Raw genomic sequence first — 139,006 nt, 5'->3', positions numbered from 1 at the left:
CTTTTTGGCTGTTTCCACCAGGCAATTGCTGCTGAGGAGTTGGCACGAGCGGCGGGAAATGAAGGGATGGATGAGGATGAGACTAACATAAAGTACGAAATCACCCGGAAGCATTTCGAAGAAGGCCTTGCGGGTGAGGACTGGTCCTGAGGGTTTTTTTTCAGTTACGAATCGTATGCGTTTCTGAACCTACATGGACCTTCACTAGACACTAGGCAGTTGAAAACATTTGAAAACTGCGGGGGAATACTTTCAGTAGGCTGTCCAACTAGTTCGAATTGTGCACGGGAAAAAGCGGGAAATGACTGGCATGTTGCTCAGATGCGGGTTGTATTGGGTGTATTCTCACGTGTGTGTTGTTATTCTCTAATGAGGCATGTCGGGGAGGGCTTCCTCACATGTCGCGGTGGTGTTGCTGTGGCGCAGGTCTATCTGCTGTGTTGTGTCAATTTAGATGTTGCCGTGCCTCTTAAATGTATATGTGTGGCAGTGCTGTTAAGGACATTTTTGTGAGGGAATTTGCCTGTAGCAGGCATTTCAGACGTGGTGGGATATGTGACTTTGTGAACAGGGGCCCGTAGAAGTGTTTCTCAGACGGATTTGTCTAAGTACGACTCCTTTAGAATGAAATTCGATCCAATTTACAAGAGCCAGGCCGCTGGAGGCGACGGGTCAATTATTGTCGATTGGCCAAACACCGATGGCGCAGCCACCGACTTGGTAGGTTGTATAATGTGCAGCTGGGCGCGTTTGTTTTTTGTCTTGTGGGCATGCATCTACATTTGGATCGCGCGCGTATAAATACCTCTGTTAATGTGTTTGAACAATCATTTAGTGTTTATGTGCGGTGCTTTGAAGCGGGACCAGCCAGAGTGAAATTGCGCCAATGGATAGATCGTGTGCAAGGCGACATTGTTGCCCACGAAAAGTAGCACCGTTAGCTTAAAGCTCCAACAACTGCCTGTGCGTGAGCATTTATGACAGGTTCGGGTCGAAGAAGGCGACGACGATGATTTGTATTCGTAAAGGGGTACCAGGGGCGAGCTTTCGTACAGCTCAACAGGTCTCCCGTAATGAAAAAACTACAAATTATAGTGACTGCTCTCGAAGTTGCGGCTCGCGGGGCAGGTGCAGTTCTAGGACCTAGACGAGGATCCTTAAGGCGGTCGGACGGCAGCAGAAAGAAGCAAATATTTGGCAGCGGCGTTGAACTGTTAAAAAATTTAGTGTATTTGTTGCCTGTATCATCTAAAGAAGTATTGCACTACACACTCGTATTGGGGAGGGGCGAGCACATCTCAGCAGTAGCTATCGCTGCCTCCTCTTCCAGTCCGACGAGGAAACGCTGTGTGTGCTGCTGAAAGGCAGTATGAACACGGAAGTGCGGTGTGCGGACGTCTGCCTTCAGCTTCCACTAGGTCTGGTATTGTTAAAGCAGCACCTTAACCGGACGGTTCCATCTTTGTCGCACGAAAAATTCCGGGGTTTCAGCCCCATATACAGATTCGACTACTAAGCAGTTCAGTTCAGCAGGAGATCCGACACAGAGTTGAACAAGGCCGTAGATATCGGCTAAGTAGCGACAGTGGGACGACTGGGTGCGGCCTCGGCAGACCGCAATGCGCAGACACGAAGTGCATAGGTTCGTGGTGGAAGCTCAGAGGTGAATGCCTGTTGATTTAGTTCCTCCATTCTGCAGTCATTCGGATCGGCTTAAGGCCACATTAAGCTGCAACATTTGTTAGATGCCAGTCCTCAGTGAACGACTTTCGCTTTGGTGCCCATGGAGGTTTCCAGTAGGGGCCTAACCAGAACCAGCGCCCTGACCTTCCGCGCATCTGTAACGCAGAAAGTCACAAGGCAAAATAACACGCGGCTCACGGAACAAGTGCTGCAGAAGTGAGCCCTGCAATTTCTCACCATCCTGGGCTTCCCGCCGCGTCGAGCTCTTGTGTGCGAGAACTTCGCGGGATAAAATTCGTGCGCCGTCACCTGCACACGGGGAACCACAGGGATCAAAACAGCGAAGGCCAGCAGTCATACGGACATGCAGAAGTACCAGCAGGCACATACACGGAGCGATACGCGTTTCTATATGAAAGGCATGGTAGCGGAACAATACATGAGCCCGGATATATGCGCCAATATGTCCGGGCTCTGTATCTAATATTCGTAGGCACTATTCGTCGGTGCCTGCTTAAGTCGCTGCGGCCTCACCGCCACGTCGAACTGCGCCATTATATCCTGAACTCTTCGGTCATCCGGCCCTACAGAAATGACGACCCAAAACCAGCGGAAGCTTCAATTTTTCCAGTTGAGACTACCAAGTAGGAAACACTTTGCCCGTGCTGCTCGTAGAACTCATGGGCTACTTGGTACCTAGTCTGGCTGAATCCGACGAAATAAATGCCTCTACTGCCAACTCTTGGCATCCACCACTTACCCAACGCTGCGTACATGCAGCTAAGAAGGGTCCGACCCGGACTGGGAGCTCGCGGCTCCAACCAAACGTTGAATGGGTGCACGCCAGTTCTCTTGGCTTCTGTGCAAGCCTTCCACGTCACATGTTGCAAGGAGCTCTGCGCAGCGACCGCTCGCTCAACGTCTCTATCCCCGTTGACATCTATTCGCATATAATTACACTTCGCTGCGACTGTGAGCCAGTCCACGTGGCTCTTCATCGCCAGTTTCAACCCCGCCGATTCAGTCTTGTCCAGGAAAAGACGAGCAGCTAAGCAGCGACGAGTCCTAGCTAGCCATTCTGCCAATTTCCAAAGAGGAACGCTCATACAGTCATCAGCAAAACACGTTGTTTTCCCCGCGTCGTCTGAAGATGCTGCCGTTGAGACTGCCGGCGGTGGAAGGGGCTGCGCGCCGCGCGCCTTGGTGAACAAGCTCTTGTTTAGGACTGAAAATAAAACTAACACCGGGGTGAAGCACAGTGAGAAATAAAGGTGGTAATATTATAGGTGTCTCCATCCGTACAGACCGGCTATGGTGTCTACATACGCCGGAAAACCTGTCACGATAACTCGCCAACTACTCCTCTCCAAATGATGCGGTCGTTTGAGTGAAAACTATGCAAATGCTGTTTAATTCAAGCTTTTCAATTATACACAACTTAGTCCCCTGAAAAGTTTACAAAAGATCGACACTGCCATGACTTCAGATACAAGCGAAAAGCTGTACTCCTTGGTAGGGCTGCAGCTGCAGCTTACGTAGCTGATTGTACAACGGCAAACACCGGATAATGGGACAGTCGTCCGAAGCCCATAGCGGTTCTTCAGTTCCAGTAAGCTCCTGCAGGGCTCCACGCATATCCATGGAGGCGGGCAGTGCATCTTTTCGTAACTTTGTTCCTGATGACCCTTGCCGGATATCCATAGCCCAAGAAATGACCTCATGCACTGCCTCCAGATCCTGCAGAGATGTAACTCGGAACCAAGACATACTTCCCTTTCTTTCCAGTGTTAAAAAGTGCAAGTCGTTGCTGTTAAGATTAAATCCTAGTGAATATTCGCTGGCTACCCATAGCTAGGCACCAGCAGGGCTGCGCGGCTTGCCGTTGTCTTGAGTTGAGGAACATCAAACAAAGCAACGGTGCCGCGGGCTGCCAAGCGCGCTGCGCGTTCGTCTGCATCCAGCAAATATCCAGCCGGTGACGAGCGTTCATTTTGCTTGTCTTCGCTGCCCAGTTTCACGGGTGACTGAAACGCCGAAAGACCTGCGCCATTGTTAATGATGGAGGAACCTCTGCGCACAGGTGGATGGCTTCCGAGATCCCTGCCCTTCAGTGGCGAGAAGAGACCCTCCTTCAGCTGATGCAGAAGAGACTGCAATATACCAAGGCCACAAAACCAGGTAAACAAAATATAGGCCTGGTGCTGGTGCTCAGAACTTGCCAGGTAAATAAGGCATCCATCTTCGCTGCTTTGCACTGTCAGCTGCACAGCGGAAGTACCTGAATTTTCTTTGGGTCAGCTCGCTGCCGTATGGATCCCTCTACTGCTCACTCAATCACATAGACACACGTCTGAACCAATACAGCAGCTCAGGTTGCTGTGGTGCAGCAATAGCAGTTTTCAAGCGGTGCAACATGAGAGGCACGAAGTGGAGAAGCGCACAAAGAGAAACACGGTTTCTCAACAAACAAGAGCACACAAGGCATATGGCTACAGCAAGATTTGTCTGTGGCTAAATAACTCGTTTTACACCTAGCGCTTGTTAAGCTGGGGCTGGCAAAGCATCGTGCACGTACGCTGATCCAGCAGCCGATCTCGAGGAGATATCTGGGCAAAAAAACAAAGAAACTATAGTATGACTAGGGGGACGCTCGGCAAGACAAAAAAATACAGATAGCACAACGCAGCAAAAAATATCCTAAGTCGAAAGGATGGCAAAAAACCGTCAGACACTCGTTCAATTCTAGTTCAAAAGCTCCCACAGATACTTTTTAAAAGCGCATACAGCTTCCGTTCCAGAGGAACCTGTCGACATGGCCAGAGAAACCGCAGCCATCAAGGCCTCCCTACGCGCGTCTGAGGCACCAGCAGGCAACTCTGCAGAGACAACAAAGAGAGAAACGAGCCCAAAATGAGGCATACGCACCAAGGCACACGCAATCTTAAGTGCTTCACGGCTGCTCCTTAACAGCTACAAGAGACAAGGACGAAGGCAGACACCGAAAAATGGCTCACCATCAACGACGCGGCCGTCAAGCATCAGCAGGCAATGAGGCAACGAAGAGACCCCAAAAGTCTGTAGCAACATGGGAGCCTTTTCACTTGTGGCCACTATTAGCTCCAAAGCAGCAGTTTTCCCTTCTTCTCTGCTGCGGCGAAGGGACTGCTGTAAAGAGGAGACACGAAGAGAGAGCCACTCCCGCAGCGCTCGACAGGCGCCACTCCATCTGACGGGGGGAACAGAAACACCAAGAAGAATAAACCAGAGGATTCAAGATTCGTCTCAAAGTAACTCTAGGTGCAACAGAGATGACACCTTCGCCCGTTTTATGTTTCCGCTCCTTTGTCTGGGCGCATTTGGACTCAATAGAGTGATTTATATCAAGACCAGCAAGATACCTAGGCAATATGGCAAACAGCAGCAGGCAGATTTGATGAAGGCAATATGTGGGGCAGTTTGATACGAACGAGCAGCAGAAAATAGCACTCGACCGGCCAATAATATCACGAAGAGGATACAGCTTTACCTACACCTGAAGCGTCACTAGCAGATTTGGAACTGTGAAGAAGCAATTGATCCTCTTACTCAGCAGTAAATAGCACGATGGCAGCCTTTGGGACACACAAGCCCGCCTTTTTAACAACAGACATAGCTCTCCTGTCAACAGTCTCCACATCTGCTGACTTGCTGTCTCCTTTGGCGGCAGCAGATATTCTTCCGAAGGAGACACCTTGTCGTATTTTGGCTTTTGCCAAGCAAGGCAACCAGTGGCTGCTAGCGTCAGTCACTACTGTAAACCCAGGCAGATCATCCGCATCAGCAGAGGACCTCTGGGTGTGTTTCGCGTGGCCGTTGCTGCTATCACTGTTGCTGTTTCTGCTGACGCTTGTGGTGCTCCTTTTGCCTCTGCTGCTGAGGTTATGAGAGGCAAATGTGCTAAGGCAGCGGCAGGAGCAAATAAAGGGCCATGAAATGAAGCTCGACATCATCTTCATAGGCGGCTCCAGCGAACGCATCCCGTTTGTCCCGCTTGTACATTCGTACTCGCGGTTTCGGAGCAGAAGATGGCCCTGAGATATATAAATGTGGGGCACCGCTGTGTAACCTAATGGCTCACAACGGGCGCAAGGAAGTCGCTTTCGTATTGCAGCAGCAGTCGCTGCACGCAGGAACTCATTTGCCATTGTGAGGATAACCCCAACGGAGGCTCGTTAAGGGGCAAACTGCCGAGTTGGAGAGCTCAAAAAATCCCTCCACATATCTGTTAGCAAAAAATGAGTGCCCGCAGGACGTTTCAAAGCTGTTGTCGGTCCTACTGTGAAATCTTCGCAAGAGTCGCCTCACCACACATCTCCAACTAACGGGCAGGAGAAAGGGCCACAACACGCGGCAGATTAACTGCTGCGCATACTCTTGTGAGTAAGCGGGCGGTGAAATGAAAGAGTCGTATTATGAGCCTTTGAATAAGCGATGAGTGACAGCCCCAAGGCATGCATGAGTATAACTTAAATTATTTGCCACGATGACCCGCCCACTTAGATTGAAATCAATTATAAATCTTTTTTGATGCCTAAGCACAAAATATGCTTGTAATTTTTTTCACACTCAGATTGTTGTTACCATTCCGATCGAAATGGCGCGATCTCCCCGTGCTACCGAAGACCTGGGGACTTCGGGCGATACTAAAAAGCAAGCAGTTATTTTCGAGTTATGCCTTTTTATAATTCGTTACCTGCCAAATTTCCCAAATAACTCAGGGTTCCGCACCAGGATGCGTTGCAACACAAAATACACATACACTCACATGGCAGGGACAAAGTAGAACTAGTCCCAATTTTTTGAAGAGGCTCGCTTAGTGCTCTCTTTGAGCACACGTTTTCCGACTTGTTCACACTCATAGGTCATGTTACACCTAAGCCATACTATGGATAAAATGTAAGTCCGCCATTGGGGTAGAGGCGCTATCCTGTGGTTGAGGCTGCACTGTTCCTCGGTGCAAAATTTTGAGCAAAAGTTCGCTCCCAGCTTTACAGATTCACAGTGTGGTCCTTGCTAGTTCTGGTTTCTTCATCTTGCAGATTCCAAAACCACGTTGGAGTCGGTAGCAAGCCACAGGCATGCTTTGTGCTTTATGACTCGCACCAAAAAATATCGAGGCATGCACGTGCTTATTTGCTCTTTATGCGTAGGTCTGAAGTAGAAAACTTCAATTAACAGCCTATGAGGCACTGGACACCACAAGCAAAGCGCAGCTGCACATTGCTTGTGGTGTCCAGAGCCGGAGAAACAAGGGCGAGTTTGTTGAGCAAGGGAGTTTGTTCCGAAAAGTTACCGACTATTGATGGCCTGTGCGAAGGAAGCCAAACTAGGAGAAGTGGATTCGTTGCTAGGAGGCAGTACGGGGGAGCGATGAGGGCCCCACAGAGGCAGCGTCGCCAAAAGAGTCAGGGGCCCAGCTGCACGGTCGAAAACCAACTTAAGCAAATTATGCGCTCTCAAGCACTTTATGCGCCTTAATAATGATGATCTTTAGCACTGCTTGTGCACAAACGGATACGGACGCGGTGTTGATTGCTGTGAGCTCCTCTTAACTGTAAGTTAGGCGTAACTGCTGAAGAATCTTCAGGGTAATTCAGTATCAGACAACTCCCCTTTTTCGAGATATAGAGCTGCGAAGGGTGGCGTCTCCCGGTCGTCGGCCCGTGCGAGGCTCTGTTTACCTGACTGTACGCAGTTTGCATATCTATCTTTACACTTTTGGGGGCTAAAGACACTACATGAATATCCAGTTCGTCCTTGCTTAGACCAAAACCTCACTCTCAAGGTTTTGCTCCACGGCACTTTTCATGACGCCTTTCTATCAACTCGCAACGGGCTGTGTGACTGACTACCTTACAATGGTGTCCAAGGTAAATGTTGGGCTACTAAGAGTACCAAAATATGTCGCCTGCCTTCCCCTAGTATTCACTGGCTTGCAGGCTGCACGTTCTCTCTGTAATGAGAGAGATTGTCTGCCCTTTGGTGATGCAAAACGCTCCGCAAGTTGACGTCAATCTGGAAAACTAGTACGAGCACTGTTGCCACGCCAGCAGCAATAAATGCCAGTACTGGTCCTAGCCGTGAGTCTATACGCTGCACAACGTTCGCTACTCCCGCCTTCGCAACTCTCCTGAAAACATACACACAGTCGATATACATCATCACGTAGTCTTTCACATGCACGCGTTTTACAAGTAACAGAAAAATCAAGAGACCATAGTGCTGGTGCAGCAAATTCAATCCCTACTGTGAGATTCGTTGGCACCGCTTCGCGTATATCGTGTAGGCTCCGCAACATAGGAGAGCGCAGGCGCACGCCAGTATAAGGACAACAGCTAGTCCCCAGCTTCCGCTTAGCGTTTGCAAACAGCTGCACAGCATGTGACACCAACAATGCCTCTCACTGTTAAGTACAAGTTCAACTATTACACTAAAGAATAGTTGGTGTTAGTGCACGCTTGGGGAATGATGTGTGCATCTGTGCGAGTTTTAGTGAGCTTACGCAAGGCTCGCTCCAGCCAGATAGAGACCTTTTTGAATGTAGTGGAGGAAGGTGCGTTCTCCAGCGAAAGACGTTTTTGGGTCAACTTTCCTCACAGTGCGAATGTGGCGGCGCATCAGTCGTTGTTGCATGGAGTCTGCACTACTTAGAATAACTCCACAAGTCCTCTCTTCCTCAAATTCCCCCTCAGCAGACGAGTCCTGGCAAATGGGACGAGGAGCCTGCTGAAGCTGCAACTGCTGCTCTGTCTGTAACCAGCAGAAAGTACGATGCGCTGCTGTCGCCGTTACATCCTCCTGTGTACAAATACAATTGCTGCAAGAAACGTTCATAGCGGAAGTATTACCGATGTATGCATATTCTATCGGCCAAGCTACTTCCACATGCTGCGCTCATTAGTAGAATACGGGCCCCCCAAAAGCATGTCATGCATTGCAGCTCTAGTTACCACCTTGGGAAACTGCAGCTATGTGTGAGAACCGCGTACCCAGTCTGGTTCCGTTGCAACCACTGGCTTGCCCTCGCCTGCACCGCATTACTGGCCGCGTCAACCCAGCTAGGTTAACGGGTGCACTCACCACACGTATGTGGCAGATGCTACCCGGTTGTGGGAGCTTTCCTACAAGCTGGCTAGACTTATGCAGTTAAAAATTGCGAATCTATACCTACCAACGGGAAACAAGCTTCGTCTCTTTACACCCAGGGCGTCAGACGGTGAAAGCCTTGGCGCATGCTGGTCTGCTAAGCTGCGAGCTAAAGGGGTCAGGAGACTATCAGGACTATTCCGCAGAGACTCGAACAGTGAGCCACCTAGCGCTGGCACTCCAAGGCCGCTGCGTTTCTTGTTGGCTGAGCTTTGCTCATCTTGATTCTGCTGCTGAGCAGACAGCGGCGTTTGCAACCAGTGAGGCAGCAGCCCGCTGCTGATCTTGTCGCGATGCAGGAAGGCCATTCCGTGCTGAAACTTCGAAAATTTGTACACCAGCGCTGTAGCTCAGACGCATCACAGACTTCCATGAACGTAACTTCCTCCAATGTCAACGAAACACAAGAGGGAAGTTCGTTAATTCAGCGGCGTGTGCAGCACAGTTTGCATACTACAGAGAGCTGTGAATTAAAGAAGGAACAGCGTCGAGCCAATCGAGCTTTGGAGCTCCATCGCATCCAACGTAATGAGACACCGTCTCCAGACGTGGAGTCGCTCCCGAAAAGTATCGCAAGAGCAGCTCACAGAAAACTTTACAACGATGTCCACGTGCATAAGCGTACTTGCATCCGCTAATAAAAGCATCGATTGTACCCAAGCAGGCGGGGGCTGCTGCTGAACCTTAACTTCAAGTATTGCATAAGGAAAGCGCACAACTTCATCCTGCAGAAAGCTCACACCACTACAGGGGCTACTGCGAACTATCAAACACTGAACTCTGGAATGTCAATTGCCTAGGTCACAGGAGTGTACTTTTCAAAATATTGGGTGCGTCATAACACCTATTTGATAGCAAAGAGAATAGATGCCTACATAACCTCTGAACAGCCGAACAAATCCATACCTTTCCGAGCAGCTCGTCAGCAAGTCGACACCAGTTGAAACCTCCATATTCCTGTCTTTGAGGTCTGTACTCGTTGACCATGCACAAATTCGTGTCCAAGGAAATGCGCACCTGTGGAAGCAAATGCGGCGGCCACATCTCATACATCTGGAGGCGAAATAGACGCTTCACCAACGGTGACGGCTGCAGGTCCTCACTCCAACTCTTGTCAATGTGCTGTTTACCAGTTCGGGACTTCACGCATCCCAAAATTCTACACGTGGGCACTATGGAGGCGTGCTAAAAGAAGTGGCACGTTGTCACCACAAGCGTGTACGGGACGCACTAATATGCAAGTGTGCTCATATGGCGACGTACAGAGCGGCAGTCAGTTAACTATGTGCTTACAGCATTCGATGTCGCCAACTGAAAGGCAGCCCGAAGATAGCTCGTCCGAAGCTGCATCGGAAAAACACAAATGCTTTATGCGCACTTGAAGGCACCCTCAAATGGATGCTGAGAGGCTTCTGTTGTACCCCAAATTTTTTCGCTGACGAAAGGTCACAACTAATATATACTGCAATGCCTGTAGTGATATACGGGGGGCAAGAAACGCAGCATACAAAAGCAACCCTCTTTATCACGGCGCTCAAGAGGCATGCGAAAACGGTTATGGAGTGATTAGAGCAAGAAAGTGCAGTAATGTTTTTGGCATGCACACGCTCTGCGTTGCTCGTTGATTACCATTGGTTGAAGCTGATGCTCTGCAATTTCTTCTTGTATTTCCTCTCCTAGCTCGATTGCCTTTTTCAGTTTGCCATTTTTCGCGATATACTCCGACGCGGCAATCCCCGCAGTGTCAATAGTCACACTGTCGACTGAATCAGGCTTTGATGACTTTGCTGCACTTGAGACAGTAGGATCTCCAGGGCTCTGGCCGCCATCAGTTTCTGGTGGCTCAAATCCAGAGGCCTCCAGCAATAAGTCTCGCGCTTTTCTTTGCAGGAGCATATAAGGCGCGACCAGTCTCTGCGGCACGACGAAGCGTTCTTTCGTGCTGCTCAGGCCACTCCAAGATTCATGATGTGTTTTCCTGAAGTTTGCAGCAGACAGCAAGTGGAGAAGTGCGTAGCAAGTTCATGTGCTCACCTTTTCAGCCCTCCCGGAATTTGCAACAAAAAACCGAATGCCTTCAAGAAGGTGATATCCCTCACCGCTCAATGAATATGTCTTCATCTGGGCCGTTGTTGTTGGTGCCGTACCAACGAAACCGCAGCAGCTGCGCGCCTTCGAAGCGTCTTATGCGGCGCTCGTAGCTGTACGCATCTGTTATGCAAACACACCCACGCCACCGCAAATGTGTTTAAAATGAAAATATTCAGTCAGGCATCTGTGTGCAAACGAGTCAGAATAAGAGAGCCTATGGTGAAAACTTTCAGTTTACATTATACGCTGCCTGCTGCTACATGCGCATGACGCCCTGCGCGACCATGTGCTGCCCTTATGAATTACAATTGCAGCAAGCTGCAGTGGCTCTGCAAAGGCGGCCGCACTATAGATAGAATACAGTGGAAGACGGCGACGGTCAATAAACGGCACCCACTTGCACTGTCAAAATATACTGATGCTACCATCTGTGTTGGTGCAAGATTAGAAGCACGCTGCTGGAGCTTTTCCAAGGCACTCCTTGGACCTAAAAGTGAAGCCTCCTGAACATAGAAGTCACATAGGCGGGCCTCTATACCAAAAGCAATGAAAAACGAACACATGCAAGTGTGCGTATTCTAAAAGCAAGCATAAAAAGAAGGAACGGATATCTCGTTTCAGAAGTGTACCGTCCCCTTCATATAAAGAATTCTGTATCCACATACTTTGTTTGAGTAAACCGTCTTCATCACAACGTCACAACAAAAGTACTGAGGTGTATCCGTGCAAAAGTGACTGCGGTGGTTGACTTGTGTCCAGTTGCTAGAGTAGTAGCTGCCGCAAATTATGCGGGTTTTACGCAGAACACTTATGAACCTCTGCAAACATGGACAGTGCCGCTAATTCGAGCTCACCAGTTCCTTATCCGATGTCCCAAATACCAGAAATGGCAAATGACGTACAATCAGGCACTGAGCCCGCACCTGTAGACAAGTATGAACTTGATGCAAAGCCGCACTCCACACGCTGTTTTCCCTGTCTTTACCAAATACACGGGCCACCCTACTAAACAAGTAGATAGCTGCTATTCACGGTCCGTATGCGCCCTTCGATGATCTTTTTCCCTTAGAAAAAATATTTGCCAATATTGCGAGCCCGTTTGTCCCCGTTGTGTACAGCCAACTGAGGTTGCAGCTTCCCTGGTTCGCATAATGCATGGGTATGTTTGTGCTTGCATGAACCTCCACAAGGATGCTGCGGCCCCCTTGCGTGCAAATGAAAGAGCATTAGCAGCACTTACAATGTTTTCCGGTCTGATCCAATACTTTGTTGTGGCCCGGACAAATGAGTCAGGCGGCTTCCACGCCGCGGACTCTAGCTGTTTCCCCTCCTGCACATTCCCCAGCGTACACAGCTCGCCTCCAGTTTGCTTCACGCCCACGATGCACCTCATCAGCCAATTCTGTTTTTTCAAAAGCACGCCGCGAGCACAAGTAAATATTGTCAATCCTAGGTCTGGTGTTTGCTCATCAGCGTACAAGTCTAGAACGAAACTTCCCCCAAAGAAGAGACAACATCAGAACGAGTCGTTCAAGGTCGACATTGCAGTATGCCTCCTTCAAAAGAGATGTAGAAAACCATCGTGCAGTCTTCGCCTGCATCACAGGAAGGTAGTTTCGTACTATCGTGCTATCAGCTCCGCACACAAGTACTTTCTCAAAAGCTGGGCACACCTATCATCGTTTCTCCCGCCTGTAGTGGAGGCCACTTCCGTGCAGACGGCTCGCAGACCCAGATGCAGACAGGACTTGTAATGCTATACAGGCCAGTGCCCTCCCACAGCTTCTAAAGAATCAACGTACTACAGCTGCTTACGCCTGTGAGAAGACGGTCGAAATGGGAACAGAGGGCAAGCAATGCTTTGTGGTTCGTCCTGATGTACAAGTCAAGATGAATTATTTCTGCGGCAGAAAATGGATTATTTAGCAAAGGATGGAAACGTGAGCATACGCATCAGGACTGCGGCACGAAGCGTATACGGCGAGATGCAAGAGCAACGGCAATGCAGGGTTCAACAGCCTCCGACAATGCAGAATCCACACACCCGCTGACTGTTCTTCAATAAGTAATTCTTCGTCTCCTTGCAGTTTTTCGTGCTGAGCTCCCACACAACAGCAAAGGTGCACTGATTCCCTCGTAAGACCATCAGCGGCCGCTCTCCAGGAAACACATGGGTTTTAAAGAAGAGAGTTGTCAAGTGCAACGCTAGCTACGCATGTAGCGAAGCGACAATCGAGCTTGGAATGAAGACGCGCCTGTTCCATGCGCGCAGCGATGAGCCTTATGTCCGACTGAATTTGTCGTTCCTTCTCTGTCGCAAATTTATTTAACTCGTTCACTTGTTGTTGAAGGAGACCCCAGAATTGAGCCTCTGTACGGACAAGAGGTCAATCAAACATCACAGAAGCAGCATGCGTGCGAAAACTCGAAAGTCCCCGAACCTGAGAATCAAGAGGTCAAGGGTTAGCGCGTGATTCATGATGTCAACTACTTAAACGGGCACGGTACACAAAACTCACCAGAAAAACAAACTTAGCTTGTTTGAGTTTAACGATTCACATGTGTGCATGCCTCGACACGCGCCCATACGCACGACAAAATGTGTAGTTGCACGCACCCAAAGTCTGCATACTTAGATGGTCTAACCTTCGCTGCTGGCGGAGCTCCACTGCGCATGAGCGGGTCAGTCCTACCTGGTAGTAGAGACAGTGTTTCTGCTTCAGCCCTCAGACTGGATCCCGCCATTCCATCATCAGCCCGGGCAGCTGCCGCAGCTGCAGAGGGCAAAAAGTGGGTGTGCGAAGGGTCTGTTGATGCAGACAAGGAAGCTGGTGAGTCCACGTCTTGCTGCTCTCCTGCAGCAGCTGGTGACGTTGGTTTTTGAGCTCTGCCATAGGGGAGCATTCGGGGCCTCTGTAGGATGTCAAGGCGACGCTTCAGACAGAAAACGAAAAAATCGGAACGCGGAACGCGGAAAGAAATCGAAAACAAATGGTTCAGGTCATGGGACTGCGTACCCGGGCTTGGTGATGAGCTCAAGATGGCCACGCCCAATCATAAGGGAGGAGTACACAGGGTGCTTACTCGCACAGTCGCTCGCTGGCGTTGCGCTCGCTGCACAAGACTTTCCAGCTTCTTCTTCAGGCGCCGGATGTCCACATAGGCGGAGAGATAGTGCGCAGGGACGCGTATTTGAAATGGAGGGGCGGCCATCGTCGATCAAGCGTGCGCAAAACTTTAGCGTAGGAAAATTAGCCTCATTGTGATGCAGATGAAACAGTGGAGCTCCGAGCAACAGGGCGCTTGGCCTGCAGGAGGAACCGGTACTAGGCCAAGCTCAAACTGAAGAAAGAAACATCAACAGCTTCTTTAAGGTGTGAGGTAAGTGGAGACCTTAGGTCGCGCTCATTTAGCGGGAAGCCCTCGTTACGCGAAAAGTCGCACAGGCGAAACTAGTGGTCCCTCATTGCGCAGGTGTTACGCGGACGCGGCGATTGCACGAAGGGCGAACATTGAGAAAAATGCAATAATAATCAACGTCTATGGACGAAGGCTCGCATAAACAGAAGCCTTAGCGCTCATTGACTTAAGCTTACGAAATGCTATAGTATAAGGAGAGATGACAAGTAAATCTTAGGCTAGGAGACCCCGCACACCGTCCCTGCAATTTTCGTACATTGATGCCCAATAATGTGTATGTTACTTCCAAACCAGATTGTAATTGCCCAGTTTACTTTTTCAATTACTGCAACGAAAGATGCGCATGCGCGCTGCTGGCACGGGGCTTTCTTGGGTCCTGCACGATGCTCAGTCTTCTCGATGACGCACCGGTTAACGAGTGAATGTTTATTTGAAACAGAAAATATTTAGCAAATGTCCACATGTACCTTTTGTTTCTGTGCTTGAGTGACGCTCTTCGCCTTCTCAGCCGTCGGAACTCTTCGCTGGGCCCTTGCAAAGTACCCTCCGGTGCGGAGGAAACGACTGCGAGGGGCGACATAGACTGCCCAGCGGTGTTTATTTGCTAAAATATGGATACCTGTGCTCAAGTAGTGTAACGAGCACTTCAATCATGTGCCATAAGCGGTTACGACACCTGCCGCTCGCCGGCGTAGTTCACGTCTAAAGGACTTTGCTGAGGGCAGACACAGCTCAGTGTAGTGATGGAGCCACTACTCAGTAGGTTTACTTGAGACTCCACTCTCGTTAGCCAAAGTACTCAGGGGGTATGGAAGCTCTAACGGTAGTCCGGTGCTGTAGTGCGCAATGCGAAACGGAGACAGAGACTTGAGAGGGACGGGTAGAGCAAATGATCAGGTTCTCTGGTGCATCTTTTCAAGGAAGACGTATAAAGACGACTTTTCATCTCAAGTCTTTTTCTCAGTTACGCCTACTTTGAAATAGGCCACTGCACATCCGTTACACTATGGCGGCTGAGGCAGTGGATGGTTCGGCACTAGCAACGCGGGAAGCTACAAAGGACAGAACATCTAAAAGAAGCGTCACAGATGCGTATCCCGTAAGGTTCAATATTCCCGAGGCTGACAAGGAGGCTGGCTCTCCCCTAAAGGAGAAAAGTGTACCACGGGGCCAGGCCACCGCCAGCTTGCTTCTAGAAGCGCCAGCAGGCCACAGCCAAGATGCTGCGAATGCTCCTGGAAGAAAGCCCACTGTGCATCTCGGTGCTGATGGGCGTCCCCTCCCCATACTGAAGGGAAACAGGGGTTTTGGCTATGCCCAGGCGCGACGGCTCGTAGAACAACTGCGAGTTAAATTCGCCTTCGACAGGAATGAGACGCGGTTCTATTGTCCAGATACAAGCGAACACGCTGAGCCACCCCCCGCTCCTGCCGAATTAAGAGGAGCTGTCCTAGGATTTCTGAAATCATCCAAGAAGGTAATTCTGGAAGCACAGGAAATTGCTGAAAGCGCCGACCACCAAGCCGAAGAAACCAAGAAAATTGAGGAAGAACTGACAACAATGACACAAGAATATGTGGAAAAGCTTGAGAAAAGAAAGGCCATCCAGAGAGCAAAGGCTAACCAAGCAATCGTTGTATCATCCACGAGGCCCCAGCGGCGTTTCCTATGCTGTGGTGGCTCACCAGTAGTGCCATGAAACCACAAGCGCACGAACCGCTGCATCACCTTTGTGTCTCACGCACATTGAACAGGGACAAATCTGTAGCTCAAATGCAGCGCACTGAAAGGAGCTAAACCCTTTTCGCTTGCTCCTGCCACGAACGTGCCATTAGGAAGATTGCTTTTGATGGGAGTCCCAACACACTCCTTTCCGGAGAGGATACAATAGTTGGTGTTGTGGTTGAACAGCAGAAGGCATAAACTCTACATATGTATAACACTGTTGAGCTTGGAAGTAACGTACTAATACGCCAGAGCAACGCTTCTGTCTGCCAACACTCCACCAGCACGACGCAACTTCGCGAAAGAAATGAAAGGTGAACACCGTGGCTGTGCTAGAGTACTATTCACTAAGCATATATCCAAGCTGCCACCCACTTGGTCAGGCCAAACGGACTATTATTGATGTCCTGCAGTACTATTCGTGCGAAAAGTATAGGCCTGCCCGCTGGCTATTCTTGTAGGGTCTTTCATCCTAAGGCAATGCTGCGTACAAGAACTACAGGCTGATGTGAAACGAAACGAAGGCGGCCTGTTCAGCTGAAGTCCTTAGAAAACACTACAGAAGTCCCTGCAGCGCCTTCTCTGCCTCTTGGCGAGTGCAGCTGGCACGGGCAATTGCTTATGTATCCCCGAAAGTTCACAAGCAGCAGGAATCATTAACTCAATCAGTCTTCTCCAGCGTTCCTTTCTCAGAGACGTAAATTCCATCCAAAAACTTCCGGATATCCTTACGGCGCACCAGCGTGGCCTGGTGGATGAGTGCGGCTGCAAAAAAGCACAGCGGACCAGAGACTTGACATATGCAGTCCCGCTAAAACCAAACCGCATGGACGCCACTTTCCCAATATGACCCTTCACAATAATCTACTACGGCTGCAAAGCAGTTCGGCTGCAACTGTTCAGCAGAAGAGCCTGCAGGATCACCTGAACGGGACACCAACTCCAGGTCTGTGCCCTTTAGGGCTATCTCGTCCTTGACATTCGTGCTCTTTTCACAGACAACGCCTGGAAGAAGCTTGACGATGCGAACACGTTTCTCTCCCAAGAAGTTCCGGATCTCCACAACTTTGCCGCCTTCAATGATATTCAGGTTGATGGGAAAGTGTGAGTATACGAAGCGCATCTTGTACTCAAACTGCTTCGTCACCCCCGTAAACATGTTGTTCAAGTGAGAGCAAACAGTGCGCAGGCACGCAATGTCTGACTTCTTCCCCTGCCACGTTGCTACCTTTACGCGTTTGGCATCCTTAGTGGTGTGCAGCACAAGAGGCAGGTGACGAAAGGTCCGCTTCAGCTCCCCGTGGGGCCCCTTCACCGTAACCTCCCTACTCCGGACTGAGACGGTAACTGCGAAAGGTAAAGAACTCACACTACTTGCAAAACGCTGCGAAGCGGTAACCAGTCTTCCATCGCATGCGTTCACACTTTCAGTGACACCAGTAGCAAAACGCTCAAACAAATCACAGAAAAGCGCACGACTGCTGCACAGATATCAAAGTCGAGAGCAAAATATATCACTGGGGACAAATATATTATTCCAAGTCCGCTTCATCACGGGACTTTCATGAAGGGGATTCACAGGGCAAACTGCGGCCGCATGACTTCCAAACTGCAGCGCGTGCATGTTATGTAATTATGATGTGACAAGGGGAAGAGCTACGGAAATGCACATAGCAAAGACCGCCGGGCAAGATGCCTTTCTGTTGGTACCCCCCCACCGCCGCGAGCGGCAACTTAACGGATCGCAGACTTTCGGCTTGAGAAATTAAATAATGCATAACAGGAATTATGTGATTTTAGAAAATGCTGAGCAATTCAGTCGTCAGCATCGCCAAGCTTTGAGTGACTTCGACAATCCGTGGCCTCCATCGCCACTCCGGAACACCAGGAGCAATCGCAGACGAACATTCCACTGGGAAACAAGCCATTAGATACTTGATACATCATCAACACGAAACAGATACTGCTTCAGTCAAGAAGGTAGTAATAGCGCATGACAGCCTCTGCAGTGCCGAGTGGGGTGCACCGCCTACCCCCGTCGGGCACTCGGACGCTCTGCTCAGAGTACACCGTCTTCATTTTCAAAAGCAGCGTCAATAAAGAAAACACCGTCGAGGACCGCTTTACTCAGTGATTCCTCCTTCGTTGTCGTTCGCCCGCAGCTTCTTTTGCTCCCCGCAAGAGCAAGGCAAGCGCATGCGTGGGGCTTTGGGGCGGGACCTTGTCGTAGAGGAGCTTGTTGATGAGCTGAGTATTGGGACAAGTTGTGTGATGTGTGATACCGAAAACTGGAAGGAGCCAAGATTTCATTCATAGGTAGACTATTGGAAGTGCGGTAACACATGGTATTTGCCACACGCGTTTGCCTCACCGTCAAGTAGCACTACGCAGACGAGTTTGCAGCGCCACAGTCCCTGAACGTGATTCAGTCCTAATTCTTTACCATACGTTACATTAGACCATGAATAGAGTATTAAGGCTCTTTTCTGCTAATATCAGGGCTCCACAGCTGCAGCGAAACGTAAGGGGCCTGTAAAGGAAAGGAGCAGGTTGTAGGGGCTCGCGCGAGACTAAATCCCAGCAATGACCGATATAATTCAAACTAAATGAATTTCATAGCACGAATTATATGGACTCTGATGATGGTTTGATGCCGCGAACTCCACTAGGCTTGGCTGTGGAGCTCCCTACAGCAAAGCCTAAGCCCAAGGCATGGGGCTGGCAGTCGTCCTGTAGCTAACAGGAACTCTCTACACGCCTAGAAGTCAGGCGTTTCGAGAACAACTATGTTTTTTATAGAGCCCCCTGCTCTAAGCATTTAGTCTATACGTTAATAGTGGCTGTGCTTGCACCACATCGTAAACGATGTTTGTAAAGCGTAGGAACTTTGGCTTTGATTTGTCAGTCCCACAAGGTGAAATTCACACTGGAAGAAAGGAAAATTTAAAAAACTAACCCTAGCTGACTACAAACAGCCGCAGTGCAGCGTCGCATACCTCACGATTAGTAATATTTCCTTGGAGCAAGAAATGACTTTTCCTGTCTCATGTGGGCGGTGATGAAATATTCGTGGTGTGTGAAGAGCATAATCGTGGAAAGCCTACGAATATGTGGCGTAGAAGCTCTCCAAGTGTTGTGGATACAGATCCGTAGATAGGGGAACTCCAAAGTACAAGAAGGCATTTACGAGATTTTGGTCGGGAATCGCTGAAGCTGCTGCTCCCTCGTTGCTTTTCCGGACTATTGGACACCTCAGATAGGCTGAAAATCGGCCCTGCGCGGAAAGGAGGTCTCCTTCATCAGGTGTTAGGGGTGAAGCTGCCGTGGTTGTGAGGTGGGTGCAAGGCAATGATTCGCCAGGCTCCTCGCGTCCCATGATGAAAGCTCTACCGTTTCGCCCTCCGTGGTTTACATGCCTAAACCGGGAGGAGCTTTGGGATAATAGAGATATTACGCCTCATGCCTTCCCACGGCTTTCTCTCACTTGGATAAATTTGTAAACTGCGCAGTGTGCTCCTCGATTTCATCCCTCTACTTTACACTAGCCAGCTATTCTAGCATCTTAGTTCGTGAATGCATACATAAACCACCACAGAGCCGCAGTTTCACCACTTCCCAGTCACTCACATGTATGATGTCCATGAGATATATTCATTGCAGCGCGCAGAGTCCACAAGGTATGCCAGGAGCTCCTTGCTCTAAACATGAGATTGCATCGTATATGGGTAAAACGCATTTCTACTAACTTAAAGAAGGCCCTCATGAACCTCCCGTCCTCGTGCTTCAGAAGTTCCTGATGTATATCCTAAGTATTCATGAGCCAACATCCTTTGTACGAATCTAACTTCGGCGTCTGAGGTCAGAAGGTAGATAGCTTGCATCTCGTTAGGCGCAGTGCCACCAGGCTCAAACACCAAAGGCGCCGGAAGCCATCTCCCTACGCATCTTAGGAGGTTCTTTGACCTCAACCTTCTGTTGCTTTGCTTAGTGGCCTCCAGGACGAGGCTTACGGTGTGTGAGTGTGCTCGTTATGGGCTTGTTTGTTGCCTCAGTGACTCGCCCATTATGGCGCATATCGCGCTACTAGGGAGGCAATCCCAAGAGGCCTCTGGATGATCGATCTTATTGTGGAGTGCGCGGCAGCATACATCCTCCAGAACAGCCCCACTTGTGGTGCACTAAGCTGGCTTAGTCCTTAAGTAGTTCCCCAGTGACGGGTATCCTAGGTGCTCTTCAGTACCACGCATGACTTATACAAGCACCTAACGAGGCCACGCAATCATATTAGGAGAAAGAGACCATCTCAAAACTAAGGTAAACATGATTTACGGCCGCAAAGCCTGCCTGACTCCTTGGTCCGCACAGGGCCCCTGCTTGCTACTGAGTTATCGCCATCCGCAAGCCTACGATGTCGCTAGACGTCGCATGATCTAGCCAGATTCTTTGTTCTCTCTTCTTTACCACTTTTATGCCTAGTTTATGTTGCATACATGTCCAATTTAGTATGGATGGCCTTCAAAGACCATTCCTGGGGCCAAATGTAGTGCCCCTCACCAGCGCAACAGGCTTGTGAGACCTCCTGACCTCCAGGCAGTAATAGGCAGTAATACGTTTCAGGATGATGACATTTCCATGATTTGGTCAAACAGCGCCTAATATTTACTAAAAACTTGGATTCGCTTCGACTTTAACGTGCACCTACGCTTTGGCGCCTAGGCAAAGCTCTAAGGTAAAGAATCACTCACACAAATCTCATTCACAGATGTCTTAATAGCATTCACAGAGGTCTTAATAGCCATAGCAGCATAGGTCACTGCCTGTTTACCCCGTGTGTTAATTTTTGTACCGAATTGTACAGACTCATCTGAAGCCAGGCATATCCAAACATTCTGCACTGGGTGCTCTGCAACTCCGTACGAGTCCGTACTTGCCGTTGTGGAGCATGTATGCTGAAATACTGCTTTTTGTAATGTAACAAACAGGTGTGTCACTGTGTTACGCTTTTTTCTTGCGTGGTCTCCTTCATATCCTTCACTCAGCCCTGCAACACCACCCCCAGGACAGGGCCCCCAGGGCCCCGAATGCAGTTTACGCTTTTTGTGCGATTTCTTTCGATATGATGCAAATCATTTCAAGTAATAAATATTCCCCCTTTCAAACGTATCATGGTCTTTTTAGGTGGACTTCCTCTCTGTGGGGGCTGATGTGTCTGATGCAGCGTATGCCTGCTTCGTTTCGTTCGTGTCGTGACAGGCTCAGTCGTGTCCTGTAAAGAATTAGGTGGATTAATGCCACATGGACTCTTCTTACTGTCATTATTGCTTAAAATCTGTTTGGTTCTCCCGTAGGGCTGGCCTCTTGATTTTTGGACAGAATGTGTTGAGGGAGTTCCGCGGTCCTCGAATCTCAACTGAACTTCTAATTTCATGAAGTGCCGTGCCACTGAAACAAGAAGTGACCGTTGTAATCTGAGCCAGCAGATGCCTTGTACCTTCCGTGGTTCCAAGCATTGACACCCACTTTGTGGCGGGAGAACGCTGCCAATGTACGCTCCCACAAAAGTTGCGCACCTAACAAGCATGCGGGATACAGTGGATTAGTTTGCCGCTTTCTGTGTACGGGCAGCTGAAGGAGTTGGAGTATTTTCTGTGCCCCAGAGCTCCAAGGGCGCTGCTTTAGCGCTGACTTCTGCAATACCAAAGGTGGCGCAGACCATGCGGGAGGTCTTGCAGCATGGACAGAGCGAGGAGGAGTCCGACACTACTTATGCATCCGCCGATGTTGCCAGGCTACATGCAGTGGCAAGACGCATTCAGCTGAGGGAGCATGCGAGTAGACAGCAGCAACTCCAGCTTCACAAGCAGCTGCAGCAGCAGCAGCAGCTGTTGCAGCAGCAGCAACAGCAGTTGCACCAGCAAGATGCGTTGCTACGCCACCAAGAACAGCTCCTTCGGCAGCAAGAACAGCAGCTCTCTAGCCGTGAGACTGAAGCGAGGCTGCTGTTGCGTCAGGTGAGTTTGCTGCAGCAGCAGCTGGAAGAAAGGGCGGACCGCCTCGCAGCGGCAGAAGGCAACTACCTCGATGTCACAGCATCCTTACAACAGCTAAAGCAGCGCGTAGCCTTGGGAGATGAGGCGAAGCTATTCGTTGAGGAGGTGCGGCAGCAACGACAGCAAGATACGCAGCATCTCTATGCAGAGGTTCGTCGCCTTAGGCGTCAACTCGCCCAGTGCATACGTTCGTCAGTTTCGTCCAACGATAAGGACAGAAGAGAACAAAATTTACGGGAGGAAGATGCAGACCTAGAGAAGGAAAGTGTTCAGAGGTGCCACTTGAATGAGTCATCTTTGGGGCAACAGGCGACTGGCGAAGGACAACCGCAGCAGCCAGGTGCAGAGCTTTCGCTGCCTTTGAAAGGGAATGAAGGGGCGATTTTTAGCCCTTCTACATCCGTCGGCATTTGGTGCTGTGCGGAGGCAGCAGAGGCTGCTTCATGCACGGCTTGGGGTTGCAGTGCTGGTTGCAGCTGCCACAGTGACTCGCAGCACGAGGCGGTGGTGGATGAGTTGCGTGAGGCACTGCATACCTGCCGCTGCGCCGTCGATCAGAGGATCACTGACGAGGCAACAGCCACGTCAACGGCAGCCGTGGGGGCTGCATCATTGGCTATGAGGGAAGTGCTCCAGCGCTGTCCGGCATCAGGGGCTGATCCAGAAATCGTGGATATTCTGCTTGAAAGGTTGAGGGCAGAGAGTATGCGGATAAGGGTGTATTCACAACAAAGGCACGCAGCTTCGTCTTCAGCGGCAGGGTGCAGCACCGAAGGTCAACTGCAGCTGCAGGGAAGCCTGGCAGCAATAGATGAGCCAATGGAAAGAGAGGCTTATGATGTTCTTGGGACTGCTCTTCCGGACGTGGTGTTACTGCCTCTTCTCGGAGTGCAGAACATCGCGACTCTACTCCGTCTGAAGCAACAGGCTGTCTTGCTTGCCAACTCGCGCTGGCTGCAGCTGCTCAGGGACACAGTAGGCAGCAAATTTCTTGAGGGCAGTAGCTGCGTTGCTAGCAGCTGCAGCAGCAACGGCATTCTGAAGGAGAAGGGTCAAATGGAGACGTCTCCACAAGCAGGAGCAAATAAGGAGAGTGGCACGACTACGCTTGTGCCTGCTGGGGAGACGAGAAGGGAATCTCGGCAGCATATGTTGTTGCAGCTGCTGCTGCGAGGATCTGGCGGAGTAGCTGCTGCAGCAGGACTCCTGAGAGAGGGCGCTTCCCCACTGGCATTTCATGCGTCAACTTTGACTGATAGAGAGTCAGGGAATAACGTCTTCCATCTCGTCTGCATGAGGCAAGCTAGCTGCAACCACTATGGGGCACTGTCAATCAAAAGTTGACCCCGGCGGGCGCAGCCATACAGTAGGCCCACTGCACGCCTTAGTGTTGACAGCAGTTGCTGAGACGCATTTGTTTGTGAGCTGGTAGCTCTGGATTTCTTTGGGGTAGTTTTGGCTGCCTCCGCGCCTACCATTTTGTGGGGCTAGTCGAGGGCTTTGCAATTTTGACTGTCTACCTCAACCGACAAAGAGTGTCAGACTGTGAGGACGTGGTTTGTTCTTCTCCTTCAGTAGCGCTAGCGGTGTGGATGCTGGTTGGCCTTGTTGTATTTCTCTTCAGGAACCTGCCACAGCTGTTTGGCACGCTCAGTCTCACGTCGCTCCCGTCCGAATTTTTCTACGCTCACAACAGAGAAGGCAAAACGCCTGCTGATCTGCTGCCGCTTCTGCTGCCTCCTTACGTGGAAGAACTACGCGAGCTGCAGAAAACTGCAGCAGCAGAACTACAGCGCCGAGCCGAATTCCAGGACCAGGTCGCATTGGTTTCTTGTAACTTAAGGGCCTGGAGAAGCGTAGTGTTTGAATATGCGGCAAAGGCGAGTTCATTATTCTAGGACTGCAGTTTCTGTCGTGTCCCTTTGCAAAGGATACTGATCTAAAGAGCAGCCCGGAGGCTGTGTCACCACGCAGCATGTAGAGTCGCTGCTTGTCTTTCGACAGATACCCAGAGAAACATTGGCGCGTGACATTAGTTGCGCGGCGATTCCGTGCGGATATGCAGGCAAGCTCGCTGTACAGACAGCATCGGAACGAGGCGGCACTTGCTCTTTATACGGAGGCATTGAAACTACAACAGCGGCTATTAGAGAAGCAGCAGCAGCTCGATGAGATTACCGGTGGTGTCAGTGCTTCTAATGTTTCGCTGTTAGAGAACACAGCGAAGCTTGCTTTCAACAAGGTGCGGAAGAGAGCGTCGTTGAGGCAAAGACCGCTTTGCTCTGTCATTTGAACTGGCAGTATGCAAATTCCTGTACTTAAGTCTATGATTGGGGATGGGTGAGCTGCGGAGCAACACCACTGCTGCCCTCGGGCAATGCTTAGCATCCAGAGAATTTTGTGTTAGCTGCGCTTTGCCTTTTGCTGCTCTTTAGGGGCGAAGCGCCCTTCGTCTTGGTCGCTGGACTTGCAGCCTCCAGAGCTGCATGCTCTGCATCAGCATGACCCCGAACTACAGGGCCGCATATGAAACTGCTGCAGAGGTTGGCTATACAAAGAGAGCCACAGCTCAAGCAGACCTGGCTTTGCGAAATATACAGATAGCAAAGGACACGTGAACTTCGACGGAGAGAACCTTCTTCAGTGCATAAAAGAGAACAGTGGCGTATTTGTACTTTAAGCAGCAATGTTCAAGTGTGGACTAAATTATGTGCTTCCCCGTTAATTTGTTTTGCTGTGCTACTTGTTCTACAGGCTTGCGAATGGCTACTGGATTTTGAGGGAGCACTAAATTACATGCAGCTGATGCGACAGAACTGCCCAGACTCTTTCTCCGCCGAACATTACCAAAAGTACTTTGTTAGCATTTCCGGCAGGCTTGAGCCACAGGGCACCTCAACTTGTAGTTGCTCAATGTTGCCCTGCAGCTTATCTGAGTTAACACCTCGACCAACTTCGGCGGTATATGCTGCTGTAACAAAGTGAACCATTGCTAGTGTCAACGAAACGGAATTATGCCCACGCGTGCCTGGTGCGATGCTTTGCTGAGGCAGGCGACGGCTTTACGAAGCCCAGCTGCACGCGTCGAGCTTCCAAGTGTTGGGCATTGAGAAGGGTGCCCCCAAAGCAATAGTGAATCGAGTATGGTCCAACCTGCTCTGCCAGCACACCTTTTTTTTCTCCTTTTGATGTTTTTCTCGCGGCGTTCACACCTTGCTCCCGTAACGTCCTGTCGGCTCTTCAGCCTAGAACATGCTCCCATTTGAGTGCCGTTCCTGAGCAAGACTATGCAGTCTTTCCTTCGTCTCATATTCGCTTGCTAGACTCCGCCTGCGGTTTTCTTGACGTGGCGTACAGGCGTTCCGCCGCATGAGCATTTTGTGGCATCCGGACAAAGCCTCTGCACTGTCAGAAGACCTCCGGCTCAGACATGAAAACCACTTCAAAAGGTGGGTGTGCACAAGCCAGAGTCTTCATGAGGTTGGGCTTCGCGGTGGTTGCTGAAAAGAAGAAACGCATTTTTACCTTGAAAGAAAAAGTTGAGGCGTTATACAGTAGAGGCCAGGGAGGGACATGAAACGATGAGCGCGCTGGAAGGCGCCCTTGTTTTCTGGCTCCTACTGTGTGGTCTCAGGCTTAACGAAGCACGTATTGCGTTGCTGGATGAAAAATCCTATGCAAGACAGCTGCTCTTACCTACCCAGCCACTGTATAGGCATCCTGAGCTGCTTGTCATTGCTAAGCCAGCGCAGCAGTCGACACCCTCTCCTCTCCTGGCTCAGCCAGCACAGCTCACAGCAGAGCAGCAGCAAGACAGTCAGCACCACAGTGAACAGGATCAAACGCTGCGGGATCCGCAGCAGGAGGCAGATGAGGTGGAGCCCCGTCTTGAGAAGCTGCAGCAGCAGAGGCAGCAATTGCTGCGGTCCATCGGGAGCCTCCAACGACAGCAGCATGAGCTGCAACGCGAGCTAGAGGAACACCAAGGTGCAGCTACAAGGGAGCAGGGTTGGGCCAGTACTAGCAATTCTTTGCGGTGGCATGAACTGCAGAAGCTGCAGCAGCAACAGCATAACAAGCAGAAGAGGCTCATACAGTGCGAAACGGAAATCGACCGGTGCCTGCACAAGAAGGAGGTGCAACACCAAGCCCATGCGCATGAGCAGCACGAAAAGGACCAGTCAGACACCCAACAGCAACAAAAATACGAGGAACAGGACCAGCGAGACCCAGAAGCGGTAGACGTGGAGCAGGTAGAGGGGAATGTGGAAGAACGGCAAACAGACAACTGCAGTCCCTGTAGTGATGACTGGCACAACCCGCTGCAGCAGCAGTCTCAGCAGCGGAACCTAGAGACATGCGACGTGGAAGCTCCCAGCCGTACGCCTCCAGGTGAGCCTGTAGGAGACAGTGAAGAGCAGCCTGCCACTCAGACTGCGCACTTTGCTTCTTCCTCAGGAACAACAGCAGCAGCGGCGGTCAATGAAACGGCAGCAACTGCGTTGTCGGAGGGAACCCAAACAAATCCTGAGGGTGACACTCCGTCTTGGGCCTCCGTCACTTCCAGTGACAGTGATGCAGACGATTCTAATGCAGGCTTTGCCTATTCGGGCTATGCACAAAGTGCAGACAACTCGCAGTGTAGTTCGGGATTTCCTACCACATCGACTACAGTACCAACACCGCCTCCACCTCCGAAAGAGGCCTGCGCTTCTACCCAGCAGTCCCGGAGCTCCTCTGAAACATCGCTTGCACCTGACTCGCCGACAAAACCGACCACTATGCTAAACGCGAAACGCAACAGGGAGTCCTCCTGCGCGAGCTTTTGCCGAACAGTCGGTCGCGGCTGCTCGCGAGCGTTCTCTGCAGGGCCTCAGAAGAGAACAGGAGAAGCAGCCACAAAGACAACAGTTGGGACTCCAGCGGCCACTGCCCGCAGGAGCCTCACCACTTGTATTTATTCTACGGCGCCGCGGTGTGCTGCAGCTGCTACTGGCACGAGAGAAGCCAATCAGCCAAGAAAAAGCACAGCATATTGGGAAGAAACAAACAGTAGCAGCAAGAACAGCACCAGCAACAGCAGTAGCAACAGCAGCAGCTGCAGCAGCAGCAGTAGCGACCCAAGCGATAGTGAAGACGCCGTTTCCGACAGAGGCCCAGATAGGGCTTGGATCGAAGGCAACGTCTTCGGGAGGAACAATTTTGCTGCTGCGGCTACTGCTGCTGCAGTTGCCAAAATAACAGCAAGTGCTATCCCAGCAGCGAGTGGCGGTTCGGCAAAAGCTGCCATACAGAAGCGGCAGCAGCAATTGCTGTCGCCTCCTCCACGACGGGTAACAGCAACACAAGGTGCGCGGAAGGACGGCAGCAGGTGTAGCAGTGGTGGAAGCAGCGAGTGCAAGGCAAGAGGGACCTCAGGGCGCCGTCGTTTTGTCCGCACACGGGGTTATCTGCAGCAACAACAAGTTAGTCCTCACCAGCAGCGACAGGACCAGCAGCAGCAGTGTCAGGACCAGCAACAGCGGCGGCAGCAGCTCTGGAGAGAAACAGCTGGCGGGAGCGAAACCACTGGGAACACCCCTTCAACAACTCCAACCAGTCAAGCGGCAGCAGCGGGCCCGTTATCTGATGCAACCTCACAAGCAGCAACAGGAGCAGCGTGGCCTTTGCCCCCTGACTTTCCTGAGCCATTCAGCGTAGAAGGCCTGCCGTCGCAGCGGCAGCTGGCGGGCCAAAACACAGTATCATGGCATCAAGAGCGAGACCAGCGAGACGCGCCACGGCAGTTTGAGTGCTCCGACTCGGAGATTCTTGGGCACTCATTAGGAAACAAGCAAAGTGACTACGGGCGAGGGCGTAATGTCGCAGAATCTCCGGTGGTGTTTACCCAATCCTTCGATTGCCATTGCATACGACACCAGGACTTGCAGAAGGACTCTTCTCAGGAGCAGATGTTGCATCGGAACCTGCAGCCGCAGAACGAGTTGCAAGGGATAGCGGAGACAGATGGCCGCCAATTGCTGTTCCCAGAGGAAGAGCTGCGCTCGTGCTCCGCGCGACCAGAAGAACCGAAAGTAGAAAGGCTCGCAACGCCAGTCCCTGCTACCCCTCTCGCAGGTCGACCTTTTCCTGTAGGACACGAAGATGTTGCTGTGCCCCCTGAGGCAAGATGGGCTGGTTTCGAGGACGGGCATGCGAGCGATAAGGATCCCCCGCAGAGAAACTTTCGATGGCCAGTTCCCCCTCATTGCAGAAACACGTCCGATACTGGCGTGGGCTTAATCAATTGTTCTAACCAATCTAGTTCAGCAACGGAGTCTGTGAATTCCATGGAACCTACAGTAGCACGGGTCTCTCGAAATGGCGGAGGTATAAGCACTTCTGGGGCGCATCACTCGAATAGTGCCAGTGGGGTTTCTAGTGCTGGAGAAAACTGCGGCAGCAGCACTGGTAACCAGAGTGATGGACGGATCGACAAAAGAGAAAGCTTTAGCGGTCGCAGCGGCTGCAGTGATAGTGACCCGGAAGAGCGTCCGGGTACGCTACGGGAATCCGGACGGTGGCGCCAGTCCCTTTATTCTCAGCAGCAGCAGCATTTCCGCCGACAGCAAAAGCATCTGTACAACTCCGCTACGCATGAAGCTTCCAGCCAAGGGAGCCCTTCTGGAGCAGAAGCAGTCATTCTTCCGCAGGTGGGGATGACTGCACCGCAGCGAAGCTCGATGCCGGTGCTGGGTTGCAGCACCACGAGTGTGAGCAGCAGCGCCACACTCAGCGAAGGCGCAGCACCAGCAATGGCTACGCCCACGAGACTGTTTCCTCACTGCAGCCCGAATGAAGTGGAAGTGCAGCATAGAGCACACAACGCGTACTTGGGCTGCTCTCAAGAAACTTCTTGTAGCGCTTCAAGGGGTGCCGCTGCTGCTGCATCTGGAGATCACATAACAACCGTCAGCGACGCGTTACGCGGGCTTCAGCCCAGTGAAGACGGATTTAGTACATTAGCGGGCAATGGTCTCCCACTTCGTGCCGATGGCCGTTCAGTAGGGGATATGCCAGCACCTTTGAGCATGTGGCAGCACGTCCGCATTAGAGGGTCTTTACCGCATACCGGAGAAAACGTTTTGCAACGCCCGCCGAACAGGACCAGCGAAATGTGACTTAGCGGAGGAAACGAGGGTCAGCAGGCCGAATACCCCAAATTGAATAATGTGTTCTGTGTCATCGTTGGACACATTGATATGGGGTACGTGAGCTCACCGCGAGCTGGTGAAACTCGTGAAGACTTTACACTTTCTGCACCTCTACAAAAGGATTAACCCAGATCTGACGGAAATGGCTTGACAGAATAGATGCAGCCATATAAATGGAGCCTACCGTAACTGCGGTTGTGCTGCATCGTTTAGCGATGATAATAGTAGCACACTGCTTTATATTAAGGACCAGCGCTGAGTATGGTGTGCGCGTCGCATTGTCTTCTAATTGAGTGCGGCGCTTTCGCACCAAGGTCATATGTTGCCGTCAGTGAGCTGCATGCATTTCTTCTCTTCTTGGTTCGTGAAGCTTGCAGCAATAACTGTTTTGCTGATTAAATCATTTTTCATCCGCCTACACGCTCGACTTTTGAACTTAAGATATTCTACGAGGACCGTGTTGTATACGATAGGCTTTAATTGCTGGCTCTTCATATTTACGAAGAATTTTTAGACACGTTGGTAATTCTTGATCTTCCTTTTCTCAAAGCCAAACGGCTCATAAGGGCTTTTGCTTTCAGCCTATTTTGTGAGCTGATGCGACTACACTCTGGTATTCAGAACGACAAAATCCACAGCAGAACTCTGCGCTTAGAGCCCATACATGACCTGACTTGCTTAGTCTGCACATTCTTCTCCATCGGCTTTCTCAATCAGTAGGCAGCCTGCATTTTGCAAATGGTGGAGCACAATGCTGCGAAGCCAATCAAAGAAGCCGCCAGACTTCGGTGCAGCTCCCACAGTGTCGCACTCAAAGGCCGGTATTAACGCAGTTGCCTGCCTATACAGCTGGGAATTCTGGTTGCGAAGAGTATGTTCCGTTCTCGCTAAGCGCTCGACTGCATCAACAGATACTCTCTCGGCAGATGCATCTGGGGAGTTGGACGGCTGTGCGACATCGCATTTCTTTGGCTGTTGCGAAGTTGCACGGGCATAGGCAGAAGAAATATTACACCTAGATTGTCGCACACATTTGCTCTGAGATTGAGACTCTATCAGAAGCCTCTGTATTTCGGGCGTTGCTTTCCCCTCTAAGAGAGTAGCCCTCAGTCTTGTCATCGCTGCCTCGTTGGGCACTACATCCTCATTGCTTGCACTTTCGTCGTCGCTGGTGTTTTTGCTGCTACCTTCACTTCTGGTGTTTTCACCGGCAGGGTCCGGTGTCTTTACTGGACGCAGCTAAGAATGTCAACGGCAGCAAACGCATCTTGCGGAAATAGTGGTGCATCTGTAGCTGCCTTCTTAACGCCACTAGGCAAACATGGAACTTAAAGCTTTCACCTGTCGTAAACTTGCAGCGGCCATACAACTGCTCATTCAGATGGCACTTTCACCTACGGCGTTGCCAGTGGTGGAGTCAGCATCAGATCTTCCGCTTTCAATAGCAGCCATACGGCGCCTGGCTCTTTTTGCTGCTCCTCTCGCAGCAAATTCCCTTGCAGACTCATCAGGCGAGAATGGGCCGACTCCAGGTTCCTGAAGGATATGAGGGTTTTTCTCGGGACCCCATGACGCATATACAGGATTGGTAGTATGGTAATGAGCAAAGAAGACATGCTGAAGCTTGTAGTAGTGCATTGTTTGCCAAGTCGTCGGCTCTGTGCCAGACTGTTCAGAGCAAAGTAGAGGAGGCAGCGCACCAAAAACTTATGAGGACAGACCAGCAAGAAATAGAAAAAGTAGCGCCTGGTTTGGAAAGTTTGGGCAGGCGCTTTTTAAATACTTGATTTTTGTAGACACGCACCACGCATAGGTATGTGATTTTGAGCTGTAAACGTCGAGGCAGTAGAATTGACAGCAGCGCCGTTGCACCCGCCACGATGATGTATATTTGCAAAGACGCACGAGCACCGCCCTTTGTTGTAGGTCCCAGCAAAATGAATCCCGCCGTGAGGAGCAACACGGATGCCCGGAGAACCAAAACAGCCTGCCATAAAGCGGTACATGTATTTCTCTAAATCTGGTCATGGTTGCATACTAGTAGAGGTGCACCAGCTCCCTCCGAGGTGACTAGGATAAGAACTCAAGTGATATACTGCCTTCTTATAACATACGTATGGGACCTACTTGATTCACCACGGCTGTCATCTCGGGATTAGGTCTTTTAGCGAGGCGTAATAGTGTAGCCTTGTATATCCAGTACAGGAGAGCCCAGGTGCACAAGGCTTGTATACTAAGAAATGGTGCAATGCCTACATACAGTGACAATGAGCAGAACCCTTGAAGCATTGCCGCATACCTGCACAAAAATTAGCAGACGTGGATGCGAGCCGAACGCTCATGCCAGAGCGACTGCACAAGATGATACGCGCAGTTTAGGCCAAACACTTCCAACTGCGAACTTACTTTGTCGGCGTACAAAAGTCAGGACCCTCATGAAGCCGATTAAACTCTGATTGAGATATGGGCTTCTTCGATAGTGGTAACAAGCAATCTCGCTTCATTATGCGCATCTGTCACCCGAGTAATTCAGACAGGGGCACGGAAGTGTCAGCACAAATTTCATGGGAGCAAATCAAGACTTGAATGAGTTCTAAAATGTCATGCCACAGTAGCGGCGTGAGTGTCAGTGGCTAACTGGATCAACGATAGTTTACCAGCCAGGGCACTTGAAGAAGCGACAATGAGATTTCACTCAAAAGGAAAGAAAAGAGTTGCATCGCGACACACTCAATGAGTCCTCCTCTTACGTACCTACACCAGAGCGCATCAACAAATAGTTCAAGGCAATTTTCTTGAAGTGACAGCTTCATAGGCCTGAACTGCGCTGCAAGCAATTGTATCCAGCCTTCTCTGAAGCGGCTCAGCAGCATTGATACTTTCCTTGAAAGCGTGGCGTCCGGGGAAACGGGACGGCTACTGGGACGTTTGCTTCTGATGCACTGAACAGGCAGTACTGCAAATCTCTAAATTAAAACTCAGAAAGTGCTCACCACCATCTGGGATCTTTGAGGACAATGATATAGGTCAGCCCAGTATTGATAGTGTAAGTAATAGTCAACCGCACCATAAACGCCACCTGAAGAAACGAAATCCGATAGAAGACAGCACATCTTAACGAGTAGTTATCTTTGTGCTTTGGTGAACAGGCCACACAAATAGCCAGAACTACCTGACATACTCATCCTTTTTGATCGACAGTTCTACCTTGTGCTACTCATTTTTGTAGTACATTATTAAGTGAATATTTGTGCTTTTTAAGGCCTTTACCGAAGTTTCAATTTGTGAGAGCTTTTAAAGCAAGGGAAAGGACTGAAAGTTTTCCGTACTCTACAGTCAAGTGTTCAAGGCCCTACCTGCTCCCCTGTCCTGCTTATGTGGCGCTCTTTAAGTGACTTCAGCAGACAACACATGGACCCTCAGTAGCAATGCTGTGCGAACACGTGCTCCTGATAACTCAGCGGTAAGGGCAGAGGAAAGATGAGGCGTGCATTGATCTGGGATCAGACTCACTACGAAAGAAAAAGCAACCCTTAGGAGTGCGTTAATGCAATTGATAGCCACTGACGGTAGGAATGAAAGTAGTAGAGATGCCCACGACTCCTTGTTCAGCTGCGCTAACACCACATTAATGCCTTGTATTTGATGAAGCGCAAATTGCTTCTCGAGAGCGGAACTTTTCATCAGTATTGCTTAACAGCCCCTGCAGGAAGAGTTGATGTATCTTCTTGAATTTTCGTGAATCCGGCTAAGATTTTCGCCACCTTGTATGGGCAAATGAAGACTGTCAAATGTAGTTGGGTTTGACTGCAAGCTGGTTTTCAAATGGAAGCACGTAATTTGCTAAAATGAGTCCTACTGGATCATTTAAAGCTTCTTGTATGGCGTTACCGTTTATTGACATTATCAAATCTTCTACTGGCTTAATCACGCCAATTCCAGTCTGCAAAAGGCATGCGCAACCTTCTTTGCTGAAAAGGCGGCAAATTTTATCGAGCAGTCTACGAGGAAGGTAGAAGTATCGCGGAATAGTTTTACAAGTGCTTATATTAGCCCTTCGGGGAAAGAGGTAGTTGCCTGACCCCCGTAAAGTCCTTATTTTTCAAGCTGATGTTCAGGATGATCAGCATAGCAGCAATGCAGAAGGAGGCAGTGCACAGTCCCAGGGCAACAACCCACAGGAGAGCCTGAAGCTCAAATAATCGATGATTAGTGTTTTTCTTTCTAGTGAAATTTCTAAGTGCATGGCCGGTCATAACAAAAGGGATAATTTGCAGGTATCTGGAGTCATTTACGTTTCCACTTACCTGTACAAGCACTCTCTTGGCTCTGGAGAAGCTGAGGTTTTCCCAGACAATATCTTCAGGATGAGGCGCAGGCTCCACCTCAGCAACACAACACAGTAACACGATTTTGCGGTCAGTCCACTCCCTGATTTCGCTAGCAAGTGCCTCATAAGCCACAAGTAGAAAGTTACGGCATACTGGCAGCGCGGATGCTTGGATAAAGCGTGCACGCTGTGAGCCTAGTGTGAGATCATTCTCCGTGGCATGCGTACACCTATTGGATATTTGCCTCTAAAACGAAATGCCAGTTTATTCCCGCACAAGCCACATGTCCATTTCCGTACAATAGATCTCCACGTGTGTAGCCTCGTTAGGCACTCATTGCGATCCTGCAAGAAAAAAAAAATCAACCAGACGGAGAGTAGCACCCCCTAAAGAGGCATCATTGTTTAGTTTGACTCAGCTTAGCTAAAAGTGGCGCAATGACTGTCTCTGAAAGTATTAGCGGAACGTTGCATCTGGATTGAAAACAAGGATGTTGCTTACTTGTGCATACTTGCACACGACTACCGCATACCCAGTGCACCTGAAAACCATCAAGCTGCTACATTGTCAGCCTTCAGCAAGGAAAAAACGTAGATACAACCTGCGAGGATTTAGGGGAGGAACTGCATGAGAAGTCCTGTGGCTACAGCTGTGAGCTGCTAGGACTGTGAACGTATGCTCCTTGTCAATTGCAAGGTTCAAACAGCATAGTGGAGGCGATGCGAGACGGAGATTAGTTGGTACTCCGCCTCTGAATCACCTTAGGGTATCTTGCTCCACTCGATTTAATAACTTGCGTAGGTAACTTGCGGAGGTTTCTTCCGCGAGCTCGCCTTTCTGCTGCGCACTGCATAGTAAACGGTTGTATTCATTAGTAGATGCATTGTGATTGAATTGATCGTCGGTTGCTTTGGCAAGCACGTGAGACCATCGAAAAAATTAGGCGCTCAGAAAGCACTGCTGGGTAACATGATGTTGGAAGCTGCAATTGTGGGCTCCTGCTTTGACCTCCCTTTCTTCAGCCTAACCAAGCTTACTAACAGGCAAGCAGCAGAAGAATACTTGCACTCTAGTAATTCTACGTTAAGTGCGTTCATTGGGGCCAACCTTAAGAGTATCGAGACGTTCTTTCAGGCTTTCGGAAAGTTTCACATGCTCGTCGTAGTGCTTGGTGTCAAAGCCGATGACAACCTTAACAACGGACTCGGGGGGCTGGTTAACCAGAAGCGAAGTGCACACAAAGCTGGCTATTTCTTGTTCGTCTACTGCATCGGGAGGGAAGCCGTCTAAGAGAAGTGCGAAATCCCGGAGCTGGTACACCTGCTCCCCTGCAGTCTTCCTAAGATGCTCCTAAAAATATACAGCCAAAAAGGAAGCGCTCAGCCGGCCAATACCAATATTGCGATTCGAAAACAGCTTCGAAGCGCCACCAATAATTCTGTAGCAGCCGTTGAAAGTCTCCACAGTGTATTGGGTACCTGCCGGCGGAATAAAACTGCCAGTAGAATTGCTGTGCCCAGCACCATAACAAGATGAGTAGCAGCGGGAACGTGTGACTCAGAAACGCTGTCATCCAGACATCCTGCCGTAAAGAGCACTGTTGTGAGACAGAGAACAGGGACTTGCACAGAGAAATCGTCGTTATTAACTGGATATAACAGCAGATGGTGCATTCGGCACGAGTAATGGAAATATCAGCCGCAGTACACAATCATACCGTGTACTAGTATTAAAATAGGTTCTAGCTAGCCCAGAAAGCTACAACTTGATGCTACGTGCGTACCATTGTTAAATGTAGAGCAGCTTGTTAGTGCGTCCGCTGCTCTGTTCGAATAGACGGCGATAACTACTCCGAGTGACAAGAGGCCATTTAAAGCAGAAACAACCATCAGAAATTTTATGAATTGGAAGAGAAGGGGGATTCCTGAACAAACAGCCTCGCTAATTGTGAATTGATGGTAATGCCTGGTGCCTCCCGTGAACATGTGAGGCGCAAGTAATGCCGTAGCTACGCGAGTTTTGCCTGGAAAAAATTTGGCGGGAAAGCGCAGAGAATCTCCTATGTAAAAGGCAGATTTACCAGGCCCAAGCTCGCCAAGATCAGAAAGTCTGCAACATAGGGGATAGGGCGGGCAGCGTGGAAGCCCAGATGGTGTGAAAACGTTTCGAGGATCTTCTCCATTTTGCAACCTCAACAACACCGATGTTCCGGTCTGCCGAACACGACAGTATATTTTGTGTTCATAGGCTTCTAACAAGTCAAGTGTGTTCCATGGAATTTCCGTCATCGTCAGCGATCGTGTGCTGTGTTGGAGCACTCGAGCATTGCAAAAAGTTTTGTGTAGATGCAACACTGAAGATGATTCCTCAGAGCAGCACTGACCCTCAAACTGGGATAATTGTCATGACTTTTCATTTGCATCACCATGAACACAGGAAGATTTTATATACCCTCTGCCTATCGGTTCGGCAGCGGCGATTGCAGCTCATGCGCAGTTGACCTGCTGGGCACACAGGTCACGTGTTAAAAAAGGCAATCAGATTCGATCAACCTGTCCTAATATCCTCTCATGCTTCACTCTTCAGCATTAGTTGTACGCGGAAAGGTACGTGTCTTAAAAATCCCCACAGTCTTGGGCCAAGGCTACAGAGCCAAGCGGGCAGGGGGTCACTTCTGCATGCAAGGCTCCCTGCCAGGGGAAGCTGCAAAAAGTTCCGAAACTGGTGATATACAGAGGTTCTCGGAATATTGCAGGCAAATCTCTACATTTTCATGTAGATATGTTTTCATATCAGACTCTGCTTCACTGCGTATCATTTCCAGTGCAAGCTGCAAGTTACTAAATCCTATCCCAAAGCGTTTCACTGATCTGAATACAACTGGATGCGACTGAAAATAGATTTTCTGAAAAGACAGAATTCTGGTGGAAAACAGCAATTTGTCACGTCTATTCGGCCAGAAGTTGTAACGCTGTTAGCGGTTGCGAGGGAATGAGATTCCATCGCCGCTTGGTCCACCAACGGGTATCGGCCAGAGAAGAGGTTGATCACCCTGTGAAAAGAGTTCAATTCATTTCACTTGCACTTTTGTAAATCATTCTTACGAGAGCTTGCTTCAGGTTTTCAGCGACGCCGACATCATAAGGGTTTGGTCTACCAGTGCGACGTTTCTCGCAGAACTCGATCGTTGTGCAGTTTGAGGTGATCAACACAAGGTGGAATATGCAGAATGGTACGACAATGCTGAAGATTGTTCATTAAGCTTGCTTGATTTCGCAACTGATTGATGGATGGCACATACGCAAGCAGAAAGAAGCTCAGTGCAGTTCCCAGGAAGGTAAAGAAAACTTGTTCAAAGGAGATGTTGGAGTCGTCAATGGACGTTCTAACTGAAGCGATACAGTAGAGCGATGTTCCCATACAGTTTGCAAGGATGTGACTTACCGGTAGCAGCCATGGTGAAGCATACAAATATCAAAGTTGCACCACTGTAGAGCAGAGTCAGGAAGAAGAACTTGTAATTGAAAAAGCCGACGTCATTGGCAACCCATGGGCAGTAATGGTCCATCTTGAGTACACAACGGCCGCTGTTACTGCTGTGGTGACACCGATCGGGTTTGAACTTGGAACATTTGTGGCAGTATCTTGCTCCTCCTGAACATCGAAATGTTGCTCCCTGAAGATCTGCAGTAGATAAAAAGAGAACGTACCGTCACGTTTCCTTTCCGTGATGAGACTAGGAGGAGGTTGTCTTTGCCACTCATCAGTGTCTAAAGCCAAAACGGTGACAAGAAGAATCTAGCAGTGCTCTTTCAGTAATAGCTACCTGGAACACGCCCTGGATCGGTAGAATAAGTCTTGTAGAAGGACCACAAAACCATAGCCATTCCAGCATGGGCTGCGGATCGGCATTATTTAAGTTCTTCTCCTCCTCTTATCAACAGGCACCTCACCGACAAAGAAATGAAGTGCGCCAATTGCTATGGCCCCGCGGTCACGGTACTCAGGAGGCACCTCAAATTGAAACATGGGCAGACAGTGGTACTGGAAGCAATCCATGATACTTGGCTCTTGTTCTTGAACAAGGAAATTCTCTCTTACCAGCAAGTATACTGTGTATAGGATGGCCATGACGCTGCATATCACCTGAAAATTGATGATTGTTCGGCGATAAGAGGAGCTGTGGAGTGTAAGCAGCCTACGATCATGGGGAGAAAGCGGGCAAGCCGCTTTCCCGCTTCTTCCCGTCTCTCCATCATGGTCAGACTGCTTTAGGAATTCCCTAAAACTAACAAAGACCTCTGTGCAAGATCGCTTGCACTAGCGGAAAGAAATTATGGTTTGGGGCTCAACTGAGGCACGGCACCATGAGACTGCGCAGGTGTATGTACGAACACCTGAGCTGCTTCCATGCAGTTCAAGTAGACTGTGAGAAGCGCCCCTCAAGAGATCACCGGGAAATTCGAAGGAAAACTGCATAAATCTTCACAGAAAAGGGCTAATCATACCTGAATAATTGATGGGATACGAGAACTCTAATTATGAGCACGTCAGTGGGACCTAATAAAAGCAAGATATCTTCAAGTTAGTAGTAGCGCGTAGCTCATCGTGGAAAGCACTAAAAAAGTGCATTCGTTCTCTACAGATCAGCAAGCTGCAATTGACAGAAGCTTCTTTTATTGTGCATGAGTTGTACATTTTCCCCCACAGCGTACTGGTTTTGTTGGTCCCCATGGTGTGCTAGTTTTGATGGCCCGTGCAAAAACGTGACTCGCTACTGCATATCTCACCGTGAAGAAGTAACTATCCGCCTGTAATGAAGGTTTCAAGACGCATATGAGTATCTGTCACTTTATTTGGATTTACTTGCAGGAAAAAGAGCTACCCTTTCCACCTCATTAATTTCTGCGATGGCGCCGCCCCCTCTTACTTTCAATGCATGGAATAATCAAATGTTTGGCATTTGAGGGAGGAATAGAGTCAGGCGCATGACTAACAACTTTTCAAGGGTACTTCTGGCAAAAGCTGTCAGACCTAATTGGGAGGACGTAGGAACTTTCATATGAAGTGAGAGAGCGACGCCGGTGACAGTGTCAGAAAGCGGTAGCTGTCCTTGACAATGTTCCAAGAAAAATGCCATATTTCTGCCTTTCAATGACTTAAAGGACTGGCGGTAGTCTTTATTCAACGCCCTCCATACTCAAATTATCGCTGGGTTTTCCGTGCCTGCGGCTGGTTGGATGGACCGGGCATGCAAGATATATGTGCGGCTGGAAATAAGGGTAGAACATCACACAGTATGTCTCAGTAAATCATCTATTCTTCAACTGCTTAATTTTCAACTGCATGGTTCCACAATACGTGCCTTGCCTGAGGATACGGGACTTCTTGGAGTGCCGACCTCGATGTTGCGTGTGGTGAGCTGGTCGATTGCCCCAGTATCTAGGTCTTTGGTAGCAATGTGAGCGTATCCGGAGGACGTTACAGAAAATTTGGTCTCCATCATTGACTAATAGACGAATCCTTGGTGGGAAATGGCCGCAAGCTCCAAGGTGCAGTCTCGGGACAGAGCATATGAAGGGCTTGAGCGCAAACTAAAGAGCAGCAGCAAGCTCGAATCCACAACTTTCTCTCCAAGACTAGCGAAGGAAGACGGTAAGCGGAGCTTCTGTCGGCACCGTCAGCGGGAATCTTCTACAGAACCGCACAATTGGGGTCTGCGTTGCGCGCGCCTGAAATATGTGAGCTTTACCCGTGTATTGAACGGGAGAGAACGCGCGAAGCGATGGGCTACAACGCAACTGCCGCCACATCAGTGTCAGTATGTCGATCACGGAGAGGGTTCCCGTGCCTGTTGCCGCCAATTTCCGTGCATCCTGCAGCTGCACACAATGCTCTTTCTTAGGGGTTGGTCGAGGACTGTCCTTTGGAGGCACGCAGTGAACTATGCATATCTCATAGTAATAGCTGCTGCTGTTACTTCCTTTGCGTGGCTTCCCATTGTAAGCAGTGCAGGAGCAGAAGCCACCTCAGAAGTGCAGCTATCTGCGAGCAACACACCGCTTCTCGCAGAGCTTCTTTGCCATGATAACGGTGCCACTTTTGTGGCGAGTCGAGTAAAAGCCGAGTTGGAAGCTGGAACAGCGGTTTCAGATATCCTCCCTGTCGCCGTTGAGGCGGCCGAACAAATGTCATGGGGCGAATGTTCTCGTGTGTGCAACGGGGGAGTCCAAACAGCCGACGCAGGTCTAGCACGAAAGTTTGCTATTGATGGGTTGCGAAGTGCTTTGTCTGAAAGAAATCAATGGTCTGACTCCTACGTTGAGATGGTGGGAGAACAGATTGCCAACGCTGCACATGCTGGCGATTCGTCGAAGGGGCAGATGAAGACTCGCCCCTGCAACACCTTCCCGTGCCCTTTTGAAGTGCCAACGGAATTAAAAGCTGCTAGTTTGCAAATTGCGCGGGAGCCTGAGGTGGTGGCTGCCTTTGGAGTTATTCCCCAAGTAGATTTTACTGAAGCGTGCAAGGGTCGGCTCAAACTGGATGAGATTGACCAACGTGTTTGGGCTGAGAGGCGCACGGAACAGCTACAGTATCAAGCGATACAAGAGCGAGCTGGGGCGTACCCAGGCTGGGAAGCCACTGTCTTGTCTCCGGAGCATCTTAGTCTGTACAGTTGCATTAGTTTATGTCGACTCCACCATCGTTGCAGTGCAGTGATTTATTCTGAAGATATTGGCGCCCTGACAGCTGGAGAAAATGAAAGTTCCGCCCGCTGCTCTGACACTGATGCAGTAGCTACTCTTCAATGCGCATTATCAAGCGCTCGTTCTCTCTTGAAGCGTCTTGAAGACAGCATTTGGGGAATTTCCGAACCTCGTGCAGGTTCAGACCCGTTGCCTCCGCAGAATCGAAATCCGGTGTGCAGTTTATATGCTCGTGTAAAAGTATCACGTGTGGCTGAATGTGCAACTCAGCCGACGACAAAGGAAGGGATGGACAAGCTGACGCTTTTGGTGGTTGATCTCGGCATGGACTTCGCGAATGTTGCTCGTGGCATGCGCTCCACCATGGCCCTGCAGGCAGTCAGGTACAAGGATGCTATAAGCACTGCTAGTTCCATGCTAGAAAGGGCTCTCAGTGACTCCGTAGTGGTTTCCAACATCCAGCAGAGGGCCAAGCAGTCATTGTCGCGGGTGCAGAAGGCTCGGGAACGCGCATCTATGGCCATTCACATCCTCTCTGAGGCCGTCAGGGTGGTAGAGGAAGCTGCTTTACATGCTTCCGGAGTCTTGAAGTCCTTGCAGCCTGATGAGCATGCTGCAGCCCAGATGTCTGGCGCTGATGCCGAGGGTTCAGGATCTTCAGTGCGTATGACCGGTAGTCTCCAAGGAACACTTCACTCAGCAGCTCCTCTCAGCACTTCTTGCCCGATGTTTTCAGGCGTTGAGTTGCTTAACCGTGGCTGTGTGCAGCTCCCCGCGTTGCAGACACACACTTCAACCAAAGGCCAGTTTTCTTCAGACTCACTGCCAACCACAACACACCAAATTTCTGAGGAGGCTAATCCCATGAATTGGCAGATGTGCCAGGCTTTATTAAATGACGTGAATCGGCTCCTGAAGCAGTACCGTGATGTCATTTCCCAACTGAAAGAAACAAATGCGGATGCGGCAGATGCCGAAAAACAAGCAAAGCAACTGTTGTCCCTCATCTTGGGGCTGAATCCTGAAGAAACAGCGAGAATTTCTTCAGCTGATGTCTCCGATCCAGTGGGGGAAGGCGTTGGTGTCATGAGCAGGGAAGAAGCCGCATTTTTAGAACAGACGTACACCCGTAAATCTCGAAAAGAGGTTGTCGAACGTCTGGGTGAAGGGGGTGGCTCTATCTTTGCTGTGTTCAACACAGCCAAGCAAACTTGCGAAATAAGAGCTGTGAGTAGATCTGCGTGCATTTCTGATATTGACTTTGTTTGCATGCCCACAGATGGAGTTTTTCGCTCTGTGGGTTTGTTAGCGTTTCAGAGTTTGACCTAGGCAGCACTAGCCCGCATTCAAGTCCGTGCTGTCAGACGCTTCGTTCCTGTACATATAGTAGTCTGCGTTCCCCTATGTAGTAATGTCGACCGGCACACCAATGCATGGTGATTTTTACCACATTGTGTGCTTTGCTGTGTCTCCTTAGGTTTTCGAGCCACGTTTCACTCAAAACGGTGAAACGCTTGGTGCGCAGTTTCCGTCTGCCTGTGCTTCTTTCAGTCCCTTTTCATTGATGTTCTTGCCCTATGATGGAGACAGTTCGACAGTGAATAATATCAGTAGGCAAAATGCAGAGAAGGCCAGTAGCGACACAGGCAGGTGCCCTGATATGTCGTGCACATACTCTTCCTGGACTTCGTGGTCACCGTGCGATGATGCGCATTATGTTGGAGCTAAAACTATTGGTGAAAGCGGGGAACCAGGTGAGCCTGAGTCCCAGAGCTCTGTGCTTGTCCGACAAGCAACCTGGCAAATCCGCGTCAAAGAGGCTCTGTTGCGCCCAAAGGCAACTCTTCGGTGTGCGCATTTTCTCGAAACACGTCTCTGCAGAGGCAAAGCCATTGCAGAGACGGGAGCAACTGGACTGATGGGGGACTTTGCCAATGCTGTTTCTAAGTCAATTTCAAATTGGTGTGAGTACAGCCCGTATTCGCTGTGGAGTGACTGCACGCCCCATTGCATCCCTCGCGATAACCCAGGGGCGGTGGCTTACCAGATTAGCTCGCGCACTGTGCATCAGTACACAGTGCCGGGCCTGGCAGCTCGCTGTGACTTAGGGTCACTAGAGGCTCGGAAGGTATGTTCGAAGGTTCCCGTATGTCCACATGAAGAAGGTGAAGCAGAAGGAGCCGATGGTGCAAATAGCGGCTCTGAAGCAGAATTAGACGCAATGATGAGCTCTTCTGCAGCTATTCGCGCTCATTCCTTTGCGGGCGAGCCGGGAAATGGAGAGCCAGCAGAATCTTGGATTCCTTCCAGGGTACACACCGTAGGACGACAAAATGTGAAGGCACCGGAAATATCACGTGGCACTTCATCAGAAAATCCGGCTCAGGAATCCGGTCAAAGTTTTATACAGAGCGTGGACTCTACTCCTGAATATTCAGTGGGAGCAGTGGCGGAGGAACAATTGCCGGAAGAGTCAGACTCGCCTTTTTCGGAACAACGAATGCAAGATTCGACTGCTGGCGAACAGGCTGATACCAGTGCTTCAATTCATCCGGAACTTCTTAAACCAGAGGACAGGGTCACAGTCGACCAAAACGTTTCGCATAATAATCCTCTCATTCCTCCAGCGGATAGCTCCCCTCCTTTCGAGCATTCAGATGGTGCGCAACCAACTATACCGTACGACTCACCTTTCGCCGAGAGCACAGAAACTTTTCCTGAAAACAGTGGTGGCTCTGATTTGACCACAGAAGGCGAAGCAGCTGTAGGGAACACTGCTGAGCCTGGTCAGCAAGCTTCTCAGAGTGACGAAGAAGAACCAGAAGAAGAGCCAAAGCGTTGCTTTCTTGGTCTGTCTTGCTTGAGCTTTGCGTTGTGTTGCCTACTCGGTGCATTGTCTTGTACGACGCTAGTGCTGCTAACGGTTGTTTGCAGCTCTAAAGTTCGGTCGTGGCTAGGGTATCAGTGGTCTGGAGCAACTGACGAAGAGCGTAGGACATTTTTACAGAAAGCCGCTGACTCCCAGAGTGTATCAGTCATTGCTCCCCTCATCAACCCCGATGGGGTCAAAGTGTTGACTCCTGAGGGATCCCCTCTACTTGTGTTTCCGTGTAAGGAAGATTCGGGGGCACAGTATCTAACTGCAGATGGATCAAAAGTTTTTGTGACAATGGATGGAGACTTCGTCAATGACTGGGGTGTGATTCTAAAGGTCAATGAACTACCAAAAGGCCTGCGCGAAAAGGTAGGTGCTGGACGTGCCACTTGCCTTTGCTGTAGGCGACTTCACTTAGTCTGCTCCGTGTAGAGTGGGAGGAGTAGTTGATTAATAAAAGGCTAAGTTTTATGACGTGTTGTCGCTGTTGTTGTGTTTTGGGGCGCTTGCTGCTACAGGCAAGCGCTGCCATGTCCAAGCATTACCGTCCATCTGTACCAGCAGCAGTATCGGTAAAAGCCCGAGAATCCGCACCTTCTAGATTGGCGAAAAGCGCTCCAAAAGCTTCACTGGCTGTGCCACTGACACATGCAAAGTCGAATTCCCAAGAACTGCCCAAGGTTTCCAGCGTTTCCCCAAAGGAACTCCAGCCCTTGCCCTTGCCTAAACAGGCCCCAGCAAGACCTGACATCACGTTAGCGCCAATCACAGACCCTAGAAAGCCAGGCATGCCGTCCAGAAAGACTTCATCCATTGTGTAGCAAGCTCAACTTCGTCTGGAATCTGCTGCGGAAGGAGTTTGTTTTGTCGTATGTGATGTTCGGAATTCCCCCGACTCTAGTAGTACACGGCAATGAATAGACACAGCTTTGGAGGGGCGATGGACTCTTAGCGTAGCGGCATGCGGAATTTGTAGGCGTCAATTGCTACTTAGTCGGACGCTTTATTTGGCAAGCATCTGCCTCCAGCGAGCCAGCTGATTGATGCGGGGGGATGGTGCTTCGTATTTCGCATGTTTTAGGTCTTTCATTACTTCACGTCCCGTATACCAAACTTCTTGTCAAATTCCTGCAGTTAACTGCTTCTGTAGGTACCCACGGATTACAGGCTTCCAAAAGAGTGGCCATTTGAATTTGTTTGCGGTGTATCGACTCTTTTGCTGCAGAATGTGTGATTTTTTAGCGGCAAACAAGAAATCAGATGAGGCCGGAACTTTGACATACACTGTATTCAGTAGACGTCTGTTCGGTTCCTGAGTTGCCTGTGAATTGTATGGACACAGGCATAGTGCTTATGTCCCAGGCGACACTAAGAAAGCAGGCTTGCACCGGTGCAAAGCTCAGATGTGATCTTGGGGAAAAGACTATGGCGAGCAATCATCTCAACACTAGCTAGTGGTTTTCCTGGCCGTTCTTTACTGCAGACCATCTGCGTAGGAGCGCATAATGCAGTGGAACACATAATCAAGTAAGATGGCCAGCTTTCTCGAAGGAAACACTGCATGGTTCAACTGTTGTCGATGCTGCGTCGTTCACACTTTGCACTACGAGCATTCGACAGATACGGTCTCTTCAGGAGCGCTGGCAAGTGTGGTCTAGCCCTTATCTTTTGTGGCAGGCATCGTTTGAGGGCTCAATGGGCACCCTCTATATTTTCGCCAGAACGCAGGCCATGCGTCATAATCTAGAAAGTGCATATGAGGGGAAAGCTTGGGGTATTTGTTCCATGTTGGAAAATATTGAAAGCTACACTGTGCTTTCAATGCAACAGCGCAACATGCCTGCCATGGGGAGCTGTCAGGCATACTAAGGCTCTAAAGCAGTACTAAGGCTCTGAAGCGATCAGCTGGAGAGCGAAGGCATTGCTTAGTGTAGCAGCAACTAGCAAGACATTATGTCCTGTACAGTGGTTTGCAGTTGTTGTAGATATGTTTCCCACCTAACAAGAACTCTAGGAATGTTTGCCAGAAGCTTCGTGTTAGGTCTCTGACGTGAGCGCTGGCGTCTGCAGGGTTTAGGCAGACAGAAGGCACCGGAAGACTCGAAACTGCAGGTGTGTAGCTAGGTCTGTTTCATGCGCGCATGAAGGTTCTGTTTCATGCGCGCACAAAGGTTGGGGTGAGCATTCGCCTAAGTTAGTAGTGCGCTGGCAATTCATCCACTTCGGTGTCATTATAAGTAGTGTGTCTAAAAATTGTTTGAAGATGCAATTAATGGCGAAGGATCTGGCGTCTAGAGAGACAGAACAAACTGCAAAATTGGGGTCCATGGATCGCTTTGTGATGAGCGGCCCAAATGTACTCCAGATCTAAATGATCAACCAAACCAGTTTGTCCTCTCTCCAACAAAATAATAAAACCTCATTCACAATTAAAGTCTGTCTTTCGCTCATTTTTGCGCGCTTTGGAATTTCAGTGCTTCGTTTCGTCGAGGCCCATAAAATGTACAGCATTAAGCACATACAGCAAACACACCTATGAAGGACGTTAGCGCCCCTACGAATATGATTCTGAGCTAATTATATAACAAATTTACATGTAATGAAAGTTCATCCAGCAAATATTAATTGCTCAGCTCGCTTTCAGCGTCCGATCCCGCAGTTTTATGCGAATCATGGACAGCAAACCCCCAATAACGTTCCGGGGCCTCCTCGTCTTTTCCGTGGGAGAGGCCCTACAACCGCTGGGTCTCTGGTGAAGTTCTTTTGTTGAAACAATTTTTTTTTTCACACAGAGGAGACAGGCCGAGCTGGGGTTGAATTTGTGTTGCTGTTCTCTGGTGTACTGAAGCCACGAGCAGAGCTTGGGCTTCTGGAGTCCTCTCTGCCCATACGGGAATTCATACAAGATATTCAGTATACAGCAACGTGTTTTCAGTAGTGTGCACTTTGTCAGGCTCCGCATCAGCCCTCGGCCATTTCGGCCCAGTCTTGCAATGGGCGGACCAGACCCTCGGCCAACTGGCATAACGGAGGCCGAGGCTGCGGCTCCCGGTAGTGACAATAGCACTACCAGGCGCAGTAGGGGTAACAGCGCTGCTATTTTTGGCGGCGGTAGTAGAGGAGAGACGTCGTCAGCCCGAATGGGCCTCTATGGGGCAATCTCAAGCTGTGCAGCAGGTGTTTTCCTCCAGCCACTGGACATTATTAAGACCCGCCAGGTACTTCCTGTCCCCGTTGAGCTGGCCGTGATTTCGATGTCATCTGGTTTATAGCGAATGCTCATGCTGGTGCAATTCGCTCGATGCCACTTCCACTGTCGCCAAATTCTCAGGAGTCTGTCTGTGGTAATGGAGTTACGCCTCTTTACGTATGACTGCAGCAACAACAGTGCGCTCCAGGCTTTAGGCCTTCAATCAGGACTGCAGCATCTTCGATATTCAAAGAATATGGGGCCTTAGGCTTTTGGCGGGGCTCGCTCGCAACCGTCCTCAGGATAGCCCCAGGCACTGGTACGTCTAAAGACAAGTAGCGCGCCACGTGTGAGTTATGATTTTGCCTTTGTGCCGTTCGGAATATGGCATAGCACTTTTCTGCGGGCATAGCTTCCAAGCGGAATTCAACTCCACGAGTTCGTGCATCCATGCCCTAGTGTAACTTTTCGTAGGCTGTAAACTATTTTAGTGTATGATTTGTTTGAGGTGCAGGTATTTACTTTGCGGCACTAGGGCCGATGATGGGAACGTGGAGCACTGTAGCGCCCCTCTTAAAGTCTTTGCCGCTGGAGAAGCTGACTGGCACACCACCGGAGGTATTTTGACCGTTGTCATAGATGCAGATTCTACTGCTGGTGTTTTGGCTCATTCGAAGTAGACCACACCAATATTGTCTCGAACCTTCCTCCGATTTATCTGATGAGCAGCTAAGTTGCAAGGCCACTTGGAGCGTTCGGCGCGTTGCGTTATTTTGGGTTGCTTAAGCCTCTGGAGGCGTCTAACAACTGTTGGCAACGCCCATTGTGAAACTCCTTGTTGATCTTTTACCCTATTGCAGCTGGACCCGAATATTGTTCCTGCGTGGTACTTGGGGATCATCTCTGGTATAGCCCGAGGGGCAGCTGTCGCCGTTTTTAACCCCATCTCTATTGTGAAAACCAGACTAGAGTCATCGCTGGTAAGCAATCATCTCACATTAGCCACTGGCACCGGAGTGTTGTCCTGTACAGTGTCAAGTAAAACAGGAAGATCTCTAGAAGAGTTTATGACCAGGTATTGCGCTGAGTCACATTTTTCCTGACCTGTGTGGGGTTTGGCCTTTCCCATACTACGTTTTTAGGGATCCGAAGGCATGCTAAAGGCGTTTGGACGGCTGTTGCGGAACGAGCGCCCTCTGGATTGGTTCCGAGGCACTCTAGCCACGATTTGCCGCGACTTTCCCTTTTCCGGTCTATTTTTTATTGTGTATGTTAACTTAAAGGCTCAGGCCGGCGTCGAAGCAGACTCTAGAGATCGCGTCAGCTTCTATGCGCTGCAGAATTTCGGCTGTGGAGCAGTTGCTGCAGCTACGGCTTCGGCTATCACGCATCCTTTTGATGTATTACGGACACGCCTGCAGCTAGACGGCGTTGCTGCACCAACAGGGGTAGCCCCCGTGTCAGAAGTAAACTCCCGTGTCCAAGCAAATGCCCGGCTTGCAAATGCGCAGAGGGGGCTCCTTAAGCGTGTTGCACAGTTGGTGAGGACCGAAGGCGCAGGGGTCTTGTGGCGGGGCCTGGGAGTGCGCCTTTTGAAGCGCAGCCTTATGGCAGCATTGACGTGGACATCTTTTGAAGAAATAAAAACAGCGGTTTCCGGACGACCTTCACCTGTACTTGCCTCCGGGAGACAAAATTGACAGAAACTCAATATGCAGACTGCATCAGCCGTCATATCACTCCTGTGTGCACCGTCTTCAAGTACTCACAGTGTGGGCCTCTCTTGCGCCGGCAGGTTCGTGTATAAAAACATCAGCATGGTACGACTCTATCAGCAGGGAAGGGGTTTCATTCGGCGCTAGTGCATTCGAACGGAAGGTAGAGACCGTCTCCGTTCATTTTAAAGTGTTGAAGGCCCTCAGCGGGTGCGTTGCAGTGCGGCGTTTATTTTCTCTACAGTGGAACCAGGCCTCTAATGCGTCGTTGAAAGGAAGTAGTTCAACATATATCAATATATACATATATGTATGTCTGTGCATGCATATATGTGCCCACACTTACCTCATCTGCTTGGTTTATTCGAGCCTTCTTTGACAAAGTTGAACTGCCGTTACATGATTCACAGCGATTATATTCGTGCACAAGGAAGTCTTTAAATCACGTTGACTGTGTTTTCGCCGAGTCGGCGAACTGCACACAATGTCCCTAGTCAATCTGCCATAGCTGAAGGATATGTCTCCCACGCCGAGAAGCAATGTTCGTGCTGAAATGCCTATGTTGCATTTTAAAGTGGGCTTTCCATTACTAGAGCGCAACGCGCTCACCACGAAAGGAAGCGCCCAACATCGGCACCTGCGCAGATTGCTCTAGCGTCGAGGGTGCAGAAGTGATGCTGCGGTTGGTGCAGCTACTGGAGCATAGCGACACAGCTAAAGCTGGTGTAAATTTTGTGCTCTCTCAAATCGGTAGGTCTGTTGCTCTCTAAAGTATTGTCAAGTGTCGGGCAGTCACAGCATCGGCGGTTTGCTACTTTCCTTTGTTTATTTTGGAGCATAGATGAGGGCCAGCGATATATACTGTCACTAGTTTTAGACGCCAAGCATGCGGAATGCTGTCGATGTGACTTGGTTAGTTACGGCTTGTTGAAGAGCAGTCATACATGTCCCAAAGCACAAAGCAAAACCGAAAAGACCCAGGCGCGTGGCCGCCGTGCGATTCAACGATTAGGAGTGTATAGGCTGTTGCAGCTGTTGCGCGCTCACAGGGGACAAGTGGTTCTCGTTCGTGCTTATTTGAGCTAATCCCAAGAGGGATCTGTCGAACGTGCAAGGAGATAGACTGTGACAAGGCGGGGAGCACCCCAACGGGTGCAGGCTTTACGAAGATGACCTACAAGTTGCTGCGAAGCCTTTTAGAGGAAAGCTCCGTGGCCACACTGAAAATGAAATGCAGAGGGGGGCAAGGCTCTGCGTTGCAGGGTATTAATTGAGGCCTCGCAAAGCTTCACAAGTGTAATCTATGCGCACTCTACAATCAGGCAGTGGAAGCGACAATGACAGGGGAAGGCCTGTTGACAAAAAGGAGTCGCTCGCTTCCCGCGAAACGAACTGTTCGACATGAAGGTTTCGATCACTTCCCGCAAAACGAATTGTTCGATGTAGCTTACGCAAGAGCACGAGGTCAGCGATGTCATTCTGGTTGAATATAACTGAGTTGCAGTTATACTTTATTTTCTCGCATCTGGGTGAGGTCACCAAGTTACCAAGAGCGACGGAGCCGGAAGTTGAAAACGCCCTTACAGGGCAGCCTTCCTGAGATCAGGATTTCTATTTCTGCGGTACACGCTGCGCCTTGTGCTCAAGTTCTACACCTCAAGTTTCCTGACTTTTAAATGCTCAATTTCATCTAAAACAATCCCCCATCGCTGCGTGTGTCACAATTGGTCGCCACCGCATTCTCACGGCAAGCTCGCCAGAGAGCAGTGAGCACAGGGCCGTTTCGCGGAAGATGCGCAACGAATTTGGAATACGGGTTGCAAGCCTTGAATACAGTTTGTGGTTCCTCCTCTGAAAAGTTCACATGCGCAGTTCTTCGCGGACTTGCTGGCATTATGTGCTGATATCACCCTTTACACTGGTGCGTTTATCGATCAGCTGACCGTTTTATGTTCCACTAGCCCAACAAGATTCCGCCATTTCAGAAGGTAAAAGTACATACAGGTCACTGTAGATGGCTCATGGGAAAATACGGTCAGGTGACTCATATCTCCGCAGCTCTGTATGTAGAGCAGTGTTGGCATCACTGACTGCCATTGCCATCCCACTCACTGCCAGCCTACTCGCTCCGTAAAATCCTCAATTACAAACACTGCTGTATTCTTCTGAAGCCTAACTCAAAAGCAAGCTCAGCAACATTGGTGTTCTTCGCGGGGCTAAACCTACTGGGAAAGGGGCTGCTCGTGGACAGCTCGGCTACAGCGAGTGCTTTCGAGAAGTTCAAAAGTTAAGTTCAGCGTGAATAAAATTTGACCTTTTGCAGCAAAAGTCATCCCTTTGGAGCTTCAAAACCGAGCAAAGGGTCTATAACAGCACCAGGCCAGACACATCAGCTGCGAGTTTGTTCCGTTTCATTCGACCCTTGAACGGAATGAATGCGAAATACTCTCCAAATATTAGCATGCATCATTTGCTGAAGTCCACTCATGACGTTCGGGAGGATCTGAACTGATAGCAGGCTGATGGTGGCCGTTTGTAGCAAGTAAGTGAATAAATTACTTCGGCTCATTTCAACGGGTAAAGAAGGGATCGTTTCAACCCAACCATGGCCAATTCTGTGATTTTTCCCAGTTGATACCCTGGCGTTAGCCGGAACAGGGTACTTTTTCCCCGCATATAGAAAGACACCAGCTCAACAAGCAGTTCAGTTTACAAGGTTACACGTCAGCATGGAAAGCATTGCTGCTTCTCTTTCGTGCCGAGTTTCCAAGGCAAATTGATTCTTCCAGTGCTTGGAAAAGGCAAAATTATGTTTTATTCCAGCAGTTGCTAAATTGGAATGATCCAGAGGGGCCGTCTAATAAACTGGGCAGTCGTCCATTCACTGTCCATCGAGCAGCGGCTTTGCTTACGCTGCCAGCCTGTTATAAAGCCATTGCTTGAGACAGTGTCATTGAACATATGGCAACAACACACCGCGCACGCTAATACGAGCCAATTGGCTGTATGAATATCGAATTCGAAAGACGCTCAGAGATGGAAGTGACGCGGGGAGAATGCAGCAGTTCGCCCCTTACAAAGCTTTCTGAGACTTTCCGTCAAACTTGAATGACGGAACACCTCGAGGTTTTTAGAATTTCGCAGCAAAACGAGGGCCTTAAGCTGGCTGATCGGATTCTGTAACTGCAATTGAAAAAGTGACCTCGAACGCCGCTGGGACCCCAAGTAGATTTTTACATTATTCTTTAGTGTAGATTAACGTGCATTTCCGCGAGATGTGGCATTTGCAGGTTGAGTTCTGGAGTCACATGCTAAACAGTAAGTTCCTTGGGACTGTAAACTGAAAGTCTAGTACAGATAGCGTAGGCTCATTGGAACTCTGCTTGACTACCCGTCTTGGTCTTCTTGGTCTTTCAACAGAAAGGCAGCCTTTTTCACTGCCAATATGTACGCGTGTAGGTTTACCAACGGTAAGAATTGCTTTCTCCACAGTGCGGGGTAGGCCACTCAGCATCTGGACGGCACACAATTATGGGCTTTGGTAAATTGCTGTGTAAGTGGAGCAGAACGAAAACTCGCTATAGCGTCCCTGCAGCAAAGATCCCGCCACAGTTGCGATGTGGCAACCTCTGACGCAGTCAAGAGCAAATGCTGAGGAGTTCACTAATGCCACAGGGACGCAACGCCGGCTTTATCAGCCCGTAAAAAAAAGCTGAGGCAGCGGCAGATGTGGGGTCTGCACATCGGCTATACCTTCCCGGTCACATGCCTTTAGAAAATGTGCTCAATGGTGTATGCAGCTTTGAGGCAGATATTTGCTGGTTAGCAGGTGCAAGTGAAGCGGTATGCTGCTTCACATAATCTCAAACTGGCCCTGTAGAAAGATTTTTTCCTTCTGTTTTTAGTGCACTTTAAGTTGGTTAGAGATTCGATGATATCTTGAACAGCTCCGGCTGTCATTATTACCAGATCGAATTGCCACATACTTGCGCTTGCAGCTTCATTCCTTCGCACTCGAGGCAAACGAGCAGCATTCAATAGAGAAAGCGTGTCCAATGGCAGCCGTGAAGGCCCACTCTATGTCCTGCATTTTTATATTACAATCCTAAACCCCACAGGTCCTGTGCGCTGACCTGATTTTTTACCTGTTTTCGCAAAACAGCCCTAAACAGCAAATCAGAATGAGCTAGTCTACGACTGCAACGTCTCACCATCTGCCCGCATTGTGAACATCCTGCTGTAAGCGCTGTTTTTCTGCCTAGTTTTCTGCGCATTAACACAATACTTGGACTAATCCGAACAAATATGAAGATGCGACTGTTTGCAGCAAAACTCTGGCGTAAGTTCACGAGTACAAAGCACCATCAGTCGCTGCTGCCGATTTTCATGAAGCACAAAGCTATAACACAAAGTGCTGTGTACAAATACCTGGGTGCACAATATTTTACAAAGGTGCAAGAGCGCTCCTCGGCGACGCAACAACCGAGGAAGCATCGAGTGTGCGACACGTCCAAAGCAAGCATATCTGAGTGTGACGGTTCTCTGACGGCGATAGAGCTGTTCCTCAAGGAACGAAGCAAACAAGACACAACAGGAATTCCTCAAAAATGTGACCTTTACTCGCAGTGCACAACGCTGCTCCTGTAATTTTGAAGACAGGCAGACATTCCCTGCTCTGTGCGATCTAGGCAGCCGACAGAGAGGCAGCAAGCACAGCTCATGTAGGCCTATGTTGCGTAGCTGCAACGGAAAGACGCACGGGAGACTTCCACACTGTGCAAGACTAACATGTACAGAGAGCGCGCTTGCAGTCCAGTAATATAAGAGGGCTTGAGACTCATCGCCAGATATACAAGTATCAAGGAGCACTGTCCATACAGCTCCAGCTTGTGGATGCTACGAGAAGCCCGCCCAGTGCTTGACGCAACCTACCCTAAGTAGTGGACTGCCCGTTACGGCTGTCCACCATATCGCGATTAACCATTGGAAGCACACACCTGCTGAGTTGCCTTGAGCCGTAGCTTTGCCCCTTTCCGGCTGTTCCCAGGCTCCACGCGGCTAGATGATGCCGCATTGCGTCGCCTTCGTTGGCTGGTCGGTAGCTGGCCTTTTTGCGGCGGCTGCTGCTGCCCCTGTGAAGACTGCTTTGGAGGTAAAAGCTCATGTGACGGCTGCAGCAACAACGCAATAGCATAACAGCTGTAAGAGCTGTCACTGCTTAACCCAAACAAAGCATACTAAGGTAAGCCTGCGGCCAATAAGGTAAGCCTGCGGCCAATCTACCACTGGACCCAGTCACAAACATTCCTTATCAAGACTGTAACGAGGCACTTTGCAACCCTCCAAGAGTGAGCACAGGGGATATGCGGTTTTCTTCCTAGAAAGACACACTTCTGCAGGAAGCACTGCTGGCTCCTGTGTAGTTGTCATTTTCGGGATATCCGCTGCGGCACCTTCCGCTGGCGTTGCTTTGGCCGTCTGCGTAAAAGCAGTCAGCTGTGAGCCGCTGCATTGGGCAATTGGGGCCTCGCGTCCTGTGGTGGGGCTCATGATTTTGAGAAGCTCCTCTAAGAGTTTGCGCACAGCAAGCGGGTCGCATCTTCTTTCCTCAGTCTGGGCGAACGGCAAGCCCACAGGCTGAAGGCACCCCTCTGCTGCTGACTGATTCAGCGCAGAGGTGGCGACTGGTGGCTGGTGAACAGAAAGGGTTCCGTTAAAATTTGGATGCACGTCTGCGAGCAGGGATGCAGATGGTTGCTGGGGTAGCTGTAGGGAAAGGTCAGGCGAGGTGGCAGAGGGACTACACTGAGACGACCCTATGGGCAACCTCCAGTCATTTTGCTGCTGAGATTGATGCGCCTGCTGCTGCTGCGAAATCTGCGCCCAGTAAGGAGGTGGCACTGGAGATAGCAGTTCGAGTGAATCTTCATTAGACTGATGCTGCGGCAGTTCGGTTCCACACCGCTTCGGATTGCCAGCATCACCAGGCGTTGGGCCAACCAAAGTCACATCATGCAACTGCCTCAGCTCCTGTAGCCGTTCACGCCTTGACTCAGGCCAATCTAGTGGATGATGCTGGTCCTGCAACGGCGTCGCATGTACCTGCGGCTGTGCCTGCAACTGAATGGATAGCATATCCCCGTGATCAGGAGCGCTGTAAAGTTGACCTGACTGGAGACTTTGAGTTTGCTGCGGGTTCTGCTGAAGCTGCTGCTGCAAGTATTGTTGCAGCCGCTGAAGATGCTGCGGTAACAGCACCGGCTTTTTCTGTTCGTCAGTTCGTTCACTTGTCACACGCAGTGCAGCGCTGTCAACAAGCCCATTTTCTCTGAGGTGCACGCCACCGTTCTGTTGCAGCTGCAACATTTGTAGCTGCAACTGCAGCTGACTCTGCAGCTGCTGCAAGCTCAGCTGAGACGATGAGGGTGCGAACGAACGCAATGCGCTGAGGTCTTCAGCGTGGCTGGAATTGAGCTGATGTGGATGCTGGTGTGGGGCCTGTGGCATCTGCTGCTGCAGTCGGGACTGTTGTAGCTCATCAAGCTGCTGGAGCAGCCCCGATTGCCCATTCTGCAAAGGAGTGATATGTTGTTGCTGCTCCCTTGACGTAAGAGCTTGACGCGGATAAGTCGCACACAACTGATTGAGAAGCTGCAAGTCTTGGCAGTCGCCGGTAACCAGGTGTTGCTGTGGTTCATGGAACTGCTGTTGCTGGCTCCACACCGCCGACTGGGAATCCGGACTGAGAAAGCATGGTTGAGACTGTGCAGCTGCCGCATTAGCTGCTGCAGCGGCCACCACAGCCGCCCCTAGCCGTTGCTTAAGCTCCGCTACAAGTCCATCATCCGTTAGGGATGATGCACTGTGGGCGGCCTTTTCGTTATTGTGTCGCCCTCCCTGATAGTCCATAGTGGCTGAGCTAGACATGGCATACGGTGCCGGGTCCTGGCCCTGAAATCCTTGCACCTGCGATCCCATGAGCCGTTCAGTTTGTGACGAAGCCACTACCGAGTTGTCCGTACTGCTCAACGTTGACGGCATGCAGAGCATGGATGTCTGGGAGCTTCCAGACGCCCTCAACGCGTGGAGGAGAGGCGCCGCCGCTTGAGGTGTAGAGCTCCAGCCGTTCGAATGTACAAATTGCTGCTGGCACCCGCTGGCCAAATGCAGCAGCCCTGCGGGGTGTGCAAAGTAGGGAGGCATGCGGTTGCTACAGGAGCTGCTGAGAGCTGGGGATGGCGGAGGAGTGGGCGGGGGAGGAGGCGCTGCAACAAAATGAGCGTGGGAGTAATTGAGGTGGAGAGATGAAGGCAAAGAAGGGTCTCCTTGATACAGTAACGACAAGTCCACTACGGCCCTTGGCACCAAGTCCGCGTTGCCAATTACCTGCAAGACGGTTTCCTGGGAAAAGCCGTAAGCGCACATTAAATTGCATGGATCGAAATGCAATAGACAGGCATGACAACTAATATTTCAGTCGCAAGCGCATGCTAATAGGAGACCGTTGCCGCATGTTCTGTAGACAAGCTGTAATATTCACAACTGAATGCAGACGCTGCACAGGGTAAAGCTTGGCACCTTCATCCCTAAGTGGTGCATCTTGTTGTGTAAATGACCACCCTCTGCCGAAGATAGAATCTCTACCCCGTGTTTCTTCGCTGTGACCACAACGCACACAGACACAAGAGTCGAGCCACAACTCACTAGTTGTCTTGAGGCAGCAAGTACATTAAGCGCTATTCACAATTTGGGCGCGCATTACAGCAGCAGCAACCCAAGCAGTATGGCCGGCCCTGTCGAAATTTTTCAGGTGCAATCAAACTCTGAAGGAAACGCCTACCGACTTCCACCACCGGCACACGCCCCTCAGAGTCCGGCGTGAAGATGTGGGTCAACGCGGAATCGGGCACGACCAGTTTAAAGCACCCCTGCAAATGCAAAGGTCGCCATGCATGTTGCCCTTGTGGAGATAATTGCAGGAGCTGACTTCACATAAATACTTGTATTTAAATGGAGGAGCTGAAGAAAGCTGGGGCGGTGGCGGAAAGCTGGCTGGGAGACCCTTGTTCATTCACCTTGGGCTTGCATATTTTCTTGCCATTGTCTATGCGTCTTTCTTCCTCCTTATGCATTGCTCTGTCGAGTGCCACCTTGGAAACTTCCAAAAGAGCACGCTCCACTCCGTCACCGACACCCACAGCAGTCGCCGTGCGTTCTAGCAAGCAAGGGAATAGTTCGCCTCTCTTTGACACACTAACCTTCAGCCCTGGGCCATTTCGGGTTTGGAATTCCTCAATGCCTAAAGCGAACCCATAAAAAATCAACTGCCTTTACGTTTGTGCCTGGCACTATGTGCACTTGCACCCACACATGTACGCATATACGCATCTCCAAATGTGCATGAACACTGGAATGTTCAAATACAGGTTAGACGCATGCACCCACAATCAGTCCCACATTCACAGGTGCTGGCCAACTCAGCGCCATCAAAAAACCCATCGTAACACACGCCTGACACAGCTACTTGCAGCACATCTGGTGGACGTCTCAAACTTCAAGCCCTTAAGTTCTTTAAACAGCAAACCGCAGAGAGCCTGCCCTGGGAAGCCTGCGCGTCTGCTTACCAACTCCCTTTCGACCAACAAGGAAACCTGCCACGTCTTCGCCTATAAGAAACTTGCAGAACTTGAGTGGAACACTGACTGTTGATGAATGTGAATTTGGCTTCACTATCTTCCGATTGTTGCTGACGGTGTCTGGTTGTGCCTGAATTGCGCCTGCAGAACCAATTGCTGCGGGGTCTGCTTGCCGAAGTGCTCGAGTCTCAGTTGGAGCGGAAGAGGCTTTATTAACGGGAGCAGAACCAGAATCACACAGCTGCAAACTGTCCTGACGCTGTCGGCTAACTCCAGGGGAAACGGAAGGATGACTGGATCCCGACGCAGAGGTGGCTATTACAGCGTCTGGCTTTGCAGTGGCTCCCGCTCTGAGTGTCTCCTTGGCTGCTGTGGACTGCGGTGTGTACGGCGGTGCGTTGGCTGACAGACAAAACGTAGAGGCAGCAGGTTTGCTTGAAACTGCAGACTCCAGTTCCTCCTTCGACTTAGCCTGTTGCTGCACCATTGGCTGCAGTTGAGCTTTTGTGCCTTTGGGAGTGATGCGGATGCTGCTATCGGCCTGTGGGCTCCCCTCCTTCGAAGGGGCTATTGGGGTTTGCGGGCAGTCAGATTCTTGAAGTGCCCCCATTGTTCCTCCCTGGCTGTCCATCGACATAGATACCAGGGCTACCTCTTGAGACGTTGAGGGGGAGAGTGGCGCTTCCGTCGCCGACGAGTCCATCGCATGATGTGGGGGCACAGAGCACTGCAGGGCGCTTTGGAATACGGGAGCTTTCTTCAACGAGGGAGAGTAGTCGCTAGTTGGCAAGCATGGTTGTTGCAAATCTAAAACCACATACATTTGGAGTCAGGTTTAAGGGCTGATTTACAATGGAAACGAACGAGCCAGTGCGGGACTGCCGATGCGGCAGGCTGTGTAGGCTGGGCAGGAAACAAATGTGTTCGGCGGCGGGTCGGTCAGTTTTATTCAAAAACATGGTTTCTACGAGACCCACCTGGAGATGCTTCGGTATCCATCATACTACTGCAGCCTCTGGCCTGCCCTTTTGACCCACTCTTGTTTTTTTTGCGAAGCGGAAGGCCCCAGCTGTTTTGCTGGTGTGGAGAACTGATGCAGCAGCAGCGCGCCAGTCGTTGTCAGTTCCCCGCTAACTTCCATAGCACAACGAGCTATTCCGAGGTGAGGAAGAGATAAACATTGACTTACAGCTGCCTCTGTTGTTGTCAATGTTACCGTTCCTGCTTGTATTGCAGTTGCTGCTGCTCCAGTTGCTCCTACTTCCAATGAGGCTGCTCCCGATGTAGCGACAAGAAGGCAGTAAATCAGATACTGCGAGGTTACTGGACTGAACGTGTCAGGTGGCGCCGTGGCGATACTTCCGCAGCGGTGAGGCGCTTGATTTGTTGCGACCGCAGGAATTACAGCAGGGTGCCGAACGCAAGTATACTCAGGCATGTATTTTGTATTTTTTGTAAATGGTTCATCTGTGCTATATAACGTGCGCGAAAAGTAGCTTCGCACGGTGATATACTATTGTGTCCAAGGAATAAATGCAAAATATACTAACTCCGACGGGAATCAGATGCTGTTCGCGATGTGGCCAAGAGCCGCCAGTCGCTACGGCCGCCGACAGGACACCTGTGGCCTTCACTGGCTGATGAAACTGCTGAGAAAGACCAAAAATATCTTGAGTGGAAACAGACCAGTAGTCCTCTTGGTTTGGAGCAGACGATACCTGCTCACAAAGCATCTCACACGCACTGCTGCGCCCGTTCGGCCCACTGCTTCACAAGAAGCAAAATGTGGGAAACAAAAGGACAAAAAACCCACAACATCATTGTTAACGCTACCATTTATAATGTCTGGCGCTGCAACACTCTATTGCTGGCGCCTACTGCTGACGCTGACGGGCAACAGGTCACCTGCGCGGCGCAGCGGTCTTTAAGGGTTTGAGCTGTTAGTTATGGAGATATGTGCTCGTGAATCCAACTAATGTCTAGAGGCGTGTCAATTGATTGTAAATACAATAAATGATTGATAAACCACTCGGAGAAACCAGCAAGCAGCATCAACACCAAAACACGAAGACTGACGCCCGTGGTGATAGGCTGCGGGACCCCTCAGCGTCAGCGGCCACCGGCGGTAAGAGCCACAGCCCTCTTTCTCAAGTGCCGCCCCAATCGGTTCTGAATTAACTTCTTTGCATTACACATAAAATTAAATAACGCTTCCGTCAGTAACCCCGTCGAGGTAAAGGAAGTACGAGAGCAGAACGTTACACACCCAGCACACCGTTGCAGCCTCACTAATCCAGGGAAACAGCTCAGATAAGACCACTACACACGACAAGCAATGAATCAGCTTTCGCTAACCGCTAGTCTCCATCAAATAGAATACCTCATATCTGGCAAGTTCCCACTGCTAGTTTCCAAACACGGTCGTCTGCCACCCTCACCGTGATCGCTCTTCAACCTCTACGAGTGACCATGCACTGCCGGTTAACCATGAAGGGCGCACACAACATCCCTAGACGTGAATCGCGTCTTCTACTGCTCACGCAGTTCGAATGTAACCATAGAGATCCTTCGACCTCTTTACAGAATCTCTTCTGGGCCATGCCGGCTCGCTGCATCTGCCCCACTCAGCATCAACCTAAGACCCGTCCCCGTTGATGGCAACGGAGTAGTTCAATTCATTCTTCCTCACAAGACCTCGGATGCCTTATAACTGCCTTATAACTAACTGTACAGCTTGCAGTATTTACGAAATACGGGTGGCACGAGTGCACACAACGTCACTAACACAGCCCCGTACTTCTTGTATTCTAAAACTTGTTACTTCACATTTAGCAGTACTGGAGACCACTGATTAGCCCACTAACGCAACAGACCTAGATATTCAACCATGACCACCCAACTTTACAGTGAGTCACACAATCGATTCAACTGGTACCCTCCTAACCTATCAGCTGCAACTAAGTACGACTCGTGACAAGCTGTGGGACCCACCACTGGAGTGATGTGAAGTAACAGCATCGCTGACCATCCGTATCGCCACTAACAAAGACTGGACACGCCCAACTACAGTCATTACTGGCCAAAAAAATTGATTGCCCACTGATGTACCGACCAAGACAGCTTCCTATGAATCAACTGTACGACTCCCTCTAGAGAAACGCTACATACAGCCATGTTCTCCTGGCTGCGACACCGTTCCTCGACAAGAAGCCAATTGATATACCCCCAAATATAAAGCAGGCGAAGTTTGCCTTTCCAGGAACACATCTCGTCTGCGCGGAATTAAAATTTGTGGGCATCTACGAACGTGTGGGCTACTTAATTTGAGAGCCGACATCACGAACGGACAAAAAATGAAGACACTGGAAAAGCACACAGTCACTGAACCGATACCATGAAAACGTTTATGATTACTCACAATGCTCAGAATAATGAGAACTCTTAACTAATACGAAGAAGGCACATGATGCCATCTCTTCAAGCTTGGACATTTGTGGCAGCCTCACTGCATGATGAGTCCACCTGCTGAAAACAAAACCACGAAGCATATATGCAAATTTCAACATACAGACTACGCACATGATATATCAGCTACGCAAAAGATTACAATAATGCCCAGACTTCGTTGGAAGCAGAAGCAAGATAACTATCTAGCCCATGATGCTGGAAAAGTTGAAAAGCAGATTCGGATGTACATCAGAGGACAGCAGTGAGTACAGCCACATGAGGAAGGCTAAAACACCTGTTCGTGTCCCCGACTTCATTGTTTTGTCCCTCTACCCAAGAACACCTGGAGTGAAGAAACAGCCCCAGCATTCAAAACAGAGGGTCGTTGAAACGCCACAAATCTCCACGCTTCTTACAAAATACAATGAGTGGTGGCTCACAAGAAGCAATGCACAGCAAACTGGGTATCCGAGGGCAAGAAAAACAACAAAAAGACTGCGATATAAGTAGAACCGCACTGCCAATGCATACAATGAAATAACAGCACGTGTGCCAAATACATAAGTCCGCTGAATGACCAAATACTGATTTTCAAGTCAGCATGCAACGGTCAACACATGGCAGCTATTTGCGTGCCTGCACATACAAACTAAAAAACAAAACACAACATCCATCATGCATCAAGCTTCTCTTCGCAGGCTTGCTGTTGACGCTGACCCTCTACTCTTCCTGCGGAAGTTACCGCCACCGAGGGTGAAAGCAGCACAGCTATGTCTAGGTGTCCTCATTTGTTTGAGTGTGGCTTTGAACAAATAAAAACATTGACAGAATTTTCCCCATATTTGCAAGTGGCCATCAGTTACTGCAAGGAAAAACCCGAAGAGTGTTTGTCTGGTTGCTTCAGCTGTCCGGCCTCCTCAACGTGAACTTGGCTCGCCAACCCGAAATTTGATACAGCTTCATTCAACTTCTTCGTTTTCACAATTTGCATAAACTTCAAGCGGCTGAGTCGCTGGCGTAAAAATAATGATCGACAACATGCTAAGTTGGCGCACTCTAAGTGCCCCACAGCCCCGGTGCAGCCCACGAGGGGTCAAGCCACACTGCTTTGGTGTTCTATTTTTCATTGGTCTGTCACTCAGCCCGTGACGAGGGTCTGCACAAGGATCAAAAAATGATGGTATTAAACATGGGTAAGCGCCTAGGAAAAGCTGGCGCGGTCCACTGAAAAGCGTGAGGCACTAACGTTGAGCAGACCCCACTGTTGTTGTGACACCTCCCATCGCCCTGTGTGCGGCACGTGGAGCTACCAAAGGGGCAGCGCATAGTGCTGCTAGCGATGAAAGCTTTGTGTTCGTGCTGCTGCTAAGTTGCTGCCAAGTGTTCCACCCTCGACGCTCTGAGGGCCTCTGCGCGATTGATTAGCATAGAACCCACTGTGGCGCCCCCCAGATTAAACCGTGGTACGACACCCAGGTCTTGTCTATAGATTCTAAACTGGATAGTAAATACAGAACTCAAATCAGGACAGTTGGGGGCATTAAGCAGTCCTAAACATCTCTAGAGACCTCAGGAACCAGCTGACCCCCCAAAGTCCAGCGCATACGGAGGGTCGGGGCCCCGGAGACCTGCCTGGACTCATTTGAGGAACTGGGATGACTCTTCAAGCCTCCTGGGCCTCTCAAGTGGGCTTTATGAGAAGCGCGAAGCTGCATTGCTGGTGACCTGTGCTGATGCATCCGTACAATTCGTAATGATTCAGGCCCCTCGGCTGAATCGCTTTTTTCAAAACGGTGAATCCTCTCCAACAACTGGGCCGTTCGGTGGAGACCACGATAATGGTGAAGCGATGCACTCCCCCAACAATCGAGCAATACGGTCCACAGCCGCTACATCTCATGGGCATATTTGTGCAGCCTGATCCAAAATATTTTACTGATGCCATAGCCTTGCGTACTGTAAACACTATACTCAGATCTTAAGGAGTTTCACAACACTACACGGCATAAACTACAGATGGGGGATTAAAACTCTTGCCACTGGCTCTTCACTATTATGATGCCCCTCCTGTTTAACTACATCTAGCAGCCAGAAGTACTCGAGTGCGCGGTTTTCCTGAAAGCTCGCACTGCCGTTTATTTGACTCCTTGTGTGTCACGTTGTTGATACGTGCTTCCCTTTCTTATTATCCAAGTGTGTTGACAAAGGAGACGAAAGCACACGGAGCACTTTGAGGCAACTCTCTAATAAGGCTGCACTCCTTTACCGGCTTTCCACAGAGAAATGAAAGAATATTTCGCGTGTTCTTACCAATATTAGGCTCATAGTACAGGCTTCATGTGGAAGTTCCGGGTCGCAACCTCGGAGGGGAATTCCCCATGCGCCATCAGCGGTAGCATTTTACAATTACAGGAACGCTGTACAGCAGTCTTCCAAAACTTCCAAGTCTGTTTGATTTTTGACGGAAAGGGTGCAGTAACCTTCAAGCGACGGTGCAGTACGTTGGTGAGCTGCATTCTCCTGGTATCACGGTTGTCATGCCATGTAGCGGTACCGTACGACCAAGTCTCATTCGTCAACACTATCCGTGTATTTCACTGCAAGTGTACAAAATAACGGCCATAAAAACACTGACGTTATTTGCTTCAACATACAGACAGGTGTGTAAACTGTATTTCTTATGCGGCATGCAGCCCCATGGCAATGCTTGAAGCCGCCTAACCTGTACTAACGCTTGACTGTTTTTTCTCTTCTTCGAAAAGAATTGAAATTAACGCTTAATGGATCTCAGCTTTGTTTGCCAAATGTGTCCCGCCTCTAGTAGAGGGGACCGCTGCCACCAGGTCTCTGCTCACACCTTGGTCAAAATTCCTCAACTTCAGCTCATAATATACGCTTGATTCGCTGACCAGCCCATCGAGCTCTACGATATCTTCGTGGTTGCTCACTTTTGACGACTGCTCGTCAATCCATTGCCTCACCACAGCAACAAGTGTGCAACTACTAGCACCAGGAGATCACCAAAGAGCCGGAGTCGTCGCAGCCAGCACCCGCATTGGCGTCATCTGCATCACGAGATGGAGGGATAGGAGTTTCAGGAACATTACACGTAACAGGCGAGTGCCGGAAGAATCAGCGAAGCGTGCGATAGCGCCACGAACTACGACACTCGCACCATCAACGGCCCCAGCGCGAAGAGCAACAGCAGCATCAACAACATATGCAGCAATAACAGAAGCGGCACCTGCAGCGAAAGTAACGGGAGAGGCCTACGTGATAGGTTGATGGTGCTGGCCGAAGATGGAGGCTTCAGTGCCCGAGTCTCTCGCTGGCGATTTGGGTCCAGGTGATAACAAGTAGTAGTGGTGACGCCACGCCAAGTAAAATAATAAAGATGATTAAAGTTCTGCAGTAGTATACAGGGTGAACGATTTGCTCTTAAATTGCTGCCATGTAACTCTCAGCATGATGAGAAATATCAACGTGCTAGGTTCATTATCAGGGGTTTGTTGAGAGGCTATAAACTTTCGGTATTTCAACAATGCAGGTGATATTGATTGCTTCTTTCCAGAAGGATTCTGACACTTTTTTGGGACTTTACGGTTGATGGTTCGGGGCTTTTTTACGTGCGTGTAGAATTTAAAAACGCCAAGTGTTTGAATCTTTGTGAGCTTCAACTTATTCTGGGCGATCAGCTCCGCCTCTCCGTCGCAAGACCCGCAGAAGCCCACAAGTGAGCAAATTTTCCCGCAACGGCAACTGCAGTGGTGGCAATTACGCAAATGGTGGCAAGGGCGGCACCAGCAGTTTCTTTTGTTCCTTTCGAGCCTATAAATGTTTCTGTTAGCTGCACATCAGCCCCGTAGTTGCTCCCGCAGCGGCAACACTTGCGGGAACACCTGCAGCAACAGCAGCAACGTTTGTGTGCTGCGACTATTTGTGCTCTACATACAGCCTGATTAAAGCCTCTTATGAATACGCCTCCCGCTTTGGAAAAATGACTGTCAGAACGGCAGTTGTCGAAATCCGCAAGTAAAATCGAAGCCACTTCGGTGTTGCTGCTGCACTTGGTCGGGTTGGTGTTACTGTTGCTAATTTTGCTGTTGATACTGGTGATGCTGATGGTGGTAATACCTGTGTGTACTGATGCTGTACTGCCGCTGCTTTTGCTGCTGGTTTGCGTGACAGTGTGCGTGGCTTCATTGGACAGTTCATTGCTAGCTGACTGCTGCCGTTATTGCTGCCGTTGACGCTGCCGCAGGCATTTAGAGCGCGAGGGCGACTTGCAGCAGTTCGAGCTGGCGTTGTTGGTTAACCTGCTGCCTCGAACGCCTGATGAGGCCAAAGCTCATATTCCTTCTCTTATTCGGTTGTCTGCGGCTCGCCTCTCGCGAATCATAGACACGCTCGAAGTATTTAGGGTCCATGCATCCTGAAACTGCGGCGCATGCTGCTATATCTCATACTGTTGTGGCAGTGCCCGACGCTGCCGTTGCGATTGTTGCGGCAGCCATACCTAGAACTGCTGGTTGCTCCCTTGCTCCAGCAGCTGCTGCTCGAATTGGAGACTTGTTCTCATGTGGGATGTGAAATGGGAAGTGGGCAGCGGCAGCAGAAGCAGCAGTAGCTGGTTGCCTAATCAGCGATTGCGAATTTCTGAACAGAAATTTGCATTTTAGGAGTCGTTGTTGTTATTTGATGCTAGCGCTTCGGTTACATGCCGACACGTTTTTGTCGATTGATGGAGTGCTCATTCATTAACCTATGGACAAATGCGAATGTATATGGAGCAAAAAAAACGACGTGAAATGTATGGAACCGTATAGGTAGGATTCAAATGTTTTTGAGTAGTGACAGAAAAGAGCCCCCGAAGGGCACGAGGGAGTACTTCTGTACACCTTCGAGAATATTTGCAATGACGGATGTAGGTAGGTTTACCGTCTCCTGGTGTATTCGCCAGTGTACATGCATTATGCAGTGAAGAGCGTTCTTCCCGCAAAGAGTCACTCCAAGCATTTTAAGCGCACGAAAATATCCACCTTTGCTTGTCAAACAGTTGTTTGAACAACTATTCCACCGGGGAAGAAATCTGCTACTATAACAATTTGACAATGCCTGCATACGAAACACCTCGCGATGGTGTTCCAACTCCAACTGTACGCCAAGTAGTTACCAATCTTAGCTACAATGCAGTTCTCACCTTTGTGACAACGACATGTGAAAATTAGCACTCTCTTATTCTTCAATTTGCCGTATTTAGTGCAGCAGCTGACTACGGCACTGCCCCCATTCTTGTCTGCGAGTAAGAGGGTGAGTGCGTAGCGGAGCTCAGAAGAGGCACGGGAGTTTGGAAGACGTAGTACTTCTTCAAGAAAGGGGGAAGTCATCGCTACTCCATGAAGCAGTAGAGTTCCCTCTAGGTAAGTAGTTTAGCCGGAATCGGCGAGGAAGAAGGGAAGCAGCCTCCAACCCCCTCAAGAAGATAGACTGTTTGTGAGTGCCGCTCTTGTGGCCAACAAATATTGCAACTGTTGGATGCAGCACGCCTGTACTGGCAAATGGACAGGGTGTCTACCTTCCGGTGAACTTGTCAGTCTTGGGATCGACGGTATTTTTGCCTGCGCTATTACTTCGCCTGGAAAAGCGGGAAGAAAGCGCACAGAGAGCACATGCAACGCAGTTGTTCTCAGTCCCGTACATGCCCCTTTTGGTGTTTTCGTCGCGAGAAGACAGAGGCGATCCTGCCTCAGAGTTTACGTGATATGCGGGGGCAATTGCTGTTTAGGGTTGTTTTCTCCGGCCCAGGTATGAGGGAAACTGAATGAGCGAAGACTGGTTGCCAAAATGGAACAACCGCAGGAGGCGGTGTTCCACCCCGGAATGCTGCGCCGGAGCTACAGCTAGCCAATCGGGGGAATCGGGGAGATGCTTCCATGAAAGCATCCTGCATGTTGCAAAATTTCACTCTTTTGGAGTAGATCAGCACTGTGTGCATGTGTGCAAACCTGTCGGTTTCTACGAAAGGGCAGCTCGCGCACTACTGTTGACACTGCAGTATGGTATCCTTAGGCGTCCCCGGAGTGATGCAGAGTGCTTAAAAGAGGGATCTGTTCCTACAGATGAAACGGTTCACTTATGGTAGAATCTAGGGGCTTCCTCAATTTATCTTAAATCAAATGGGGCATGCTTGGCACTTGTTTAAGTTGTCCTTTGGTACTCTAATTGTGCAAAGAAGTTTTCATCTGCTTCGTGATTACAAAAGAGTATATGATATGAAGGAACGTGCATATATATTTTTTTGGGTACATTCATGTGTAAGTGCTTACATCCATCCAGACATACAGTAACGAAAGTTAGCACACTGAGGTGCACATACCCATAAGAGTTGCCTTTCGAGGGAAGAAAAGACTGCGGGAATAACAAAAAAACAATTGAACAGGAGGAGATACATCAAGCAGTTGTTAGCACAGAGACACACTAGTTTTGGAGCTCTCCTCTCTGTAGTGGAGTTGCGCGTCGCCTGTACCTGCAGGCGCTGCAACTGCAGAAGAGCAGGAAAAAAAGCAAAGACGCAAATATTACAAACTTTGAATAAACGAAAGATATGCAATGAAAAACTCTCGTTAAACTTTTTATGCCCTCTGGCCATTCTGAGGGTCACTTCTTGGAGCTGGGGCTCGTCGGCAGCAGCGGCTTTCCCGAACACATGAGGGAAACAACAATAAGCGAACTAATAAGAAAGAAGAAACGAGTTTTTGCCGATTCCCCTACCTTTATTTTAGACTTTTTGTCTCTTAATATTTTCTATTTTGACCGCTTTCCCCTTTTCCTGCCCACTACGCGTTCGTTTGCGCGTGACCGCTCTGGACAATGCCACGGACAAACCTGTGCACATCAGAGGGAGCAGCCGGAATAGAGATCGTGCTTTTCTCTGTGCACTGCTAAGCTGCTAAACACTCTGCACTAGGCTGCACACCGCGGGGTTTTGGCTCTGCTTTCGCTACTTGGTTGATTGGCACGATAAACGACAGGGCTGATGCATCATTTTGGGGCTACTCATGGAGTGTGTGCAGTTCTCACTCCCTTTACACTTGTCTTAGACTCACACATAAAATTTGATTGTAAAAATTAAGCAAGAAGGCTGCTTTTCCTTCCATGCATCGTCCACAACACCAACGGCATTGCACCCGTAAAAGCAGTGCTCCTCAGCTAAAAGCCGGCTTTGGGACGGTGTTTTAGTCAGACCAGAGCTAACAGCAATATTTCTCACAGTAACAAGGGCAGCATCAGCAGTTGAAGCAGCAGCAGCGAGCGTCTCCCACGAGCACCAGCTGTAGCAGCAGCAAGATTCCAGCCATGTTGTTGAGCCTACCTGAAGTCGACGCCACGCAGTTCTCTCCCTCTGTCAACTTCAGCCCTGAGGCAGCAGCAACTGCGGCAGGCAGTTCACCATCCCCTATTCCTGCAGCTTCAGCAAACAGGGCAGCGGTGCCAGCAGCAGCTGGTGCTGCGCCTGCAAAAGCAAAACAGAAGCTATGGAAACTCGTCTCCTTCGGAAGCAAATGTCTACCTGCTTTCGGATGGAGCAGGTAAGCACTGAAGCGCCGCAGTGTAGCTGCATCCCCGCCGCAGCAGAGGCGCTTTCTTTATCGCTGCTTCTGCGATGCTGCTACAGGAACCGCAAGTCGCAGAAGGGCCAGCAACAACAGCGGCAGCCGCAGCGGCAGGGAGCGCAGAAGAGGCAGCAGAAGGCGGCATATGAGGGGCTTGTTTACTCCCAAATCACACAGAAACAGACACGACTGCAGCAACAGTTCCAAGTGCAGCAGCTTCAGGAACAGCAGTCCCACCAGGAGCAGCAGCCGAAGCAACAGCAAACCACCAAGCAGCAGCACATGCAACAGTCACAAGATCACCAGAAACAGCGTCTACCGGTGCTTCGTGGGACAAGTGACACCGCTGGTCTCACCACCCCTTGCATTGGCATTGGAAGCAACAGCAACAGCAGCGGTGGCAAGAGTTCCAGCAGAAACAACAGCTCCGCAGCGGCAGGAGGCTACAACTTTTCCACCCCTGGAACCCCTGGATACAGCAGCAGTGGCAGCAACCGCAGTGGCGGAAGTGTCTGCAGCTGCAGCAGCAACAATGGCAGCAGCTCGTCGCACGCGCTGCCTCACTTCTCTGTGGACGGCACTACATCAGGGCCATGCTGCGTGGGAAGTTCCTTATCGCCCAGATCCCTGATATTTAGCTGCAGTAGCAGCAGCAGCAGCTGCTGCTACAACAGGGGTTCCAACACCAATTCAACGCTACTTCGAGAGGGTGCTGCTGCAGCCAGAGTAGCAGCAGGTTCTGGCGCTGGTGCTGCTAACATGGTGGTACGCAAGACAGTTGAAGGAAATGCAGAAGCGGTACCATCATGCTGCCCTCGAGCTGCGCCATTGCCCTCAGCAGTAGCAGCGGCAGGAGAAATTAATTCTGCTATTTCCCCGGCAGCCGATGCTGCTGCGGCCGCTGGTGCTGATACTAGTATACCTGCAGCAACAGCGATGATGCTTCCCACTAAAGAGATGGTGGAGAAAGGAAGTGCGCAAGTGCAGCTAAAGGCTGCAGCAGCATCGCCACCTGAGGTAGTATGGCAAGTGAAGCTCAGAGCAGCAGCAACTGCTCTAAGAATAATTGGAGCAGCAAATGCTGCGGACGAATGGGAGGGCCCTGACCTATTTCCTGCACCATCCTACAAACCAGACCGCAACAAACCAGCTGAAGAGCAGCAGCAGCAGCCGCAGCAGAAACAGCAAGATCACCAGCAGCGAAGGAAGAATCTTGGAGGCGCAGTTAACCGACCCATGTCTTTCGTTTCCTGCGGGACGGAGCCCCTCGGCGCCTCAGCAGCAGCATCAACAGCACCAGCAGCACCGGCGCCGGCAGGCAAAGTAGCATCGGCAGGAACGGCTGGAAGTGAATTTCTGCCCTGTCCGGCGAGCTGGGCAGATACAGAGTTGAAAATCCCCACCTCAGCAAGTGTATTGCAAAGCATGCAACCCAAGAAGCTGCGCAGACACCTGGAGGAGCCAGAACCACCAACTTTGCCGCTACTCGGCGGTGCCACCGGCACAGCACAGCTTGAGCCCGGCTTTTCTTTTGCCCCTGCTGCTGCTGCTATTTCACGGGAAGCAGAGCACAGCTTTGGGCAATGCCGCGGGAGCGATAAAGAGAGTAACTCTAGCAACAGTAACCCTACAACCGTCACAACAGGTGGCCACTGTGAGACCTTATCTACCGGGCAAGCTGCTGGGAATGTGCTTTCTGCCGCTACTTCTCCTGATGCTGCTGATGCGGTGCCTTGCATCGCAACTTCCACGGCAGACCAAGAAACTGCGGAGGAGAATCGAGACCAAGAAGGTCACAAACAGACGCAAGAACAGCATCAGCGTGCTGTTGGTATGACAAATCCAGCAATGGCTTCAGTGGTGTCAATGCAACAGGAGCCAAAACAGCTGTACCAGCAACAAAAGAAGCAATATCAGCAGCAGAGTCTCTGCGCTTCGCCAGTGTCAAAGGACGACGCTCAGCAGGTGCACCCGCCGCCAAGCTGTGCGTCTAGCAGTCCTAGAGGGTATCATGCCGGCCATTCTACTGCCGGCACTTCCGCTGCTGTCGCTGCAGTAGAGATTGCTGCAACAGTAGTAGATGTTGCTGCTGCAACTGCGGTTTCCACAGTTGGGCCCCCAGCTGGAGCCCTTGTTTCCTGTGTGGCACAGAGTCTCAATGCCCTCCTTACTAACGGGCCTCCAGGATGCAGCATAAGGACCCCTCGTAGGCAGCAGCTGCAACAAAAACAATTGCTTGAGCAGCAGCTGCATGAACAGCAGCATCAAGAGCAGCAGGTGCACCAGGTGCGGGTGCAGCAGCAACACGAGACGCAGCTGCAGCGTGCTGCTTCGCTGCTACATGGCTTCAGCCACTCTCCGCACCAGTTGCAGCAGCGCAATGCCCAAGAAGAGCCGATGCGCCCGCATTTCTTGCATCGGCAGCAACTGCAGCACTTGGGCGTCCAGCAGGAGCTACCGGGGCAACCTGCGCCTTCCTCCTCCCCGTCCACAGCAAACTTGCATGCATACTGCGCGCTACAGCAACCGACTGTGTGCGGTTTGCACCAAAGGCAGCAGCAGCAATACCAACTGCAACAGCAGCAGCATGAGCCACTGCTGCAGCGGAAGCACCTTCCAGCACCCCATGGACCTCCGACTGGCACGTACGCCACCACTAGAGCAGAGTCCCCAAGGAGGCTTCAGCAGAGATTTTTAACTTTTAGTAAGCAGAAACAGCTGCAACAACAACAACAACAAAGGCACCAGATGGTGCCGCGCCAGACACAACAGCAACAAGAATACCAATCGCAGCAACAGCAGAACGTACAGCCGCAGCTCCTGGTCGAGAAGCCCCGGACCTTTTTTGGCGTTCACCTTTCTGCAGAAGCAGAAGCCGCTGCAGCGAATGCAGCAGGGGCAGCAGCAGCAGCAGCAGAAGCTCGTCCGATAAGCAGGCGTAGCAGCAGCCAGCCACTTTTTCCCGTATCTGTCAATGGGCAGCAGCAGCAGCAGCAGCAGGATTCACCAGAGGTTAAGTTGCCCGAAGCCAGCAGACAGCAGCACGTGCAACGGCAGCCTGTCTCTGTAAATCCGGTGCATGAGGATCCTGCAGGCCAGAGACACGACCCCTGCAATAATGCTTGTGCCGAAGGGCACTCCAACAGGGCAGTTGGGGCCTCCTCTACTTCTACTTTAGAAACGTCCACTCAGCCCTTCAGAGCGCTCGATGAAACTCTTTCTGGAGCCTCTGAATTGGCTCTTCCTGGTACACCCAAACGGGCTTCCAATGGGGATTCCAGTGCAGTTCCTATGGAAGTTCCTGTGGAGACCCCAACTGAAGAGCCAACTATGTCTCCAGTTGTTGCCTCTGCTATTTATGGTAATGGCTACAGCGTTTCAGCGTGTGACAAAAATTATTTGACTGCTGCTAGTGGACGGTTGTCTCCTGCCGGGAAGCAGGCTGCAGAGGCTTCTCGTCGCGCCATGTTGCTGCGAAAAAACTCACAGGCTTCTTTGATACAGATCTGCGGAGCAGCTAATCAGGAGCAGCAGCAGCTGCAGATGCCTGACAGGCAGTTGCAGCAGCAAGCACGCTGGGAGACTGCGGGCAATCATAGTGTCCCCTTGGCAGCTGCAGCAGCAGCAGAAGCCTCAACGACGGTACCGCAGCAGAAACAGGCGGCATTTCATGAGGCAAAGCCACACGAAGCGAGCAGTAGCAGCACGCATGTATGCTCGGGTCTATCAACAGCAAGCAGCAGCAGCAGTATCAGCCGCAGCGCCCTTACCCCACAGCTGCCTCACCCCTCGCGCCGGGCCCCTTTCCGCTTGCAGCAGCCCACAACCGCCACTGATTTAGTGGCAGCAGGGCCCTTTCCATCTCTATCAATATCACCATCCTCATCATCGCAAACGCCTTCTGGAGCTTCAGGAGTGGCAGGAGCGATAGGACCAGCAGGAGCAGCGGCAGAGCGTCCTTCCACACCAGTGCGCGCTGAGCGTTTGCGCAAGCACCTGGAGCAGCTGAAAGAGCGCGGGGAACTGCGAGTGGACAATTTTCCTGCAGCGGAAGTGGCAGCACTGATACGGAACACAAAAGTGGAGAGGGAGGGCCCCTTTCAGGTGTACGTGCTTGACAAAGAATGGAAACTGGGCTGCAGCAAACTAGACAAGGAGTGGCCCCTCAAGATGCTGCAGAACACGAAGGAGGGTATTAAACTTCACAGAGAAATCAACAAGCTAATTGACATAGCCAAGCAAATACAGTTGCAGAAGCCGCAATCACATGGCTAATAAGCATACAGCGCACGCCTACAAGGGCTGCTGATTCAAAATGCGTGGCTTGTGGTGCTGCTGCAGCTGCAGAATTCGGTGGTGTTCAATGGGCAGAAATGATACTCTGACCAAATACCTTTGATCCCACTGCTCTGACAGTTGCAGGTGATGCTGCTGCTGTATGGTTTTCTCGCTGCATATGCTGCTATTGCTTTTGGCGGTCGCTGCAGCCGGCTGCTTCTGCCACAGCTTTGGTCTGTTGGCTTCAATCTGTTTCAAAGGTGGTCAAGGATGAGCCGCTTACTTGAACTCTAAGCAGCGAGAAGCGGCAGAAAGGGCCGGAGCTCAAGTGGAAGCAGCAACCGTAATGGGAGTTTTGTGCAGCCCTCTTTTCTGGCCTTTATCGCAGTGTTTTTTCTTCGAGTATTTCTGTCTATGCAGATTGCCGAGCTTTTCCGCATGTTCGTAGATTTGCCTTCTACCCATTTTTTTTATTGTATTGACTTAACTTTGCTTTGAAATACGCATTTATATTGTTACGCTATCGTTAATTTCTTGTCTTCCCGCTCTTCGCGGCCCTCTCTGCAGCTTTGCAGCTATTGCCGTCCCTTAGAAGCTTTCAGCTCCATGCCGTTGTTACTTTTGCTGCTATTGCTGACACGTTTGCCGTTATAGCCGATACTGCCATATCGACTGCGTCCGGCGCTGCTGTGGCGGACGTCTTTTATGCTGGCGTTTCCGCTGGTTGTCAAGCTAGAAGCTCAGTTATTCTCTGGCTGTTTGACTAGTTGCCGCTCGTGTTGTTTAGGTCAAAATTCGTGGCAATAAATTAACGTGAAGCTCTGCTTGTTAAATTTAAATGGTCCCTTTGCCTGCTTGCCTTCTTGCCAACTCCTCCGTTTGACAGCACGCCCTCGTATATATGTTCGCTTGCCAGTATATGCGCTTATTTTTTCAGCTGTTTGCTTGCCTATCTATATAGAAGGATGATTTGTTTGTTGCTATATTCCCTGCATACGTAGGGACTCCACTGCACTCACACATCAACAGGCTGCAAGTGAACGCACAAACACAAAGGGGCAAAGGAAAGTACAAAGGACTTGTTGCTAATTAGGATAGTAAAAATTCTTGAATGAGAAATTTGAACCTACATAGCAGATAACTCCGCTTTATTAGAGAATTCGGTCAAGATTCGCTCACTGTCCAAAAGACTCATAAACGTCACATACGATTCGTGGTTGACACAGAAAATCATAGAAGCAATGCAGAGGCTATTTTACTTCTTGTGTACACTTTGCTGTGCTGGATCTCCACTACCCAATGCTGCGTTCACATTTGCACCTGCTTCTGGTATATTTGTTGGTCAAGGTTCTCCTGATTGTTCACTCGAATTTTGCTGTCTGTGCATTTGCATTTGTACGCCTCTATTTGGTTTGATTATTTGCGCGTGTGAGTGTCCTTTTTGCATTCTCTAGTGGTAAAGTTATTCGCCGCTGTACTTCTTCCATTACTGCCTACACCCGTCTCTCCCAGACAGTAGTTGTGAACAATTTACAGTGCACAAGCATCTCCATATCCATAGTCGGTAGTGGCACCGGAGGCCCGGAACTCTACACCCCAGACTTCACACCCTCAGCCCTACGTTCCTCCGGCCGCATAACTAGGAGCCTTAGAGCCTGCACCCCTAGCTTTGAAACATAACCATATTTAAGCCTATGGAAAGTCCTGCAAACGTTCTCCCAGAGACAATCTAGGACGATCTCTGTGGTGCCCCTCGAGCGGCGCCTTGTGGTTCGCCACGTAGGTCCCCTCTTGGCGCCCCCATAGAGCAGCTTTTCGTAGGCCCCCGCTGTGGCCCTTGGCCCTTTTGTTCACTTGTTGTTGTATGTTTGACCTTTTCCACTTCTAGATCTGCCTTTGAGAGGCACGCTGTTTGCAAGGAACTCTTTGAAGGTGGCTCGTACAATGACCCTTTCTGGGAGGCCTCATCGCGCGACGTTCCGTGAACAGAACCCTTAGTGTTGCTGCTTTTCCGGTCTGGAGACGAAGAGAAGGGAGTAGAGATATAGCGAAAGACGAAGAGCAACAACTCCACAAATAGTATGAGGCCGAAAGAAAAAGCAACAGCAGCAGCAAACGCACCTACGGGTCCTCTCAGCGGGAGAACATCCTCAGTATGGTGCGGAGTCTTGCTCTGAAGTACAGCAGCATAGACCAAGAGACTGCACGCCCATAATGAGGATTGCAATGTGCAAGGCTTGACGCCGGATCTTGGGCTTCAGGGTTTAGGTTTTCAGGCCTGCATTGTAGGGCGTGTCTGACCGCAAACACTTTGATTGCGTGGTCAATATCATGCATGGTGTGCTTGGAGAACCTGAAGGGTTCAACACCATGCTGGATTAACTTTTGCACTTGTTTTGCAGGTAAAGAAGAGAAAGGGACAGACGCAGGCAGAGAAAGAGCAGCGTTGTAGCAGCCCGCCCACAGCTGGTGAAATAAGCACACCAGCACGTCATCCTCCCTCATACCCTGAATGACAAGTACAACTGTGTGCTCCATATCATTAGCTCTGAATCTACAAGCAGAAGCCGGCAAGACAGTGAGCTTCGTCTCTTATCAACCATAGAAGCTGAGCTGTTGGGGCATATGTACAAGAATAACCATACAGAGGCACCCATATATTCCTGCTTCTTTAAATTGCACTCAGGATTCACTTTTCTAAATTTGTGGACATAGGGCTTGGGTTTTGGGGAATTTGCTGCACCCATCAGGATGCTGGGCACTGTGTGCGGGTCTCTAGCGTAGGGTTTACGTGCTGAGGAGCTTTGTTCCTAGCTAGTTGCTGGAAGTTCGGTTTATGTTGTCCCATATATTCCTTAACAAGCTGAAGGCAGGAGAAGGTTTTTTCCTCTTTCTCCACATATGACAAGCGGAGCTCCTTCCTGAGAAAAAAGTAGGAACTGAAATTCAGTGGCAAGCGTCTTATTGATATTGTACATGTAGGGGTTTCGACTAACCCAGCACGCGGTATGGGTTGGCTGCATAGGCTTCAGAATTTAGGGTAGTACAAAAGGCACAGGGGATTTACGTTATTGGGTAGATGGTCACGTGTAAAGTGTCAAATTTAGGGGCTTTACGTCTTTAGGCTTAGGGCTCATAGTTCTAGGTTTAGAATTTACTCTATCCTTTCTTCTTCTCTCACTGGATGAGGCAAATCATTGCCAGGGTATAGAGCGTAAAGGGCGGTGTCGAGCCTTGATGCTTCTCGTTCAGACGAGTAAAATGAATTGAAGAGGCTATTTTCTTCCATTTTAAGTAGATAAAAGGCAATTTCGACCAGTGTGCAGGCTTTTGGTTTCGTGGCTGCTGGGCTACGCCTTTAGTGATTGCTGCGCATTCTCATCAGTAAACCCCAAGACAACCCCAAAGTCACGAACAGTTGGAGTGCAGATAGAGCAAAGAAGGCGCTCTGACGCTGCGTATGATTCTGCGGATGATCTTTATGCTGGTTCTGGTAGTCAATTTAGGGCATCAGCTGGAGCTAGTTTACTTTTGCTGTTACGTTCCTTCTTGCTGTTTGCTCCTGTTGCTGGTTTGTCGCGTCTGGTCCCTTTCTCAAACGACGCTTAAGAATAATTTGGAGGGACACAAAGCAAAAGGAATAAAATCTAGAGTCTTTGATTAAATAAAATAAGACATTAAATTTTATCGCAGGATCGTAATGTGGGCGGGAGATAGTGGCAGTGGCTCACCTGTCGGCTGCAGCCTTCGTCCGGTGACTGGCAATCTTGCAGCTAAAAACGGCCGAAGTTCCACTGAAAAAGGCTTAAAAATAACATATAAAATGTTTAGACAAAAGATAAAGAAAAAAGGATAACAATGGGAGGATGTTGAATATCGCCTTGCTGCAAGCCTTCGTTGTTTCGTTCTTCCTGAGAGCGACACCTGATCAGTTCGTGAGTCGCTGATTTCACAAGTTGAACTGAACCAAGTCAGATCTGCTCACGAGAAGATTAAATAAAGCTATTTGTTTTATTCACCAAAGGCTGCTTTGAGTTTCCATTTGACATGTTGGAGTGCTTGCATTGTGATGGATACCATGGTCGCATATGACCTGTCTCTCCAACTCTCTTTTCCTAATTGAATGAAATGCAATAACGCTGCATACAAGCTTGAAAAATGGCCTCCAAATTGCTATTTCACCTCTGAGAGAGGCTACAACCGAGGAATTGGCGAGCAAACTGCATCGTGGGCAAACACCTCCTAAACCTTGAAGGATACTGCGCCAGTTATGATAAGCGAAGCCCAGCTTGAATCGAAAACGTTTTCCCGTGTCCACCCAACTTTGGCATATTTCATGTCATCGTGCTGAGCTGCCTTGGTCTCGTGACTTAAACAGAAAACATAACTTGAGAAGGCTGGGATTTATACGAGCAACAGAGAGTATTGTAGTCTTTTCGCGACCCCTGGCCCAAAAGCGTGAAGAAAAATTCTCCTTCCTACGAGCGAACGATCGTCACCAAATCTTGGTGGACTTGGCACACAGAGTTCAGAAACTTCCAGCGCTCCGGTTTTTCCCGTCCTTACGCACATATATAGTTTAAATGTGGGTATGCTATTTTGTTAACTACCCGGAACAGCTTCCATGCTTGATACTTTTCTGCAGCCCATCATGCACCTGGGTTTTATGCTGCAGCTGCTGCTACTGCTGCTGTTGCTGTGGTTGTTGTTGCTGCTGCGGTTGTTCTTGCCGCTGCCGTGGCTGTTATTGCTGCTGCGGAGTTTGCTTTTGTTGTTGTTGCTGCTGTTGTTGCTGCTGTGACTAATAATTCTGTTGCTGTAGGCTCTATTCTTGCTGTCGCTTTTGCCGTTCCCTTCAGCTGTTGTCACCATTCCGCAGCCTTTAAGTCAGCAGCCTTTACGGCTGTTTCAACTACAGTCTGGGTTTGAGCGCGCTGGTCTGCTGCTGCGTCTTGTGACTTTTGGTTTTGGTGCCACTTACTAAAATATGTAATTTAGAAAATGCGACTCCACGAGAAGTTTTGAACGCCGCCGTAGAGTTGCTGGCAACGATGCGACAGGGCATTCTTAAATAAGGTTTGCTCTTGTGTTCCACAAGCGCGAATGACCAGGGATCTGGAGTTCCACATTAATCTTAGGTGCTGCTTTTGGTTGTATTTCGTGTATAGGGAATGAGCCCTTGCAACTGTCAAGATGATTTGAGTTCGTACAACCAACCTGAAAATGCTGTTCAATCTTCGCAGTAAACTTTGGCCACGAATATGACTTGCGCTGCTTAGAGCGTGGTTTTTACAGGGCTCGTGCATAGTCTGGCCTTGTGGATGGTACCTGTTGCTGCATCCACCGTTGCAGTTGTTGCCGCTGCCATTATGTTGGCGCTAATGTTGCCGCTTCTGACTGCCCTGTGTGATACTAAGCGCTGGCTGGAACCTCAGAACTTTCTAAAGGCCAGAGAATCCTGCTTTTAAAATGCCTAAGAACGCTCAAAGAAGCTCATTGAGAGTTGCAAGCCGTTACCGGCCACGCGGGGAATGCCCGCAGCCCTGAAATGCAACTAAGCGGGGGACAGAAGATATGTATATGTAGACTATTTAAAATGTTATAAATGCCCTACAGTGCACATTCAAGCCGCGTGATTCCATTAATTGGTCTGGAGGATAGTCGAGGTCATGTCCTTTTGGGGGAACCGCTTTAGCACTATGCGCCGGATGTTCATCCGGCCGCGTGGAGCACTACCTCATGCTTTGATTTGAACAAGACACTTGTTTGCTAACACTGAACAGTCAAGCGATAATTTGGAGCCTCGTTGAGGCCATCTGCATTTGGCCTTGACCATGGGGGGGATTAATCAAGACCGTAGCCTCTTTCAAGGCCAGATGCTCACTTAGGCCTTAAATAGCCGTTAAAGTGTCCATGAGATATTGTTAAGCTGCTCTGTGCTAGTTTTAGACCCTACGAGCAGACATGGGCTATAACTGCAGCGGGCTAGAGACCTTGTCGATCTTATAGGCCAAATGTTCCTACGCTGGCTCGCCTAGGCGTTGATATTGCGCAGAACAGAGTTTTATAATCCATAGTATGCCGCCACTGTCTCCCGCGGACCTTCCGCTGCATTATGTTCCAGTCCTCTTTGTGTCGTCCCTCTGCTGTATCTTGCTTGTCAGCTGAAGAAAATGCTCTCCAGACGCGACGGAAGTCAAGCAAACCCGATGTATGTATATTAGTAATACGTAATTACGTGGTTTAATTGATTAAAACAATTATGGGCGAAACTTTCCCAGATTTCGAGTTTGGGGGCAACAGGCTACACAAACACGGTGACCCTGAAAGACATGCGCAAAGCTGTGAGACGTCTCATTCCAAGCCGCAAATGGACAAGAAAAGAATAAATCACAAAAGCTAAATGAAAATACTGATTAGCGTTTAAAAGATCAATGTTTTCATGGACTTTTCAACGGGGGCCGCTGCGCCGGCTGTCTCTTGGCCGTTCTACACATTTTGACCCTTCCGCCAGTTCCTTTCCGTACATATGGTTTTAAACAAATCACGCAGGAAGTTCATGAGCCAATCAACTATTCGTAAATTTGTTCTTAAGTCATTCTGCATTTGTACGCTGTCTTCCCGCAATACAGGCTGAAGTAGGCTTCAATCTCCATTGCTCGCCATGGTGTCTGTCCAGCTTGCATGTCTTTGGAATGCTTGGGCCTTCATTGCTGTCGTCGTGTTTATTTGTGTTCCCAATAATGTGTCAAAACTACATAAAGCTTGACTTACAAGTACAGCAAGAAACCCTTTCAGGGTCTACTCCGCTGAATTTTCTTCCTTTCGTCGCACCCTTGCCTCCCTTTTGGTGTTTTTACAGGATGGTGTTACTGCACGTGAAAACAGCGGACGACTCAAACCAGTTTTTGTTCGAAGTAGAAACAAAAGAAAAAGTTAGAGACATAATGCATGAGTTGACTTCTCTGCACCTCAAGAGAATACAAACACTAAAACTTGCAGACGCAGCAGAGGCTCTCGCCACCTATGGGCCCCTTAGGCCCGAAGAGACGCGAGGGCTCACTGAGGAAGTCCGTTGCAGGCTATTTTCTCAGTCACCTTGATATAGATCACTCCTTCCCTGTCTTCCCCATCGTCTACCCCTTTTTTGTCCTTCAGGGCCTTCGTGTGTCTACCGTGTCTTGACCTCCCTGAAGCCCCTACTCCCTAGCAGTTCGTCGATTAGAGTTAAGGCTTTGGGGCTCAGCGTTCAGGATTAAAGGTCTAGAGCTCAAGTTTCGTGTCCTATGCATAGGTAGCCCGCCTATCAAACTTAAATGTGTACCCCGATGGCCCCCCTACAAATCCAGACCCGCATTTTTACCGTACAGGACATCCACCACCGGAGGAAACAAAAAACGTAATTCTAAAAGCGGTTGAAGAGGCTAAGGAGGCACTTTCCCACAAGCAGGTACAACAAACACCAGCAGCTACAACGGCATGTACAGTAGCATCAGCAGCAGCAGGAAAAACGGTAGTGACTGCGGTAGCAGCAGAAGTAGCATGGTTAGCAATAGAAGCCACAGTATCAGCAACGGCAGCAGCAGCAACAGCTGTTCGTGCGCTTTTAGCTTGATGCTATGGTAGAACTAGGCGAAAGGGAGACAATGACATAAAAGGAGGCAGGCACACAGAGGCAAAATGAGCGACAGAAAAAATCAAGAAGAAGAAAGCAGATAATGAGATACGAGTTTTAGTGAGAGGCAGGGAGTTGTGAGAACGGGAGCGGCAAAACAAGGAGGTACACAAACGAACGGGGGACTAACTGGAGCGACAGAAACGAGAGAGAAATCCAAGGAACACAAAGTATCTAGCACAGTAAAAGGCAGATGTGACTGTCTGTGCAAAAGACAGACATACAAGATGGTTATACGAAATTAACAGGGCGAATGGACAGAAACACATGTGCAGCATCGCACAAATTCACACAAATGCAAACAAATGAAACGGACAGACGAGCTAACGAACAAACAAACACACATTGAAACAGCCAAAAACCAAGCACATAGACAAGTAATCAAATAAATGGGCTGTCCAACGGCAGACGATAACCAGCAGAGAAAACAAAGCGCACAGCAAACATCTAGGAAGACGATCCACCAATCACAATTGCTCAGTTGGAATCCTAAAACGCCAAACGCTATCATCACATTTGACCTTGCAACATGCTATTTAAAGATAGGTTACTTTCACCCTTAGCGGACCATAGTAACACGGAAAAGAAGCTGCTTTTTTCCCAGTGTCCTGCCCCCTATTATGGAGAATTTGATATATGCGGTTTAGGTTTTACTGGAGTTTTCCATTGCCTGTGCATTAGTGCATCTACATGCATTGCTTCGCCATCACATTTTAAAATCCTAATGCGTGGGCTTGTGTGACGAGGCTTCAGGCTGTAGGCTGCAGGAGTCAAGACGTAATATCTGCGTATGATGAGTGTGCAGGTGCTCTTGAAGACCTGTCTGAGCTTGCAAACAGTTGAAGAAAAATTGAACACGCTGAAGGGTGCTGTGCAAATCGCCTATCCCGCATTCCACGGCTTGCCTCCCTATGAACCCACCAGATTGATTATTGAGGGAAAAGAAATGAATGATTCGCAGGATATCTCCCATGTATCAAACGCAGCTGCTACGGATGATGAAGGAACTGCTGCTGCTGTTGGGGTTATGGTGCTGCTGCTGGTGCAAGCTTGTGCTGCTTTGACGTTGCTGCTGGGGTGATGCCGGCAAGAGTTGTTGCTACTAATACTGCTGCTGACGCGCTTCTGCTGATTCTACAGAGCATAACTGCGGAGAATGCGTGTCTATGGTGGACGGGGAAGCAGCTCCAGCAGGAAGAGCCTCTGAGTAAATATCTCGGGACAAATGAAAAAACAAAGACTGTCGTCAGGCTGCAACCAAAATGTGCAGGCAAGGGTCAACCTGTAGTCCCTAGCTTCTGAGGGCTAGACCTATATGTGTGAAGCCCTACCGTTAAACCCTAAAACCTGAACTGAGGCTTGCATTCGTGGGGCTTGGAGAAGATATTAAATTTGGGACAGGTTTGGCGTCATAGCTTTAATTTCGCCGCTTGATGTTTCTGCTTCCCTCCAATGAGCATGTGGGTGGCGCTGCCTTCGATGAACTGCTGCTGCTGCTCCTGCGGATGCTTCTGCCTACTGCTTCTTTGGTGCCGCTGCTGTTGCTGTTGCTGGTTACTGCAGGCCCCCCTGTGCGTGAGCCTCGTATGGACGCGGAGACGCACAAAGCAGTGTTGGCTTACTGTCACAAAAGGAGACAAGAAGAAAAGGTAACTTTAAATAAATAAATACATAGTCTGATAAGGAGCTACGGGCGGGCTGACCGCTTTATCAGCAACCAAATGGTTGCAGATAAAGCAGTCAGCCAGCATGTCCGAATCCTTGATTAATTGGCGTATTTTCCGCAGTCACTAAGAAACTATTTAAGGGGCAAATGATCAATTACATCCTCCAAGTCCTTTTAATTGATATTTTTTATTGATTAGGCACTGGAGGAAGACGACGATGACTCATATTTATTTTCTCCTTGGGCAAACCCGAAGGCGCTGAAGGAATCGCTATTGGGCATGAGTGGCCAAGTCAAGTGGCGGGCATGACACTTGTAAACTGGCAATCAGCTAAACGCTAAAAATAGGAATAAACTGATCGATGAAGAGTAACCAAAACCTGGCGTTGAAGGTTGGAGTTCGTTTTGGCGGGAATATCTTGAGCCAACAATAAAAAGTGAAACAGCAGCGATTGAAGCAGCACAAAACCTCCGCTGCAGCAGCGATAACAGCAGAAATTGCGGGCTGCCCGCAGTACACCGCATCGTTAGAACGAACGAAAGGTACTTCATCGAAGGAGTTACAGCCGCAGCGAGGGCCACTTGCACTGCTGCTGTTGCTGCTGCACTACTTTGCCGCAGCATTCAGACAAACAGATGTAGACGGAGAGGGAGAAGGTGCTGCTGCATCAAAAACTGGAATAGCAACAGCAAGACGAAATACGCTCCTCTTCATATGAAACGAAACATGAAACGTTGCGGCAAGAAGAAAAGCAGCTGCAGGAAAAGTTACCGCAGCAGCAGCAGCAGAAGATGAAGCAGAAGCTGCCGCAGAAGCTGCCGCCGATGCGGATCTCTGGCAGCCTGTGCTTTGTTGCTGCTGCACGGCTGACCGGAGTTGGCAACAGAAGTATATAGTAGCACGGCTTTTTTTTAGCGCTCAGCCAGTTTATTATTTAGCAAACTGACTATCTAGTAACATACGCAACTTATTGCTTGTTTATAAGTATTTTGGGCTAGTCAGCGGGGCGGCTCCTCTGTTCTTTTTCTTTTCTCTTTGCCGTCTTCTGTATGTCTTCGCTGCTGCCTTCCCAACAAAAAACAAAAAGCAGAAGATTAAAAATATAAAGGAGATGCTAAACCACCAGCTCTTTCGCCAGTCCGCAGCCTCCCAATACGCAGCGGAGCGACCTTCCTGAAGCAAAAGCCCTGAACTCTAAACCCTGAACCCTTAAACCCTATGTTCCAACCTTCATGTCTACACGCCAAGAAGGAAAGGAATAGACTGCGCATAATCTGCCCGCCCTCTATGCAACGAACCCTGAAATCTACGCCATGTAAACCTGCTAAATAGAGGCCTCTACAGATCCTAGACTCGAACCATGAAACCATACGGAACCATACGGATTTAACCCTAAACCCTCCGTGATTCTGGCTGACCGCAAACAGCTTGATCATCTTGTCGATTTCCTCCAATGTCTGCTCCTTAAACCTGAAGGGCTCATTGTTATGCTGAATCAGCTGTTGCACTTGCTCGCGCGAGAGAGAAGACAAGGAGGCAGAGGCAGGCAAAGACAACGCAGAGCTGTAACAGCCAGCCCACATGTGGTGAAATAAACACACCAACACGTCACTTTCCCGCATGCCCTGGATCGCACACAGCAGCCGTGAACCTTAAACCTGAGCTTCAAGCCCTGATAAAAAGCATTTTATATAATCCTTTTAATGGCACGATAGCAAACAGATAAAAAGAAAACGGTTCTGACAGAAGCAAGCGAACAAGGAAGAAACAGAGGTTCTAAATGTCAGACAGAAGAGAGAATGGAGGCACAGAAGAGAGACACAAAAAGAGAGACAAAGAGACGATGGGGCCAACAAGCTGAGCAACAGAAACGCACAGACGCAAGTACGAGAAGAGATGCAGAATGAGGCGGCACAAACAGAAAGAAGGCACGAAAGGGAGATGAAGCAGACAGGCAAAACATACATTCTGTGCAGCAACAAGCGGTATTATCTGTCGAACTACTCCAATCTTGTCTTTGATTTCAGCATCAGTCAAAGTGAGGCAAAACAATGCCCAGTCCATGCTGTCATGCCGATGCGCCTTCTCTCTGAAATGCACAGGCAGCGAGCCAACCAGGAAAACAGATGAAGTGTACAAAAGGCAAATTAGTGGAGAGGCAAGTCCTAAAACTACGCAGATAGCTGGCAGCTAGAACCGCCAAGCCCTCGTCAATTTGTTTTGTTTCCCTCTCTTTTCTCATTTGTCTCGGCTGGTCGGATGGTCTTTGTCGATTTGTTCATGTCTGTGCTATGAGTTGCCAGCCTTGGTGTCTGTTTGTTTGTCTTTGTTGGTCTCGTTCCTCTTTGGCTAATCCTTGGCGTGCTGTCTCTCTTGACGCAGTCACCATACAGACCACTACTACTGCCACTAGTTTGACTGTCTTCTCTTGTGCAGCTGCAGTTGGCGTTGCTGCTGTTGCTCACTGTACAGAGAGAGGTGGAAATACGGTGGGTTCTGCATTTGGCTTGAGGGGACGCAAAATTGTGCTCAGCTGCTCGGAAAAGTCGCGTAACAGCACGTTGCTGCTGCTGCCGCTGTTGCTGCTGCTGCTGCTGCTGCTGTTGCTTATGTTGCTGCTGTTGTTGCTGTTCCTGTAGCTGCTGCTGCCGTCGCCGTCGTAGGTACTTCTACTGCTGCTGTGGGCAGGGACGCTGTGGTTTGCAGCCTGCTCGAGAGCACTAGCATCAGAAGCCGTCGCCATACGAGAAAGGAGAAAGGGATGCAGGAGCAGCAGCAGCAGAGAGCGCTGCCGAAATAGCAGACTGGGGCTGCGGCGGCGGGAGCTGCCGCGATGCCCGCCTCCCATGTTTGCAGTCGTTTCTGACCTTCCACTGTGCTGAATTAATGCTGCACTTGTTGAAATTGATGAGGATGCTGCTGCTGTTGGAGTTGCTGCTGTGTTTCAGTTGCTGCGCTCTTTTGTCGGCTGCGGACCGACGCTGCAGCAGTGTCTGCTTTCAACGAAAGCCGCCTGTCCTCATGCAATTTGCGAGCTCAGGAGTCTATTACTACTGCAGTTGTCTCAGTTTCTCCCGTAGTTGCAATTGCGTTAGCAGCAGCAGCAGCTGGTGCTGCTGCTGCTGCCCACACGTCACGTCGGCAAGAGGCCTGCTGCAGCAGCAGGTGTCGTTGCTATTGCTAACAGCTCAACCTCAAGAGGAGTAAAAATAATATATTAACTTTGCTGCTGCTGTCTGCATAATCGGCAGCAGCTGTAGCTGCAGCCGACTGGAGGCCCTGGGGGCCCACGAGACAGTGACAACAGGAACAGCGGCTGCTGCTGCTGCCGTTGTAGCTGCAGCTCCAGCTGCAGCATGTGCTTTCATTTTCTTGGCCTTTTATGTTTTTATGCTGCTATTTTTTTAATGTTCCAGTGAGTCAGAGCTCTCGCGCGTCGCTGCCGCTGTATCCGCCGCCGCCGCAGCAACAAGAGCCATAACAGTAGTAGCATTAATTACAGAGGGGTTGATGCTATCTCTGGCCAAAGCGGAGATGGTCTTGAGGAGTTTTGAAGCTGAAGACGAGCGCAGAAGCCACGGGACAGCTGCAGTAGCAGCAGGAGCTGCAGCACCTGCCGCAGCAGCAGAAGCGGCAGCACGGGCAACAGCAACCGTGACAAGAGCAGTAATGGTATAGAGGGCAAGAGTCTGTCTCTGATGCCGTTGCAGCCGCAGACACGGTGGCTACTGGAGGCGTTGCTGCGGTTGCCGGTGAGAGAAAGGCACAGACCGCGCAACCCCTGCATGGCTATCTCTTCGCTGACTCCTGCATGGCTATCTCTTTGCTGCAGCGAAAGTGCCAGCAGCCGCAAGTGCTGCAGCAGCGGCAGCGAAGTGCAGATCGTTGACGGGACAGCTTTATATTCCAGTTGCTGGGTGTCGCTGCCAAGGTAGCAACCGCAGCAGCAGCGGCAGCAACAGCAACAGCAACAGCAGCAGCGGAGTTGCAGGCGTCTGCGCTTTGGATGTTTCTGCTCATAATCAGGTGCGGGAGCACTTTCAATAAGAGTGGCACGAGCAACAGCAGCAGCAGCACGAGAAGCAGGAATGGAGCCAGGTACTGCGTCACCACTTGCTGCAGCAGTTCAAGCGCTGCGTCTGCTCGCTGCACTCCCTGCTGCTGCTAACAGTCGACAGGACCTTGCAAAGCAGCAGCTTCTGCGCCGCATAGAGCTCTTGCTGCTACAGCGTCAGCTGCAGAATCAGCAGCAAGAGCAAAAGTGCCAGTGGGCGGGCTGGCCGCAGCATCAGAACTGTGACGAACAGCAATACGGGCAGCAATACGAGAAGCACCGAACGCATGAATTTCACGAACAGCAAGTGCAGCAGGAGCATAAGCAGGAATGGGCTTCGCGCTGGGAAGATGGTGCGGCAGCGGAGGCGGGAGCGCTGGAGGAGCTTGAAGAGTCGCTCCTGCTGCTGTGTTGCCAGCAGCCTCCTACGGCCCTGCAACAGCAGCTGATGCGGCTGCTGCTGCTGCATCTGCAGCGGAAAAATGATTGTGAGGTGTGGCATCGTGTTGCTGCCCGGCTGTTGGCAGCAGCAGCTGACGGACTGCACCTGCCTGCGGCGGTTTCTTCCGCCCTTGCTGCGGCCGCCGCAGCTCCACCAACGGCAGGATCAACAACAGCAGGAACTGCTGCTGCTGCAGACATCCGAAGCAAGGTTCTGTCTCCCTTGCCTCCCCTTTTGATTTGTGGGCAGCTAATAAAAGCCTGCCCACAGGTGTTATCTCCTCTACTGCCGCTGCTCGTTGCCGTCAGTTCGAAGTTGCTGCAACAGCCAGCTGGTGCAGCAGCAGCGACGCCAACAACAACGACAGTGTCAACAGCAGCAGCAGTTGCGAAGGCCCTGAGGACAGCAGTTGCAGCAACAGGGGCGTGCGGAGAAGCCCTGGCTGGAAAACTTTTCGCACTAACCTTGACATGTCTCCGCTGCAGCAGCATCAAGGGCAGCAGCAACAGAAACAAGAGCAGCAGCAAGTATATCAGCAGCGCTGCTTCTGCCGAAGCCACGAGAGAGGCACTGCTGCTGCTGCAGCAAGTCGTGTGGGCCTTCCCTCGAGGTGTTGCTGCGCCTGTTGGGGATTCTCTGTTTGCTGCTGTTCTTGCAGCCGCAGCACCGGAGCCTGCCGCTGCCGCATCTGCCGCTGACGTTGCTGCAGAGGAGGAAGAGGACTCACTTGAAGCAGCTCAGGAAAACGTGCCGCATGCAGCAGCAGCACTTGCGGTCCTCCTAGCAGCCAAAGCTGTAGCGGGCATGCAGCAGCAGAAGCAGCAGCAGCAACAGCAGCAGCAGCAACTTTCGCGGAAGACATCACCCAGCCTTTCTGAAGAGGCAGCTGACAAACCAGCGGCAAGCAGTAACACAGCAGACTTTGCGTGGCTTTCGTCTGGCCAGTGCTTGACTTACGCAGCAGCTTCTGGCGCTGCTGGTGCTGCTACTCCTGGTGCTGCTGCTACCAAGGGTTTATTTTCGGAAGTGCGGAGTATTGAGGACGCATTGGCCTTGCTACGCAGGCAGTGGCTTTTACTGCATATAACAGCAACATCAGGCACGAAGAAGGGGCCAGGTGGGACAAGGCATTTCCCACTGCTACTGAAGCAGCAGCAGCAGCAGCAGCAAGCGCAGCTGTTGCAGCTCCTGTCTACAAAAGCAAGACAGCTAGGTCTGGTTCGTCAGGTTGTTGCTGCTGCTGTCCCCTGTCTCTGCCGTTTGCTGCTTAACAGCGTTGCCGCTGCCTCCCTGGTGTCCTCAGCACTGCAGTGTCTGTTCACCCTGCTGACTCAGCTGGCAGCTGCAGATTGGTGCTGCAGCTGCACAAGCAGCGGCAGCAGCAAGAAGGCAGGGGCAGGCAAGGGTATGCAGCAGCAGTGCGGGGGCCCATGCAGCTGCAGCTGCAGCAACGGGAGGACCACGCCCACTGTTTGCTGTGTCTCCCTGGAAACGCTGCACTCTCAGGCACTCGTTTCGCATGCAGCGAAACAGCTACTGGTGCTGCTGCATCCTCAGCAACAGTTGTGCTTGGTTGATTGTCTCAGTCGAGCTGTAGCTGCAGCAGCAGTAGGAGCGGCATCAAAGTTACCTCGCACAGCTCCAACGAGTGCTCCTGCAGTCTCCAGCAGCAGTGGCGGCACTTGTACGGGCAGCGAGAGCAGCGGCAGCAGTTCCAGCCGCAGCAGCAGCAGCGGGAGCAGCAGCACGCACCCGCTGCTGCTGCGTGCTGCCCTGGACATAATTGAAGAGTGTATCTGCACAGCAGGAGGCGTCGCTATTTCCTCTCCTCTCCCTGCGCTGCGGGAGTGTTTGGTGGCTGTGCTCACAGCGGCACCGAACTTGCGGCAGCAGCAGGAGCAGCAGCAACAGCAGCCCCACCAGCTGCTGCAGGTACGCTGCTCGCTGTGGTATGCAGCGCAAAGGCAGGCGGCCGCATGCATTTGGCGTTTTAGGTGTACCTCCAGCTCCCCAAGTGCCGTCTACCCCTTGCAGCGCGACTTGATGCAGGCAGCTGCGGCAGCAGCCTCGGATGCTGCTGCTGCTGCTGCAGTAGAGGAACACGGCGAAAGGCGACTTCATTCTAGCGAGTTTGCAGCTCTGTGGGGCTCTTCTCTTGGCCTTGCTGCTTGCGTCGCTGCTCGCTCAAACATAGAACTGCAGCAGCAACTGCAGCAGTCGGCAAGAGCAGCAGCAGCCATGTCAACAACAGCTGAGGAAGATCGACTCCACCGGGACATGGCGGGTATGCTCTGTTTTCTGCCAAAGACGGGCTGCAGCTAATCCACATGCTTATCTCTTTGTCTAGGCAGCCCTTACTTCTGCTGCTTCGACTGCAACTCGAGATGCTACTCAGTGCCATTGCTGCTCTTCATTATGCTGCTGCGACTGCTGCAGATCTGTGCGGCGTGTTGGCTCGGGGAGGAGCAGCCGAACGCGCATGCTTCTTTTTGCTATCGGAGGCCTTGTTGCAGCAGCCTGCAGCGGCAACTGCGGCAGCGGCTGCTGCTGTATTCCCTGCGGGAGAAGGGGAGACGATGAAGGCGCCGCTGCTATCTCCAGCAGTTTGCTGCTTCTTGCGTGCTTGCCGCAGAACACTATCTTTAAGAGACACCAGCAGCAGCATTAATCGCCTTCGCCGCATTGCTGCTACTGCTGCTGCTGCTGCAGCGGCGCCTGCAGGTAGTGGGTCAATCGTCATGCGCGACACGGCATCCACTGCGCCTGCAGCTTCTACTTCAGCAGGCACAATGCCAGGTCCAGCATCTGCAGCAGCAGCAGCAGCAGAAGGAGCAGCAACAGGAACAGTAGCAACAGCGGCAACAGCAACGGAACCACCAACGGCAGCAATCCGGGATTTGATTTTAGAACTCACTTGCGCCTTTAGGGCCCTTGCGGCATTCATGCGGCAGCAACCAGCGACGGCAGCTGCAGCAGCTGATGAAGAAACTGCCTGTGGTTTAGTGACACTCATTGTCGAGGCCTCGTTGATTTTGTGTTGCTGCAGCTGCAGCACAAGCAACAGCAACAACAGCAGATTGTCGCTGCCAGACACCACAGCGCTTGACGACGGATCACTGGAAGCGCAGCAACAGCAGCAGCAGCAGATAGTCTGTTGCCGCTGTTTCTGCATGGGGGCTGCCCCTGCCGCTGTCGCTCATGCTGGGCTTGAGGCGGCGGCCCTTGAAGCTCTCTCTCTACTGCCGCATAACAAGAGCCAGTGCAGCAAGCAGCAGCAACAGCAGCAGCTGCTGCAGCTAGCTTTATCTGCCATGGCCATTCCTGCTGCTACTTCTGTCCTTTTTCCTACAGCAGCGGTTGCCTGCTGCATCAGCCCCGCTGCTGTAGCAGCAGTTGCAGCTTTGCGCGCCACGTCTGTGGAACAGCTACAGCAACAGCAGGAGCTTGTGCAGCAGCTTGTGCAACGGCAGCAGCAGCTGGGTACAGCGGACCCAGCCCTACTAATCGGATGCCCAGCAGCAACAAACAGCCTGCAGGGCCCTACTCTTTGGGAAGCACAGTGGCGCTGCGCTTCTGATGTTGCTGCTGCTCCCTTCGGTGCATTATGGCTGCCAGCAGCTGCATTATCAGCAGCCCCAACAGCAGCCCCAGCAGACACCTCAGGAGAGCTAGCAGCAACAGCAGCAGTAGGCATGGTTGCACCAGGAGCACAAACAACACCACCGGAAAAATCATGTTCAGCTACAGGAGTCGCAGAAGTAACAACAGAGACTGGATGGAGGGCAGAATATCCGCCGCAGGTTCACCGCGTTCTCCAGGGGTCGCAACTGCTGCGGCGTCTGTTGTCTTGTTGCAGCTGCTGCTCTGATGCTGCAGCAGCAGCATTGGAGCAGACCTCATGGGTTGCTTGCTGCAGCTGGGGGCGTCAGATGCCCGTCAGTGCCTCTACGGCTGTTGCCTCTGCTAGCCGCAGTCAACGCGGTAATAAACTAGAGACAGCAGCAACAGCGGCAGCTGAAGGAGGTGCTGGTGCTTCATCTCACAAAACGTCGGGAAATCATAGGACTACCCGATCGCAGCAGCTGCTTCAACGGCTGGGTATTCCACGTCTGAGAAGGAGAAGCGGCACCGGTGTGACAAGTGCTGCTGCGTCGGCATCTGCTGCCGCAGATGCCGATGCTGATGAATTTGATCCAGCCGGAAGTGGCGGGGGAACTACGTTGCTGATGAGCTCAGTCGGCGCAGTCCTTTCTAGTGTCTTCCGGGCGCAGGAACAGGAGCGACAGGAGCAGCAGAAGAGGCAAACGCAACAGCAAGAGCAGCAACCGCAGCAGCCGCAACAGCAGCGGATACCTCTTCACGTGGTGGACAGTCTCTGGTGCTGCTGCGAGAAGGCCTTTGCTGCTGCTCCCGCTTTGGAGCGGCTGCTTTTTGCTGACGTAGCAGGTGAGCTTTACGGCCTGCTGCAGCTCGCCGTCCACCCGCGGCAGCAGCAGCAGGGGCAAGAGAATGCAGACGTGAAAGGCCTGCAAGCGGTGAACAAGCACTTGAAGGCCTTTTTAGAGTTGCCTATGCAACGAACAGAAATGGAGTGCGAGGAGTCCTCGGTCCTACTAGGCTCCAGCCGGCTATGCAGTTTGTCGCTTGTCGCAGCCAGATTGCTGCCGCTGCTGCAGGCGCCTGAGCACCGTGCAGCAGCAGCAGTAGCAGCAACGCCTACGACTGATGCCGCAGCCGCCGATGCCAGCACCAAGGACTGTGAAGAGCTCCTGCAGCTGGCGCTAACGGTTACTTCATCAATAGAGGCAGCCGAGGAAGTTGCAAGTGCTGCTGCCGCTGGTGAAGCTGTAGCAGCCCCAGCAGTAGCTGCAGGCGGGGTATCCGCTCCGTGTGCACTGTTGTGCGTTATTCGCTTTCTTGGCGCAGCCTTCCCTGTCGTGGCAGCAGTAAGGCGGGCAACCAATGTAGCAGCAGCAGAAAAGGGTTCATCAGCAGCGGCAGGCAGCCTATCTGAAGTTGTGGCGCCTGCAGAGGGCTTGCAGGAGCAGCAGCTAAGCGTACTGCAGCAACAGCTGTTCCGGGCTCTGCAGTTCGCCTTGCTGTTGCGCACGTTGCAGCCCTACATATCTCGAGCTGCAGTGCTGACAGCTGACGCAGCACGGCATCTGGTGGTCTGTCTGCTGCAGCAGGCAGCAGCAGCTGCCGCTGCAGGACCCGCTGCTCTGGTTGCCGCCATTAGGGGCCCCATATCACACGCAGTGAGTACTGCGTGTATCAAAGGAACTTAATATGAGGTTCTAAAACGTGGAGGCTTGTAATTCAGGTCATATACAGCAGGCTTTCTAGACTTATCAGACGCCTAGAGTTCACGTGGCGTAAGGTTTGGGGCTATTACGTAGGCCTAAGATAGGGTGCAAAACTCAGAGTAAGACATGAAGCAGACAGCCGAGGGATTATGCTTTAAGGCTTGTGTGTTATTGCTGACCTCAGGCAGCAGAGGCCGCGTACCTCATTTCCGTTTCAACTCAGTCTGCTGCGGAAAGGAGCAGCAGCAGCAGTGAGATTGTGCTGCAGCTAGTTTCAGCAGTACCGGCTATTCGGTGCCTTGCTGCTCTGCTGCGGATTCAAGCCTTGTCAGAAGCATCGGCAACTAGGGATGCAGAAGAAGCAGCAGCAGCAGACATAGGCGACAGCCAGTTGGCTGCCGCAACGTTGTCTCTCCAAGCTCTGCTGCCTGCTATTGTCGCGATCGCAGAGTTTGCTGCTGCCGCACCATCTCTCGTTGTGCGCAGAGAAGCAGCGCAAGCCCTGCTATCGCTGTCTCTTCCTTTGAAGGCAACGCCTTGGGCTCGCACGGCTGCAGCAGTTGCTGCTGCTGCGGCGGCTGCGCCGGAGTCGGTAGCAGCTGCTGCTGCTCCTGTGGCAGTTAATCCTCATCTGGCACTTTTCCTGTTTGAGGCCCTCAATTCTGAGCAAGAATCGCTGCAACAAAAGCTGCTTCTGCAGCTGCTGTTGCAGCAAGTCCGTCTGTGGGGCCCCACGAATCTGCTGCAGTGGGTATCACTACTCACTTATCTGTGCTGTAGCGGTACTGCTGCTTCCCCATCATTGAACTGCCACCCTTCCTCCCTTACACCTTGCGGCAGCAACAACAGCAACAGCAGCCACAGCCCCACGGATTTGCTGCTTCTGGCTCAGCAGTTGCTGCCTCAGACCCCAAAGATGTTGCTGTCCCCTCTTGCAGCAGCACGCGCGCTGCCTCCCCTCACAGGCCTCGTATGGAGGCCCCTCCCGGGTATATCTGCACCTTCAGCAGCCGCAGGAGAGCCAACAGCGGACTCTGGATTCTGTGACGACTTAAGTGACAGCAGCTCCGCGGAAGTGCAACCAATCGTTTGTGCAGCAGCAGCAGAATGCCTTGTGCTGCTGCTGAACCTTCCGGAGCTGCATCAGCAGCAGCACCATTGGACTGTCTCTGCAGCGAAGGAGTACAAGGCGAAGCGTGTAACAGCATCAGCAACAGCAGGGGCTTCTGCAGGAGCAAATGCAGCAGAGTATTGCCTGATCGACAGCCTTGCTCCACTAGTTCGGGCAGCATGCGAGCTCCTGCTGCGGGGTGTTCGAGATCAGCCGCAGCCACAGACTGGAACACGCCGAGACGAAGGGCTCACGCTCGCTGGTTGGGGTCTGCAGTTGCTATTACTGCTGCTGCAGCGCTTCATTAAACCGGCAACAGGCACCGAGGTGGGGCTGCCGGAGCCGCTACTGCGGCAGCAAGAGGTGGCGGTCTCTGCTGCAGTTACTGCGCTGCTGCGGCACATTGCGCCGCCTATGCCACCGGACTCGCCTTCCACACCCGATACGCATGCAATAGCAGCAGCGGCGGCAGCAGCAGAAGATGAAGCAACTGCAGCGCGACGCAGAGCGGCCCTACTGCGTCTTCAGGCAGCGGTGACGTGCGGGTTGACGACTGAGGATGTATATGCGCAGCAACAGCAGCAGCATCAGCAGCTCACAGCGATGTCTCTGAGAGTTCTCTTCAAATTTGCGGAGGCTGGCTGCTGCCTTAGCCCTTGGAGGCTTGTAGGCCAGCTGTTGCTGCCGCTGGGGGACGTAGCTCAGTCATCAGCAAAGGTACTCGCAGCAGCAGCGACACGAGCAGGACGAATAGAACCAGCACAAGCTCCCGCGGACTGGCTGCTGCGTCGCCGCCTTCTTTTGGCGTGCCAGCTGCTTGGCTATGTGACCTGTCCTCCTGCTGCCTCTGGTGTATCTGCTGCTGGTAGGGCTGCTGCTGCCTTCTCTGAGCAGCGAGAGCAGTGGGTTGCCGCCATGGAACCGTGTTCTATTCCTCTATCGTTGCACATTATGGCTGCTCTTTTACAAGGCGAGAAGCAGGTGCAGCAGCAGGAGCGGCAGCAACTGCTGCATGGCTTGTTAGTGCTGTGTCGGCCGCTTTCCACACCAGACGACTCACCGACTTTTGTTCCTGCCGAGGTTGCATTTGCTGCACTTGCAGCAGTTGCACGCAGCAGCACCGGCCCAGCAGCAGCAAATGCCGCAGAAACACCAAGAGAGGATGCATCACTCACCGTGGCGAGCTGCCGTGCATTGGGTAGGCTTACGGATTTGCTGCTGCAGCCGATAGAGGCGGTAGCCGCAGAGGCAAGAGAAGCAGCAGCAGAGGCGGAGGTTCGTGCTGCTGCAACAACCTGGCTAGAAAAAGAACACGACGAGCTGTGCTGGAGACTGGAGATAACGACCAGCCTTCTACTCTGCGTTTCCTTCTCGGAGTCTCCTGAACAACGGCAGCAGCACCAGCAGCAAGATTCCAGTGGAGATACAGACTGGGCAGATAATTGGTTGGCTGCTGACAGTGCAGCAGATTTTGTCGGCGCGCCATATGCAGCTGTTGCCCCTACAACAATAGCAGCACATGGTGCTGCTGCTAGTGAGCGGCGTGCTTCTCAGGGCTCAGCAGCTGCTGCGTCGTTTCACCTTCGCACGTGGCAGCGGGCCTGTGAGGCTGTAGCGGCCCTCGCAAAGGCTGCAGCAACAACAGTAATCGTTGCTACAGATCAGGTGAAGGCGCAGGAGGACAGCAGCACTACGGCTGCTGCTGCTGGCTTTGTGAAGCAGCAAGAGAGCGAATTGCCCGCAGCTGAACTTTCGAATGTACCAGCAGCATCCTCAGCAACTGCACCGAGAGAGGCTGCAGCAGCTGCGGCAGGAAGAGTTATATACTGTTGCATTTCTCACGTATGGCGCTTAGCTGCTGCGCTGCAGCAGCGGCCAGCATCCCTGAAGGAAGCAACTGCTTCCGTTTCCTTCTTTGCAGCTGTGCGTGATGTATCCACAGCTGCATTGTCACTTCCTGCAGATACAGCAGCACCTGCAGCGGCAACAGTTGTAGCATCTAAAGGGGTAGACTTGCCGCCTGGTGAGTTATCCAAGGCAGCACTCTGCCTACTGCAGCGGTGCTTCTGTGTGGTGGGAACGGCAGCTGCGTCGGTTGGCGGTACTGCTGCTGATGCTGCTTTCCTGGAACTGCTATCTCCGTTAGAATGCCCTTGCTTTCTTGTGCGGCTCTGCGAACAAGCAACACTGGAGTCTCCAGTGGAGACAGTTCAGCTGCTGCGCAGTCTGTACGAGGCAGCGGCACGTGCTTCCAGCTCGGCTGCAGCAGCAGCAACAGCGGAGCTAGCTGTAACAGCAGCACCGGAAGCAGAAGGTGCCGAAGGTCAGGCCAGCACGCGCCTGCTAATGCACTGCTCGCAGCTTATTGAATCAGCGGTTTCAAGTATCACTGCAGCAGCAGCAGGAGGGCAGTCGCTGACATCAGCAGCAACACGAACAACAGCAGCAAACACACCTCAAGCTACTCCGGTTTCGAGAGACACTGAGGGTGTGCTGACGCTTGCTACAGCGCTTGTCGCTGTAGAGGCACTTGCTCTTGCGAGTGGCCCCTGGAACAGTATGCCTCCGCAGCAACGAGATCAGCAAGGAGAGCAACAGCAGCAAGAACAGCCAGAGTGGTGCGTACGCATAGGAGCTGCTTTGCAGCGGCTGAGTGGCTTCGCCTACACAGTCGAACAGGCGTGTGCCACAACAGCAATAGGAGTTCCCGCAGAAACCGCAGCAGCAACAGCACAAAAAGGCGATTCGGAGCAACCAGCGTTAACTCCACACACCATGGCGACGGCTGAGGACGCCGAAGCAGCAGCAGCAGCGTCAAAGCCTGCCGCACCGGGGAAGGCAAAGTTAGATAAAAGAAAGGTAACAGCGGCAGGTTCATCACTATCTCCAGAGAGCGCAGGAGCGACAGCAGCACCAAGTGCAGCAGAAGGTGGGACAGAAGCAGCGCGAGCGGCGGCAGATTTGCTGCCCAAGTGGCCGGCTTCTCGGCATCATGCTGCAGCGCAATTTCGGGGTCTTCTGCTGCGTCTCGGGCGTCTGTGTAGCCAGCACGCTGCTGCTGGTAGTGGTTCGCTGTATCGCCCTTTCCCGTGTCGCGTCGCAGCAGCAGCAGTCTCCTGTCTCACGCCTGCGCTTTCTCTTCAACTCTCGGTGTCTCCCCTCGTCAGCAGGAGCAGCAGTAATGACGGCACCAGCGGCAGCGACAACAACATGAGCGAACTATCTACATTGGTAGCGCGGCAGAAGCATCCACTGCAGACGCTTGAGGCGTTTCTACAGCAGTTGCCGCCCATAAGTGAAAACGCTGCGAGCAGCAGCAGCTTGTTTCCGCTTACAGAAGCTCTTGTCGATGCTTTGAGCTGCGTGGTTGTTACTGTGCTGACTTCTCAAGCAGAGACAGCAGCAGCAGCCACCTCCCCAAAAAGAACAGCGCAAGCAGCCGTTGCACAGGAGACATCACTGGCTGAAGAAACGGTGGCAGCGCCTGAGCAAGAAACGGTTGCTTGCGACTCCGCAGCAAAGACATCCGAGTCGCCAGCAGAGATAAGAGCATCTGACAGAACAATACCAGCATCTGAGGCGCCTGCGGCTGGAAAGCCAGCAGCAGCTACGGTAGAAACAACAGATCTCGCGGAGCCAGCGGCTGCAGAACTTGCAGCAACGGCCCCAGAAGCTCCTTCAGCAACATCAGTAGCTGACACCTCGGCAGCACTAGCAACAGAACCTGTAGTGGGTGCAACGGAGCCATCAGCAGCAGCAACAGAATCCCCATCAGCGGCGCCGGCAGGAGCGACGCCGGAAGCAGAGCGTTCAGCGGCGGTGTCTGGAACAGAAAGAGAAGGAGCAGCAGTAGTGCCAGTAGACACAGAGATCTACGAAGCACAAAGAGAAGCTTATCACAGTGCTGCTGCTCGTCTGCTGTATCTTGCAGTGGCAGGACTCCCTGCTGTGGCTTCCCAGGCGATCTCTGCTGCAGCTGCTGCTGTGTCGAAGCACGAAGCAGCAAAAGCAAATGAGACAACGACGTTGGCCGCTGAAGACGCTACAGCTGCCTCTGCAGGGTGCATGCAGCAGGTAAAGGCAGCTGTGGCGCAACTTCTGCAGCGAGAGGTTGCGCGGCGGAAGCAAGCGGGAGCCTAGGCGCCTTCTCTTTGCCTGGAGAGGCAGTTTGTTTCTGCTTCTGTGGCAGCACTATCGATGCCAACAAAAGCAGTGTTAATCGCAAACGCAGAGCAATATACTTGGGCGCGTTTTGTTGCCCCGATCGTCCCAATAATTAGAAGGGCACTGTGTCTGGACCTTAGAGGCTTTAGGGTTTAGGATTAATAGTATAGTAGGGTTTAGGGTTAAGTATTCGAACTTTGGGGTGCACAGTGGAAGCACTCCTTCGGACTTGGACTGCGTACAACATTTGCTGCTGCCCGGAAAATAGACAAAGAACGGACAGCACATGAGCGCAGGGGCACAAAGAGAATTTTAACGACATTAGCATGAACAACAACTGTAGCAGCAACTGTTGTAGTCCGCGGCAAAATGATCAAACGAGCTTCTGAGGCGCAACAGGGGCAAGCAAGTGACAGGGAGAAGACAACAGATGAAAAAAAGGATAATCGCGGCATATGGGGCGAGCAGGAAAACCAGGGCTGCCTAGAAAGTAATGGACCAAAAAAATACCGTGACTCGCGCCATAGGCGTGCAGCGGAATAGTGGGGCAGGCAGCGTCAATAGATGGATAATGCGGTTTTCACGTTGAATGACACATGCATTCTTGAAAAAACAAACAGTGACAATGCATAGTTATGAGGACAGCCAAATAAATAGCAAAGGGAATGAATGCAGCCTAATTTTGCCATTGCATATGGTCAGCCGGAGACACTGGCTCTTATAGGACACCACAGCTCCTAGCCATACAGAAAGTATCAATTGAGTCTTCCTTTATGCCCTGTTGGTGTTCATATACTTTGTACCCTATTATGAATACCATATATTGCTTGAAATATGCCATTTATCCTCTGTTGCTGTGGGGCCCCACACAGGGGCCCACGGGGCCCCCGGCCTTCTACCCTACCATGTAAAGTGTCTTCGGGTGCTAGGCTTTCAGGAACTTTTCTTACCGTAAAAGCGCTCAAAATATGATTTGAAGGTCTCTGTCTGAAGGGTTTTAGGCTTATTTGTGGTTTTAGTCTGAAGCTTAGTTTATGACGCAGGGTTTCCCCTCTGCGTTTTAGGGTATAGGATTGGGGGCAGTGGGAATCTAGCTTGAATGGCCTTCTGATGTATCCGTCCCCTTTCGCTTTCTTTTGTTTTTTGTTTTATTTTTTGCTGCTTCCTTCACCGGCCCCAGCCTGTTTTTTCCTGCGCAATAGCAGCAGAAGCAATTGTCCTCCGATCCCTTTGTCTGATCGGGCCAGAAAGCCAAGCAGCGACAACAGCAGCAGAAACTACAACAGCAGAAAAATCAGAAGCATGGAGGTGCATCGTGCGCCTAGGGGCATGCTGAGGCCCGTGGTTGCAGGTTGGCTGCATCGCCTAGCGCAGCAGCAGCAGCCTCTGCAACACAAAATAACACAGCTGCTGCAGCAGCGAGTCCACACTCAGCACAAGAGGCTGCTGCAGGGCACCAGCAGCAGCAAAGCTGCCTGCTGGGTCTCGTCGGGGCCCCCTACACATGTGACAGCAGGGCGGCCGAAGGTGAGCAGCTTGTAGCTGCCGCTGCTGCATCAGCCCTTTTGCATGCGCTGCTGCAGCTGCACTCCTTGTGCAGCCAGCCGCTGCCATTTGCACCATTTTAGAGGTCTACTGTGCTGTGTTTGCATCTTTAGAGTGTCTCCCTTTGCTGCTTGTGCTCGCAGCAGACACCACACCGTCTTGCTGTTGCTGCCGCTGTTGCAACCTATCCACCCGCTGGCGCCCGCGTTCCCTGCCGTGGCTTCAGCTCTTTTGAGGCAGCGCACCTGCTCCCCAACAGCAACAGCAGTAGCACCAACAGCACTTGGTCCACGGCAGCTGCTGCATTTGTCCCGTCTGCAGCAGGTGCCGCCGCATCTCCTATAGCTGCTGCCCATGCGGCCGCAACAGCAGCCGCAGATGCCAGGCATATGGAAGCGTCTGGTTGGGACCTGAATTCCCTATGCAGCTCGGTGGTGAAGGTCTACAGCGACTTTACAGACCCCAACTACGCGTTGCCGTGGCAGATGCAGCGCCAAGGTAGCAGCACTGGAAGTGGTTTCATTGTCCATCCTGCTTCAGGAGGCAAAGAAAGAATAATCATAACCAACGCGCACTGCGTAGCCTGGAACAACAGACTTCACCTCAGGAAGCACGGGTACGCCCACGAGCGCTGCTTCAGTGGCTGTTGCTACTGATGTCGCAAATGCCGCGGCCGTTGGCAATGCTGCTGCTCCTTAGCATACAGCTGCTGCTCTGTCTGTTACTGCTCCTGCTGTAGATGCACAAGACCTGCAGTTGTGAATGCCTCTGTACCAGTGCTGAGGATGTCGTTGCCGTAGCTATAGCTGCTTTCGTAACAGGAAGTGTGCCTGCCAGTAGCTCTTGTCGCTTTCACATACTTATGTGTTCTGGCCCTTTTCCCCGCTGGATTGGCAATTTTGCAGCTTGATTAATCAGTTTCCAGTTTGTCAAATTGCTGCTTTTTAGCTCGCCCATTAAATACCCAGCGAGAGTGTTGGCTGTGGCGCACGAGTGTGACCTGGCTGTACTTACGGTTGACAATGACGAATTCTGGGCTGACACACAGGGGCTCCTCTTCGGTGATGTAAGTGCTACGGGTGGCGTTGCGGCTTCTCCGTTTCCCGTTTCTGCTGTTGATTGCGCGAATAGCTGTTGTTGGTGCTGCTGCTGGTGCCGCTGCTTGTGCTGGTGCCCACAGTGCTGTTGCTGGTGGGCTGCTACTGCTAATGTTGTTTCCGCTGCTGAGCTTCCGCCCTTGTTGCTGCAGATTCCTGCACTGCAGGACGGTGTGATAGTGTTGGGCTACCCACGAGGAGGCGACAACTTGTGCATCACTTCGGGGGTCGTCAGTCGCGTAGATGTCAACACCTACGCACACTCGAACGCCGCGTGCGCCTTAATCCCTAAGATTTTGAATTCCATTCCTTAAACTCCAGACCAAAGAATTAAATGTGAAGCCTACACTCGGCGCGCGAGTCACTCAGTGGCAAAAGTGGGTGAAACATGTGTCGGTCATCGCTACCGCTTTTGTTGCTGCTGCTGCCGCTGCTGCTGCTTCAGTCTGTTATGTGTGCAGATCGACGCTGCGATAAACCCTGGAAACAGTGGTGGTCCTGCTCTGAAGGAGGGCCGGGTGGTTGGTGTGGCGTTTCAGGGGTGCGAGGCCTCAGCGGCACAAAACGTCGGCTACATTGTGCCTTGGAATGTTGTTAACCACCTCTTCACTGACCTGAAGAGGCACGGCAAGTACACTGGCTTTCCGGCGGCCGGCGTGCTCTTCCAGCCACTAGAAAACGAGTGCATGCAGCAAAAGCTTGGAGTCACCAAACTCAAGAAAGAAGATCTGCCACCTGGTGAGGCATTTGCTGCGACTGCCGCGAGCGGCATTGCTACTCTGGCGGCTGCAGATGCGAATCCTTTTGGTGCCGTTACGGCTACCGCTGCTCCTTCCGCTGCATTTGTTGCTGCAGGTGTGACTGCGGGTGGCATTCTTGTGACGGCAACAGACGCCGTGCGCTCTCGCAACTTTCTGGAACGCGCAAGGGCGGCAGCAGATAAGGTTGAAGCGGCAGCAGCATCAAGCGGCACAGGGATACCACCAGAGCCAGCAACAGATGAAGCAGCAGCAGCGAAAGCAGCAAATGCGGTTGCCGCGCCCTTCGACTCAAGGCCTCTGGCGGACCCGTCTGCTCTTGTGCAGGCTGCAATAGCAGCAGCAGACGAAGCAACAGCAGCAGCTGCAGCAGCAGGGAAGCCACCGCCCTCAGCAGCAGAACGCAGAGCTCTGCTGCACTCGTCTTTGGAGCAAGCAATCGGGCTGCAACAAGAAGACGTTGTTATGGCTGTCGAAGGAGCCGATGTAGCAGGAGACGGCACTGTTCACTTCAGGTTAGTTTTTCTCCGGTTTATCTCCGTCATTAGCTCTCTGCATCTCCTTTATTGCTTATTTGTTGTTTCTTCAGCCTCGCTCGTCTGTCCAGCTTGCCCTCTTCTTCGCTTGTGTGACTATTTCCTTTGGCCTTCAGCTTTTTCGTCTCCTTTCTTTTTCATTTTGACATATGGGCTTTAAGCCAGACAAGTTGCTCTTCCATTAGGTGTCATCCCATGTTGTGTTCATGGTGCTGCCGTTGCTACTGCGTAGCAGCTGTAGCTAACGTGGTTCGCGTAATGGCTGCTTGTTAAAATCCGGGCTGTGTGAAGCCACTTTGCTTCTTTGGATGCCGTTCCGAGGCACATCACATTGTGGGGCATTAGCGGTTTCAGTGTATGATAAAGGGTTGAGGGCTTAGACTTTGTCCTCAGGGGCATGGAAAGAGTGAGCGTTTCGCACGTAATATCTGAAAAGTTCATGGGAGAGACCCTTAACCTCACAGTCCTCAGAAAGGGGAAAGTGCAGAACGTTGTGGTAAGCCTGAATGCGCAACTACAAAACTTAGGCCTAGTGCCGAAAACCCTCATAGAAAGCCTCCAGACCTTCACTTTGTGCCTCACAATAGCATCTACAGCTCCCAACCTGTAACGTCTGTACGAATGATTCAAAGTTGCTAGAACTATTGACACAAGCATGCAGTCGAAAGCGTTGAGCCTACGGGAATGCTATGCTCTAGGCTACTATGACTAGTGTTATCCTCAACACCCTCGCACAGAATGCCAAGCCCTAAACCCTCACATTGCGGATCCATAAGCCGCCGTACAACACAGTAAACCCTACGCCTTACGAACGGCAATGAATCGTTTAAGCACGTGGATAATTCAGTGTTGCAGCCCGCCAATGATTGTTTAGACTTCGTAAGTCACTTTGAGCGTCGTTTGCAAAATATTACGGAGTAGAAACTCTTTTTACAGCTGCACGCGCGCAATTGTGAAAGTCATATATGCTCAGCAGCCTGTATCCAAAAGTAAATAGGAGTTGCCGAGTATATCTGATATCCCAATCTACAGCGCAACGTATTTACAGACACGAACATATGCATATATTTATGTGTTGTACAGTAGTATGCTTGTGCTGTAGAAAACCTAATCAGTATACATTCACCGCCAAGCACAGAGAGGCTGCCCAGAAGCGACTACATACGCATGATGCTTTTACATAGCATGCGTTCGGGTTTTATGACTGCCTGCAGGTGCCCCTGGAGAGAGAGCAATGCCTTATTCCAAAACATCAGTGGGGGATTCCAGCACGCTATATAGTTTATGGGGGCTTGGTCTTCTGCCCCCTTACTTTGGAATACTTGAAGGTAGGGGAGACGGACCACTTGCCTCTATCTTTAGCTCCTCGCTATGCTGAGGTGTTGGTAGCACGTCTGTGACTACTCAGTGCTTGTTGAGCTCTTATTCGTCCTGTTTTCTTTTCTTCGCAGTCTTAGTTCTGATGCATTCCATGTCTACTTTTTCAGGACGAGTTTGGGCCAAAGTTCCACGAGAGGGCCCCCAGCTCGCTGCTACGGCCACTGTCAGAGGTTTTCGCCACTGTCGAAGGAGAGGAGCCCATTGTACTAACACAGGTTAGAATTTATGATTCAGGGCCAAGAGTAGGAGTGCCCTCATGGACGGGTTGCCTTGAGTTGGTGTTTCTGAGGCTATGCTAACGCACTTATTTTTGTTTCAGAAGAATGCTGCTGCCCCTTCGTTGCTCATGGTGCACGATGGTGTCGCTGCTAAAAGTCGCTGCTGGTGCGCGCGGTGCTGCTGGTTTCGCAGATACTGGCGTCTGACCTGACCAGTGGTTACAGCGCGCGCAATTGCCTTCTCTCCTCCGTGGACGGAACGAAAGTTATTAATCTGCGGCACTTGGCGCAACTCTTGGGAATCAGAACAACCCAGCAGCAGCAACCACACAAGCAGGAGCAGCCACGGGAGCACGAGCAGCAGAAGCAGCAGGAACAGCAGCAGCAAAGCGAGTTCGTGACATTTGTTCTGGAGGAGAAGTTGCAGGTAGTGTTAAACAGAAAAAAGGCCGAAGCGATGCTGCCTGAAATCCTGAAGCAGCATGCCATACACAGCCAGACTAGTGACAATTTGTAAGCATGTGGGCCGGTAGCAGCCGAAGCAGGTGGCCCCACACCAAAAGCAGCAGGTGGCCCTGCAGCAAAAGTGGCAGGTGACCCCGCAGCAGCGGCTCCAGGCAGCCCTGCAATAGCCAGCAGCGACAGCGGCGATGGCAGTAGGGCGACCAGCTGCTACTAAATGGCCACTACGAACGCACTCGACGCCTGCTCTGTAGTTGCCTGTAGCAGCGCTTGTTCAGTATGCAGCAAGAACTGCGGCAGCAGGAGCAATTTGTGAACTCGTTTTGTCACTGCTTTTGAGCGACACTGCTCCCGTTGCACCTCGGGGAATAAAAGCAGCCTTTCTTGGACGAACCGAAGAGAAGAGTAGACGGAAAACGCAGCCTTGAGCGGGGGCAGAAAGAAACAAGGTGACGGCCACACAGATATAGCAACGAATGAAGCCAAATGCAGACAGGTGAAGTCTAAAGCACGGCCACGGGATAACCGGCCGAGACGGAAGAAGCAAAGTAGTGGGGGGCAGTCTGTCGACGGCTTCGCCAGAAGGCAAAGCCTTAAACCTTGGTGTCGTGGACTGCGTCTTGATACAGATGTCCAAAACATATCTGCACCAAGATGCTCCAAACTAACCCTTAGCCCTTACGGCCACGTAAAACTGCTGTCACGTGCTCGGTGAAGTGTAAATGTGGAGAGAAATGCTGAACTCTTAGCGTCTATTGTTGAGTGCCTAGCTTGCGGTACGTAGAGCAGCGGCGTGAGTAGCAGCAAGATCTGCAACACCGTAAGTAGCAGCAGAAGAGGAAGCGGAGACGAAGCTACTACATAAATTCCAGCAGCATTAACACAAACAGCCAAGAGCATCAACCTCAGCGACAGCGACGGGGCCAACCGCAGCAAGGACAGTGTCCAAAAGTGTTGCTGCTGACGTCATGTGCGTCTTTAATTTTCTTCTAACATCTGTAATTAGTTTGATTAGACGTTAAATTTGTCCTTGGATCAGGCAGTGTTAGTTTCAGATATAAACCTTCTGATGGGGCCCCCTCCTATCCCGTAGCAGGGTCCGTGTGGGGCGATGGGGGCCCCCATGCTTTACTGCCTTCAGAGGTGCTGTTTGTGGATAAGGTACAAATGCCGTACGTTTCGTTGTTAAATTTCTAGGGTTTTGAACGGACTGCATAGAGTTAAGGGGATTTAAAACCCACCAGTGACATTGTCAAGTTCTCCCCGAGAGTCTTGGCGCCTTCATTGAAATGGCGAAGGTTAAAAGTGAGGCCTGGCCTAGACCCTCCATCCTAATTGCCAAGACTTGTGCCTTGAGATTCAAAGGCTTACACCACGGCCATCAGTGCAAGGACCTACGATCTCAAAGCCGGAGCCAGTAGCTTCTCTGTGTTGCCTCCCTGCATCGACGCGCTATCTCGATGCGCTGTGGCCTCAACGCTTTGGACGTGAGGGCTCATAGCTCAGGATTTAAGTTAAGCAGTTCATCCTGTGTGGGCTGTGTTTGTGTTTAGAGCAATCCAAGAGGCGAAAGCTCTCACAGAAGTACAACGTAAGCCCCAGTTTCAAAGCCACACGGCCTACCCGTAGACTTGAGGCCCTACAAGCAAAGTATTTCCCCATAGGTAGAAAAGCACCCCAATTCAAAATACAAGCTGCAGACGCTAGCTGCTGCTGTCCTGCAGATTCAAAAGAAAGTCCGGGAGCATAGAAGGAAAATGCGGAAGGTGGCGAAGAACAAAGACGGCCCTGTTAGGCGAAGTAAGATGAAACTTGGTGCCATCATCCCTATTGGCGCTGCTGGAGCTTCTGTCGCCGTCATTGTGTTGCTGCTGAGGTGGTCTTCTGCTGCAATGTTCCATCTATGGGTGGGGCCTCTTAGCGGGCTCGTGGCTGTGGCTGCTACTGCTGCTGCTACTTCCTCTGTTACTGTCACTGTTTATGGGCTTTCAGAGTTTCGCCGGGACCCTGGTATTCCGAATTCTTACCCTTTCAAGGCGGAACTCTTGGCGAATATAGCGCGGCAGAAGCAGGAGAAGGAGGAACAGCTGCAGCGGGAACGGGAGCAGAAGAAGCAGCAGAAGCAACAACAACGACAACAGCGTCAAGAGCAGTCCGAAGCCGCTGCTGCAGCTGTCCAGGCAGACGGAGCAACAGACGCGGAAGCTCTGCAGCGAATCGCAGACAAGGCGGCAGCAGCAACGACGGCCTTCGAAGCAGCAACAGCTGCTGGTCCTTCGGGTTCGTCTCGCAGTAGTAGCCACCACAAAGCTTCTTGTGAACCCCCAGTGGCTCGCAGAAAGCCGCTCTCCAGTCGCACGGCGAAGCTTCAGGGCTTATGAGTATAAACGCTTAGTTTTTTTAGTCCCGTTTAATGTACGTGCAGAGGCGGACCTGGCGCTTCAGTCGATTGCTTCTTCGTTGACTCTGAGCAGTAGCAAGCAGCAGCATGTCGCTGCACTGCAGCGGCAGCAGCAGCAGCAGCTCCGGCAGCTCCTGGCAGCATCAGACATCATTATACACGTCTTAGACGCGAGACTGCCCCTGGCGTTTCGATGTGCGGGTCTAGAGCGATGGGCACTTCGGTAAGGTGAATGCTTTTGGATGTGCAGCACAGGCTCTAGGGTTCCACGCTAAGCCTTGTCTGTACGTGGTGCTGCTGGTCTATGCTTGCATTTTTCACCGTAGGTTTAGGTTATGCTACCTGCGTTTCCAGGGAGGGAAAGAAGGTCATCTTGCTACTGAATAAGATTGACTTGTTGCCTGCTGCTGCTCTGGCGGCGTGGCTGCAGCACCTGCAGCGCAGCTCTGCGTGCCCTGTCCTGGCGTTCAAGTGCAGCAGTAGCAACAGTAGCAGCGCCGGCAAGCGCACAGGCAGGTGGTGCGCAGCAGACCCTCTCCACGCCTCGGATAAACTAAAGCGGTAAGTTTCAGTCGTGAGCCTTTGGCCATGATTTCTAAATTCGGACGTAAGCTTTGTAAGTTCTTGTAATACCAGGTGCTTGCTGATGCTGAGGCTACGGGCTGAGGCTACGTGCGGTGGCAAGACAGCGTTCGGGCGTCAGAGTTCATGGCTTAAATTTTAGGTTCTGGGGTCCTATGCTTCGGCTTCGCTGCAGAAGTAGTTCGCACGCCTTAGGCGTACAGCCGCTGCTTAAGCTGTTGTCTTCGATAGCCCATGCTGCAGCAAAACCGTCTCATGGGGGCGCAGCAGCAACATCAACAGCGGAAGGCGATAAAATTACCACTGAGAGCCGTGCCTCCGCCACCAGTTCCTCCAGCCGTCCTGCGCTTGGCGGTGGTAGCGGCAGCAGCAAGGCATTCATGACTGTTGGGGTTGTGGGCTATCCAAATGTGGGCAAGAGCTCCGTGGTGAACGCGTTGACCCGTAGTGTATGTACAGCTTCTGTCGCTGCACTGCCTGGAAGCACCCGCCAGTTGAAGTTCATCAAGCTGGACGCGCAAACACAGCTCATCGACTCCCCGGGGGTGCTTTTTGCGCCCCCAGCAAGAGAGGAGGACAGAGCCACGATTCTGCCACATCCCCTGTCCATCCTGGCCCTACAGCAGCAGCAGCAGCAGCAGCAGCAGGGGCGGCAAGTGGAGAAGCCATTGGTGGCTTCTGCATCTGTGCTGCTGCAGTCACTGCTCCCGGTGCCACAAATACCAGATCCGATTTCAGTCGCCGAGGCGCTGATATCGATTTCATGTATACAGACACTACAGAGACTGTACCACTTGCCATCATTTTCAAGCCCCAAAGAGGCATTGCACTCACTGGCAATGCGCAGAGGCAAGCTGCTGAAGGGAGGAATAGCAGACATAGATGCAGCGGCGAAGATGTTCCTTCAGGGGTGGCAAGAGGGGAGCATTCCCTACTATTCTTTGCCCTCAGGCTTCAGGGATAATGTGAGCTGAGACGACTTACTAGTTAATTTAGTAGCTGCCTTCTGGGCCATTTACACTATCCAGTCAACTCCTGATGCAATTAATCATGCTTGTCACTTGTTGCTTATGGTATAAAGCATCCACGCACTTAAATGTCGTTTTCGATCTGTTTACGGCTCCCGGTCTGCGCCCATATACGTATCTTTTGGTCAGCCCATTTGCTTTTCCTACTGGCACTTCGTTAGGTTGTCTGCTTGTCATTTCGTCCTCATGTTTGTTTAGTCGTTGCGTATGTACTCTTCCAGTTTCTTTTCTGGGTCTGAATGAGCAGCCGGAATTGTGGGGTGCAATGCGTCAGAGCTTAGTTCCACTTTTCCAGTTCCATGTTTTCCTCTTGTTGCCCCTGTTGTTGCTGCCGTTGCAGGAGCCTGTCCGACTTGTCAACAAGAGCGATATGGAGGACGAGGCCGTTGCTGCGCTGAGGCAAGAGCTTGCAGACAGGCAACTGGCGGCTCTCGGAGTCACGCCAGCAACAGCATCGGCACCAGCCAGAGGGCCAGAAGCAGAAGCAGAAATTGAAGACGCGCAGGCGTCTTACGCTGGGCATGGAGCGATGGTGAGCGCAGCGCAGCACGACAGCTGTACCAGCGGGCTCAGCAAATACAGCAACATCAACAGTGGCAGCGGTATGGCGATGTGGTGATGGTTCTTTCCATTTATATATTGAGACAGGGCCCTGTATCCTTCGTTGGTTGCCGCCCTGCTGACTCCTTTTTTTGTTGCTGCTGATGCAGCGCCTTATGTTTAGAGACATTGCTATGACAAAGAGACAACGGGAAGAACAGCGAGCCAAAACAGAGGTGTGGAAAAGGTTGCACGGGACAAGCCGCTCTTACCACGGTTTAGGGTTTCTGGTGAACGGTGCTCGGTATAAAGTCGGAAAGTTGGGGCTTGCAAACACGTATTTAGACTTTAGCAGGTTTTGAAAGTTTAAAGTCGACGATTTGGGGTTGAGAGCCTGTGGGGAAATGCAGGCTTCTGAACGGATGGAGCATGTGGCTGCACGACAGAAGCAGCGCAAGGTATGGAATTTGCTGCCTATAGAGTTGCTGCTGATAGCCGCTACTGGCCGTTACTGCTGCCTAGTGTTATTTTCATAGTTTAGGGCTGGTGTTTTTTGCTTCTCCTTGTGCTGCAGTTCATTACTACTATTCACGGGTGTTGCGTTTTGTCGCTGCTGCCCTACGTTGCTGTTGTTTTCTGCTGTTTTTCACGGTTGGTCGGTCCAGCTGCAGTTAATTGCTGCAAAGGTGTAAAGATTTGCTACTCTTCTGTGTGTGTGGCTTCCAGCTGGAAAAAAAAATGCGTCGTGGAGAGGAGGCAGCAGTGTCGATGGAGGTGAGTGGGCGTGGCCTTCATGGGTTTCTGGTGCTCTGCAGCCCGGAGCTAGCCGAGCAGATGCTTGATTGGTTTCATGCGCGTGCTGTGGTTTAGGGAGAAAAGGCAACTGAGGGCCAAACAGAGGTGACGGAAGACTTTTGAGGCACACCTTTCCACACACAGCCGCTGCTGCTGTCAGTGCAGCAGCACTTTAGCACTACTGAGCCAGTAAATGTTAATCTGTACTTCCTTGCAGTGTCTTTTGTCGTGGAAGGCTCCACTTGTCTTGGCCTCATGTGATCCATAAGATACGTGCTACGTGCTTGCGCCGGCCTTAGAGATTACCTGGCTTCCCAGCTAGCCAGTTTGTTTGCGTCCTCAAGGCGCTATTCAGCTGACTGCCCGGAGAAATTTTCGCGCTCTTTGGGCGCGGGATGCTCTAGTTGAACCGGAGGTCCTCAAGTCCTGTGGGGACATTGAAACAGCTAATATTTTACTGACAAGCTCATCTGTATGAGCTGACCAGCATTGCTCTCATTTGAGTGGATAGCAATGTGCCATCCAGCTGCAAGGAACGGCAGCACTCAGGTGTGGTGTTTGAGTGGTGGACTTGTCAGGCCCTAGGGTTGATTCCGCACGGCAGCGTAGGACGAAGTACGCGCGTATTCCCCGTGTTTTCCGTATGTACAACACGCCAAGTACGCAGGCGCTCCACAGTAGAAGCATAGTACACGCAGCTGACGCCAATGTATGTGGCATGTTCTGTAGATGGCTCTGCAGAGCTTACAATGAGGTCCCAGGCACGAAGGACTTAGTGTCCTTAGCGTGATCTTACGTGATGATACCCCACGCCATTGACGGCTACTGTTGACGCCATGCTTGTCATTAAAGTGGAGGACACTTCAGACTAAATCACACTTCGCTGTGAACGCAGCTGGTCACACGGCGTTCAGTGTGAAGTTCGTGCATGCACTGCTGTGTTTTACGAGTGCGGATTCGAAGGATTCGAAGAACAATGCAATATGTATATTCCCAACCCAGAAGCACGTTCGGTAATCTGAGCAGTTGGCTCCTACGAAAGCGGCACAGATCGGCTCGGTGAATGCGAAACAGGGGGCAACACCCCCTTCAGCACTTCAGTTTAGGGGAAGCAGTGTACGTTCTTGCATTTGCATTTACGGTTTTTAGATGGTTCTGTGGGAAAGATTGTTTAGATCTTCGGGTCGGCCCACCAGCTGAGAGGAAGGCAGAGCATTTCTTGCTGGGGTCGTTGGCTCGTGTGGAATAGGACACCAAGGCCGAATTGTTCTCTCCATTAACTGCAGCTGCAAAATGTACAAGCATAGATAATGTGCTCAGTATAATCGATGTGGTTTCGCTCCACATACTTGAGAGAATCACATACATTGCGAGTGCTTCCATTTGTACCTAACATGGGATGTATATAGTAGCAGCAGCCTGTCTCCCGGACGGGACAGCCCCAAGCCCCAATTTTGGGGCCTTTGGTGTTTATGTTTCCCCTCTAGCATTTCAATGAAGGTAGGTGAATAGTGCAGCTTTGTTTGTTTATTCATCGCCGTGCTGTACGTACACCCCGTAGCCCTGCCTCGGCGCTGCCCCTGAGGGCCCCCACTGTACCTCCAGGAGGCTGGGGCTTTGGTTACTGGCTGACGGCTGATTCGCTCGGTAGGTCAAATTTGAAGAAAAGCCAGTGCTGTTCAACACCAAATGGATTCTTGAGACTCCTGGTGGCTCACCTATGCGGCAGTCGAGAGCAAGGAGAGCCTGAGTAGCACTAGCAGCTCTGCTGCAATGCAGACAGTTCCGAAAGCGTGCCGAAGGCCACCAGAATTGTTGAGGGGTCTTGAGGCCATTGCTGTAGGCGCTGAGGGCATTGGTTCCGCTGGGATACGCAATCAGTTTTGACTTGCAGCGGCGTGAAACAGCTGCTCGTGTTGCTTAACCCATTTTTGCTTGTCCTGCAGCTCGTTGCAGCCTACTTTAACTGCTTCCGCGTGCCCTTGTCATTTCGTGCTTCTTTGTGGAGTACAATGTGTCCGCTGAGCTGTATAGATGTGTCTGTGCACTTTTGTTTGCAGATTCGACATCTGGGCTGCGGAAAGAATGTCAACAGAAGAACCTCAGGCGGTTGTGGCTGCAGCTCCCGAAGAGAGCGCAGCTGATTCCAGCACAGGCAACAACAGCAACTCCAGCACAGCGGAGGCGGTAGCTGCCGCAGCAGCTGCTGCTGCGGCGGCGGCGCAGCTCGCTGCAGCTAGCAGCTCCCCTGAGGTCGCGTTTCCCGGACAGCTGTTCCCGACTCTCTTCGTAGTTGATTTCTCCTTTGTAAAGGCAGGCAACATTACGGAGGTGGTTGAGTGAGTGCTGCGCTCCTGCCTGCATTGCCTCTCAGTATCTGTGTATCTGGACATACATCGCATGTCTCGCATGTCCTGAAATGCGCATTCTCAGTTTCACTATACCAATGAATAGACGTCCCAAATCACTCCATTTGGTGCATGAGCGTGTTGGTATTACTACTGGGTCTGCTGTGGCGTCGGGTATATTTAGAGGACTCCATGAGAACGTCACATGAAAGCCTGTGGCCGTGGACTTCGCTCATCATCCCCGTCTTGTTTTTCTGCAGGATATCATGGATTGTTTTTGATGTGGCAACGCGGCAGTCTTTAGAGGAGGTTTCAGTTCTTGTCCGCCCTGAGCTGTTGTTGGCCCCAGCCGATCTCCTGTCAAGTTTGGGGGTAACACAGGAGCAGCTTTTTACGGCATGTGCGCATGCAACCCCTTTAGGCCCCTTTCATTTTGCTTCATGCATGCGTGCTTCCCACAGTGCTCAGATTTCCTTTGGAGCGCCTTTATGCAAGACACATAAAAGCTCCGCGGCACCGGTTGCCTTCGTTAAGTTCGACTTGGGTGGCACGCACCCAGCTGACCTCCGTTGTTGCGTGCACGATCTGAGCCAACGGCTGTGCTGCTTCGTCTTGCTTGTTAATTGATACAATAAGTTGTTGAGTGGCTGCATAAAGGGGCTTCTGGCTTTAGACCGTATCTGCCGTGGCGGAGAGCATGTGGTGTGGTACACGCAGCGCCACTAGGAGAAGCTATTCAAAAGCTGGACACGGCTATATTCCAAAGAAGCCAAGACGGCGCGAACCCGGCAACGTTATGCGTTTATGGAGTAGAGAAGTTGAAGGAGTTCAGGACCTGTGCTTCCTCACGCCAAGTGACGCTATATCCGCATTTTGCAGAAGTGGTGGTGCTGAAACGTGTCATCGAACAGTTCATGAACAGTAAGTTGAAACAAGCAGGTCACTTTACTTGAAAGAAACAGCTGCGATCAACGATCCCCCACAGGAGCATGCAATGAAGTGGAATGGGGGAAGTTTCGGGCTATTCCCCATGTGGGAGTCAGCTGGCGACTTCACGACGCGGCTTGCAGAGATTTTGTCTGAACAAAGTTACATTCGATCATGACATTAGTTTTGTGGTCAGACGTTAGTACGCCAATCTTAATGAAACAGTTAGCGTGTTTAGTTGAGAGCGTTGGCTCGATGCGACGAGCTCTCCAGCCTGGCTGTGCTGAATGATCCATACAGCACGTTCCGTTGGACGTTCGTTCCACTGAAACGCATTAAGTTTTTCCCTCGCTGATCACCATTGGCAACGCCGAGACTTAGGAATATAAGTAGGGCTTGTCAGTGCTATTACTTCAGTGCGCTTCCCTCGATTGCACTGAAAAGATTGGGTTACTTCGTGGAATGTGGTTCATGAGGCGCATCTTTGTAGGCTGGTTCCCATGGTGCTTCAGTGGATGGGGAATTGTTTTCGAAGTTTTTTCGGTTTGGGCAGGAAGAGTTTTGTTAGAGGTCTACGCATGCCTTAGGTGAAAGCCGAACATCAGCGCACAGCTTACTATGTGGTTATGTGGTCATTTGGCAGAATGAGTCCGTGACTTCAGTATGTCCATTTTAACTCTTGTGTTTTCGTTGTTTATTTGCTTAATGCCTTTTGTGCGTCGGTTCTGGCGAGGTGGCCATTGCATGCGTACTGTTACTGAAAGAACCTATATTTTTCTGCCGAGCCGCTAGCATATATCGAAGGGTTAAGACGCGTTAACCTGAAGGCGGAGGGCGCTGAAGATCGGGGCGACGAAAAGCGTGCCTTTGTGGCGTGCAGGATGCGCCTGGTCTAATATGGTGGAGCTCGTTTGCGGCGTAGCTTGGGTTGTGTGGGCTCTTCGGTGTTCTTGTTTGCAGTAAAGGGGGATGACTTGAGGAGCTTGGGCACGGCTGCGGGCGCGCTGCATTTGGCAGCACCGGAAGGGAGGGAGGAAGGGTTGGCGGCGTGCAGGTGCATGTGTGCCATTTTGTTTCTGCTGCTCTCTAAGGGTCTGGTGCTGCTTAAGGAGCACTCCGTGAACGTTGAGGATCCGCCACGACAGACCACCAAACCTTTACCAACGCCTGCGTCAAATGGAATTCCTGGCGTTGGGACACACATCCGTTTAAGGGGACTACCGTGGGATGTAAACGAAGACGCAATCATCCGCTTTGTAAAGCCCGTTGTCGAAATCAGGGAATCAGATGTCTGCGTCTGCGTCGGCCTTAACGTGCGCTCATTTACTTTCTGCCAGCACAGTAATTTTAAGCACTCACAGGCGGTCCTAAGTGTTGTTAGAAATATTGGTCGGAACATCTGCGGAAGTTGGAGGAATAGAGGCACGAGGACACTTTGTTTATGCGCTGGCCGTGATTTCATAAATGATAGACGCTCACTTCATTTTGTGCCAAGGGGAATTACGGCGGAGTATGTGGGATATTTTGATGCTGCTGCTGGATGGTTGGCTCTTCAGAAACGCGTAACGGGGGAGGCCTACGTGAACGTTCACACGACGGAAATGAGGGACATGGCGGTCCGGATGCTGCACGGCCGTATGATGGGTGCGCGCTGGATAGAAGTGAGTGGTCTTACTGGCTATCTTCCCGCAGGGAGCGGTGTGCATTTTGCATATTGTATCGAGGGCGTTTGGGAACGCCAGAGCCTTGCCAGATGGATGAGAACGATGATACTCATTGGTGCCCCTGAATTGAATTAGGACCATCCGAATCGGGCCTTCCAGGCATGGTCACATTGACACTGCTTTCGTGTTCATCAGGTATTCCGATCCAGTGCCGAAGACTTTGAGAGGGCCCAGCAACGGCGAGTGGCGATGCTGAGCTCGGACAGCCGGGATGGCCGCGATGCTGACGTTAAGGTGCTGAACTTGGTGAGTTTTGGGGGTGATTTCCCAGAAGCATGCAATCATGACTTCACCAAAGCCAGCGTTCCTGGTGTAGTTATCCTGATACAAGGGTCGAAGGAGACGTTGGGAACGACGGTGAATCGATGCTTTGGATGGTTTTACTGCAGACCGTCCTCAAACTGCGGGGACTGCCGTGGACATGCACTGAAATGAATGTCGTGAACTTTTTTCAAGGTGCGCCTTCACCTTCGCTATAACAGCCCGTATGACGTATGGCAGGGCTGTTCATTTGTTTTTCAGGCCGTGCTTTAGGAGTTGGCTGCTGTGTTTCACTTCAGAGCATGGTTTTGAGATTGGGCTTGACTCTGTCGTGTTGGGCGTCGCGGTGGACGGTAGGATGAATGGTATTGCGTACGTTGAACTGCCAGACGCAGCCACTGCAGATGCAGCAAAGGAGAAGTTGCACAGGAAATACCTTGGCCGCCGGTTTGTCGAGGTGCGGCTGCGGAACGATGCGCGCCATAGCAGGCATATCGTGACAGATAGGCTGCATTGCACTTACGTTTTGAGCTGTAGAATAATTTTCTGGTTTCGGCTACGTAGATTTCGTCAGTTAGGTCTAACTGCAGTGCATTCGCTGCGCGGGTGCTTCGGTACCTTTAGGTATATCCGTCAACTCGAGAGGAAATGCATAGGGCAAAGCGGCCTGGGAGGATCATACCACCTGACGTGGGTGTGGGTGTGGGTGCCATGCGCATGCTCCGTCCAGTAAACGTGAGATATAGGGCTAGATTATGCTCGGTCACTCTTTCGTGCTGAACTGCTTGCTTATGTCCATTGGCATGAACACAAGCTTGCGTACCATTATTTCTTGCGTGATAGGCTCGTATGATGGGGGCCACTGCCCAGGGACCCTACAGCGGAGGTTACGCGCCGGCGCCACAGCCATACGGAACCATGGCGACAGGTATGGGCTCCGCTCAAGGTTACGGGGGCATGGATGCCATGGGGGCGCCACAGGGAGGCTATGGTGGCTATGGTGCCCCCAGTGATATCTACGGAGGGTACGGAGGTGCTACTCAGCAGGCGGCCTACACCCAACCACCTGCACAAGTTGTGCAGAGTCCACCTGTACAGGATGTCGCTCCTATTCCCGTTGGATGGAATTATACTGTCTTGAGACTCAGAGGAATGCCATTCAATGCAAATGAGCAGCACATTGTGGTGAGAGAGCGACAAAGTGGAACTTCGGACGCATTTGAGCAAAGCCCATGGTAGTTCAATTTCTGGCTGCAATGCCTTCTCGACTCATGGGTGCAGCTTCTTCTGTGTTTCCGTCTTCAGCAATTCTTCCAAGGTTTCCACATGACAGCCATTCTTCCCTCAACTATCCCTATAGATGGACGGCCTTCTGGAGAGGCGTACGTTCAGTTTTCGGACGTAAGTGAAACCTGGCGAGCCCTGCAGGCAAAGAATGGTGCTCGGATGGATCGGCGGTATATTGAGCTTTTCCCTGCAAGCAAGCAGGAAATGACCTTTGCAGCACAGGGAGGGGACCCCCGAGGTGAGCCAATCGACAGGTTCCGATTAAAGCTAATCAGGTGCACTGGCACTTAGCATGTAGATGACTGGCTGTCAAGGGGGCTGCTGGTTTGGTCTGATCGGTTGTCAGTTTCCCTTGGGGCTGCCGTTGGGGCTGCCATAGCAGCTTTCAGCTAAGGCGTGTTTAGCTGTGTTTGTTTGGTCACTTGCACTTGTTGCTGCAGCGTTCAGAGAACGAGACCGAACGTTTTAGCTCTCAGCATCCGATTGTTCCTGTTTTGGGCTCCGCAAAGAGTGTGGGATTCGCTGCAGCAGGTTCGTGCTGCAAGTGGTGAAATCGCGGTTGTTGTTGAGAGTCTTACAAGCAAGTGGCTTTGAGGAGCTTCCTGCGGATTAGCAACAGATTAGCAACTTGTCACAGGCGATTCTCAATGGCAATAACGATGCGAACGCACTGGATTGTATCTATTGTTGGAATTATGCGGACACCCCAGTCAGAAGCCGCTGCATTCTTGTCTGTGTCCCATGCGAAGACGCATGGTGCGAGGTGGTCTCCAAGTTGCTGCTGAGCATTGCCCTGTTAGTGAAAGACGGATCGTGGGGCTGGCATTTTAGCTAACATGCGCTAGCTGCACGCGAGAATTGACTGCGCTCTTTTTGACTTCGAGTATCTGGCTACGTTGTTCTCACGTCATCTTTAGTGAGCACTATGTGAAGAGCATTTCTGGCGCCAGAGCCGTGTATGTAGTGCCAGTGCATGCTGTTGCGTTTCGCCAGCGAGTTCATAAGGAGCGTGCTGAGCCTCATGCTGTCGTAAGGATTCTTTTATTAGGAGGATGAGTTGAGTGTATTTCTTTCGAGCTAGGGCATAAGCTGATCTGCGTAAACTGCTTGTACACGGACTGGTCTACGCGCTTACGCGTCTGAACCGTATTGTAGCATCAATGATGTGTGCCAAGTTGTTCTTATTTTAATGGGCGAATTTTGCGGAAGCGGCTCCACAGCGAAACGTACGAAGCGCGCAGACACCACAGGTCACCTTTGCAGCACGAGACACTTCAAGTTTTCTGGACAACTTCATAAACTTTTGTGAAGTTGAGCCAAATGATGCGTCCAGGACAGGACAGCTACGCAGTGGGCACGCGGCAAAATATCTAGGGTGCAACCTGCCCGTTCAGAAGCAAATGGCGCACTTCCTCCTCTTGATGTCTGTTAAAACCGACTGCTGCCGCACTAGTGAGGGTCACGAGAGAGCCCTGCTGCGCTGATCATTCCGTGAGGAAACACCCACGCCAGCTTGCATCTTTTTCTGCTCCGCGTCATCCAGGAAAAATGTTGGATACGTCATGGCTTTGATGCCAGCCTGTCAAATGTTGCGCAGACTTCTCATGACAAATACCTGGAAAGTCCCTGCACCCCAATACCCGTGTTGCTGCTTTCTTCTGCTGCAACTTGACTGCCTCTCGATGACGCAAAGCCGCAAAAAATACATAGTGTAATCAGTACTGCATATGATGCTAAAGTGGCTATGCAGACGATAAAAATATGCGAACTTTAACACAGCATCTAGGGGATACACTGCTGGCTCCAATGTGAAATTGGGCACGTCCCAAAAATTGCTGTAGAAGAAGCCACATAGAAGCCCTTGTAGGGAAACCTCTGCATAATGCCGAATGCACAAAAATATGCGAGCTTTGACACTGCATCTAGGAAGTACACTAATAGCAAGCATGTGGAGGTGGGCACGCAGACGGCCCGAAAATCACTCCGGTAGGAGCCAAATAAACAAACTTCTAAAAGCCCCCTTTGCGCAATCCTGACAGCACATTAATTGAAGAGTATAAAATTGTGGAGGACTACAGAGGCTCACGGCATCGCAAAACTTGGCCGGTGGGTGAAAAGCCTTTTGCGTGGGAGGCGGCAGCGCTGGGTATGCTTTTTCCATTGACCAGCATGTCTGCTGCAATATTCACCTTTAGGTTGTCTTCGGGATAACACCATACATCCTATCATCTTCCCGCCAAAGATTCCACAGTTTATTCTCAAACTGAGAATTGGTGCACAAGCGCGTTAATATCATCCGTTTCAGTTGAACAATCTCTTCAAGCGGTGGGCGCACTCCTCTCTTATAGATGGACAATGCAGCACTGATCCGGAGAGTCCACTCAGCCAGCATGTTGGTTTCTGGCACTGCATATGGCCTCAACGGCAAACTATACCCTGTATGTATGCCCTGTACAAGCGGCTGCCACCAACTTTCAGTATCCATTTTGTCCCCAAGCAGCTCGATCGTGCATACCAGGTAATCAAGTGCCATAAGTATTGATGCCAACCTCTTAGCTACATAGGTTGGTGCCGTTTGTCTCGTACGCTTGCTCAACTTTTTTTTTGCATAATTGGCTAACCTTTCAGCTGTCCTCAATAGCGTCTCGACGTCTTCAGCATTTAGTGCAGGCTTCGCGAACAGCTGACGCATTGTCAAATACATCTGCATTGGGCTTGTGTCACCTACGTGGTCTCCCAGTACATACTCCCTACGAAACGTCCGGTGGACATTTTCCGGAAGAACCACAGGCAGCCGCACAAAAGGATGCAAGCTTATGTCCCTCTCAGAAAAACGCATCTTTTTCGCCTGCGGGCCTTCCGGCCCAGCGGCATCTGAGCTCAACATCTGCGGCTCCTGTTCCGCGTCAACTGCAAATCCTAGTACTTGTGATGCTTGCTGTGCGTTTTCCTCACAGGCTTCCCATGTGTGTCCCACAGCTGTGGGTTGAGTATCAACACAACCACGGCCATTGCTGTATGCATCTTCCAAACATAATCCTGATGAAGATGAATAACACACCCGTTCGGCAGTCCATGAGGCCAATGCATCCGAGGTTGGTGCCATGTCTGTGCGCTCCTGGATTGCCGCCTCTACTGCTCCAGCGGGGGGGTTTTGCTGTGTGCCATGTGAACTGAGCGCAGGTACAATCCCTTTGTTCCAGCTTCCTAACTGTAGAACCCTACGATGTCTTGCGTCATCTCCGTTTGGGGATGCCGAAGAAGCAGCAGGTGGTGGCGTCAAATGCAGCGAAGGCACAAACTGCTGCGCGGTAAATTGCCCCGAATTATCGACTGAAGATTGACCAAAATTGCTCATTTGTGCTTCTTCCATTTCTTCACTTTCAAAAAGTAACTGTGGAATAGAACTCAGCCAGGCATCTGGAGCTAAAGCATCGAAAGCGTTGCTACTTACATTCTCACGAGGCAAGGAAGCGCCAGCTAGCATTTGCTCCTGTGTGGTGGTGTGCGGTGAACCCCCAAATCCACGGTGCCTCCCCTCGTTGGCAGCGTCATCGCTGTCACTCTGTCCAGCCCAAGACCCTTCAAGCCTTTGATCTGAGTGCCACTGCATCGCTTGTCCAAACGGTTCATAATTCTGGTGGCCCCATGAGCGTGAAGTTCCTTCAACTGCACTAGATTCCATCCTAGCGAATCCTCTGGTGTTGCTGCGATATTCTCCACCAAATTGGAGAAATCTCTGACTGGTTTCTTGATCGATAAGTTCGGTAGGCTCATACAATGGCATAGGCTGCCCAGGCCAATTTCTCCCTTGAAGCCCAGAAGCATCGTGATGAATACGAAGGTCTTCCTCCAGCGAAACACAACCTTCTAGAACATCAGAGAGCTCTTTATCTCCCCCGACGTCTGAAAGAATGCGTCGTTCCACTCCCGTCCCCCGTTTCCGGACATGAGCGGCCAGACACAGGGCTAGAAAAGCCACAGTAGCCGCAAGGGCAGCCACGGAGGCAAATAACGCAGGCGAAGATGAACAACATGCCCGCTGTCGTCTTAGTCTCCGTCGGGCAAAAACCCGAAGCTGGCCTCGGTCCCTTGATCCCGCAGAGCTCACACTGTTCCGAACTGCTTCTGCTATATGAATCGTAGAGGGTTTCAACAGTGCATGCCTCTCCCCCTCTGAAAGGTGATATCTTCCCGCCATCGCGTCAAGGGATTCTTGAGCAACGAAAGCACGAAGACACTAATTACTCAGACCCTGGAAGTGGCATCGAGCAGAAGTGTCTAACATTATCCTACAATGGCACTGTTTTCGCCCTTTCCCGGTGCATTTAGAAATGGTTCACATAATTGATTATTTCTACGGATACAGAAGCCCATAAGCCCGCACTTTTGGGTATGTGGTGGCACAGTTTATAAAGACACTCATATTTTTTCCAGGGTTTCGTAACCCACCCTTCGGCGTGCTGCTCGCCGTTTCTAAGAAGTCTGGGATCCACAACACGACTGCCAGTATAATGCCACTGTTGCCATTCCTTGAGCTGCACTTTCCAGACGTAAAACTTGCTGGAGTTGGTGAATTAAGCGCTGCAGCCATATGATGCAGCGATCGGCCTGCCATGCAGTGACTCCGATGCGGGTGCAGCGGTGAGTTACGCCAAGAAGGCCTCTAGTGCACTGCCAAAACTGTAGTGCGGTCAGCGCCAGCACAGTGTATTGTTTCTGCTTAGTTCAAAACGACTGCGAAGTTCATGAAGCTTTTGCGCCAGCAAGTGCCCTCTTTTGCGTCATGCTTTGGTCAACAAGTGAAGTGCTCCGGCCTCTGATCTAGGCAGCGGTCTGCTCCGCCAAACCTCGAATTTTGCTTTGATATAGCCTAGATCGCAATGCGATAAGTAACGTCTTTGATCCCTGCGAAGATTGTTTTATGCTGCCCAATGTTAACTGTTTCGCACCGTTTTCTCAACAATGGCTGGAGTGCCCAGCATGGGCTGCCTGGTAATTTACACTGCCCAGCTGCAGATGTACAGTGTTAAGTTATCTCATTGACAAAAAAACTTTAAGAACTTTTTTGGTTATACCGGTCATACCAGTGACTTCGCGTCTCCGCTCAGCCACTCGTATTCCCACTCCAGCAATTGCTGAGGAAACAGTGGGATCAAAGGCCATGGCGGCATATTTGTGGCGTGGCGCGCCTAAAACATAGCGACACGTAGTAAAACCATATGGCAAGACAATATCTACAGGACAATTTAAGGACTAAGACAGCCCTATTCCAATGTTAAATCAAAAAAGTGTGCATTGTCACGCTCACGCCAGGGAGCGGCACAGACGCGTAGTCTCTTTCCTCCTTGAACCCAACGAGCATCACGAGCAATATGGGGCTGTACATCCAAAGAATCTCTGCCTTCTAAAAATTTGGGCTGCTCCTCTCAACCTAGATGCCTTTGTCTCAAGGCTAGGAAATAGGGGCTTATGCAACGCTGCAGTACAGAACGAGCCCCTAATGGGCCTCGAACTTATTTGGATTGGACACAGAATGTGGGCCAGCTCACTCTCTGAGAGCTCGGCAGCTTGGGCAGCATCCCATGAAAGAGAAGTGGCTTGAGGAGTGTAGTGCTCAACGCGCTCCTCACGAGGCTGGTGTCGAGTTGATCGCGACCAGCCTGCGTGCCGATCTAGACAGATCAGGACACACTTTCACAATATTAGACCTTGTGGATTTCAAGTAGCAACAAGTGCAGATATCTATATTGAGAAAGATAATGAAGTCTTAGTTTCCTTTAGAGCGCCATATTTTTGAGGTTGTGGCATGCCTCAACGATATTTCCGGTCCCACGCACCTCTGATTCAGGCCTTAGCTCCCAGATATTTGACTAAATTACTGTTGCTCGACTTTAGGTAAAAGCCAAGCTGGGCCTCTTCCTGTGTAGGACACCCCAGGTTAGGCGTGCTTAGTGTTGCTTCAGCAGCAAGGGCAAGGGAACTGTCTATGAAGATTATCTCACCTAGTTTGTTTTAACAAGACGAGTTGCACTTGTGGTCCTGCGCTCACGAAGCTTGAGGAGGCCTTCTTCAGCGATAAATGCGAACTAGGTAGGACGTTTAACAGAATAGGGCGACAAAAGCAACAGTGCAAGCGTTCAGTTGAACTAAGAGCGTTGATGGCGGAACTGTCATTGCAATACTGCTGAGTAAACTCGCTGTGTATTCAACAAAATAATTACACATGTATAAAGTTCTGGAAATGCCGAACCTCTCTTGCTTCAGCGGCAAAGCTAGCTTTGGGGACTACCGGATGGCACGAAGTGCTCAGGCTGTATTGCTTAATGAAAACAACTTGTTTGCATCACTTCAGTTTAACCAAGAGTTTTGCTCGCGCAACTGTCAATGTGCTTACTTCAACTGAATACACGGACTGTTGTGTGTAGCACTCCAATATCGGGCGAGCACAATCCATGAGGCTGCAACGTTAAATGTTTCACGTATGAAACATTATTACAAGGCCAATAGCTGAAGAAACTCAGCTTTCGCAGCAGGCTTAGCCTCGTGTGCTTGGCTGGATGGCCAGGAATAGGGGCTAGCTGTGTCGCCGGTGTGGCGTGCTGGGGCACACAAATACTGAGGGCCACCGAAGGCCTCGGAGCAGAGCGGACAGACAGATTTGACTTTTTGCTTCTTTAAGGGACTATCCGGGATCCTGGACCATATTTCGGCCTGAAAGTATATAGCTAGCGAGAAGGGTACCACGTAGGAGTGAGGCGAGGTCTTGCCCAATACGGGGACATTATTACGTTAGCATATAAATGGAGTTGGTACAAAAGTATGTAGCTGTATTGGTTGAAATCAACATTCCAAAACTGCTCTGGGATTCTAAATTGGTTAGTCGGGATCTACAGGTCCCGCTATCCCCTTATGCAGCACGATACGAGAAGTCAGAGTGAGAAACACACATACACCTACTCAACGGTGAAATATTAGGTGCAAAACCGAATCACGCCACTGCGGCTCCTTTGGCGGGCACGTGAAGGTCGCGCGTAACGTGTAGCATGAGTTTGGAAGCATGGAAAGTGCAGTGGCAAAAGCACAGTGGCGGCAGTACCAATTCATCTCCGTTGGAGCACAGGAATTCTGCAAGAGTAACCTCCAAAAGTCCACAGACGCGAAGGGACGAGTAGCTGTTGAAGAAGGCCTGCAGGTTTCTGGCTCAGTGACCTAGAGGCACGACAGTGGGTACATGGTTCCACGTAAGCAGTAGTGTAGATATGCATGCCTGGCTAGTAGTAGTGCTTGCTCAGAGTCGTAAAGGTCTTCTGGCCTCGATAGCCGGCTGTCACATTGTAGTGCACAGGCGCTACAATAGGGCTTGCTGGTGACCTGTAGAGGAAAGCTAGCTAGCGACCTACAAGGGGTCGCAACACTGGAGGAGTACAGGACACTCTTACTAGGATCGAAGTACGGCAATTTGTCTGCGAATTGACATGCATACACTAGAGGTGCCTGAAAATGCGTGGAGACTGGGGCTGGCGATAGCGCCGGCACCAGTGCAGGCCTCCTGTAGTGCGCAGCGCCTACTGCTGGGACTACGCTGTTTCCTGTCCCTCTACAGGTCTACATTCTACACCTAGATTAGCCCCATTTCTCGGTCTCTACCGCTTTATTCGTCGAAGTACGACAATTCAAGACGTGTGTGTGTTCTCTGTCTTCGATTCGCTCCCTTCTCGGAGCTTACCCCTTGACCCTAAGGGGGGAGGTCGCATTGGTGCCGGCGCTATCGCCAGCCCCAGTCTCCACACGATTTCCGCACAATTCACGTTTCTCACTAGAACTCACTAACGGTTTTTCTTATTTTTTCATGTATTGGGGGGGGTCCTGTCCCCCTCCAGTGTCGCGGCCCTTGCAGGTCGCTAGCTAGCTATCATCCCTAGGACACTAGTCAGCCCCATTGTAGTGTCTCAGCACTACAACTTCCCCCCTTGCCGGACTGAAGAGACCTGTCCCAAACGCGTTATTTTTGCTTGTGCAATCTCTGTGCTTTCCAAAGCTGCCGTGGTGAGCGCGCGCGGTGCGCAGCGCTCCCTCCCACCTCCTCATTGAGGGGGTGCTCGTGCTGGAGGAGCTGGAACGTGGCGGACCCGTACTTCTACGCTTCGGAAGAACCCAAGTTGTTTCGAGCCTGAAGACGTCTTCGTTGGCGGCGGCGCCAAGTGCGAAGCAAAGCCGGGCAGCCAGTGAGGTGGTGTGCTGGCTCCCATGTGGCGTGATCTTCAGGGGCTCCGCGCCACTTCACGAGGTACTGGGCTGCATCCCCAGAGCCGCGTTGGCCCATAATATAGTCGACTTCGTATTCCGCTGTGGGATTTCCTGCTGCATCGTGGATAGGAGGCCAGGCAGCATCGGCTGCCGAGGAAACCAAAGCGGGAGGGCGGGGGCGGTGAGGAACTAGCTGCGAAACGTGGAAAACGTCATGGCATTCATAGGTGGGAGGCAGAGCGAGACGGTAAGCGACGGTTCCTATCCGTTCGATGACTTCGAAGGGTCCACGGTAACGGGGCTCGAACTTAGGGCAGCTGGTGAAAGGTGGTAGGTGCTTGCTGCTGAGCCAGACCTTGTCGCCCATCGCGTACTCCACTGCTCGGCGCTTCGTGTCTGCGTAATACTTCTGCTGCCATTTTGCTTTCAGGATGTGACTCTGTGCCCTGTCGCAGAGCTGTCGGAAGAGCTTAGTCATCGGGGGAGTGAGTGTAGGAGCTAGCGCGCCTACGATATCAAGTTCCGCAGCCGTCAACGGGTTCTCGCCAATCATGACCTCGAAACGATAGAGCTCAGTGGATGAATGGCTTGTTGTGTTGTAGGCAAGTTCCAAGGCCGGAAGCAAACGCTCCCATTCGCGTTCGTCAGGTTTGATATAGGTACGAAGCATCTGCTCCAATGTGCGGTTCACTCGTTCAGTCTGGCCGTCGCTTTGAGGATGGTAGGTCGAGGACATGCACCGTTTGATGTTAAAGAGGCGGCAGAGCTGATTCCACAGATCCGACTGGAAACGGGGGTCTCGGTCCGATATAAGCGCCTCTGGAAATCCATGGTAGCGGATAAGGCGGTCTGCGAGGAGCTCCACGGTATCTGCTGCTGTGAAAGATTTCTTTGCAGGAACGAAATGAGCCATCTTGCTGAGGGAATCGACCATGACAAGGATCGAGTCGTGCCCTGTCGTTGTAAGGGGAAGATCTGTGATGAAATCGAGGCTCACGTGAGCCCATCGACGAGAAGGGATGAGCAACTGTTGAAGAAGGCCTGCAGGTTTCTGGTTAATGGATTTTGAAGCGCGACAGTGGGTGCATGACTCAACATAAGCGGTGGTATAGGCACGCATTCCAGGCCAGTAGTAGTGCTTGCTGAGGGCCGCAAAGGTCTTTTTCTGGCCTCGATGGCCAGCTGTGACATGGTCGTGATGCGAATGCAGAACGTGAGTAAGGAACTCAGGGAATTGTGGGACGCAGATGCGCCACAGTCCATGAACGCGGATGTGCAGGTAAGGCTCTACGTGGCGAAAGGTAGATTGGCGGTGACAGAACTCGATCTGCAGAGCTTCTCCTGGTTGGTTTGCTGCGGCTTCGTAGGGAACTCGAAAAACAGGGCACTTCGAGTACGCTTGCGGCCAATGGCGCGCGTCAGGGGGACCAGCGGGTGCCTTCGTTGTAAGTGTAGGAGGTTCCGGCTCTGGGTTGGGTTCCTGCGGCGCAGGGGGAGGCGCAGACTGCGTGCTGTGTCGTCGAGGGCGGCGCGGGCGAATTCCGGCGAGCTCGCGATAGTTGGGAGGCGGACCGCGAGAGCGGGAAGCCGCGCTCGCTTCTCCTGTTGCGAGCATCAGCGGTGCCGATGGTGTGTCGTGCGAGCAGGTGTTAGAGAGGCCGGGACGGCGAGACAAGGCGTCGGCAACTTGATTGCGCGCTCCCTGAACATACGTGATGTGCAAATCCGGGAACTCTTCAAGGAAGTCTAGCCACCGGGCGGTGCGTCCGCGCAGAGGCTTCGATGCTTGGAGTCGTTGGAGATGGGTTAGAGCTTGATGATCAGTGAAAGCCGTCACCTTGGAGACACGGAGCAAGTGCGACCACTTGTCCAGCGCCGTGACCAACGCAAAGAGTTCCTGATCGTAGATAGAGTATCTCTGTTGCGTGGAGTCCATGACTTGACTGAGGAAGCCGATGGGTTTACCGTCCTGTTCAAGAACTGCTCCGACTGCGTAACCAGAGGCATCTGTGTATAACTCGAAGGGCTTCGTCGTGTCGGGGACCTGTAAGGTAGTGAAGTCTATTAAGCGCTGTTTGAGCTGCCGCATCGCTTGCGCGTGAAGCTCTGTCCATTTGAAACTGACGTCTTTACGCGTTAGATCAACCAGCGGCCGAGCAACGTCGACATAGTCTGGTCCCATGAACATGCGACAGTAATTTATGGTACCGAGAAACTGGCGCACTTGCGTTTCGTTCTCCGGCACCTCCGGCCAAAGCCGGATGGCTTCGATTTTGTCTTCTGCGGGTTTGATCCCCGTAGCAGATACAGTATAACCCAAATAAGTAATGGTTTGCCTTGCAAACTTGCATTTGCGGAATTTTGGGTGAAACTGATGTCGAAGAAAAATACTTAGGACTTGTCGCAGAAGAGAGACGTGCTCAGAGAGATCAGAGCTATAGATAAGTACATCATCCAGGTACGCAATAACGCCCTGCCCCAATAAGGGTTGTAAATAGGCATTAATATTGGCCTGGAACGTAGCGGGAGCTCCCTTAAGACCGAAGGGCATCACGCGGTACTCGAATAGCCCGAGAACGGACCGGAAGGCCGTCTTCCACCGGTCACCCTTAGCCATACGTATTTGATGGAATCCTGCTTCCAGGCCCAAGGTGGAAAAATACTTGGCGTCTCCGAGCAGCTCCAGAATGGTTTGAATGGGAGGTAGTGGAAAATCAGGGGCTATCGTAAGCGCATTCAAGGCTTGGTAATTGACAACCATCCGCATCTTCCGCTCCCCGGAGCCATCATCACGCTTGTCCACCATGATTGTAGGAGAGCAAAGGCGAGTAGGTCGGTCCAATCCAACCATATTCCGATAATTTGGCTATCTCCTGTTTGTGAAAGGTGAGCTGATCTGGGGTCATACGGCAGATTGCGGATCTCGCTGGTAGTTTTCCAGGCGCCAGGAGAATATGATGATCATGAGGGCGCTTCGGAGGTAAGCCTTTTGGTAAGGTATCGGGGAAAACCGCCCGATACTCGTACAGCACCTGAGCAACCTCACTTGGAATATCCTGCGCCTCAGTTGAATTGATCCATTCGTCGAATAGAGTGTGTTCGAGTTTTGCCATAGGCCAGGGAGACTCCTCGTCACTCTCAGCTGTCACCGAGGCGGTTGAGGCCAAAGGACTACGGCAGCCGGAGGACGTGGGTTGACTCCCTATCAACGCGCAACAAAGCGCGCCTTGCCATTCATCCGAGAGTCTTAAGGGCACTGCCGAACAAGCCCCAGGCAAAGCCAGTATGAGGTGCAAACCGTGCAACGGAGTCTTGAGATCGTTAGTATCGTCCGCCGCCTGACGAACGAGCGACGTTATCCGCGCCTTGGCCTTATTCTTCGCGCGGGACTTGTACCTCTTTGGCGGCGGGCGTAGGAATACAGCTGTCTCCTCGGCTGACATACCCGCCACTTGTTTGGCCAAGATCTCGTATGCTTGCTCTGCTGGAGTCCGAGGGTGGACTACGGTGGAACTATCGCTTTGCAGGGTCGATTCACCCGTCCGAACGACTGGTAGCTCGCACCACTGGCCATTCACATAGGTTCGGAGTTTGTCAGACTGGAAGTACCAGGCCACCTTGTGTTCCGTCAGCCAATCCAAACCCAAGACTAAGTCGTATGGAATGGGTCCCACTAGAAAGTCCCCGGAAAAACGTGTATGTCCACACCACAACGTCAATCCCGTCACTACCCGATCAATGCGTAATAGTGCACCTGTAGCTATGGTGAACCTATGTTCCCTGGGTAGTCTCCGCACTTTCAGCTGCAGTCGTTCGACCAATTTAGGACTGATGAAACTTCTCGAAGCCCCAGTGTCCAAGCGGGCCTCGCAAGGACTCCCCACAAGCTCTACGCGAAGTACCGCCGTCGCACCCGCACAGCACAACGCTCCCCCTTGATCGTAAGGCTCTTTCATGCAAGTCTCCCTCCACCAGTGTGGCACCATCTCTGTCGCGTCTGACCTATTTCCGTCTTCTGTCGCCTGTGCAGACTTCCTGCTGCTATTCATCGTCGCGTCCGGAGTCTTCACTCAGGGTCGACTCTGACCCAGACTCCCGTCGCGTTTCCGGAAGCGGCGGAGTCCCTTCCGCGCGCTCGTCGCTCTTATCGGCTCCTCCCGCAGTGCGGAGGAGTTGGTTTCCCATCTCGTGGGAGACTGGAATGGCATTAGGGCCTGTCGTTACCGCACACATCATCCCCTTGCCATGGCTACGCGGCCTAGAACGCTCGTCTCCACCCACGCCTAGGCCCGCACGTTTGATCGTTCCGTCTTCTCAGTGCTAGGACGGGTGAGAGCTCTACTGCCCTTGTCCACCTGCTCAGGCCGGCTTCGTTCATACGTAGGACAGTCCCGAGCATAGTGTCCGATACCGCCGCACTTCTTGCAGATTTCCCCCGGACGTCTGGTACGTTCCCCTTTGCTAGGGCAGGCACGTGCCGGATGTCCGCGGCCCTGACATTCAAAGCAGTTAGCGTGGGTTCCCCCAGAACGATTTTCAATTTCCTGGCGCCCACTAAGTCCCTTAGCTTGGGCGGCCTCGCTAATGGCGCGGTTGATCCTTTCTCGGAGTTCCAGCACACTCTGCTTGGGCTCGTGAATCTGCGCTGCGGCGGTTGCCGCTTGCTCTCACGACTGGTATTTCACGTGTCCGTTATTGGTGATTAGGAGATGGAGATCTGTCGGTAGTGCAGCACAATAGTAGTCCGCGATTTTGTCGGGGGCTAGACCCAAACCCCGTTCTGCCACCGCCGCAAACTGATCGGTGTATTCCTTTGGGTCCCCGTTCCACCGTACCTTTGTCAACTCCGTTAACAATTGACTCTGTGACATTGTTCTGTCGAACCGCTCCAAAAGCCTGCGCCGTACTGTTGCCCAGTCACTTAGGTCGATAGTTTCCTGTAGATACATCAAATAAGTTAGAGCCGGACCCACAAGGTGGTCAATAAGTGCATTTCCCCACTCGCGCGGTTCCAATCCCATTTGGGTGTACCGGCGCTCGATGCGCTTCAGAAAGGCCTTCATAGTGCTGCCGTCTTCAGGTAGTATAAGAGTCGTTGCGCCGGATGCTCCGGCTCCCCCTATTACCGTTCTAATCACACTCATTGCAGACTGGAATTGGTTCCAGGTGACGAAGGGACTGTCCCCTGGCGTGACGTTGGGCAAAGGTGTCTCCTGCGGAGGCGCCTCCTTATGCCCAAGCGACCGCTATGCCACGGTGGGTTTCGGAGTCGCGTGGCGGTGGTGGGCGGGTGTCCCGCTCGGCAACTTGTTGACCGACATTGTTGGAGTCTCCTGTGGTGTGGGACCGATGACGCGTCCGTTGCGGAGGTGCATCCCTTACCGAGCAACGATTTCTAGGTGCGTGGCATTAAAACAAGATAATTATACTCCCAAGTCCGGAAAGAATAAAGATTTCAATCCCGGAGCGGCCCCCAAATGTAGTGCGCGGCGCCTACTGCTGCGACTACGCTGTTTCCTGTCCCTCTACAGGTCTACATTCTACACCTAGATTAGCCCCATTTCTCGGTCTCTACCGCTTTATTCCGTCGAAATACGACAATTCAAGAAGTGTGTGTGTTCTCTGTCTTCGATTCGCTCCCTTCTCGGAGCTTACCCCCTAGACCCTAGAGGGGGAGGTCGCATTGGTGCCGGCGCTATCGCCAGCCCCAGTCTCCACACGATTTCCGCACAATTCACGTTTCTCACTAGAACTCACTAACGGTTTTTCTTTTTTTTCATGTATTGGGGGGGGTCCTGTCCCCCTCCAGTGTCGCGGCCCTTGCAGGTCGCTAGCTAGCTATCATCCCTAGGACACTAGTCAGCCCCATTGTAGTGTCTCAGCACTACACCTCCTCCCCACAGGGCTTAGGAGGCGAGCACCCCGAGTGGAGCGAATTTGACGATAACAGATTTTGGAGAACTAAGAATAACTGTATTTCGATATATATAGGCTACTGTTTCAAGGAAATGGGCCAACGTTAGGTGCCGATCACCCCTGCTCGAGGGGGCAGGTAGCAGCGTAGTTGCAGCAGTAGGCGCTGTGCACTACATGCTGTACACTACACACATGGTCGTGATGTAGAAACAGAACGTATGAAAGGGACTCAGGGAATTGTGGGGAGCGGAATATCCATATTCCATGAGTGCAGACTTGCAAGGAAGGCCGCGCACAACGAAAAGATGAATTTGCGATTACGAAACTCTACCTGTATAGCATCACCGAGTTGCTTCACTGCGGTTCCGATGCCTTCAGCACTGATGGTATATCCCAAGAATGTGAGCGTCAAGTTTGCAAACTTGCATTTGAGAAACGTTCGGTAGAATTGATGTTTGAGGAAACTATGATGTGTCGCCGGAGATAAACGTGCCCAGGAGATTGGAACTATAGATGAGAATACCACTTAGATACGCTATGACGCCATGGCCTAATGAAGGCTGTAGATAGGTATTAATGTTCTCCTGGAACGTCGCTGGCGTACCCTTGAGGTCAAAAGGCATAACCCGATACACAAATAACCCCAGAACGGATCGGGAGGCCGTCTTCCAGCGATATTCCTTAGCCATACGTATCTGGTGGAGTCCTGTTTCAAAGTTAAGAGTAGAAAAATACCTGGCACCTGCCAGCATCTTTAGAATGATTTGAACAGGAGACAGGAGAAAATCAGGGGCTATCGTAGGGGCATTCAAAGTCTGATAAGAGACACGCATACGCATCTTCTACTCCCCTGAACCATCATCACGCTTGTCCACCACAATCGTAGGAGAGCAGATAGGCGAATACCTTGATCCTATCCATCCACTCTCCAACAATTTAACTACCTCCTATTTGCGGAATTTAAGCTGATCTGGTATCATACGGTATAACGAAGATTTCGCCGGAAGTTTCCCAGGTGTCAGTAGGATATGATGATCATGAGGGAGCTTCGGCGGTAATCCCTTACGCAAAATGTCGGGAAAAACCGCCTGATACTCCCGCAGCACCTTCATAATCTCAAAGGAGGTATCGTGTGCCTCTGTCGACTTTGTGCATTCGTCGAAATGTGTATGCTCCAGTTTAGCGGTAGGCCAGAGAGACTCCTACACATCGTGCGCTGCCGTCGAGACGGCGCTTGCCAGAAGATTGATCCATTTGGAGGATGTGGGTCGACTTCCGATCAAACGCGCAGCATCGCGCACCTTGCCATTCGCCTGAGGACCTCAGTGCCACCGACGAGCGAGCTTCGGTAAAAGCCATTCTGAGATGCAAATCGTGCAATGGTGCCCCGATGGACAGGCGACGCTATCCGTATCTTCACTTTTGTCGTCGCATGGGGCTTGTATCTTTTGGGTGGTGGGCGTAAGAATATGGCAGCCTCCTCCGCTGACATACCCTCCACTTGCTTGACCAATAGCTCATATGCTTGCTCGGCAGGGGTCCTTGAGTGTACTACGATAGGAGTGTCTCCCTGTAGCTTTTATTCACTGGTCCTGACGGCGAGTAGCTCACAACACTTGCCATTTACATAGATTCTTAACTTGTCTGACTGAAAGTACCATTCCACCTCATGTTCAGCCAGCCAATCCAGCCCCAGTAATCAGTCACAGGGAACACGTTATACTAAGAAAGCCTTCTGAAAACGTGCATGTCCGCACCACATCATCAACCCCGTCACGACACGATCAATGCGCATGTGTTCACCGGCAGCCACTGTAAACCTATGCTCTTTTGGAGGTTGAAACAAAATGGTCTTTTTAATAATTTCGTAGACGTTACGCAACCGCTGTGTCTGTAGTGGAGAAGATTTTATAGAGCGTCAGAGATGCACCTACACAACGGACGCCTATTCATACCTATGCAACAGGAGACTTCTACAATGTCAGTAAACAAATTGACCAGTGGAACACCAACCCATCCTCGGCATGCTACCCCGAAGCCCACTGTCACAGAGAGGACGCATGGGCATAAGGAGACTCCCCAGCAGATGACACCTCCCCAGCAGGTGACACCTATAACCTCTGTTAACGGCATGCCAGGGGACAGTCCGTACGTCAAGTGGGACCAATTCCACCCTGCAATGGCTGTAATAAAGAATGTTATAGGCGGGTCTGGAGAATCGAGCGCAACGTTGCCTATACTCCCTGAAGACAGCAGCACTATGCAGGCCTATTTGATGCTTATCCAACGACGGTACACCTAGATGGGATTGGAGACCAGTAAGTGGGGGAATGCACTTACCGACCTTCTTGTTTGTTCGGCTCTAACTTATTGGATGTATCTACAGCGAACTATCGACCTAAGCGACTGGGCGACGGTACAGCGCCGGCTTGTGGAACGGTTCGACAAACAATGCCGAAGAGTCAACTGCTGGCGGAGTTGGGTAAAGTGCGGTTGAATGGAAACCCTAAGGAGTACAAGGACCGGTTTGCAGCTGTACCGGGGCGTGGTGTGGGAATCGTCCCCGACGAACTCGCTGGCTTCTACTGCGCTGGGCTACCAACTGACCTCCATCTTCTTATTAAAAATAATGTGCAGGTGAAATATTTCTCCTGGGAACAAGCGGCTCTGCCCGGAGGCACCGCCAGGTGGCTAGACTTTCTTGCCATGTTCCCGGATTTGCACATCACTTATGTTCAAGGAGCGCGCAATCAAGTGGTTGATGCCTTGTCTCGCCGTCCCGGTCTTCCTATTACCTGCTCGCACGACACACCATCGACACCACCGATGCTACCAGTAGGACAAGCGCGCGCGGCTCCCCGCTCTCGTGGTCCGCCTGCCAACTACAGGGAGCTTGCCGGATTTCGTTCGCGACGACCCAGACGACGCAGCCTGCCGTCTGCAACTTCACCTCCGCCGCCGGAACCCAATCCAGGGGCGGAACATCTTACACTCACAATAAAGACACCAGCTGACCCTCCTGATGTGCCCCAATGGTCGCAAGCTTACTCGAGGTGTCCCGTTTTTCGCGTTCCCTACAAATCCGCAGCAAACCAACCAGGAGAAGCTCTGCAAATCGAGTTTCGTAATCCCCAATTCACCGTACGCTACGTGCAGCCTTACCTGCACATCCGCGTTCGTGGACTGTGGCGCATCTGCGTCCCACAATTCCCTGAGTTCCTTACTCAAGTTCTGCATTCACATCACGACCATGTCACAGCTGGCCATCGAGGCCAGAAAAAGACCTTTGCGGCCCTCAGCAAGCACTACTACTGGCCAGGAATGCGCCGCTACACTGCTGCTTATGCAGAGTCATGCACTCACTGTCGAGCGTCAAAGTTCCTTAACCAGAAGCCTGCAGGACTTCTTCAACAGTTGCTCATCCCTTCTCGTCGGTGGGCGCACGTGAGCCTCGATTTCATCACAGATCATTTCCTTACAACGACAGGGCACGACTCGATTCTTGTCATGGTCGATTCCCTCAGCAAGATGGCTCATTTCGTTCCTGCAAAGAAGTCATTCACAGCAGCAGACACCGTGGAGCTTCTCGCAGACCGTCTTATCCGCTATCACGGTTTTACAGAGGCGCTCATATCGGACCGCGACCCCAGTTTCCAGTCGGATCTCTGGAACCAACTCTGTCGCCGCTTTAACATCAAACGGTGCATGTCCTCGTCGTACCATCCCCAAAGCGACGGCCAGACTGAACGGGTTAACCGCACACTGGAGCAGATGCTTCGTACCTATATCAAACCTGACGAACGCGAATGGGAGCGTTTGCTCGCGGCCTTGGAACTTGCCCACAACACAATAAGTCATTCATCCACTGAGCTCTCTCCTTTCGAGGTCATGATTGGCGAGAACCCGTTGACCGTTGACTGCTGCGGACCTTGATATCGTAGGCGCGTTAGCTCCTACGCTCACTCACTCCTCCGATGACTAAGCTTTTTCGGCAGCTCTGCGACAGAGCAAAGAGTCACACCCTGAAGGTAAAATGGCACCAGAAGTACTACGCAGACACAAAGCGCCGAGCAGTGGAGAATGCAGTGGGAGACAAGGTCTGGCTCAGCAGAAGCACCTACCGCCTTTCCACAGCTGCCCTAAGTTCGAGCCCCGTTGCCGCGGACCCTTTGAAGTCATCGAACACATAGGAACCGTCGCTTACCGTCTCGCTCTGCCTCCCACCTATGAATGCCACAACGTTTTCCACGTTTCGCAGCTAGTTCCCCACCGCCCCCGTCCTCCCGATTTGGTTCCCCCGGAAACCGACGCCGCCTGGCCCCCTATCCGTGATGCAGCTGGCACCCCCATAGAGGAATACGAAGTCGACTATATTATGGACCAACGCGGCTCGGGAGGTGCAGCTCAGTACCTCGTGAAGTGGCGCGGGACCTCTGAAGATCAAGCCACATGGGAGCTCGCTCACCACCTTACAGGCTGCCCGGCTTTGCTTCGAGCTTGGCGCCGCCGCCAACGAAGACGTCTTCAGGCTCGAAACAACATTGGTCCTTCCAAGGCGTAGAGGTTTGGGTCCGTCACATTCCGCAGCCTGCAGGACGGGCACCCTTCAATGAGGAGGTGGGAGGGAGCGCTGCGCACCGCGTGTGCTCACGGCGTTAGCTTTAGAAGAGAATAGAGATAAAAAAGGCAAAAATAATGTGTTTTGGGTAGGTCTCTTCAGTCCGGCAAGAGGGGAAGTTGTAGTGCACAGGCATTACAATAGGGCTTGCTGGTGACCTGTTGTAGTGAACAGCTGGCCTACACTGTTGCTACGTATGGTCCCTAGGCTAGTCTGACTAAGTGCACACTCTGCATCTACTATCTAAAATCCATGATTCTCGCCAACTACTGCTGTATACCCTAAATGGCCATATACAACTGAGTTCATATTATTGAGAGGTAAGAAAAACCCAAAATAATAGAACTGACTGTTGACCCTCGCTGAGGGTCAGTGCCTGAGTCACGGCACCAACCTCGCATCCAGCCCCACACCCGGTGCTGGCTAGCGAGCACACTATTCCCTTTTATGATTTCCTAATATCCAATGGTGCCTTATGCCTTGAAAAATTCTATATTATTCATGCCCTTTCGCGTTACTAAGCCTCGAGGGGTGGCGACGAAGGTCGATTGTAGTGCCTGGCACTACACCTGTAGAAGATAGCTAGCTAGCGACCTACAAGGGGTCGCAACATTGGAGGAGGACAGGACACTCTTACTAGGATCAAAGTAAGGCAATTTGTCTGCGAATTAACATGCGTACACTAGAGGTGCCTGAAAATGCGTGGAGACTGGGGCTGGCGATAGCGCCAGCACCAGTGCAGGCCTCCTCCCCACAGGGCTTAGGAGGCGAGCACCCCGAGTAGAGCGGATTTGACGATAACAGATTTTGGATAACTAAGAATAACTGTATTTCGATATATATAGGCTACTGTTTCAAGGAAATGGGCCAACGTTAGGTGCCGATCACCCCTGCTCGAGGGGGCAGGTAGCAGTGTAGTCGCAGCAGCAGGCGCTGTGCACTACAACAGTGACCAACGCCAAGAGTTCCTGATCGTAGATCGAGTATCTCTCTTGCGTGGGGTTCATGACTTGGCTGATGAAGCCGATGGGCTTGCTGTCTTGTACCAGCACTGCTCGGATCGCATAACGAGAGGCGTCCGTGTATAACTCGAAGGGTTTCGTGGCGTCAGGGACTTATAATGTAGTGAAATCTATTAAGCGCTGTTTGAGCTGCCGCATCGCCTTCGCGTGAAGCTCTGTCCATTTGAAACTAACGCCTTTACGTTTAAGATCAGCGAGTGGCCGCGCAACGTCGGCATAATCAGGTCCCATGAACATGCGGCAGTAATTTATGGTGCCGAGGAACTGGCGCACCTGTGTTTCGTTCTCCAGCACCTCTGGCTAGTGCAGCATGGTTTCGATTTTGTCTTCTGCAGGTTTGATGCCTTCAGCAGTGATGGTATAACCTAAATATGTGAGTGCCTGCCTAGCGAACTTGCATTTGCGGAATTTTTGGTAGCATTGGTTTGCAGAAAAATACTGAGAACTTGTTGCAAGAGGGAAATGTGCCCAGAGAGGTCGGAACTATAAATAAGTACATCCTCTAGGTAAGCAATAACACGTTGCCCTAGTAAAGGCTGTAGATAGGCATTAGTGTTGACATGGAACGTAGCTGGAGCACCCCTAAGGCCAAAGGGCATAACTCGATATTCAAATCGCCCTAGAATGGAACGGAAAGATGTCTTCCAACGTTCTTCCTTAGCCGTGCGCATTTGATGGAATCCTGCTTCAAGGTCTAAAGTGGAAAAATACTTGGCGCCTCCAAGCATCTCCAGAATGGTTTGAATGGGAGGTAATGGAAATCAGGGGCTATCGTAAGTGCATTCAGGGCCTGGTAATTGACTACCACGCGCATCTTCGGCTCCCCGGAGCCATCATCATGCTTGTCGAGCATAATCGTCGAATATGTTGGTCCGATCCAGCCACTGTTCGATAATTTAGCTATCGCCTGTTTGTGGAATGTGAGTTAATCTAGGGTCATACGGTATATCGCAGATTTCGCTGGAAGCTTTCCAGGCAAAAGTAGGATATGGTGATCATGAGGGCGCTTAGGCGGTAATCCCTTGGGTAAATTATCGGGAAAGACCGCTCGATACTCCTGCAACACCTGGATAATCTCACATGGAATAGCCTGCGCCTCTGTCGAATTTATCCATTCGTCGAATAAAGTGTGCTCGAGTTTTGCCATAGGCCAGGGAGACTCCTCTCCACCCTCTGGCGCCGTCAAGGCGGTGGAGGCAAAAGGATTGTCCCAGCCAGAGGATGTAGAACGATTCCCGATCAACGCGCAGCAAAGCGCGTTTTGCCATTCTTCCAAGAACCTCAGTGCCACTGACGAACCAGCTTCGGAAAGAGCCAGTAAGAGCTGCAAACCGTGTAATGGTGCCCTGAGACTCTTTGTGTCGGCCACCGCCTGACGAACGAGCGACGCTATCTGTAGTGTGCAGGCACTACAATACGTCTCGCTGGTGACCTATAGAGTATAGCTAATTGATAACCTATAAGCGGTTAAGAGGTTGAGACGCTGATTGAGCGCTGTAACTTCTTACTAGTAGCAAAGAACAGCCATTTATTAGAAAAATAACATGTATAAACTGGAAACGTCTACGATTACCCTAAGGTTGGGCCTGCCGACTACGCCGGTACCGGTGCGCGTTACATCCTCACCGGATCAACAAAGCAAGAATCATGAGGAGTGACTCTTAGGAAATATGGTTTTTCAGAATTTGAAACAAAGCGGTCCTTTTAATAAGTTGTTAGACGTTACGCAACCGATGCGTCGATAGTAGAGAAGATTTCATAGAACGCCCAAGTTGTGGGCTGTGTAGCGTCGTAGTCGCTGCAAAGAACGCGGTGTACTACACGAAAAATCTTCACTTGGAGACAGGATAGCGTCTAATTCTTCGTATATATCAGCCGGATGGCAACCGATGCAGCACACATACAAGTGGCGTGATATTCCATCTCCTAACATTGCTGCCGGCAGTCTTTTGCTTCTGAAATTCACAGCAAACCTCGGTATAACATAGATATGTGTGCAGGCGTGTTACTCGTGTAGAATTGTAAGAGCCTGAAAACTGCGAAGGAAAAGTATTTTTCGCAGATATCATGCTTTTCGGAACAAAACTGCCCGGCGGCTTCATCTGCTCATACAAGTGCTCGTACCCTCCGTTGCAACGAATGAAGCCACAATACTTTTGAGAAGGGGGCTTTATCTGGTCTCGGGCTCAATCCAGTTTCTTCCAGTAGCGAAATTGGGAGCTGCTGCCTTATGGGTCGCTCCTTCTGTAGCAGATGCCTCTGAAGATCGACTCACTGCACTAAACACTAACTGTTGTGCAAGCCATTTTGGCCTAACTAAGCAGAAATCTCTTCTGCATCAGCATTCTTGGGTAAGCAAAGTCCTTGAGCCATGGCGATCATTTACGATGGCTGGCAAGATGCTCTGCAGTGCTTCATAGGAACGACGAAATAAATCTTGATACTTATAAGCCTTTGCTCAAAGTTGTCTGTCTAAAGGGTTGTCTACAACCCTATGCAAAATACGCTCTGCACTTTGTTAAGACCGCTGCGCATCAAGGTAACCTAACACTTTGTAGCGACGGCTAGGAGCTCTTGTCGGCCGATAGGGTGAAACGTCTTTTTGCACTTTCCTATGCTGTAAGCTTGTTATAAATTTCCCAGATAAGGGGACCCCGCTACGTTTTCGCAACTGACTTCGGAAAATTCAAAGTAATAATTTGATGAGCTTAAACAGCTATTCTTCAGGCGATGACGATGATATTGGCAACATTTGAGTACCGACTACCCAATTTCGGGTAAAGTAGAAACAGTGACCGCGTACGGACGGAGGGACCCCAGCTTGATAACCAACAGACACTAATAGGAGACAATCTATCTACGATTTAGAAGGTAGAAAGAGTTCTTCGCCCCTCCGGTTTCATGGCCTCTAAACGGGCTGATGGGGAAGCTCGGAAAGAGGCTGTCAGCAAACACTTGAAATACCGAAAAGCTTGCACCTAACAGCGAATGAGGACTGGGCTAAGGGAAGCAACAAAAAAGGCAATGCATTGGAGAGAACAGGTGAAAACCTCAGAAGTGGAAGCACAAGCTCTGTAGTACGCTGTGCTCTCGCCTCCGTACTACATGGAATCTAAACCTTCACCGGCGGGTGAACTCGAATGATCAAACTCGGAACTTGACTTCTTTCTTTGAAGTCTCCCTGTTAGGGACAAACCCAAGCTACACATCCGTCAAAATGTAACTGAGTGGGAAGCGCATCCGCACGAGGTCCGTGTCTACACCCCTCCTTGCTCGGTCGGTGCTCCGGCACCCCGCCTGGCAAATCAACCCGCCTCGTCACTCGGCCAACAGCGGGCTTCCTAGGCCCGAACGTTAGTCCCGGTAAAAACTAAACCAATTTTATCGAATCACCAGATCTCCTCCATTTTTCGTCTCTAGAGGCCTCAAGGGAACCCATTGTACTGCCTGTGCACTACACGTTCCCAACTTCATTCAGCAGCGCACGGCCCTATACGTGACGACAGAGTATGAGCCCCTAGAAAAAACCAAACTAATCCTAAACAGAAGCATAGCCGGAGACGTAGAGTTCATTCAATCACTATATTTAGAAGAGCAGAGCTGCTCCATTCTATTGACAAACACAACAGCTATTACAAACAGTTATCGACAGTACAGCCCACCTCTCGAAAACGCATTTGATAAGCTGATCGGGGCTATTTACAATAATAATACACAGAGAGGCAACAAAAGAAGGAGGACTTACTTAGATTTGCCCATTCGACGAGCTATGTCTTGCCGGAGCAAACTAGGTCAATCCGCAGCCAAGAACAGGGCCCAGCGGCCACAAATTTGTTCTGGGACAGTAAGCAGAGGAAAAGTTAATTCAGTATCTGCACTCACATGGACTAAACATTAGAACTAAAGTCAAGATCTTACGAGCCATTCACTTGAGCCACTTCTGGTGGTATCATCTCACTTGGCTAGAAGCGCCTTTCCCAAAACCTGCCATGTACTTCTAGATACAACGCGAAACTTGCCCATGCTTTAAGCATCTAATATTTTTATGTTTCGGAATAGAATTATTTAAGAACGGGTGAAAATATATAGGGATCCTCTGTCATGGTTTCCCGTTGAATGAGATGTCTGGCGTGTCTTGGCCACTTCAACAGATCTCCCAATCGCCGCCTGCCCTGTGGAGCAGTGTGGGCAAAGTGTCCCAGAGCGAAGCTCAATTGCGTTACATGGTCTAATATGTTTTGCGGCATTTAGCATTTTACTTGTTTGGTAGTAGCTGCTGCCGCAGCGTCATGCGCCAATGGAGTGTTAGATATCCCTGAATAACTGGTTGTGTTTGGCCTTCGTGCAGGCCTGTACAACAGGTTCCATAAGGGCCAGAAGTTTTTGGCCTATGAATGGGTCACAACAAAAACCTAATTTTCCCTTGAAGGACTAGATTAGATTACAAACTGTACTGGCACTGCCGTCTCATGAAGAGGTACATTCTGACCAGTGGTAAATCATGCGACGCAGTCAGCTTCCAGCGCAGGGAACTTCCATGAGGCACGATCTCCTACATCTTTACTCATTACCTCTCTTACTATCAATAACAGCTGAATGTCTTTGCGCGTCGAGCGCAGAAGCGCTCCCTCTCTTGCAAACCGAAAGGCGCCACCCACTCGAAGGGGAGTGGCAAGAATTGCTGGCACCTTCCATGCCGCATAAACCACATCCTGTCCGTAACACTAAGATCTCTGTGGGTTCAAAAAAC

The 139,006-nt window shown here is 51.1% G+C and overlaps 18 protein-coding genes across 18 annotated transcripts in view, besides 1 other annotated feature; 11 read left to right on the top strand and 7 right to left on the bottom strand.

Annotated features, from left to right (window-relative positions):
* The window catches only part of ETH_00012285 (uncharacterized protein), a gene marked incomplete at both ends in the record, with an annotated part of 5,819 nt that extends 4,793 nt beyond the window's left edge, over window positions 1–1,026 (top strand). The window contains 3 exons of the mRNA XM_013375459.1: window positions 22–133; window positions 572–720; window positions 985–1,026. Of these exons, the coding sequence (XP_013230913.1) occupies window positions 22–133; window positions 572–720; window positions 985–1,026 (303 nt within the window). The remainder of the gene's footprint in view (window positions 1–21; window positions 134–571; window positions 721–984) is intronic.
* Window positions 1,027–2,163: 1,137 nt separating this feature from the next.
* ETH_00012280 (uncharacterized protein) lies at window positions 2,164–5,867 on the bottom strand (the record flags this gene model as incomplete). Its single annotated transcript, XM_013375458.1, has 7 exons — window positions 2,164–2,267; window positions 2,444–2,908; window positions 3,219–3,420; window positions 3,543–3,833; window positions 4,468–4,559; window positions 4,698–4,909; window positions 5,269–5,867. The coding sequence occupies 7 exons, from the start codon at window positions 5,865–5,867 to the stop codon at window positions 2,164–2,166; spliced, it is 1,965 nt and encodes a 654-aa protein (XP_013230912.1).
* A 1,780-nt stretch (window positions 5,868–7,647) lies between these two features.
* On the bottom strand, window positions 7,648–13,863 carry ETH_00012275 (uncharacterized protein; the record flags this gene model as incomplete). The annotated part of the gene is made up of 17 exons (XM_013375457.1): window positions 7,648–7,852; window positions 8,225–8,520; window positions 8,712–8,749; window positions 8,894–9,211; window positions 9,494–9,593; window positions 9,775–9,885; window positions 10,162–10,212; window positions 10,498–10,846; window positions 10,968–11,079; window positions 11,357–11,462; window positions 11,814–11,882; window positions 12,200–12,289; window positions 12,438–12,554; window positions 12,775–12,860; window positions 13,004–13,055; window positions 13,215–13,330; window positions 13,653–13,863. The coding sequence occupies 17 exons, from the start codon at window positions 13,861–13,863 to the stop codon at window positions 7,648–7,650; spliced, it is 2,427 nt and encodes an 808-aa protein (XP_013230911.1).
* A 1,522-nt stretch (window positions 13,864–15,385) lies between these two features.
* Window positions 15,386–16,078, top strand: ETH_00012270 (uncharacterized protein; the record flags this gene model as incomplete). The annotated part of the gene is made up of 1 exon (XM_013375456.1): window positions 15,386–16,078. The coding sequence occupies one exon, from the start codon at window positions 15,386–15,388 to the stop codon at window positions 16,076–16,078; it is 693 nt and encodes a 230-aa protein (XP_013230910.1).
* A 687-nt stretch (window positions 16,079–16,765) lies between these two features.
* Window positions 16,766–18,183, bottom strand: ETH_00012265 (60S ribosomal protein L9, putative; the record flags this gene model as incomplete). The annotated part of the gene is made up of 3 exons (XM_013375455.1): window positions 16,766–16,869; window positions 17,029–17,451; window positions 18,138–18,183. 3 exons carry the CDS (start codon window positions 18,181–18,183, stop codon window positions 16,766–16,768), a joined length of 573 nt encoding a protein of 190 aa, XP_013230909.1.
* Window positions 18,184–21,818: 3,635 nt separating this feature from the next.
* On the top strand, window positions 21,819–29,314 carry ETH_00012260 (DnaJ domain-containing protein, putative; the record flags this gene model as incomplete). Its single annotated transcript, XM_013375454.1, has 7 exons — window positions 21,819–23,452; window positions 23,779–24,034; window positions 24,220–24,396; window positions 24,909–25,006; window positions 25,208–25,295; window positions 25,512–25,603; window positions 25,789–29,314. The coding sequence occupies 7 exons, from the start codon at window positions 21,819–21,821 to the stop codon at window positions 29,312–29,314; spliced, it is 5,871 nt and encodes a 1,956-aa protein (XP_013230908.1).
* Window positions 29,315–33,134: 3,820 nt separating this feature from the next.
* On the bottom strand, window positions 33,135–35,351 carry ETH_00012255 (GTP-binding protein TypA, related, related; the record flags this gene model as incomplete). The annotated part of the gene is made up of 6 exons (XM_013375453.1): window positions 33,135–33,290; window positions 33,430–33,534; window positions 33,655–33,726; window positions 33,978–34,022; window positions 34,786–35,028; window positions 35,202–35,351. 6 exons carry the CDS (start codon window positions 35,349–35,351, stop codon window positions 33,135–33,137), a joined length of 771 nt encoding a protein of 256 aa, XP_013230907.1.
* A 3,861-nt stretch (window positions 35,352–39,212) lies between these two features.
* ETH_00012250 (uncharacterized protein) lies at window positions 39,213–44,084 on the top strand (the record flags this gene model as incomplete). Its single annotated transcript, XM_013375452.1, has 3 exons — window positions 39,213–41,615; window positions 41,866–43,632; window positions 43,782–44,084. 3 exons carry the CDS (start codon window positions 39,213–39,215, stop codon window positions 44,082–44,084), a joined length of 4,473 nt encoding a protein of 1,490 aa, XP_013230906.1.
* A 9,379-nt stretch (window positions 44,085–53,463) lies between these two features.
* ETH_00012245 (uncharacterized protein) lies at window positions 53,464–57,627 on the bottom strand (the record flags this gene model as incomplete). The annotated part of the gene is made up of 5 exons (XM_013375451.1): window positions 53,464–55,569; window positions 55,747–55,826; window positions 56,009–56,096; window positions 56,244–56,467; window positions 56,793–57,627. 5 exons carry the CDS (start codon window positions 57,625–57,627, stop codon window positions 53,464–53,466), a joined length of 3,333 nt encoding a protein of 1,110 aa, XP_013230905.1.
* Window positions 57,628–63,551: 5,924 nt separating this feature from the next.
* ETH_00012240 (DNA-directed RNA polymerase II, putative) lies at window positions 63,552–64,687 on the top strand (the record flags this gene model as incomplete). The annotated part of the gene is made up of 4 exons (XM_013375450.1): window positions 63,552–63,597; window positions 63,888–63,984; window positions 64,206–64,283; window positions 64,513–64,687. 4 exons carry the CDS (start codon window positions 63,552–63,554, stop codon window positions 64,685–64,687), a joined length of 396 nt encoding a protein of 131 aa, XP_013230904.1.
* Window positions 64,688–67,607: 2,920 nt separating this feature from the next.
* ETH_00012235 (uncharacterized protein) lies at window positions 67,608–72,139 on the top strand (the record flags this gene model as incomplete). Its single annotated transcript, XM_013375449.1, has 2 exons — window positions 67,608–67,840; window positions 67,927–72,139. 2 exons carry the CDS (start codon window positions 67,608–67,610, stop codon window positions 72,137–72,139), a joined length of 4,446 nt encoding a protein of 1,481 aa, XP_013230903.1.
* Window positions 72,140–79,005: 6,866 nt separating this feature from the next.
* Window positions 79,006–81,793, top strand: ETH_00012230 (uncharacterized protein; the record flags this gene model as incomplete). The annotated part of the gene is made up of 6 exons (XM_013375448.1): window positions 79,006–79,212; window positions 79,437–79,592; window positions 80,623–80,847; window positions 80,958–81,093; window positions 81,381–81,466; window positions 81,683–81,793. 6 exons carry the CDS (start codon window positions 79,006–79,008, stop codon window positions 81,791–81,793), a joined length of 921 nt encoding a protein of 306 aa, XP_013230902.1.
* Window positions 81,794–82,714: 921 nt separating this feature from the next.
* Window positions 82,715–84,332, bottom strand: ETH_00012225 (uncharacterized protein; the record flags this gene model as incomplete). Its single annotated transcript, XM_013375447.1, has 4 exons — window positions 82,715–82,720; window positions 82,903–83,109; window positions 83,450–83,573; window positions 83,950–84,332. 4 exons carry the CDS (start codon window positions 84,330–84,332, stop codon window positions 82,715–82,717), a joined length of 720 nt encoding a protein of 239 aa, XP_013230901.1.
* Window positions 84,333–85,572: 1,240 nt separating this feature from the next.
* On the top strand, window positions 85,573–96,537 carry ETH_00012220 (trypsin, putative; the record flags this gene model as incomplete). Its single annotated transcript, XM_013375446.1, has 3 exons — window positions 85,573–88,264; window positions 88,417–91,238; window positions 91,471–96,537. The coding sequence occupies 3 exons, from the start codon at window positions 85,573–85,575 to the stop codon at window positions 96,535–96,537; spliced, it is 10,581 nt and encodes a 3,526-aa protein (XP_013230900.1).
* Window positions 96,538–97,863: 1,326 nt separating this feature from the next.
* On the top strand, window positions 97,864–102,612 carry ETH_00012215 (uncharacterized protein; the record flags this gene model as incomplete). The annotated part of the gene is made up of 8 exons (XM_013375445.1): window positions 97,864–98,088; window positions 98,250–98,722; window positions 99,055–99,172; window positions 99,665–100,476; window positions 100,891–100,993; window positions 101,712–101,825; window positions 101,985–102,092; window positions 102,289–102,612. 8 exons carry the CDS (start codon window positions 97,864–97,866, stop codon window positions 102,610–102,612), a joined length of 2,277 nt encoding a protein of 758 aa, XP_013230899.1.
* A 1,702-nt stretch (window positions 102,613–104,314) lies between these two features.
* ETH_00012210 (GTPase domain containing protein, putative) lies at window positions 104,315–108,026 on the top strand (the record flags this gene model as incomplete). Its single annotated transcript, XM_013375444.1, has 9 exons — window positions 104,315–104,837; window positions 104,983–105,181; window positions 105,313–105,519; window positions 105,716–106,505; window positions 106,909–107,100; window positions 107,279–107,344; window positions 107,519–107,566; window positions 107,835–107,882; window positions 107,979–108,026. 9 exons carry the CDS (start codon window positions 104,315–104,317, stop codon window positions 108,024–108,026), a joined length of 2,121 nt encoding a protein of 706 aa, XP_013230898.1.
* A 1,962-nt stretch (window positions 108,027–109,988) lies between these two features.
* Window positions 109,989–115,001, top strand: ETH_00012205 (RRM domain-containing protein, putative; the record flags this gene model as incomplete). Its single annotated transcript, XM_013375443.1, has 12 exons — window positions 109,989–110,242; window positions 110,512–110,651; window positions 110,969–111,172; window positions 112,139–112,491; window positions 112,735–112,839; window positions 113,038–113,148; window positions 113,292–113,358; window positions 113,463–113,620; window positions 113,788–113,853; window positions 114,007–114,348; window positions 114,469–114,688; window positions 114,898–115,001. 12 exons carry the CDS (start codon window positions 109,989–109,991, stop codon window positions 114,999–115,001), a joined length of 2,124 nt encoding a protein of 707 aa, XP_013230897.1.
* Window positions 115,002–116,641: 1,640 nt separating this feature from the next.
* Window positions 116,642–118,651, bottom strand: ETH_00012200 (uncharacterized protein; the record flags this gene model as incomplete). Its single annotated transcript, XM_013375442.1, has 1 exon — window positions 116,642–118,651. One exon carries the CDS (start codon window positions 118,649–118,651, stop codon window positions 116,642–116,644), a length of 2,010 nt encoding a protein of 669 aa, XP_013230896.1.
* A 3,765-nt stretch (window positions 118,652–122,416) lies between these two features.
* Window positions 122,417–128,166: a repeat region.
* Between the last annotated feature and the right edge of the window lie 10,840 nt (window positions 128,167–139,006).

Source organism: Eimeria tenella, genomic scaffold, assembly GCF_000499545.2.
Source record: "Eimeria tenella Houghton genomic scaffold, Eth_scaff28, whole genome shotgun sequence".
NCBI classification, from domain to species: Eukaryota; Apicomplexa; class Conoidasida; order Eucoccidiorida; family Eimeriidae; genus Eimeria; species Eimeria tenella.
The sequence above is the reverse complement of the archived record's forward strand: the minus strand, read 5'-3'. Positions and strand labels throughout refer to the sequence as shown.